General features: G+C 45.4%; 4 protein-coding genes and 1 pseudogene across 6 annotated transcripts in view; 1 reads left to right on the forward strand and 4 right to left on the reverse strand.

Moving 5' to 3' along the window:
- Positions 1 to 5,270: 5,270 nt before the first annotated feature.
- On the reverse strand, positions 5,271 to 6,255 carry LOC112820410 (large ribosomal subunit protein eL36 pseudogene; annotated as a pseudogene).
- Positions 6,256 to 10,602: 4,347 nt separating this feature from the next.
- Positions 10,603 to 96,424, reverse strand: GLB1 (galactosidase beta 1). Of its 3 annotated transcripts, XM_025884738.2 has the most exons (16): positions 96,251 to 96,424; positions 73,581 to 73,750; positions 72,120 to 72,270; positions 71,511 to 71,571; positions 69,655 to 69,749; positions 63,971 to 64,151; positions 61,497 to 61,555; positions 60,070 to 60,191; positions 59,944 to 59,984; positions 50,748 to 50,860; positions 37,435 to 37,509; positions 35,209 to 35,298; positions 31,605 to 31,718; positions 30,197 to 30,328; positions 28,246 to 28,500; positions 10,603 to 11,188 (listed from the first exon to the last, which is right to left on the reverse strand). In XM_025884738.2, the coding sequence occupies exons 1-16, from the start codon at positions 96,326 to 96,328 to the stop codon at positions 10,919 to 10,921; spliced, it is 2,007 nt and encodes a 668-aa protein (XP_025740523.1). In that variant the 5' UTR covers positions 96,329 to 96,424; the 3' UTR covers positions 10,603 to 10,918. The 3 variants fall into 3 exon arrangements, with proteins under 3 accessions (XP_025740523.1, XP_025740531.1, XP_025740538.1); XM_025884746.2 differs by lacking the exon at positions 37,435 to 37,509; XM_025884753.2 differs by lacking the exons at positions 35,209 to 35,298; positions 37,435 to 37,509.
- Positions 92,586 to 96,038, reverse strand: TMPPE (transmembrane protein with metallophosphoesterase domain). Its single transcript, XM_025884776.2, has 2 exons — positions 95,956 to 96,038; positions 92,586 to 94,038 (listed from the first exon to the last, which is right to left on the reverse strand). Exon 2 carries the CDS (start codon positions 93,927 to 93,929, stop codon positions 92,586 to 92,588), a length of 1,344 nt encoding a protein of 447 aa, XP_025740561.1. The 5' UTR covers positions 93,930 to 94,038; positions 95,956 to 96,038.
- Positions 96,425 to 107,738: 11,314 nt separating the features above from the next.
- On the forward strand, positions 107,739 to 133,466 carry CRTAP (cartilage associated protein). The gene is made up of 7 exons (XM_025884789.2): positions 107,739 to 108,280; positions 112,352 to 112,501; positions 115,188 to 115,359; positions 120,987 to 121,115; positions 124,724 to 124,869; positions 126,002 to 126,085; positions 132,562 to 133,466. The coding sequence occupies exons 1-7, from the start codon at positions 107,810 to 107,812 to the stop codon at positions 132,613 to 132,615; spliced, it is 1,206 nt and encodes a 401-aa protein (XP_025740574.1). The 5' UTR covers positions 107,739 to 107,809; the 3' UTR covers positions 132,616 to 133,466.
- A 6,145-nt stretch (positions 133,467 to 139,611) lies between these two features.
- The window catches only part of SUSD5 (sushi domain containing 5), a 66,181-nt gene continuing 61,613 nt past the window's right edge, over positions 139,612 to 144,179 (reverse strand). Inside the window, exon 5 of the mRNA XM_025867541.2 lies at positions 139,612 to 143,431. Within this exon, the coding sequence (XP_025723326.1) occupies positions 142,137 to 143,431 (1,295 nt within the window). The 3' untranslated portion in view covers positions 139,612 to 142,136. The remainder of the gene's footprint in view (positions 143,432 to 144,179) is intronic.

A 144,179-nucleotide genomic window follows, 5' to 3' on the forward strand; every position in this document is an offset into this window, starting at 1 on the left:
GATTCAGACAAAGGAAGGTGATTTCCATTTGTTCCACTCGTACCCTAAGGATCAGAGCCCCCCACCATAATGTGGGTCTGGCTCCTATTGGACCTCCCAACCTTGAAGACCCCTGGCCCCATGCCTCATGAAGCCACCCCAAGACAGTTTCTAGTTTCCCTGTCGGTTTACTTTGGATCGCCAAATGCAAACATGTCTCTAACGATTTATCTCTTTTTTACTATCCCATCAGCTTTTCAGGGCTCTCTGATAAAGGGTTGTCCATTTCTCTTTATCATTCTATCATTTTTCTCTTTATATATTTTATTTATATGCATATATGTTTAGGACTGATCTATCTCTTTGATGAAGAGTAATTTCAACATTTTTGTCGTGACTTTCTATTCCTAAAGATGCTTTCACAATTAAAGTCTGGCTTTTATTGTTGTTGTTTGGGGGGTGGGTTATCACTGCACTTTGGCAACTATGGGAGGAGTGCTTTGGGTGGTGACTGTTCTGTGAGCCTGGGGCCTTGTGTGAAAACAACCGAGACCCCCGACAGATGGCAAAGGATGTAGCAAGAATGAGAAATAATCTTGCTTTAAACTACAAAGGTTTGGGTATTTTTTGTTATGTGATGTAACTTAGCCTATACTGACTGATACAGAAATATTGGGCTAATGCCTCAAAAATGTTACCCTCATTATATACAATCATATGAGACACTTCACATCAGGTTCCCAGACACCTCTGCACCCCCTATGTTCTCAACGCTGTCTATCCGCATCACCCACATGTCTGGGCTGCCCTTGCTCTCTTGTGTCTCTGGCCATCTGCAAATATGGTCAGCTTCACCCAGGACACTTTCCCCACCCTTCAGGGGGCCAAATCTTATCCTTCAGTCCTCAGTTTAGAGACCTATAGCAGATGCAGATGATGCCTGCCCTAATCTCCATCAGGGAGTGGTGTCCCCAGTCTCTAGTGTCTGTGAGCACTGGTTGCAACCTTGCAGACATCCCTCTTCCCTTGTTTTTGGCTCTCCTCCACAAGTCCCTTGGAGCATAGCTAGTCCCTCTCCCCGCCCATGGCAGCCTGCAGCCATTGGCTGGCTGACACGGCTTCGGGTAATAAGTCTGGCCCCCCCGACTCAAGGTGAGACCAACTTTGTGGTACGATGAATATGTGTGTTTCTCTGGAACAAGGTGCCTAAGCTGACTTACTGCCTGACCTCAGACATGGGAGTGAGCCCAGCCAACATCAGCAGAGCCTAGTCCAGACCGGACCTGCCCAACAGAATTGTGAACTAAGTAAATAGTGGTTGTTTTTGGCTGAAGTTAGTCTCCTGGCTTATCTTTATTTCCCTGCCCTTGTTCTTCCCTCACTCCCTCTCTCCTGGGAGCATCCCCTCTCTAAACTGCATGCACCAGAGCCCTTGTCTGAGGTCCTGCAGTATGACAGGGTCCCCAACTGCCTGTTCCTGGACTACGAGTCCACCTGTGCCGCTTTGCCACGGTACTGTCCCGGATGTGGTGCCTGTTTCACACATTCAATCGCCATCCATGGAGTCTGTTGTTTACTTACCTCTCGTACTAACTATAAACCTCTTGAAGGCACGGGCCTTGTTTTTATTATTATTGCTATTGATAGTAGCTCCATCTCTTTAAAAAAGATTGAGAGAGGGGGTGGTAAAGCGGTTACCATATTATCCTCAATGCCGAGCATGCACGAGGTCCTCACTGAGAGTTGAAGGAATGAATGAATGACTGTCCTGGATTGAGCAAAGAGATGCAGGCTGTAAGCACTTTTGTAGAGCACATTGCAGATGAATAACATTTCCATAGAGAATGGATCTTGGGGACTTTTGAGGTGCAGAGACCAAGGACTTCAGTGATAGAATTTCTGAAAAGAAGGGACAAATCAGGGTAGAGAAACATAGGAGCAGAAAATGGCAGAATTTTGTTACCAAGAGAAAGAGGACATTTGAGACCAAGATGATGTTGACAGATCCTTCTCAGTGAGGAGGGGCTCAAAGTCTGGTTTACTCCCAGATAACATATGTTATCTGTTACCACACAGTCACCATGCATACTGAGCTCTTTTCTTTTTTTTAAGATTTTATTTATTTGAGAGAGCATGAGCAGGGGAGAAGCAGACTCCCCGCTGAGCAGGGGACTCGATCCCAGGACTCTGGGATCATGACCTGAGCGGAAGGCTAGGCGCCCGCCCCATACTAAGCTTTTATACTAGTGTGAGGAGGTGGTTATTCTCAAAAGCACCGCTCTGTTTGAATACCTAAGATAGGAGGCTCCTTCCTAGCTGGTAAGAGGCAAAATTCCAGTGTTGTTCAGAGTGGAAAAAAATCAGATGATTATTTCAATCTCCTTTCTCCATCCTCCACCTCCGTCCTCCTGAACAATCAGAATTCCACCTTCCAATCAATGAGGTTGGTTTCTGTAGAGTTTGTAATGAGACTGACGAATTTGCAAACCTCAGGACAGATGAATGGATTCCAATAAATACCTGCCTAATATCAACTGATCAGGAAATCACAGAATCTTTTAATAGAAAGACAAAGCCAGTCCTCTACCTAGCTTTTTCCCATCTGGCTTTCTTGCTATAGATCCTTAGGACTGCAAAAATCCCATTTAGTGAAAAGATTTGGTATGTAGCTTCTAGGCCATCTTGATTTCCAAGTACAAGACCGTGGAAGGTTCATCAAGGTCCCTGAGGGCTCTGGGAGCAGCCCGACAACCTGTGGTCCACTAAAATGATCTCCTCAGTGTGTTTGCTTGAGTGCTTTATTATATTTGTTCTTTGCAAATGTGTGTGCTGGTGTTTACTGAGGATGGCAGAATGTGGACCAGTGAGGCCAGTCACCCACATAGAAAGTTCTGAGGTTCTTATCATCCCAAGGGCTCCAGTGGACGTCAGTGAGCAGTGCTCCTCCATCTGGCCCGGTCTCCTCAGCCAGTCTCAGCTCGAGGAAGCGACAGTCGCCAACTGACGGCTCAGCTACAATCCCATGCCGCATCTCTCTCTGCTCACTCCTTTCAGAGAAACCTGCTGCTCACGGAACCTTCCAGCTCAGTTCCCTGGGGGGATTTGCTGAGTGTCAAAGAACAGATTAAAGTCGGGCTCTACAACTGTGGGTTTTATTGGGGAGGGAGGCCTGGTGTGGAGGATTCCTCACTTCCTGACCTGTGTCCACTGGGATCCCACATATTTGGTCTGTTCTGCTCTCCGCAAATGCGCGAACGACTCTGGGTCGTTCACCAAAACCTGGGGTCAGCTCACACCTGGCCCGATGGCAACCAGGCTGAAATGGTGTTTTGTGTGTTGAGTTTTCTCAAAGGGACTACAAAACTGTCTCCTTGCAGCCTAATCAATCAAGGCAACCTGTCTCTAGAGGGGGAAAGAGTGGGGGATTTGTAGGCAAGACACTTGACTTTTAGTTTCAGCCCCCATAATTTGGGGTAAATCACAAGGTTTCCTACTTCTCAGTACAAACTACGCTTCCTATCACCTGGCTTATTTTTTCAAAAGGTTCTTTTAAAGATTCAGTGAGATACTGTATGCAAAATAAAACCTTAAAAGTACTTTACAAATATTTGTTATTATTGCCGTTGTTTTATTACTATTATTAAAGCGCCATCAGAGTTTAGGGCAGGAGCCTAGAAACTTCAGAGGAGAACAGGTGTGTGGACACTAAATTCAGGACACTACCAACCGGGTGGAGAGAGCTCCAATCCCCGCATCTCTCTCCACTCCAAACTCCAGTCAGACTGAGCTGCATGGCATCAGTTTCTGGAATTCTCCATCATCTCTCCAGACCCTGGATCTCTGCAGGTGCTGCTTCCCTCCCCAAGCACCTTGTGCTGTCTTCACTTCTACCTCTTCTCCTCCTCTGACTCCCCACCTGGAAGCTAGCCCTGAGCAACCCCACCTCCACGTCAAGTCTAGATCTAGAATAGATCCAGATATCACAGCGCTATGGTCTTGCCCCCCAGCCCCGTATCCCCAGCACAATGCCGTGCTGTCCATTTACACATGTCTGTGTAAGAGAGGCAAGAACGTGTCCTACTCAGTAGCGTGGGGTTTGGAGTAAGTACTGAATGAACACTGAGTAAATGAAAAAAAAAAAAAGCCCACTCTAACTGTTAAAGCTGAGGAGCCCACTCACCCCTGACAGTGATCAGACCCAAAACCCTAGAGCTTCCTCACCTGCACTTCTCGGGACACTTCATGATTTCAAAGGCCATGGAAAAGAGCAAGGGTGCGCACAGCGGCCCGAGCGCACTGGGAAAAAGACCCCATTGCTCAGTAAGAATTAAAGGTGAAGCAAGTTGGACAGACTGCACCACCTGCTCAGAAATCTAAATCGTGAAAGATGTCCCCAGAGATAATAAAGGGGAAACCAGACTGAGCTTTAAGGGCAGTGCCCACCCTCTCACACCAGCATGACTAGGGCTGGCGGCTGGTTTACACAGTGCATTTCTAGTCTGGGTTCAGAGTCACAATTCTCCTTTCATTAATACCTCACGGGATCACCAGGGGCCAGCTAACCTGCAAAAAGAGGAATTCAATTCATTAAACACAGGCGAAATATACGTATTTCGGACCAAGCACACTGCTTTGCCGGCGGGGGGCTTGGGCCAAGGGTGACTAGGACTCAGTTCATGCTCTGGGGCTTCTTAGACTTTTCGTGGGATGGACAGAAATACACAAAACTGGCTGTGCTACCCCCCAGCACTCTATGTACCTGTGAGAGGGTTATTATTCTTTGTCCTTCCTCCTATCAAGTGGTGGGATCTCTGGGCCCTCCCCTTGAATCTGGGTGTGCAGCAGAGTCCGGCGGAATTGTGTGGTTCCGAGTCTGCGTCTCACAGGGCCATGCAGGTTCCGCCTGGCTCTACTGGCAAGCTTGCTCGCTCTCTCAGGACCTGGCCGCCGCACCGGAGAGCCAGAGCCTCACAGAACGGCCCCACGGAGTTGCTTCAGTGACAGTCCCACTGGAGCTCAGGCGTCAAGTCACCCCATCCCCAATGCTAGACTGGAGTGAAGGAAACTCCGTATGATTCCAGGATCCTGCAGAGGCCCCAGCTGTCACAGAACAGAGACAGGCCATCCTTCCTACCCGCCCCTGTCCAGATTCCTGATCCATAGCATCATGGGCATCACAAAATAATTGTTTTGTACCACTTATACAAACTTAATTGAATTGCTTTATATACAATAAACAGACAACAACCAAAACAGTACACAATGATGAGAAAGCCCTTTGGGCGAGGAATTCAATACATTGGCACTGGAAAGCTTTTTTGTCCCCCCTTCTTCTTCTGTAAAAGTTTTATTGTGCACAGAGCTGGAGGAGGGGCTGAGTCCTTCTTGGCAGCCTTGGAAGCCTTCCTATGGTGGCTGGGACATTACTCGGCTCCTCGCACTTCCTGGTGTGGATGTGAGTCTGGCCCTTTTCTTGATGAACTTGAGGGCCCACTTGTCCTTGGAGACCTTGAGCAGCTCCTTGGTGCATTGCTCATAGAGGGCAAAGCTGCATACCCACTGAATCATGTCCTGCATGAACTTGGCGTGCTTGGTGAGGTGCTGTGGGTGGTCGTGGTGCGTCAGCTTGCTCACGTTCTTGGTTGTCCTGTGGCCCCTGTTAAGGCCCATGGCCATGGGGTAGCGCAGAGCCATGGCAGTTTCTCTTCAATGGCTGCTGTGGCAGAAGGGCCCTACTTAGGTTTTGAGAACAGGAGTCTTTTCCATAGGCTGGGGCTACCCTCCAATTGCTGCCCACCACCCTCTCCCCCCTCAGCGTCATGTTAACGCTGGAGGGTCTTTTTTTTTTTTTTAGATTTTATTTATTTATTTGACAGAGAGAGACATCGAGAGAGGGAACACAAGCAGGGGGAGTGGCAGAGGGAGAAGCAGGCTTCCCGCTGAGCAGGGAGCCCGAGGTAGGGCTCGATCCTAGGACCCTGGGATCATGACCTGAGCCGAAGGCAGATGCTTAACGACTGAGCCACCCAGGCGTCCCAGTGCTGGAGGGTCTTGACAGATGACACACCTTCACTCTTTGTGGAACCTCCTCTTCCGCCACCAGTCTGTGTCCATGTTTCATACTAGACTGTCTCCTTCCCCTTTGCATTCTTCAGCCAAGCACAGTGCCTGGTCAGGAGAACCAGCTTGTTGAACTGAGCACAAAGGGATACAGGGTAGGGACGGTGCGTCCTAGGTGGCATTTCTTCTCCCCTTGTCCCTCAGACTTCCAGATGATGGCTTACGAGCTTCTGTGGGGGAATGTCATAGGGAAGAATCCAACTAGCATTCAATAAGCACCTACTACATGGCAAGTGCCATCTGAGGTGCGTTTGGGATTACTGCATTGGATTTAAAACCCCATGAGGTGGGGACCCACACGGAAGAGATGAGGAAATTGAAGCTTATAAGTGAATCACTTGCTTGAGACCATGCCAGTGGTAGGTGTTGGAGTGGGAAGAGGAAACTGCATTTTTGTCCCAGAGCCTGTCCTGTTTCAGCTGGGGACACAGTGCTTCTGCTTGGGGGAGTTCAGGGGGAATGAAGCTCGTGGGAGGCTTCCTCACGTGGGAAAGCCCCTTGGGATGCAAGCAGAGCAACTGTGTGGTGTGGAATCTGTTCAGAATCCTCATAGGGCATTTATACTGCTGCTGGGTGTCCAGTTAACAAACATCACTGCCAGAAGGCTGGCGGGCCAGGGACGACCCAGAATGTAGTGCTCAGTCAGACCAAGAGCAGGGCCAGGGCTCAAACCCAGAGCCACCCCCTTTTGTTGTCTGGACACTGACTGGACTTTCCTCACAGCCCACGAGATAGTGGTTCACATCAGCCAGCTAGTCTACCACAGACCAGACGGAATCCTTCACAGTGACTGAAAAAGCGATTTCAGAAAATGACTTTTTTCTCCTAAGGCAAGAAACAAAGACCACACAAGATCATTTCCTATTTGTGTCATTTGACAGAAGATACATTGCTTGTTAGGGAAACAATGAAAAAAACCCAAACTCAGATGAGCACTAAACAATCTCATTCTGAATAAACTGAGTTTGCTGAGAAACAAAGACTGACAGGTTAACACAGACAAAAAGAGAGATGCTCACAGGGGTGGAGCAGGGAGAAGAGGGGACAGGGAACAACTCCGGATGGTGCCAAATGCACTCTGCCACTTCTTTGGTCCTCGCTAGCCTCAAAAACAATGTTCTGAGATTGTCTGGCAGTTTCTTAAAAAGTTAAACACACATTTACCATATGACTAAACAATCAAACATATGACCACACCAAGAATTGTATATGAATGTTCACACCATCATTATTCAGAATAGCCCCACACCTGGAACAATTTAAATGCTCATCAATCGACAAACGGATAAACAAAAGGTGTTGTGTCTGCACAATGGAATACTCCTCAGCAATAAAAAGGAACAGATTCCTGAACACGTTACAGTATGGATGAACCTCACACTCTTGATGCTACGTGAGAGAAGTCAGACACGGAAGGTTGCATGTTGTGATCCCAGTGACAGCAAATTCCTATAAAGGCACAACATGGAGGCAGCAAACAGATCAGCGGTTGCCTGGTGTGGGGGTGGGGATGAAGACTTCCTGCACAGAGAACTTTCTGGGGTGTTCTAAAACTGGATTGTGGTGATGGCTGCATAGCTGCATAAATTTAGTAAAACTCACGAAGACTTACCTTCATATGGTAAATTTTATGGTATGTAAATTACTTTTCAATAAAGCCATCTGTTTATTTTTTATTTTTTTAAGATTTTATTTGAATGAGAGAGAGAGCACGCACGCGTGCACGGGGGTGGGGGCAGAGGGAGAAGCAGACTTCACGCTAAGCAGGGAGTTGGACACAGGGCTCGATCCCAGGACCCTGGGATCATGACCTGAGCCGAAGTCAGAGGCTTAACTGACTGAGCCACCCAGGTGCCCCCAATAAAGCTATTTATTTTTTATTTTTTTTTAAGATTTTTTATTTTTTTGAGAGAGAGCTTATGAGCACAAGCAGGGGCAGGGTGGGGGGCGAGGCAGAGGGGGAGAGGGAGAAGCAGACTCCCTGCTGAGCAGGGAGGCCGCCACAGGGCTCTATCCCAGGACCCCGGGATCATGACCTGGGTGGAAGGCAGACATTTAACTGACCGAGTCACCCAGGTGCCCACGCTCCCCCCGCCCTGCCCAAGCCATTTAAAGCTATTTAAAACAAGATGTTCTGTAGGGCATACAAATCTGGGGTACATCTAAACAAGGGTACAAAGGAAGAGGTCACAATGTTTATCACAAGGATGACTGAGAATGTGCTAATATTCCAAGACCACTGGTGTTATGGTCTGCTCAGAAAGCCCCAGAATATTAAAATCAGCGTAAAGATAGATTTAATATAAAAGGTTTACATAGCAGGCAATAAAGGTGCTACTCTTATTATTTTCAGAGGCAGAATCTGTACACAGAGTTGAGAAATCAGAGTGCCTGAAGGCGCATCAAATTTTTAAAGATTTATTTGTATTTATTATTGAGAGAGAGAGCGAGCAGGGGGTGGGGCAGAGGGAGATAAGCAGACTCCCTGCTGAGTGGGGAGCCCGACGTGGGGCTCAATCCCAGGACTCTGAGATCATGACTTGAGCTGAAATCCAGAGTCAGACACCGACAGGCACCCCCACATATTTTTTAAAGATTTATTTATTTGAGAAAGAGAGTGCCTGTGCAAGTGCAAGCAGGGGGAGGGGCAGAGGGAGAGAGAATCTCAAGCAGATTCCCTGCTGAGTGCAAAACCTAACACGGAGCTCAATCCCAGGACCCTGAGATCATAACCTGAGCTGAAACCAAGAATCAGCAGCTTAACCAACTGAGCCACCCAGGTGCCCAAAAGGTGCATTGTATTTTAAGAATGGCATCATAGGTGAAATATATGCCCTTCTGAGGCGGTATGGAGAGCTGGATGGGATGTGGAGTCCACGGTGGTAAAATTTATGTATCAAGATCTAGTTTCCCGAACACAACACCCTGGACAGGGGATGTGGGGTGCTCTAGGAGGGATTCCCTCACACTGACCAAACACTGGCTTTGGACAGAGACAGACCAGATTGCTGTCCAACTCTGCTTCTCACTGGAGCTGTTCAGTCTTTTCATCTGTCAGACGGGCTTGCTGCCTACCTGAGTGGTTCTGAAGATGGGGCGGAGAGAATGCAAGCACACGCTCTCTCGAGGAGACCCCGCTCCACTGCCTGAGTCTTCTGGAGCCTTGACAGGGAGTGTCTGGAACAGTGCAGGTGCAATTACCAAACACATAACGTTTTGCAAGGAACTGTCTCACATTTCTTTCTAAAGCTTATAACTGGGGACAGTTCTGGAGTATCATTCTGCAAGTTGTTGGTAACCAGCAGTGAAAGGAGGAGTAAAGTAATGAGAACATGAGTCCACGCAGCACCTCTTTCGCCCTGCAGTAAGCCTCAAACATCAAGTGCAGGACATCTAGACAAAGATGCTACGGAAAACGGTCCTAAATAAAGTTCTAGTCTCAGTTTGTCTCAACCCAGAGATGTCTCCTGCAGCTGGCTCAGCCAGAGCTTTGGTACTCCCTGGTGAGTCTCACATATTTGTTATTGATGTCTACGAGACAGGGAAAACGACTCTATCGTGAAAACATGTTGTAGATTAGCATCAAAAATGTCTCCTTTCTTCCTTCTTTAAAATTTTTTACATCTTTTCTGTAAAGGACTTAAAACTTGGGTGAGCAATAAAGAAAAAGTAAACTCTCAAATCCTTACCACCCAGATACGGTCAAGTAACATTTTGGTTTATGTTGTTCCAATCCTTTCCCGTGGGGACATAAGCATGTATTGATATATTATGTGTGCAGTGTGTGCCTGGACACTCGCACCAAAGTGGCTTGGCTTCCAATGCTGTCTCTACCATTTACAGCTGTGTGGCTGGGTAAATCGGGGAAGACGCTAGTACCTTCCTCAGTTCTCTCGAGGGACTAGTGAATGACATCTATGATATGCTTGGAACTGGGCATGGTGTAGGAAAAGTGCTCAACAAATGAGAGCTACTGCCCCATGGCAGGACATGCATATTCTGCAATGCCATGTCCCCGGTATCCGTGTATGCACACACACCCACGTGTATGTGTGTCTACTGACATGCGTTCAGGCCTGTGTTGCACGGATATGTGCAGTTCTGATGTCTAAACACACCAAATGGGACCAAATTTAAGGTAATCTGCTTTTTTCACATAGCAGATCACGAGAGTGTTTTCATTTACAGATCTACATCAGCATTTTCGTGGTTACATGGCATCCCACCGTGCAGAGGTGCCACGTTATGTACACTCTCCATGGCTGATCATTTAGGTGGTTTGCATAATAGTTTTGAATTCTATTTATGGGCCACCTAGTAGACATCACAGAAACACAAAAGGAAGTCAAATGAGGATCAGATAAGCAGTAGTCCACTAGATCAAACCAAGACGATTTTCCATTCCTTTGAACCGCAAGTTAGTGAAGTGGCTTATTCGACCCACTCAAGTCTAGTTATGATTTAAATCAGAACTTATAATTTTCAACATGAAAAACAGTAACATCACTTGAATACAAATTTTATTTCACAAAAAGACAACATGATTCCTCCAAAATAAAAATCAGGAACACCTTTAAAGCTTTCATTCCAACCGGGCAGATGCATCGTGCCTTCTTGTGCCACCACGCTCATCACGCATTCACGGCGGTCCCCGCCGGTGGAGGGCTGTGCACCACGAGGCTGCCCGGAAACCTCCAGAGAAAATGCACATGCTAGATCTATTTTCCAATCAAACTTTCCAGTGAATGTTGGCATTACCCGGGGGGATATGTGAGGTATGTGTAAGGCCGACACTCCAAAGGGTCACAGTGGTTAGCCATCAGACATAGTCCAGTCCCCAGTGTTGATAAGGCAGGTCTGGAGGGGGATGACCAGAGGTCGGGGTGGCACTGATAACCGGCCGGTCCACAAACTCCACAGTGCACAGCTCCGGGCCATTGTCACCACAGGGCGCGTGCTCCAGTTCTAGCACCATGACGGTGTTTGGGGCCGAAGTCACCAGGATGTGCCGTGGCACAAACAGAGTCATCTGGGGGCCCCGCGCTGGCCAGTATCGCCCCAGGTTAAAGCCATTAATCCACACCTGACCCTGGAGAGAGAGAGAGAGAGAGAGAGAAAACCATCAAGCCCAGCTGCACCGACAGCCCTGGGGGTGTCTGACGCTCGGGGCCAGCAATGGCAGGGACAGGAAGCACCCTCACAAAGATGTTCTCGAGACCCAGGCCCACACCAGCCTCAGCGCCCAGACCAGCCTCGGCTCCCACACCCTGCTGAGATGACTGGCTGAGTCGGGCCAGGGCTGGAGGGCAGGAAAAACAAAATGTTGCCCCAGACACCCGTTCCTGCTTCAGGACAATACACGTTTGGTGCTTCTGCCTGGTCGGTATTGGACAGTACCAGACAGCACTGTGGCAGTTTCACCGGGTTTCAGAATGTTGTCCCGGGTGCTGAGGGATTGCTGCCTCCGTATGCCAGGCCCTCCCTGACTTCTCTGTCCACAGAGAAGAACTGCTGAGCTGTCCCCAAGGAGATGAGCTCTAGTTCTTCGCTCCCCCTCCCAAAAGCAGGGCTCAACCATGTCGTCTGCATGCACGGGATGAACACAAGGTCTGCAGCAGCTCGGGAACCCAGGCCCCAGGAGCCATCCTCAAACATGGTGGGAAGGCCACGCTTGCTCCTAGGAGCAGACATGATCCCACATGCTGCAAAGACCATTTCTGTGAGTAGAAGTTCCCTCCCCTATAAAACTGAGAGGAGAGAAACGCCTAAAGAATAGGGACCACATTTGGGTGTGTCTACACAGCCCCCCTGCCTGGCCTAGGGGTTGCTCACAGGGGAGGACTTAACACGTGGCTGAGTAAGTGGAACATTCTATTACAAAGAAAGGGGGGGAGGAGGGAAGATCTCACACACACACACACACACACACACACACAAAGAATGAATATATGGGAGATGAAGGAAGGAAGGAATAAAGGGAGAAGGGAAGGAGGGAGAAGTAAAGAAATTGCTATCCACAGTGGCCGCCCTGGATATGGACACCCTGGACACCTCCGCCGTGGGGTCACCTGCTGAGCCCTGACTCCTGCACACTTCATGACCCAGCTGCTGCCGCTCACCTAGAGCGACTCAGTTGCTCACTTTGGGTATTTTTCAGCCTCCAGGTGTCCCCTTTATTCTCCCTGCCTCTGGATTTCCTCCCTGGGTTCCCATCTTAGTCCTGCTACTTCCTGGCTGCCGGACGTCAGGCAGGTGACTGGGGACAGCAGAGAAAGCAGCGCTGTCTGGCAGTCAGCATGGTGGCTGGTGCTGGGGACAGAGCCCAGGGAGCATCAGGCTTCTCACACTAACATAAAAAGATCTTGGCACTCACATGCCTACAAAGGAGGCCAGTGATTGAAAACCATCTGTCTGTTGAATTAAGTCATTTAGAGAAAGGATGACAGTTTCACGGTTCTCAGAACTATTTTACTCTTGTTTTTACCACGGGATATGCTCTCTCAATCCTTCCTCCCGGGCATGGGCAATGACAGCTTTACCAGGTCCTTATCAGCTGAAGATCTGCCGGGGGCCTTGTTTTTGCAATAGTAGAGAAGAGCAGCACTTCACTTTCGAAGCTGAGGGGGAGACAGGTTCAGAGGGAGAGCAGCGGGAGGGCTATGAGCGGCCCGCAGGCTTCACAGGTGTCCTGACCAAGGCCACACCCACTCCCGACCCAATGACCAGGTAGACTAAGTGCAGGCCTGATTCCCTCTCGCCTGAAATTCCCTTTCATGAGGATCCAAGGGACCGTCCCTCACATCCCTTGTACTGAATCGGGCACGTCCATCTGGAAAGCCGGGAACCATTTCCCTGAATCCCCTTCGCCAGAGGGTTTTGGGTTGGATGAGCTCTCCTCAAAAGAGGGCCCTGTTTCAGACTGGGCATGTGGAAGGGAAGCGGAGGCCACTGCTCTTGGGGGGTTATCTCAGACACATGGCTGACAGAACCAGGGGAACCTGCAGGTTCAGCCTGTCCTCGCTCCTCTGCTTCATCTCTGGCTCATCTTCCTAAATGCTGCCCTGCCAACCAGTTGTGCAGTAGCCTCCCTGGGCAGCAGTCCCAAAGACCTCCTTGTGAGCTCCCCAAAGTACTACTCTGGCAGCTAGACTTGCTTCTGAGGGGCCCCAGGGCCGGCTTGACCAGCTTGGCAGGGATCTTAGTGCGTCTGCCTTTGATTCCCTGGCCCCTCTCTAACTTTCACTTTCCTGGCTCATCCTACATTCGTGTGAGGTCTCACTCCTACTAGGGAATACTCATATCTCCACACACTGCACTGTGACAGACAGACAAGATCCCAAACTGTCGCTCCTAGTTGCTGATCAAAGTTGATAGGATTTTTCTCCTAATTGCTACCTTAATTCTGGACACAGCATGATCTAGTCCAGTTATTCTTTTCTCCCCCAAATGATCACCTGTGGCCCATGTGGGCCTTCCACTCCCATACGAACTCTGCCTCCTGGCCCACCCAGATGATGCCCCAGGATGTGGGCATCGTGCCTTGCATATCCCCTCTAACTTTCCCCGAACCCAGGGTTATACCTTCGGTGGCCTTGGTTAATTCTGGAAAGCTGTGAACTTCTCCAGGACAAAATGTCCCTCCACTCTCAGCTCCTAACAGAATGGGCATTAAATGAAGTTTAAGGTGGCCTAGATGCCCTTCCAGGACAGGAATAAAGCATTTGGAAAGAACAAACAAGGAATTTGGAAAGAATGGGTCACAGGCCCATAGCTCTGAAGCACCCGGCTGAACGGAACTCTCTGCAATGATGGAATGTTCCACACTGCCCCAACACAGCAGCAACTTGGCAATGGCTACTGAGGGCTCGAAATGTGGCTACTGTGAGGAGGAACTGAATTTTCGCTTTTCATTAATTCGCATTTAAACCTAAACAGCCATGTGTGGCTAGCACAGTGGTGGAATGGTGAGGTGCCTGGCATTTCATTGTCAGACCACAATGTCTCTGCTTCTCTCAGCCCTCACAGCCATCTTCTAGAGAAAGTCATAATCAATGCTGTCTCAGACTCCTGCAGCCTCCTCACAGGTCCCCCGACTCCCTTCATTAACTCTAGAACTGAGGCTCACCCAGCAGCAAAATGAAAATCAGATGATTTGGGGGCGTTCTTGCCTCCGACCTCCTCCCCACGGGCCCCAGGCGACTGGTGCCTGCTTCCTCCCCACCCAGTCTGCACCACTCTCTCCCCACCTGCCCACTCAGATCCCCACTGGACTTTTCCTCATCACCTGGACACACCAAGCTCGTCTCCCCTGTGTAGTAACTGTTCCCGCCACCTGAGGGCTGTTCTCCCAGATCCCGAGCCTTCTGATGGCAGAGATCTCAACCCCACCAGCACCTCAGGGACAGGAGCCGTGGACATCCTCAATCCTGGGTGTTCCAGTCCAGGTCACACACTACCCCCTCAGGCTCTTCTTTTCTTCCAGTTTATTGTCATTGTTTGATCTTTGTATCATTTGTTTGGTCATTGGCTTATCAGCTATTTCAAGCACAGATTCTATGAAGGAAAAAACTTGGTCTATCTTGCTCACAATGAGACTCTCAGCGCTCAGCACAGTGACAGTTTATACCTAGCAGCACCCGTTAGGGAAGACTGGCTGAAAATCCTGCCTGAGGACAGATTCTACGAAGGGGTGACATGAAGTCCAACTGAAAGAATATTCCAGGCTCCTCTGCTCCCAGCTTAACAGTTTTAGAGAATCCTGCTCTCTGGGAAGAAAAATAAAATATTTGCATTGCTCCTTGATTAGTGCTGTGATTTTTTTAGTTATAAAAAATTACTTTGAAAAGACCCAAATTTTAAGAAAACCTGGGTGGCTCAGTTGGTTAAACATCTGCCTTCGGCTCAGGTCATGATTCCAGGACCCTGGGATCAAGCCCGGCATCTGGCTCCCTGCTCCACAGGGAGCCTGCTTCTCCCTCTCTCTCTGCCCCTCCCCCCTGCTTGTGCGCTCTCTCTCTCTGTCAAATAAATAGAATCTTTTTTTTAAAAAAAGTCAAATTTTTAAAAATTCTATTTAAAAATACACACACTGACTATTGTTTCTCTTTAAAAAGTTATGCTGAAGTTATTGGGGGCAGGAGGAAAGTATGCACATGTTAGTAAAAGTAGACTCACTCTTAATACAGTGAGCCCCACTGGGGCCCAGCATTTCTAGAGTGAACACCAATGGCTTCTGGGGCTTTGTGGGGGCTGTCCCAGCTAAAATAGTTCCATGACAAAGTCTGACTTTCTCTGACCATGGCTTGACCCCTGGCAGACTCCCCACTCTGCTATTATCACCAAGGTGATAATAGTTCCGATAAATGTTAGGTTCCGGGAAATATGTGACCTTCTTTGTTAATCAGACAAAAGTGTGTCTGTTCTAAATTCTCTAGATAAGCACAATCCTCGAACTTAAAGCAAAAATTTCAATGCTGTTTTAAGTCACAATTTAAAAATTTTCAAATGTGCTTCAGTGTTCCTTCAAAGACAACAAACTCCAGTTGAACACACTGACTCGGTCAATATCTGAAAGAAGTCATGGAGACACCTAGAGGACTTAAAAGTGGAACAGACCAAGGTCCATTTCTCAAGGTTAAAAGGCTCTCACCACATACAATTAATGAGTAATTGTGATGTTACCTTGGGAGAAAGAAAAGAAAAAGAATTTTTTTAAAAAAAGGTAAAATAGTGAGGGGCTTGCTTAGAGAAGATGGTAAAGAGATTCCACTGCACAGCAGTGCACGGGAGAAAATGAATTCTCCGCTTCCTTTAGACCCAAAAGGGTCTGCAGCTGATGCAAACCACACTCCCTGCTTCCTCCTTGGTCTTGGAGCATTACAGAACTCTATGATCTCCCTGTATTTTATGACAGACGTAACTAGAATTAAAGCCACGAAAAAATATTAGCATAAAAGATGAATCACTTTTTCCTTTTTTTACAAACCCCACACATAAATTCCTTTCCTTCTCAGCCCCCAAAGGTCCAGCACTGCTTGACCCTTTTAAGAGCAGCTCACCTAACAATGGGCATCATGCTGCCTCACATATCTGGAACAAAGCTACGAACTGCTGAGTAAAAACTGCTGTATATTGGGCACCTGACTGGCTCAGTCAGTTAAACATCTGCCTTCGGCTCAGGTCATGATCCCAGGGTTCTGGGATCGAGTCCCACATCGGGCTCCCTGCTGAGCAGGGAGCCTGCTTCTCCCTCTCCCTCTGCCTGCCACTCTGCCTACTTGTGCTCTCTCTCTGTCAAATAAATGAATAAAATCTTAAAAAAAAATGCTGTATATTTGTTACAAAATAACATACACCCAAAATTGCAGGAGACCCCCCCCTTCAACTCAGAGCCTCTTTACTCCTGTTTACACGTAATTCTCACAAGTTTGTTACTAAAATTTTAAACATATTTAAATTTGTTTTTTTTAAAGTAAGCTCTAAGCCCAATGTGGGGCTTGAACTCATGACCCCGAGATCAAGAGTTGCATGCTCTATGGACTGAGCCAGCCAGGCACCCCGCTTGGATGCCAAATTAATATCTATTCGTGGAAAGAAGTTTGATTATTTAGTTTCCAAGCTCACAGGACTTGTGACTAGGAAACAATGAATTAGATGGAAATAGTAGACTTTGTAGGGGGTAAAAATAACTATAAATCAGGCCCAAAAAGCTTAAAAAGCATTATCAGATTCAGAATGAAAGTAGGGTCAACAGGGCTAAGACTTGGGGCAGGTTGCAGAAATGGTCCCAGTTCTCTGCAGCTCCCCCTATCAAGAGACAGAATCTGTTCCTCCCTCCTGTGAATCTGGCTGGTCTAGTGCCTTGCTCTGGCCAAAGAACATGGAAGAAATGACTTGTGATTTCTGACTTGGGCCTTAAGAAGCCTTGTACCTCGGCATTCTTCCTCTGAACACTGCCGGTCACCACATGAACGAGTCTGGGATAGCTTGCTGGATGATGAGAGAGACATGGCCCAATCTCCTCGGTCACCTCGGTGGAGAGAGAGCTAACATCTGGGAACACAGCCTCCTCGCTGACCAGAAGGGCATGGCCGGCTGAGACCAGCAGAACTGCCCAGTTTGCCAACACTCAAAATGACAAGCTGAATGAATTGTCATTCATTTAAACCACTAAGGTCTGATGGTTTGTTATATGGCAAAAGCTAACCGATACACATCAAGGTGCATTAGCATGCTACTTTTCAGTAAAGGAAATAATGTTTATAAACCCAATTTAAAAACAGAGTCATTTTCTAGTATTCAGTTCCTCTTTTACTAATCAGTCACCAGATCCCGTCAGGGCTGCCCAGCAGTATTTGTGCCCCTCTCGGGGTTGTTGTAAATGACTAAGTGGGAGGACATACATAAGCACTCAGCCCAGTGACATGCAGTAAGCGCTCAATAAATGTAGCCGGTAGGGGAATTTCCCACAGTGGGACCCTTGCCCCCACCCCCACTGCTACACTGACGTCCCAGCTTCATTCCTTCTCCCTGGACCGCTTCTCCAGCAGAAGAGCAGATGTCAGGGCTAATGAAGAGGAAGAGGTGGGTTTTATTCATAGCAGGCTGGAGGTGCCTGGGAGAGTTCCAACGGCGGCCAACACTGGTGGTTGGATATGGTTCTCATAAACCGGGTCCTCAAAAATGCTGGGCTGGAGCTGGGAATTGGGGTGTTGCTGGCACATCTGGGAGGACGACATCCCTTGGAAGTGTTAGAAAGGGGCTCAGGATCAAGTCCTGAGGACTGCAGCATGAGAGCTGAAAGAGAAGCCTGAGAAGGAAGAAAGAGGAGGACGGAAACCCTGGAGGAATTCCGCACAGAAGTCAGGAGAAGGGTTTCCAGGGAGGAAGCGGTTCCTCATATCAGACGTTACTTGCCAAGATGTCAAGTAAGACACAGCCTGAGAAATATCCGGGGGCCATGTCAACAGGTGGTGTTGGCAACAACAGCTTCAGAGGAGTGTGGGGGCAGAAGGGAGTTCCTCCCCATGGCCCTCCAGAGTTAGTTCTACTGACTGAGTCCTTTCCCAGAAGCTCCAAAGGTGGCACAGGTACCCCACCTCTGCATTCTCATTACAAGCACTGAATATATGAATAGATACCTTTTGTTTTAGAGATTGTATTTATTTATTTAGAGAGAGCATGGGCTGGGGGGTAGGGGTAGAGGGAGAGAAAGAATCGCAAGCAGACTCTGTGCTGAGCGTGGGGCTTGAACTCATGACCCTGGATCATGACCTGAGCCAAAATCAAGAGTCTGATGCTTAACCAAATGAGTCACCCAGGCGCCCCTGAATATATACCTTTGCTTGCAGCCCACCTCCCGATTTGTACAGACTTCTATGTATAGACTCAAGACCCACAGGTCTTCTATAGGATGGCTATTAGGTCTGGTAACATAGAGAACATGATTTCATTGTATTGAATGTAGCTTTACTTATTTATTTATTTTTGCTATGTTCCAGACTTGATGGCCACTTCCTCTTGGAGATTAGATGATTAGTAAATACTTGAAGCTGAACATGTCTAAAACAGAGCTTCTGATCCCCGCCAGCACCCTGCCTGCCCTGCTCCAGCCTTCCCACCTCAGAAACTAACCACACCCACCCCTCCCACTACACGGGCCCCAAACTCTGGTGTCGTCCTTGACTACATTCTCTTGAACACCACACAGGCTCCTTCAGCAAACCTTGCCTTTTCTTTTCAGTATGAATCTTGCACTTTACTTCACCAGTACCCAAGCCCACAGCTTCTTGTAGGATTGCTATACTAGCTTCCCATCAGGAATTCCTGCATCAAGCTTTGCCCTCCTATAATCCATTCCCACTGAGGAGTGAGCTTTCAAAGCCAGTCAGCTCTTTGACTCTCTGCTTACTACCACCACCGGAGTGAGGAAAAGCCAAAATCTCCACCCCCTGACTTGGCCAACCCCCATGCCAACCCCTCATCTCCCACACTCTCCCCCTTGCTCACAGGATCTTTCTCTCTGGGCCTTCCCACTCGCTGCTTCCTGGCTCCAGAACGTTCCTCCTCTGGCTCCTCACATGGATGACTCGGTCTCATCCTTCAGGTCTCAATGGCTACCTTCTTCTAGAGGCACCCTTGATCACTCCTTATGTGGTGGCTTCAAAATATGTTCATACATTCTTCACACTTTTCCCTTCAAAAGGCAGAATCTAATTCCTATCCCAAGAACAGGGACTGGACTCAATGACTCTCTTTTAACTAACTGAACGTGATGAAGGCCATGTGACTTCCAAGGCTAGTTTCAGCCTGGCTCTCTCTTTCCTAGATCTCTCCCTCTGGGGAAAGCCAGTCACCATGTCATGAGGACACTCAAGCAACCTATGGAGAGGCCTGTATGGGGAAGAACTGAGACCTCCTGCCAACAGCCAGCCCCAACCTGGCAGCCATGGGAGTGAGCCACCTTGGAAGTGGGTTGTCCTGAGCCAGTCAAGCCTTCAGATGTAGCCCTGGCTGATAGCTTGACTTCATGAGAGACCCTGATCCAAAACCACCAGGCCAAGCTGGTCTCAAATTCCAGACCCACAGAAACTGTGAGCCTAATAAATGCTTATCATAGTTTTAAGCCACTAAATTTTAGGGTAAAATTTATTACAGAGCAACAGATAACTATTATGCCATATAAAATAGCAACATGTTCACCCCTATACCTCACTTTAGATCACATCATCACCTTTCTTTCTAATTGTTATCACTGTCTGAAATTATAGCATTTAATTATGATATCTTCCCCAGTAGCAGTGCCCTTGCCTATCCTGCTCACATGCTGAATACCAGTCACCAAGTACTTCATAGTTTCTTGTACTTCCTACGCACTGTTGCCATATTTGATCATAACACTTTGATGCTTAAAATTGCCCCTAGTTCTACAAAGGTCTCAAGGTAATATCCAAATTCCTTGATATATGAGGCCATGAAATCACCTTTCCAACTGTACTTTCTAGCACTCCCTTTCTGGCTCCTTCTAGGATGTTTTCTGTGACACCAACCAATTCTCCAATTCTCTGGACACCAGCTTCATGTCCAACAATTCAATTATGACATCACCTACCTGGAGCTGAGGTCAGATCCCATAAGTTAAAAGGGCTCTGACCCACACTTCTGAACTACCAGCTACAAATTAGGGGTTCTTATAACCTCCTCCTCAGGCTCATAATTTCCTAGAATGGTGCACAGAACACAGGAAACATTTTACTTACAATTGCCCTCACCAGGTGTACCTTCCAGCACCTGGATGTGTTCACTCACCAAAAGTTCTAGAGTTTTTACAGAGCTCCATCTCCAGCCCCCAATCCCTACCCCAAGAAGTCAGAGGTTAGGGGGTGGAGCTGAAAGTTCCAATCCTTTGATCACTTGGTTTTTCTGGTGATCAGGTCCCACTGGCACCAGAAAGACCAAATGAGGAAGCTATTAGAAATTTCAAAAAAAGCAAGATGCAGAAATAATTTAAATATATGAAGGGATTTTTGTCAGCCTTTTTTTTTTTTTTTTTAAGATTTTATTTGAGAGAGAGAGAGCACAAGCAAGGGGAACGGCAGAGGGAGAGGGAGATGTAGACTCCCTAGTGAGCAGGGAGCCCAATGAAGGGCTTGATCCTGGGACCCTGGGATCATGACCTGAGCTGAAGGCAGACGCTTAACTGACTGAGCCACCCAGGAACCCTGTCAGCCCTTTGTTAGAAATTCTTTTATTTCATGATTTTTTACATCTTGAAAGAGGGAATACTTGCCTTTAAAAAATAAAATTACTTTTAGTCAGTATTCTATTTGGATTCTTAGCTTTCAAAGCATAATTCTGGTCGAGGAAAGTGGGACATGACTCCACCACTCTCATCATCATGCTCTGTTCTGCACCCAAACCTACCCCGAGAGGATAATAAATGCAGGAAGGCTGTGGCGGATATGGCTATGGAACTTGGGCACAGCATATGGAGGAGAGACAAAGAGCACAGATGCACGGCAGTGGCCGAACAGGACACCTAAAGTATAGTACACGTGACCCAGCCAGCACACCGCCTATCTTAGGGAGCTTGTGGTCAGGTAAGAGTTCTGTGCAGCCGAAACACTGGCCTGTGTCTCCTGGAAAGAGCAAAACATGCCTGACCACTTCCCACTGTAATCCCAGTTTGATGGTTGGGCATTTAATCAGAAAGCCACATCCTAACCAGAAGTGATTTTTTTTTAATCGCCCTTATCAGCGACTTTGTTCACTAAATCAAGGCAGTTTCTTTACATCAACTGAAGAGCACAAGCCCAGAGGCTGGGACAGGTCCTCCCTGATGGAGGAGGGCAGCAGAGGCTTAGCGTGTCCAGAGGCAGGGTCCTAGGAATGGCTCCAGCTTCACGTGTCATTTGGTCCACCCCTACACCCACCCCCACACCTGCCAAAGTGCTCATTCTCCCAAAAGCCAGAACTCAGTGCTCTGTGGGGTGGGTTCTGTTTGTTCTGCATCTGCTGATCTTTTAGAACCTCAGAAGCTGGCCTGGGACTGTCCTCAGTAAGAGGGACAACTGTTCACCAGAAAACAACAGAAAACAGAGGGACACCTAGTGGCTCAGTCGTTTAAGCGTCTGCCTTCAGCTCAGGTCATGATCCCGGGGTCCTGGGATTGAGCCCTGCATCATCACTGGGTTCCCTGCTCAGTGGGGAGTCTGCGTCTCCCTCTCCCTCTGCCGCTCCCCCTGCTTGTGTTCTCTCTCTCTCTCTCAAATAAAATCTTAAAAAAAAAAAAGAACAGAAAACAGTATGAACAGTATGCACTGTCTTACATGTATGTCCGACCTTTGGACCCACGTAACCCAGGTCCACAAATCCTATAGATGGGCCTTCTTGTCTGCTCTATTAAGATATACTTCACACCTCATACAATTCACTCATCTCGAGTATACAATTCAGCGGCTGTGAGAACACTACAGAGCTATGCAACCATCACCACAAGCAATTTTAGAATATTTTCATCACTCCAAACGGAAACGCTGCACTCCCCATCCTCCCTCCCCACACCGCTCCTTCCTTGCTCTAGGCTACCACTGATTTTTCTGTGTCTGTAGATTTGCCTATTCTGAACATTTCATATAAATGGAACCTTCCACATGTGTGGCTTGTGATTGGGTCCTTCCATTTAACATGCTTTCAAGGTTCATCCATGTTGTAACATACATGATTACTTCATTTCTTTTTATGGCAAATTTATTTTCCATTACTATATATATAATAAACATTTTGTTTATTCATTCCAGTGGATGGACATTTGAACTTTTCCACCTTCTGGTTGATTCTGGGTAATTCTGGATAATGCCAACTTGACCATTTGTGTGCTAATGTTTGAGGGGACATATGCATTCCATGGGCTTTTGGGGTTCCAAACCTTCTGACACATTTGGAAATATCACGTGTCTATGTACCTTCCAAACATGAAGGTGCATCCATCAGATTGACAAGATTAGTGCAGAGCCCCTGTCTACATACTTAGCATAGCTCCTCATTGGCCTTCCAGGCCCTGTACATTGCTGCCTGCCTTTCCCCGAGGGCCCGCAAGTCGGACGGACTTGAGGGTCAGGGAGCTGTACTCCCACCTACTTCTGCTCCTCATGCAAGTTCCTTAGCTCCCTTGAGCTGCTCCTCTGCAAACTAGAGCTAATGACAGGACATCGCACTCCTCCTGCTCTTTTGGTGATTACAGAGGTCATGTCTCCAAAGTGCTGAGCACAACGCCTGGGTCAGGCACTCTCGGGCGTGACACCTTTATGACCTGGCCAAGGTGAAGCCCCTCTGACTTCCAAAGATGTCTCGTGCTTTTCCACGTCTGCACCTTTGCATCTACCATTCGCCCACTTAAAAATTCCCTCCTTGACAAAACTCCCTCTGACTCCCCCGGGGAAGGGCTGTCCGTCTGTCAGGTCTGCTTCCACCTGAGTCACCCTGCTCTTCTCATTGTTCCTGTCATGCACAGCTTCTCTTTCTGCTTCACATCTCCTGAAAGTTCTTTCTCTTAAAGCACGAAACTGATACCACCTGCGGAGCAATGGTTTGTCTTCTCGTCCGCCTTGGCCCTGTACCCACAGCACCCTGCAAAGCCCCTCATCACCTACAGAGCTGCCTGAGGGCTTCCACTCCTCCCACCTGCTTTCTTCTCCAGGGTGGGGGGTGGTGGCACCCAGGGGTGGAGGAGCTCAGCAACACAGACACCTGGGCACCCTTCCACCTAGAGCATTTACAGAGCAGCCAGGCCCCGGGAGGTGAGCAGGATGGTGAAAAAGCTGAGCACTTTAAAAAAAAATGCCCCTTCTGCAGCTTATGACCCAGTGGGTAAAACGGAGGTGCCAGCCGAAGTGTGATGAGTCCAGGTGGGGCACAGGGGGGGCTCAAGGGAGGGCTGGACTAAGGGTCTAGGAAGGCTTCTTAGAGGAGTTAAGGCTGGTCTTGACAGATGAATGTGTGACGCTGGGTGGGCAGAGTGAGGGAGTGAAAAAGCATGAACAAGGGAGATCTACGACACAGCAGGACACCGAGAGGGAAAAGGCGACCAGGAGGGAGGGGAGGAAAGGAGGGAGCAAGGGAGGAAGAACAAGCCGGCTGGCTAAAGTGGGAAGATCCAAAGAGGGCTTTAGTTTGTTTTGGGGTCTTAGAGCCCCCAGATGTCACTTCTTGGCTGCAACCCGGAAGTTGGCAGAGGAGACCAAAAGGCTGACACAATGCAGGACAGGAGGTTCCAGAGCAGGATCCTGGCCTGGAGGAAGAAGGTGGGGAGGGGATTCAGAGGTTAGACTTCCTCCTAGGGCCACTGGGCAGGAAGTGAGGGCAGAGGCCGAGATAAGTCTGACAGGAAGCTGGGGGAACAAAGGAGTTACACTTGACAGCAGTCAAGGAGGGTGAGTGGGTGGGGGAGGAGTACGGTGGCTAAGGGGAGAGGTGAAGGTTAGAAAGACCAGCTGGAGAAGGGGGAAGAGACCAAAGACTGCTGGGCAAGTAGGGGGCCTCCAGAGGCTGGAGAGAGTGAAGGGATAGGGGCCCTGCTGAACCTGCTGGAGAGGCCCCCTGGCAGTGCTCAGTCACTGGTGAAGGAGCAAAGGCCGATTGTGGACCCACTCAAAATAGAGGATGAACAAGGAGACAGAGTGGAAGGTCAAGGGGCCCAGTGGATTGATGGCTTTTAAAAAAGATTAGTGGTGACGTCTAGACTGGATAGGGAAGAACTGTGGCCTTAATGGGGGAGAGTTTCAGGTCATCAATAAGATCCAAGAGCAGGCTGGAGGGCATGAGAGTCTGGGGGATTGAAACACCTGGCAAGAGAGAGGATATCACAGCTTAAAATTCTGGAGGTACGTTCACCAAGATATACCATGTGCTCGGTCATGAAACAAGTTTCAATAAATTTAAGAAGACCATGGAACCATCACCACAATTTAATTTTGGAACATTTCCATCATCCCCAAAAGAAACCCCATATCTACTTGCAGTCACTCTCCATTCCCACCATCAGCCCCCGACAACTATCAACCTACTTTTTCTCCTCTACAGATTTGCCTTTTCTGAACATTCCATATAAATGGAATCCTACAGCATGTGGTCTTTTATGTCTGGCTTCTTTTGCTTAGCATGTTTTTCAGATTCATCCACATTGTAGCGTGTAACAGTAGGTTGTTCCGTTTTACTGTGGGACACTATTCCTTTGTATGGATATACCACATTTTATTTACCCATTAATCAGCTGATGGACATTTGAATTACATCCAGTTTGGGGTTATTATGAATTATGCTGCTCTGAATATTTGCGTATAAGTCTTTGGGTAGACACAGGTTTCCATTTCTCTCGGGTATACACCCAGAAGTGGAACTCCTCAGTCCTATGGTAATTCCATGTTTAACCTTTGAAGAAACCTCCAAACCGTGTTCCCCAAGTGTTTGTATCATTTCCACAAGTGACATAGGAAGGTTCTCATTTCTCTCTATCCTTGCCAAAATTTGTTATTGTCTATCTTTTATTAGTATAGCCATTCTAGTGGGTATGAAGTAGTATTTCACTGTGGTTATGATTTGTACTTTTCTAATGATTAATGATGTTGAGAGCATTATACATGCACTTATCAGCCATTTGTATATCTCCTTTGGTGAAATTTGCACATTTTTTGACTGGGTTGTTTACCTTCCTATTATTGAGTTATAAGAATTCTCGATGTATTCTAGAAATAAATCCTTTGCTAGACATATGATTTTCTCCCAGTCTGTGGCTTGGATTTTCATTTTCTTAATGATTTCTTTTGAACAGCAAACATTTTTAATTTTGATGAACTCCAATTTATCACTTTTTCCTTTAAGGATCATGCTTTAGGTGTCAAATCTAAAAAGTTTTTCCCTAGGGGTGCTTGGGTGGCTCAGTTGTTAAGCATCTGCCTTCAGCTCAGGTCAAGATCCCAGGGTCCTGGGATCAAGCCCCACATCGGGCTCCCTGCTCAGCAGGAAGTCTGCTTCTCCCTCTCCCACTCCCCCTGCCTGTGTTCTCTCTCTCGCTGTCTCTCTCTCTCTGTCAAACAAATAAATAAATAAAATCTTTAAAAAAAAAAAAGTCTTTGCCTAATTGAAGGTCATAGACTTTCTTCCTTCTTCTAGAGGAGTTTTATAGAGAAATTAAATTAGAAATCAATAAAAATAAGATGCTAAAAAAACCCTTACAAATATATGGAAATTAAATAACACATTTGTAAATAATCTATGAGATTATTTTTTTGAGAGAGAGAGAGGATGCGGGAGTGGGGAGGGAGACGGAGAGAGAGAATCTTAAGCAGACTGCACGTTCAGTGCAGAGCCTGACGTGGGGCTCAATCTCACAACCCTGAGATCGTGACCTGAGCCAAAAAGAGTCGGACACTTAACTGACTGAGCCACCCAGGAGCCCCAAAAGGACATTTCTTAAACAAATGTTGTGCGCATCTTTTTCCCTCTTAAAAGCGATTTATATACTTTTCTCCTCTTCTTCTTCAGAGTCAAAATTCTCAAAAACAATGTTTATATTCAAGTATCCAAATTTATGCTCCCGGGGCGCCTGGGTGGCTCAGTCGTTAAGCGTCTGCCTTCGGCTCAGGTCATGATCCCAGGGTCCTGGGATTGAGCCCCGCATCGGGCTCCCTGCTCCACGGGAAGCCTGCTTCTCCCTCTCCCACTCCCCCTGCTTGTGTTCCCTCTCTCGCTGTCTCTCTGTCAAATAAATAAATAAAATCTTTAAAAAAAACCACACACACATTTACGTTCCCAAGTTTGTTCCTTTATCTGACACTCCTCAGTAGCATGCAATGCAGCCTGTGGATGCCCCACTCCCATACACTTGCTGAGGGTCCCAGGGAGCTCCGTGTTACTACATCCAGTAGAAAAGCTCCTGTCTTTCACTCATCCCCTCAGCAGCACAAATGCCAGTTTTCCTCCTCACTCTCTGCCGGCCATGTTTGTGCCTCTTTTCTTCCTTCTGCATCCTTTCTCCTTAGAGGATCTCCACCATCCCATGTCTTCAATGACCATCCACACACAGATGATCTGATACCTATATTCCCAGCCCAGATCCCTCCTCTGACTTCTCCACCCACAGATCCCACAGCCCTCCTCCAGTATCTTCTCTCAGCTGTTCTCAAAGGCCTCTCAAACTCAATCTGTCCAAATCCAACTCATGATCTCCCCCTCCTAGCCCATGTTTTCCTCTGAAAACTCTTCTTTCAATAAATGGTACCATCTGCCCAGCTACCAGCCTGGGACCTAAGAGTCATCCAGGACATGTCCTTCTCTTTAAACCCCAATAACCAATCCATCAGTACATCTCAATGATTTAACGTCACACATCTCTCAGATAGTTGGTGTCATCTCCATCTTGGCTCCCACCATCCTAGTCTCTCCCTGAGACTATGGGCCAGTCACCTAGATAGCTTCCCCAAATCCACAGGTGCCCTCCCCCAGCCCTCTCTGTACCCTGGGGTCAGACAGGTTTGTCCCATCACAATCATGTGATGGCACCCTTCTGCTTCAAAGGCTCTCAACACAAAGACAAAACTTTAATGTGGTTTAATTGGCCTATTCCAATCTCATCTCTACCCACTTTCTAGTCTTCTCTCTGAACCACACTCCACACCTAAACCCCACATTCGGGTCCTTTACCAGGTCCTCAAGCTCCTCATTTCCCCTATGACCACATGGCCTTCACACATGCTATCTCCTCTGCCTGGAATATGTTTCCTTCCCCCTTTTGCCACATTAATTCCTTCTTATCCTTCGTATCTCTGTCAAGCATCACTCCCACAGGGAAGGCTTCACTGACCTTCCTGACAAGGTCAAATGCCCCAGTTACTATCAACTCCAATATTTCTTCTTACCACTCACTGCAGCTGCAGTCTCGCCATTTAATTTGGGTGATTATATGATTTGGGTCTGTCTCCCCAACTAGCATGTAAGTTCCATGAGGGCAAGTCATTGTATCCTTAGTGTTCATCGTTGTATCCTTAGCACCTGGCACAAAGCTTGGGCACATAGTGGCCAGTGAAAAATACTTGTTGAATGAATATTTTCACCCAAGATGAAAACAGGACTGAAGTAAAGAAGACAACAGTGAAGGAAGACATGCAAACATCTTCAAAGAATAAAGAGGGGGGAGGGTGACCAGGCAGTAAAATGGCCAAGGAAGAGCTGAAGATCATGCAGACAGTGGTGGATGTCCCCAGGGTGTAGGGCTGGTGGGGTGTTGTGGGGGTACAGAGGTAAGCCCGGATGAAAGAAAAACAAGTTCTCCCAGTGATTCACCCCTTTGCCTGGACCAAATCTTCTTCAAGAGAAAGAGAAAGTGTCCCTCATAAGCAGTATCCAAAGGAGCTAGAGTTTTTCTTAGAGGAAGCAAGAAAGCCATCATTTGCTCAAGGAAGTTGTCAGTCAGTGAAAATGGGGCAGAAGGTACATATTCAAGCTGGCCATCGAGTCTCTGAAGATCGGCCAAGGTCCCACTACTGAGGAATGGATAAACTAACACGGAAAGCCCTCCACTCCCGAACTGTCACACAGCATCTCATTAGCAGCTCTTTTTGATTCTGTATCACTTTCCACGAAGACACGTACCTTGGTCCATCCAGGAAATTGGATAAAGGTGTCCTGGGGCAAGTCTGGGATCCCACTGGGAATAGAGAAGTTCCCCATATAAAAAGCCGGCAGTGTGTAGTTAGATGAGCTGTGGGCCAAGGCTTTATCATGACAGCCACTGTTACAGCCATGCCAGTCTCCCAGGTGTCTGCGCACCGCATCCTCAGTGTCCAGTGGGAAGATCATCCAGTCCGTGAGGATTTTGGAACCAAGGGTCAGGTTAGAAATAAGACCCTGTAAAGGAGAAACAGAGCAATGAGCTGGGGTGGGAAGCAAAAGGCTTCGAGTGTCTCCGTGTCCCTCCCTGAATTCGTGGGGAGAACAAATTAGGATATGAAACACCAACAGTAAGTGAGACTCAAACTGTGCATACGTCAAAGTGACATCTGGCTTGAGGCCAGAGCTTTTGACCCCATGACCCCCGATCTTCACAGTGTTTGGTTCAGAGTCACCGCTGAATGGAAGGAAAGATGGCATCTGAGGCATGGGAGAATGAATGGAGTCAGGAATGCAGCAGGACACTTAGCCACTGTAATGGGGGCTGGGGGGGACAGACTCTGCCCCCTCATATGACCAAGAGCAAGTCTTGGCATAAGCCCCTCAGCAGCACTCATGGGATGATGACGCCTGAGCCCATTCACCCACTGTGGGACTCAGTGAGGTACCATAAAAACGAGGATACTTTGATATCTGTGGAAGGATAGAAAGGGGAAGGTGAACAGTTGATCTATTCGTCCAGTGGGGTCAGTAGGCAGGGGTGTCCACGGCGCCGGCCACCGCACTGAAGCCTATGCTCACGGCTCACCTAGCTTCCGCTCTCCTGCCTTTTATACGGTGAACTTCTTCATTCCCCAGGAGATCCCAAATTCATCCCAGGACAACTCTCAGTACCAAGTCTCAACTGCCCACTTAGTAATTCAATAAACATGAACCAGGCAGCTATGTGCGGGTCCCTTGCTGGGTACTGGGACCCAGAGACTACACAAGAATCCCTGCCACTCCGTGTGTCAACATGGCCTGTTGACAGCCAAGCAGGAAGGCCACTAACTACAGCCTGAGCACAAGGACTTTAACAGGGACATTTCTACTGGAGGTAAAGGTTGCCTCTCACAGCCGTTCTCTAAGAGGTTGATTGCCTTGCCTCTGAGCTGCACCAAGAGGGTCAGGAAGTAGCCCCATACACCAGTTCTGTCCTAGAGCGGGTGGTACCATCAATCCTTCGATGCAGGTCTTCTCTTCTCTAGCAGATGGTGAGCCACCTGTGGGGAAGCCTGTATCTCAACATCTTTGCATGCCCCAAAGCACCTTACGGAGCATCTTGCAGAGTATGAGCTTAACAAATTTGCTGAATAATGCTCGAAAAATGTTTTCCAAGGAACAACATTCGGGCTAGGGCTAGACACCTGGACACAGAGTAACCAGCAGGGGTGAGAGGCCGTGCATCAAGGGAAAGGCTTTCTACGATTCAAGACTTTGTCATGGATTGTCCACACCCAGAAAACAGAGCAGACCAAATGCTAGGCTGGCTTTGTCGGCGACCAAGTGCCTTTCGAAAGTGAGCTGGGTTTGTTAAGCAAAGAAGCAGCACGGTGGAGTCGCTTCCTCCTTCTGTTTCTTTCTACCGGGTGACTGAACCTGAACAAAAAGCAAGGGTTCTCTTTGCAAAGCACAGTTTTCTCATCACCTGCAGAGGAAAATAGGTCTTCAAAATAACCCAACTCTGAAGTTGCAAAACAAATCACAGTAGGTTCACTCGCCAAACTTGGCAAAGTGTGCAAGCTTTTAAAAATCACTTCTGTGTGTGAACAGGGCTGGAGGAAAATAAGGTATATATGAGTTTTTAAATGGCTTTACAGAACCTTCCTCGGGTGGCACAGGCACAGTTCTGTCAACCTTTGAACCTCACTCCTGACAGTGAGGTTGGTCCTACCTTAAAATCATTGATATATCTGCCATAGTTCACACGTCCCATGTTCTCCACCAGAAGGTCCAGAGAGGCTCCAGCTTTCCCAGTGATGTTCAGAGTGATCACCTCACTTCGATCCAGGACTCCCTGGGGCACCTGAGGGGTCAGAGTCCAGTGGGAATTAGCTGGGGTGAGAAGGTCAGCAGAGCAGGGCTTGCTCAGTCATCACACTCATTTTCTTGTCTCGAAGGGTCACCGGACTCGGGAGGCAATGCTCTGATGGCCCCTTTGCCCAAGTCACCGGCTGGGTGGTCAAGTGTCCCCCACACTGCTTCTGAACCAGGCAACTCAGCAGATGCAGCTCTGAGCAAGGGAAGCTCTAGGCTAGCTTCCTTTGCTCTGGGGTGTTCTGCTGCACATCTATTTTTAATAGGAAGGGAGTGGAGGCAAAAATTCCAGGAGGGGGTCCCGGCCACAGGAACTGCTTTGTGTTCTCACAGCACAAAAAGCAGTCATGAGAAGCAGCTTCTAAACAGCGAGGAGAAATGAGACAAAATCAGATAAATGAGATAAAATCAGAGAGTTAGGTGGAGTAGTCTCACCTCAAAATACCTGATATGGTGCATTAACCACGTGAATTATGTAAGAGAGTGAGAAAAAAACAACAGTTATTTTAGCAGCAACATATTCCTAACTTTTTGAAAGGGGAAGTTTTTTTTTTTTTTTAAATGAAGCTACACTGACTATAATTCACTAACACAACCCCTAAAATGGAATTCAAGAAACTGCCATCAGTACACACATGGGCAATATACACATAATGTCCTAGAAACTTGCTCCCGCTGAAATGAAAGCCTTTGATCACAAGAGAATGGAAACATTTTAATTTAAAATTTTCTGAACAAATTGCCTCAGTTCGAACAATCTCTTTATGTGTTCTTTCACACGATTATTTCAGCGTGTCTTTGCTGTGTTAGGAGACGATCTCTGTGTACTGTAGCGATCGTTATCATGAACAGCGCTCTAGAATGGGATTTCTCAGGCAGGATGAAGGCGCAGGGTTAAATGAATTAGCGCTCTGGCATGTACGACATGGACCCTGTCCCCAAGGAGCGAAGGAGACATAGGCAACATTCTGTGATGGGGCAGAGAGGGTGGCATGGACTGGGGAGACAAGGTAGGTCTCTGAGAAGAGCGGAGCCTTGAGCACTCCCCTCCAGGTTTAGATGGGTGAGGGGGTGTATTCCAGGCAGAGGGAGCATGGGTGAGGCCACGTCGGCAAGCAAGGGGGCACAGCAAAGGGACATCAAGAGGAGGCGCAGAGCCCGAGTTTGGAAAGGTGGGCAATGGCCTGGAATGCCACATTACCAAGTGCAGACCACACGTCACCCTGCTGGGGCAAACAAGCACACGGCTCAGAGACAGCTCTTACCCCATCCACGGCGACATAGGCCCGGTCGTGGACTCCACTGAGGGGTGAGGACAGGGGTGTGGGGTCACTGCAGTCTTGAGGAAGCATTGTTCGGTACAGCACAAACCCAAAATACTGGTTAGAAAAAGACATAAGAAAAACACATCACTCTTTTAAAGATACCCTGGTCACCTCGATCTGTGGGAAAGTGACGTTTCTAAGAGGTTTCCCAGCCTCCCACAAAAATTCAGTGTGAATGAAGGGAACTGGCTTACATTTTTAGATCACACACCAGCACAGCAGTAATAGCAAGAACCCACATTTTATCAGACAGCCCTTTCCCACATGAGAAAACTGGACTCTGGGGCATGTTCGATGGTTTGCCCGGAATCACTCGGGGGGATCCTATCATGTATGTCGAAAGGTTATTTCTGGTATCTCAAAAACATGACACAACACAACACAACAACAAAAAAGACAAACAGGGGCGCCTGGCTGGCTCAGCAGGTAGAGCATGTGATTCTTGATCTCGGGGTCGTGATGTCAAGCCCAACATGGGGTATAGAGATGACTTAAAAATAAAATCTTAAAAAATAAAAATGAAAACAAACAACAACAAAGCCAAGAATGTTCAGTAAAACATTTTCCAGGTTCTTGGGCTACATGTGCTCTAACATACAAAACAAGAGTCAATTAGAAACTTTAAAGTGGAGGGCCGAGGGTGGCGGGGATAGAGATAGTGAGAGATGGGGGTGTAGCCTGTTGCTAAGTCAGAAAACAGTTGTATAGATGCTGGTGTCCCTGGTCTGAGAGGAAGGCACTAGACTATCAGCCCCAGCAGCAACAGCACCCTCAGCCTCAGCTGGTGACACTCTTGCTGTGGATGTTGGCCAGGTTGAGCTGGATCAGACCCCGTCATACAGACGGAGCATCCAACAGACATCCAGCATGGGGCAGAGAAACAGTTCTTCACGTCTAGGGCCCAGAAAGCAAAGAAGTGCATCTCGGCAAATGCAAAGGTGATTTGGAGGAGCTGAAAAAACCCCAACGTTAACCCACGTTCCTGTGTTGCAGGAAAGGGCTGAACTCAAGAAATGTCCCTGGGGCCACCACCCAAGACTTCAGGCACAAGGATGCCTCCCCTCCCAGACCCCAAATCTCCAGCTCTTGTTTTTTGTTTTTCTTCTTTTCAAAGTAACCAAAGTGGTAAGTCCTAACTCAAAGGCTGAGGAACACTTTGTGCAGGGCTTCAGCGAGGGGAGCGGAAGCTGCAGTCCTCCCTGGGAAGGTGGCTGAGGCCACCGAAGTGGGGGGTGGGGGGGCGGGCAGCTGCAGAGGTAACAGGGCTGCACCCTACTCCCTGCAGCTGGGCCCTCGATGGGTTTCGCTGGAAATAAACATTCAGCGGGCTTGCCCCAGACCTGAAACAGCCAGGGCCCAGGGAGTCCCCCCAGTCCTTGAGCACTGCCTTGGCCAGAGATCACAAAGCAGGAGGGTCTGGCCAAGAACAATCAGTACAAGTGTCTACACACTAACCTGGAACTCACTTCCCAGGTTCCAACTGCTCTAGTGACCATGTCTTGCCCAAAGTGCTCCCCTACTAGGTGGAGAAGGCGGGGTGCATTTTCTAGATGAAGATATGGACACACAGCCTGTGTTGGCTGGAACTAGAGCAAGAATTCTATCCAGTGTTAACGAGAGGGGGGTTCATTGCTCATTTTATTGATCACAGAGTTGCTGGAATAAAAATCACAAGTGTAAAAAGAGTCACTAGGGGCAAAATACACTAAACTAAGATTAGATATGCCATTGTTTTATCACCTTCCAGAAGGGGATCTCCACAGACAGTCAGTGAAGGGGGTTCCAGATAAGTTTCCATTTCAAAAAATGGGGCTGAATTCCTAACGAAGTGTTCAAACTTAACATCATAACAAAGGGACAAACTGACCTCACGGGCATCCTGACACGGCGCTCTGAGAAGGACACATCACCTTTGTCATGTTCACGCCAAAAACATGTTACTGAATCTAATCAGTGAGGGGCAGTCTACAAAACAACTGGCCCAAACTCTTCAGAAATGTCCATGCAGCGAGAAAGAGAGAGAGGAAAAACAAGACTTAGGAATAGTTACACATGAAAGAAGACTAGAGGGACATTGTAGCTTAATGCAATGTGTGATCATAGAGTGGAAACTGGATTGAAAAAAGTTAGATATCAAGGACATCATTGGATACTTGACTATAGAATGCATATTAAATAATAGGATTATAGCAATGTTAAATTTCTTAAGTGTGATCATTATATTGTGATTATGTAGGAGAATGTCCTTTTTCTTAAAAGATATATGCTGTAGGGGCGCCTGGGTGGCTCAATCGTTAAGTGTCTGCCTTCGGCTCAGGTCATGATCCCAGGGTCCCGGGATCAATCCCTGCATCGGGCTCCCTGCTCGGCGGGAAGCCTGCTTCTCCCTCTCCCACTCCCCCTGCTTGTGTTCCCTCTCTCGCTGTCTCTCTCTCTCTCTGTCAAATAAATAAAATCTTAAAAAAAAAAAGATATATGCTGTAATATTTAGGGGTGAAGTATCAGGATATTGACCACAAACTCAAAGGGTTAAAAAAAAAAGGCAGTTGACTGCATACACATACTCAGAGGCAACTGTTAACACTTAATGAATCCAAATGAAAGCGATATGGGTGTAATTATACTTCTCTCGCAACGTTTTTAGATTTGAAAATTTCTAAAACAAAAAGTTGGGAAAAATATTTTAAATAAATATGAGGGGTGCCTGACTGGCTCAGTTGATAGAACATGAAATTCTTGATCTCAGGGTCATGAGTTTGAGCCCCATGTTGGGCATGGAGCCTACTAAAAAAAAAGAAATGGGGCACCTGGGTGGCTCAGTTGGTTGAGATGCTGCCTTCAGCTCAGGTCATGATCCCAGGGTCCTGGAATCGAGCCCCACGTCGGGCTCCCGGCTCAGCGGGGAGCCTGCTTCTCCCTCTCCCTCTGCCTCTCCCCCTGCTCATGCTCTCTGCTCTCTCTCTATCTCTGTGTCTCAAATGAGTAAAAAAAAAAAAAAAAAGAAAAAATATGAGGCAGTGCCTGGGTTCACCACACACATGAATGTGTGCACACACTGACACACACACACGCGCACGCGCACACACACACACACACACACACACGCCCTGCTCTCTGTTCTCTTCAAAAGCAGGAAAGAGAATCTCTGAGAACCTAATCTATTACGAACACAGTCCCTATACCTTTGAGCAAACAAGGACAAATAATTAAGCTGTCTTTTTTGCATATTAAAATGTGATTTTCCTTTAGTAATACAGATTAGATCAGAAATGCACTGTCTATAGCTTGCACTAAAGAATTACGTTGAATCAGGCTGAGTTACTACCTTGTTTGAATGATAATAAGAAATGGGGAGGTGGGAAGGTAGGAAAGATCAGCCCACCATGCGGTACTTAAAGCCGAAGAGAGCCTGGAAATCTGTAGTGAATTTACCTGGGATCTGATTTATCTGCCTACTGTTCTGGTCCCTGCGCTCAGGACAGGCCCTGCAAGGCAGTGCAGAAAGCACATTTTTGTAAGCAGAGAAAGGCTGAAGGAGGCCTACCTGTTTCACCTGGATAAACGTCAAGGGATAAAGGCTTTTTACGGGCCCAGATGGACACAGAATGTTCAGTGCATCCTCCACTGTCTTTAACTGAAAAGAAACAAAAGCAGCATTCACTCACTGTCACCCCTGGGTGGAGGGTAATGCCATTTGCAAATTATCAGACATTAGTGGATTTCCCCCAAATCCCTAAATAGACCTAAGTAGTTCAAATCCCGCTCAATGCTGCACCGCCCAGGCACCTTCAATCATGTCTATCCATGAGTTAGGGAACTCCTGATGAAAAATAACTGATGGTAATCGTAAGGTTTCAAACGTACCTATTCGCAAATACAACCTCCTTTGTATTAAAGGTCCTTAAAATGAATGAAAACCAAGGCTCAGAGGCTGCCTCCTCTGTAAAGCCTTCCCCAGCATCCCTGAGGGAAGTAACCATGACTGTGCCTTCCTCTGAACTTGTCTGGAGCATATTTTCCACACCTGCTTGCCTTTGCTGTCCTTGCCAGACTGTCAGCTCCTTAGGGCAGGGTCTGTACGGTACGGTGTCACCCAATACCCAGCACATAGTAGACACTCAATAAATACTTATTATATTCAGTCTAAATGACTGTGTATTCTTGCAGCCCAGGAAGCTTATTCTGATGCAGTAACAAGGATGGTAACAGCTACTGATCACTGAGTGCCTACCCAACTCCAGGTGAGAGCATCTTACACGCACACCTCACTGAATCCTCACACCACCCAGGGAGGCTGCCCTCGTCCCCATGTTAGGGACGAGGAAACAGGTTCTCAGAGAGGCTCACTGCGGCAACGGCAGAGCCAAGATCTGCAGTTAGGTTTGGCTCCAAACCCAGGACTTCCCATGGCATGATACTGGTTGGGAATTTTATAAACACTTGCCAGGGTTACCTTACCTTGCTGATGTGTGGCATCAAGGAAAACAAAATCTTAACTACAATTCCATCAATTCAGCTACTCACATGGATGTCTTTCTATTTGGACAGCTAAAGAAATTCAACTCACGGTAAAAGGTTTTATTCTATATGACCATGTCCAATATAAATTTAATTCAGTTATATGCTAACTTGCTACCTTAAGTTGTACACATTTAGTTAATAATGAAAAGCTATTTCTGCTTACACAATTTTCCTTCATTGTAAACAGAATGTATTTTTGGTACTAAGATTGGTTTTGTTTGGTTTTGCAATGTTGCCGTATTAAATATTTGCCGTTTTCTGTTGCATAAAAGTAAATTTCTCACAGCTCCAAAACAAATCAACCTTTATCTTAAGTAGCAGCAGCAATGAAAAAGTAGAAGGTGCTCCCTTTACAAGTGTGATTAAAATCTGATCAAACTAAATAAAGATTCCTATCAGGCAGACAGACCACATTCTTTGTAGAATGTAACACACGTATCTGACACTAGGTGGAAAATGTTACAAGAGCTCAAGCAACCATAATATCAAAGGGCTTCAGGAATGGAAAAATTATACAATCATGTTTGGCATTTTGGTTAAAGATAAAAACTTACGCTATTTTAGAATATCAAGATTCTTAAGAAATATGTAACTGCTTGTGTTATTTTTTTTTTTTTCTTGTGAGTTAACAGATGTAGGAGTTAGGGATTATGAAAGGGGAAATCCTGAAGACAAAGATGGTCAAAACAAATTGATTTTGGCTTACGTCACTCCTGACAAGGAAATGAAATCTCCCCTCTTTTTCTTTCCTAGAATAAAATGTCTCTCTTATTTATGATTAATTTCTAGCTCTTCCCCTTGATGTCCCATTTACCATATAAACCACAGAGCACAAAAATTAGAACATGATTTTGAGATGGAGGAGAGTATACTGAATTGTGCAAAGATCTATGAAAATGCCTGTGAATTATGGAAAAGAGCCTCACTGGACACAACAAGGTGCCATGTTATTCCCACAAAGGCTCCTGAAGCTGCTTTGGATGACTGATCATCGAAGCAAAATGACCTGAGTGATCTAAGAATGCCCACCTACTCCTGCTCATGCCCCGTGTTCTCACCCTGTCAACCTGCACACATAACCCTCTCGCCTCTCACGTCCCCATGTTCCCAGAAACATCACCTACCCCAGCAGTCTCACAGAAAACAAATTCACAGAAAAACAGAACCAATGCCCCAGTGTAACACTTTCACTCACAACTGCTGAGTTCCACTCCCCACTCTCAACAGCTCTGTTTACATGCTCTCCTACCTTCTTCAGAGCAACTTTTCCATATGCAAACTTGGGTGTAGATGGAGGGATAAAACCTTCTGGTACTTTTGCAAACTATAAACCGGAGGGGAAAAAGAGAAGATAAAAAGCTGTTAAATCCTCAGAAACACAGTTATACAATTCATTTTTCAAAAGGAGGCTCAAAGATTCAAACAATAGTGCCAGTGATCCTTGGAAAGGCAAAGGAACAAAAGACTTTTTCCATGACAGGGTCTGGTGAAGTTTTTACTTCTAAGTGTGTGCTTGTGTATTAGCTCTGCATTTTAAGCTCCAGGAATCATTCAAATAATCATAGAACACAAGGCTTCGAAACAGCATAAACAAGGAGAGAGAATGAGGTGGGGTGGGGGGCGAAAAGGAAGAAGGCCCACAGAACCTGAAGGGAGGTAGCCCTAGTAGGGAGAAGTGTTGCTTGCTGGTTAAATCTTACTGGTAGATTAAAGTTTTGTATCAGTGTTAAATCTCTTGCGGTTATATAAGAGCATATTCCTACCTATTATGAAACACACACCGAAGTATTTAGGGGTAAAGGCTCATGACGTATGCAACACTCCAGTGGCTTAGGAAACCCAAGGGGGTGGTGAGGGGCAAATGATGATGCACAGTGTAATGTTGACATGGGTGAATCTGGGTGTGGGATACTCACGTGCTCTTTGTACTACTTTTATTCTTGAAACTCTTCTGTAACTTTGAAATTATTCTTAAACAAAAGTTAAAAACTAACATAAAAATAAAACATTATTAAATACACACACACACACACACACACACACACTTTAGACTCAGAAGATGTACGTGCCAGGTCTCAAAAGTCTGTGTCCATCTCCAAGTAGGTTGCATTATGATCTCTCCATCTCCTTACATTTCCTTCCTCCTCCCTTATTCTCTTCCTCCCTTTCTCCCTTCCTTCCCTTCAGTTTCCCTTTTTAAAAATAATTTAAGAAGGAAGATAACAGACTGCTATAATGAAAAACAATAGTTTCCTGACTCACTATTCTCTTAGTTCTATTCTTCAGAAGAAACCATTTTAAATTCATTTAATCATTCCATTTTTGCAATTTTGGTCTCTAAATAATGTACTTATCTGCGATTTCTTATTTGATTAAAACATTATCATTGATTTCCTTAATACATGAGAATTTAGCTCCGTTGTACTATTCTAAATATCTCTCTTTCTTACTAACATGGTTATATCAGCATTTTCGGTTTCTCTACTAGTTACCTTTGTAGCTTGAAATAATATACCTTTATTTCTTAGTTCCATCAATTAAGATTATCCTTTGTATCCATACCTTTTAAGATAAGGTTATTTGCATCATTCCCTGAGCTCTCTTCCCTACTCCCACCCCCAAACCATCAGCTATACTTTTACATTGTCAAGGTTAAAACAATCTATCCTGTACCCATACATCTTCCCTTCACCTGTATATTGACTCTAAATTCAAAACAAATCAATAGTGCTTGTGCTCACATGATTATAATTATATAACATTACTCCCTGAAAGGTTAAGTAGTATATACCATGATGTCATGTTCTGTCTTGTTTAGCTTTTTGTGTTTTTTTTTTTCCCTCCCCTGGGGTTTCTAATTGCCTTTCTTTTTTCCTGTCTGCCTTTAGGTTAACACCTCTATAGTTTGTTCCAAATTTCCAAAGATGGTATCAAGTTTCTCCAAACATCCGTTTCCCCCCTAGGGAACTCCCTATTGGAACTCTTAAGTCTTCTTGCTCCAAGGAACTGACTCTCCTCTAGGCTTGATATTCTGGAACTTCTCTTCATTATTCTCCTTGTTTTAGCTTCTGTTTCTAGGATCTTATAACTACCTCATTTCACTGGAGCAATCTTAAGTAACTTCCCAAGTACTAGTATGTAGAAGGAAAATTTTTTGAATCTTTGAATGTCTGAAAATGGCACAGTTAGCTGATAATTTGAATGACTATAGAGTTCTATGTTGAAAATCATCTTCCCTCAGAAGGGAAGATATGTCCTCCCTGTGTCATCCAGTATGACTGATACCAAGTTTGTTGTTCTTTCAAAGGTGATTGGCTTTTTCTCTCTAGAAGCTTGTAAGTGCTTTATTCTCTCTGTTTTAAATTTTTCCAAGGATGTGTTTGGATATGTATGTTTTTTACATTTACTATTCTGAGCAACTCAAATATCCTTTTCTGTTTTGGAAAAAAAATTCTTTGATATTTTCTTTTTCTCCATCTACTACTACTTACTCTACTTAATGGTAAATTAAACATTCTAAATTGTCCCTCTATATCTCTCATCTTTTCTCTATTTCCATCTCTGTCCTCTAGTTCTAATTTCTAGATTATTTTTTCTTTTGGGGAACTCTTTTTTGTTTTTTAGTGGTTCCTTTTTCAAAGCATCCCATTCTTATATTGTGGAAGCAACATCTTTTCAAATGTTTCTGAAAGATATAAATTTGAGAGGGTCTGTTTTGTTTTGCTTAAGATCTTCCGTTCCTGTCCCTGATTTTTCTGTTGCCCTTAGGTTATTTTTCTGTTTCTTTCATTTTGGACTTCCTCTTTTCCTTTACAGGTTTTATGGATGTCCTCAAACATCTGGCCACCCCTGGCCATTCATTCACATTTAATGGCAATGCAAATGAATACACCCGCATTTGCATAACCATCCTCTCTATGCCATTCCTGTTCTGTGTATAGGAGCAAGGCTTGTCCAGTGGAGAACTTTGTTTTAAGGTGATCTGGGAGGGAATCAGATAATAATATGTAGGGTCTTTGCTCTCAGGTTGCACACTTTTTATTTTTTTTAATTCTGATTGTCTGCCTATTAAAAAAGATGCTTCCCTGATAGTCTATTTGAAAGAGGGGTGGAAGAGTGGAGGACTTGATGGGAAGTATGTAGAATTTCATCAGCCTTCTCATTTTTAGCTCTGTTTCATTCTGTCTCTTGTCACACCAGCACTTCCAGGACCCTGGCTCTCCAAGATTCTTTAACGGCAATCTACACTCTGTACCTGTTTCTATAACCCCTTTCACACTCACTGGGACCTAGAGTTCCTTATGCTGCTTCCTTAGTCCCCTCCACCCATTTTTGTTTCCCAGAAAGTTTTTGAAATCTCTCAGGCATGGACAGCTTCCCTCTCTTTGGCTTAATTTTAGAATTTTTTTTTTAAGATTTTATGTATTTGACAGAGAGAGAGACACAGCGAGAGCAGGAACACAAGCGCGGAGCCCGATGCGGGACTCGATCCCAGGACCCTGGGACCATGACCTGAGCCGAAGGCAGATGCTTAACGAAATGACTGAGCCACCCAGGCGCCCCTCGTTGGCTTCCTTTTAAATATTTTATTTATTTGAGAGAGAGAGAGAGAGAGAGAGAGAGAGAGCTCACAAGCAGGGGGGGAAGGTCAGAGGGAGAAGCAGGCTCCCCACTGAGCAGGGAGCCCGATGCGGGACTCGATCCCAGGACCCCAGGACCATGACCCGAGCCGAAGGCAGACGCTTAACCAACTGAGCCACCCAGGCACCCTTGTTGGCTTCATTTTTAAAAGATCTTTTTTTATCATTTAATAACATTTTGAAAGGCAGAGTATGTGGTCAGTCAGCCATCTTGAACTGGAAGTCCTTTATATTTCTAATATTCTATGAATCGATATTTCTATGAAATTTTTTTAAAAGTACATTAAAATGATCTTCACGATTCGTATTAAAATGAATGTAAGGCCAAGGAGTTATTACTGTTGATCTCAGACAAAATGTGAGCTCTCTTCCAGCTTTCCCTACAGTCCTAGAACACATTCATTCTCCTTTGGCAGTTTACCCACCTCTTCCTTCTCCACCTCAGCTGGCCAAGAAAATCAGAAAACAAATTCACAGAGGGGACCTGAGAGTAGTCTGATCTGTTTTCCGAGGTCCCCCATTCACCTGCACATAGTAGTGACCATGTCATATCTAACTCCGAAAGTCAAAGTGGATTCCAGTGTAACTAGGACTGCAATCTCGTCTACCACACTGGAAGAAAAAGTCACTGCACAGACACCTTTCTTTAAGCTCCATTCACCTAACACTGATGGAGTGCTTCTCTGCCAGTTTTGTCATCTCATTTGCTACTCACAAAGACCCTCATCGCTGTATTGTATTCCCTTTTTAGAGGTGAGACTAAGGAACTTGCTCAAGATTATCAAGAGGGCGAAGGAGTGAGCTGGGCTCCTGACTTTAAGCCAGTGTTGTTTCTACAGCTCCATCTGACCTCCTTTATTGTACAACAATAATACGACAGAAAGTGTCTTCTATTAATTAAACATAATTCCAAAGACAAAAACACCCCACAAAACCTTTTCTCTTCCAGTTTTCCTCCTGGACCATCCCCTTATGCACATACACCATGTAAAGTTAGAGATAGTTTTGTAATTTGCTACTGCTACTTACCAAAAGTACTTTTAGTATGACCAAATATCAACAATAATTTTATTTATTGCATATTATATCCAAATAGATATGACCATCCTTTCAATATTAGGAGTTAGATCATTTCCAATTTTTGATATTATGAATAACATTGCAATGAACAACTTTATGTTTATAGCATTATCTTGGTTTCAAAAAATCCTTTTTCTTAAAGATTTTATTTATTTATTTGATAGAGAGAGAGAGAGCACAAGCAGGGGGAGCAGCACAGGCAGAGGGAGAAGCAGGCTCCCCGCTGAGCAGGGAGTCCAACGCATGGCTTGATCCCAGGACCCCGGGATCATGACCCGAGCCAAAGGCAGACGTCAACCAACTGAGCCACCCAGGTGCCCCTAAAAAAAAGTCTTTTTAATAAAACTCCAAATGAGGAGTTAATAGTCCAGATCATGAGAAATGTATGTGTAAACAAATTGTATCAACACACTACGGGAAGTAGAGTGTTCAAGATTTCCACACTGTAAGGTGGTGGAAGAAAACAAAGTGTGACTAACTCTGCAGAGAGACAGATCAAAGACAACTCCCCAGAGAAAGTAACTGAGGTGTGTTCTCATTTTCCAGATGGATTAGGGCAGAAGGAACATTATGTGCAGCGGCCAGGAGGTATCAACAGTACTGTCCCATTCATGGAATTTTATGTACCTTCATTTTAAGGCCAGAGAGTCACATACAACAAGGGGAGAATTGAAAAATGAGGCTTGAGGAAAATAGGATGCCAAATCATGGGAAGCATCCTGATCAGATCAGCAATTTAGAGAAATCACTCTGGAAGACAGACTAGAAAAGCCAAGTCTATAGGAGAGGAAAAGACTAGTACCACAAGAGTGTAGGCAATGCTTTAAAAGCCTAACATTTGTTATGTAATATTCACTTTGTCATCCTTAATTATCAGACATAAACACTGTTTCCACCAGCACCATGGATCAGCAAGAGATAGCTTGTGTCTACTCACTGAGCTAATGTCATTCCATCCACAAACCAAGAACAATCAATCAGCCAGTGTAGACTTGTCCTCAGTCAAGTTTCAAACTTCATTAAGCCTTTTTTTTTTTTTGGAAATTTTTTATTTATTTATTTATTTATTTATTTATTTATTTATTTATTTATAGTATGGGTTGGGGGGGGAGGGCAGAAGGAGAGGGAGAGAGAGAATCTCAAACAGACTCCACACTGAACACGCAGAGCCTGTGTGGGGCTCCATCTCACAACCCTGAGATCATGACCTGAGCTGAGATCAAGAGTTGGATGCTTAATGTCCACAACAGCCAAACTGTGGAAAGAGCCAAGATGTCCATCAACAGATGAATGGATAAAGAAGATGTGGTGTGTATATCCACACACACACACACACACACACACACACACACACACACACAATGGAATATTATGCAACCATCAAAAGGAATGAGAGCTTGCCATTTGCAGCAACGTGGATGGAACTGGAGGGTGTTATGCTGAGCAAAATAAACCAATCAGAGAAAGACATGTATCATATGACCTCACTGATATGAGGAATTCTTAATCTCAGGAAACAAACTGAGGGTTGCTGGAGTGGTGGGGGGTGGGAGGGATGGGGTGGCTGGGTGATAGACATTGGGGAGGGTATGTGCTATGGTGAGCGCTGTGAACTGTGCAAGACTGTTGAATCACAGATCTGTACCTCTCAAACAAATAATGCAATATATGTTAAAAAAAAAAAGAAGAAGAAGAAGACAGCAGGAGGGGAAGAGTGAACAGGGGGAAATCGGAGGGGAAGACGAACCATGAGAGACAATGGACTCTGAAAAACAAACAGAGGGTTCTAGAGGGGAGGGGTGTGGGGGATGGGTTAGCCTGGTGATGCGTATTAAAGAGGGCACGTTCTGCATGGAGCACTGGGTGTTATACACAAACAATGAATCATGGAACACTACATCAAAAACTAATGATGTAATGTATGGTGATTAACATAACAATAAAAATAAAAAAAAAGAGTTGGATGCTTAACCAGCTGAGTCACCCAGGCGTCCCTTCATTTAGTTTTGAAGTACTGAGTCACTGTGGCCATTTTCGCATTCTGAGTCCCCACTCAGCCCCATTGCCCACCTTAGGGAATCCTAAGATCTGCTCCACTGATCAAGATCCTCAACATACAAATTGATTAATTTTTGTAAAATGACCCATCTCCAAAAACCCATCTGGACTTTTATCTTTGATAGAATCCCTATGAAAAAGTGTAACAAAACTCGTAAAAAATGGTCTTAAATTCATTCAAAAGCATACAAAAATAAACTCACCACTGCCCCTCTCAGGGACTGGTAGGAAGGAGGAGGGCGCTGCCCCACAGTATTATGGTTCATCCTCGAGGTCAAAGTGTTAACCATGTCTGGTTGAGTTTTACCCACACCAAAGAGACTACCTTAGAAAATGCAAATGTCATGAGCTTTGTCATACCTTAAAGAATCATATGCAAAGGGCCACCTGGAGCCTTTATCACTGAGCACAGGTCTGTGCAGCCTGATGGGAAATTATCCCCGGGCATCCATGTGAAAGATGTTGTCCACAGACACCCAACTTACTCTTGAATCAGATTAAAAAAAGAGACCCATTTCACTTTTTAAGTCTCTGCTAATGGAAGAGACAGGAAGAGCTATATATGGGGGTGTTTATGATCCCATTCTTTTCCTCAATGCAAGCAAATATTTTGAATATCATTTAACAAACCATCCAACTGAGCATCTACAAAGTCTAAGAAAGTAGTTCATTTCTCTCTTCCAAACCTAAAATTATCAAAAAAGAGAAGAGGGAAAACTTTCTGCAGACTGTCTCCTTCATGGGTTCATCTTCCTGTGCCACCTGGTTAAACACTCTGGATACCCTGGGCTTGTCTCTTCTTGGCCCACTGCCCCTCTCCCTGAGCTCTCCATGGGCCATCTTAACCTCTCCTGGACTTCAGCCTCTACATCTACTGATGACCCTGTCCTACTGACTTCTTCTAGAGTTTCTCCCCCTTAAGTGAGGTGCTTACTGGATAGACACCTCCACCCAGATGTTCCCAGAAGCATCTGGAGCTGCATAAGCCCAGAATGGAAGTTGCTTCCCTTGTACCTTCCCAGCCTGTGCCTTGTCTGCAATCATCTATTGTGGTTGCTGCCCACAATACCCATCCAGTTATCCAACCGAAGCTGTAGCCTGGACAAATCAACAACCCCTCATACTTCCTCACACCTGCAGGCAGTCAGTTACCAAATCCCACCAATTTTACTTCTTCAACATTCTTCAAATCTCTGACTTCCTCTCCATTCCCTGCTGTCCCTAACATCATCTCCTTCCTAGGTTATGGCAGCAGCCTCCTAGCTCATCTTCTGCATCCAGAAATGTCCCAGGGGAGGGTCCTGGCAGTGCGTTCACATGGTCACAGGTGTTTGTAAAATCTGCAGAAGTAATATAATTTAGCCACAATAGGCTAAGACCCTTGTCTCCTGCTCCAGCTTCCCTGTATCACATAACCCTTTTACATCAGGTGACTTTGGAGTTGCTACAGGCATTTTTGGAATTCAACCAAAGGAGAGCTGAGGTGGAGATTTATTTGATTTGGGTGTAGAGTGTATCTACACAGTTCATAGTCACTTCACAGTCAATGCGCTGACTCACTTGCATATCACTTGATAGTGCCCTGAGGCACCCAGCCTCAGAAGTATGGGGGTTCTAGAGGAGACACAGGGTTTCAAATGTATGGGGCCAGAACCTGTCTGGAGAAATTTCTTCCAAATACTGCAGCTCATGTAGGAAGGAACTGGAGAGAGATTGCCCCAATTTTGTTAACAATTCTAACCATTTATATAACATTATCAATAACAAAACATGAAATTTTCTGTTTTCTAAATTTTTAATACATACTAAAAGACAAAGTTCAATCAGCCACGCTGAAGAGAAAGATTTCTGTTCTCTCTGGAGAAAAAGATTACAAACAACAGAGACAAAGAAAAAAAAAGCATGCAGCCAAAAGAATACTGTAAGGAAAGAAGGATAGCAGATATATTTTAAACAGTTAATAAATCCAAAATATGCTTTTAAGTTTTGTGATGTTTGTGATTATTTTAATCTTTAACATTTTTAAATTTGTAATGATTTATTTTTCACTTATTTAAATACACATTTGGGGTGCCCGGCTGGCTCAGTTGGGGAAGCATGAGAGTCTTGATCTTGGGGTTGTGAGTTTGAGGCCCACGTTGGGTGTACAGATTACTAAAAACAATAAATACACATTCATTCTTGTTGCTTCATCCAATACCCTTTCTGAAATGCGTATCTGAATACATCACTTTCTTCACGTTCCTCAACAGGGCGTATGCAATAGTATTAATGTTCTTGGTGATAATGTCACCTGTCTACTAAGGAGAGAATTATAGCAGTGATGGCTTACAGTTGAAAGAGATCAGAGAGCAAAAGGGACCTGGAGACAGTTAAAGGTCTCTGGTAATCTAAGAGATGAATAAAGCTAAATCCCTACCTCATTCCCAACAGCAAAAACAGCAATTCCATGTGCATCAATATAAAATATGAAATCACAAAAATTTTAATCACTCCATGGGAATTTATTTATACTACTAAACTAGGGAAGCAGCCATGAAGGAGAGAAGTGGTAGATTTGACTACATAAAAATTCAGGATTGTTTTTTACAGAAAAAAACAATGAAGGAATCCCCCCAAACCGTTAAAAATGCCACAATAATAGAACTCTTGCAAATTACAGAGAAGACAAACAGGCAAACAGAGAAATTATGAAAGAACCGGCAAAAGTAGAAAAAGAAATGCGTATGGACAATTTATGCATGAGAGGGTGTACAACGCTAGCACTCACCACTAAAGAAATGCAGTGTTTTCTTTTAAAACGATCCTTTATACCTATCAAATGGCAAGGTCAAAAAGTCTGATAATTCACAGTATTGGTACTGTGGGGAAGCACAATTTCATTGAAGGGCCATTTGGTAATATCTATCAGAATGTCAGAGGCAAGCAACATTGACCCACTAATTCCATTTCAAGAAAGTTTTCTACAGCTATCCTTGAACTCGTCCAATGCCATCTCACCTAAATGGTTGCAAAAGCCTTGGAATTGGTTTTCCTGTTCTATCCTTGTCTTGCCTCCCAAAGTCTAGTCTCCACATAGCAGCATGAGCAATCCTTAGCTGCTCTGTTCAACTCTACAATGGATCTCCATTGTACTGAGAGTCAAAGCCCTTTCTTACAATGGCCTCCAAAAAGGCCCTATGGGATCAGTTTCCCATTATCTCTCTGACCTCACCTCCTACCACTCTCCCCTTGGCTCACTAGGCTCCAGCCACACTGGCCTCCTTGCTAGTTCTTAAATGTCATGCCCATGCCTACCCTTTCCCTGGTGACATTCTATTTGAACGCTCTCGCCCTGGATGTCCCACATGGCTGTCCTACCACCTTAAAGTCTTCACTCCAGCTTCACCTTCTCAAGGAGGCCTTATACATACTGAGTGGCTAAAACCATACCTGGCATGTAGAGGGAACTTGCTAAATACTTGGAATTACTTGTGAATAAATAAACAATGTAGGTCAGGTCAAATAGTGTCAGAAACAATTATAATAATGCCTTCTAAGGTTTTTTTAAAGAATTGAAATGCATGAACTCTAAACCCAAGAGAACTAAACTACATGACATTAATAACATATAAGTCAAGAGGGATGTAATTGGGGTTAATGTGAGATAAAGTTTTGGTTGGATGGTTGTATTGATTAATTTTTTAATTATTATAAGCTAAAACTGAACATTAAATTTTTTTGAGAGCCGGACATAAAGGCAGGCATACTGTATGAACCCATTTATATGAAGTCAAAAAAACAGGCAAAACTAACCTATGGCGACAGAGGTCAGGATAGTGGTTGGCTCTGGGGATTGAAGGTTCATGACTAGAGTGGAGCATGAGCATGGGTTCTGGGGTGCTATGTGTTGGTTAGAGGGGTGTGTTCACTTCGTATAAGTTCACTGAATGGGATACTTATGAGTTGTGCTTTGGGGGGGGTTACATATTTTACACTTCAGTAGGTAACCACTAAAAGAACAGAAATATAGTGAATAACTTCCAAACTTGGGGGGAGGATGCTGGGTGGGGGGACTAAGGGGGGGATAAAAACAAGAAAAAAAATGACTCAGAAAGTAATCAAGGGAAGACAAAGCGGAAGACATGGATAAAAAGATTATTATAAAATGAGACAGCTGGAAATAATCAATGTGTATCAAGAATCATACTGAATGAGAATGAGTAAATGCACCAGTTAGAAAACAAAACTGCTCAAACTAGATTTTTCAAAAATCCAATCATACCTTGTTAATGAGGGACACGTTAAAAAAATACTGAAAGATTGAAATTCAGGACGCTTGGGTGGCTCAGTTGGTTAAGCATCTGCCTTCGGCTCAAGTCATGATCCCAGGGTCCTGGGATCGAGCCCCACATCGCGCTCCCTGCTCAGTAGGGAGCCTGCTTCTCACTCTGTCTGCCACTCCCCCTGCTTGAGCTCTCTCTCTCTGACAAATAAATAAATAAAATCTTTTTTAAAAAAAGATTGAAATTAAAGCCTGTGAAAGGTACACCAGGTAAATATTAACCAGAAGAATGCAGGTAATCTTTATTAGTATCAGATGAAAAAGACTTGAAGACAAAAAGCATTATTAGAGATACAGGGTTACCACATAATGATACTAAATAAATGATACTGAAGGATTTAATTCTCAGTTTGCATACCTAATAAAATGGCTTCAAAACTGATACAACTAGGGGCACCTGGATGGCTCAGTCGGTTGTGTCTGCCTTAGGCTCAGGTCACGATCCCAGGGTCCTGGGATCCAGCCCCGCATTGGGATCCCTGCTCAGCGGGGAGTCTGCTTCTCCCTCTGCCCTTCCACCTGCTTGTGCTCTCTTTCTCTCTCTCTCTCAAATAAATAAAATCTTAAAAAAAAAAACTGACACAAGTATAAAGAGAAATATTTAAACACAATTCTTTCAATAAGTAATAGAATAAATGGACAGAAAGCCAGGAAGGATAGCAAAGATATCAACAGCACCTCGAATAAGCTCAATCTAAGGAACAGGTATATAGATTATGTCCAACAATTATAAAACATACAGTCTTTCCAAGAAGGCATGGAACATTCATTCATTTTGATACATGCCAGGCTCTAGGACTGGGTTCGACACATTTCAAGGGATTGGTATCATATAGACCATATTCTCTACCCAGAATGCAAATATGTTAGAAACCAGCAAACTAGAAAAAATACTTATGTTTAATAATTGCTACTTTTGAACTACTTCTGAACATTTCTAGGGCCAAAGGAAATCCAAATAGGCATTTTTAGAAGTCCAATGTACTATCCATTGCGCACAGAACCCAAATAGGCATTTTTAGAAGCAAATGATAATAAATATATTACATGTCAACACTTAGGAGCTGGAGCTATAGAGGTACTTGCAAGAAATACATAAGAAAGGCTAGGTTAGGGGCACCTGGGTGGCTCAGTCTGTTGAGCATCTTCCTTTGGCTCAGGTCGTGATCCCAGCATCCTGGGATCGAGTCCCACATCGGGCTCCCTGCTCCGTGGGGTGCCCCCTCTCTGTCAGCCTCTGTCTCTGTCTCTCATGAATAAATAAATAAAAATCTTAAAAAAAAAAAAGAAGGCTAGATTACAAAGTTTCAGATAAAGGAAGGAAACACCAAAGATAGGAACGGAGAGCTTTGAAACAGAACAAACATAAAAGAGAGAAGTTGGGAGTCATTGCTCTAAATTGTGCAGAGATGAAACCCACTGTAAAAATCAGCGTGCACATTTCAACCACAAATCTGAAAATCCAGATGAAATGGACAAATTCTATGAGTAGTTAAGTATTGATCATATTTTTCAATATGCTTAAATATTTCATCATGTAAGTTTTAACACTTAGTCTTAAATTGAGACTAAGGCATACTTAAAACAAAGGTCCATACCATTTATAGGCAGAAAACCTTTGTTTTTTTAACTTCAAAACTCAGGTGACTGAGCAGAAAAATTGTGGGTTTTTTTTTCTTTCTTTTTTTTTTTACCCACAGCAGAGACAGGAAACCCCACCTGGGTGCTTTAGATGCCTCAAAAGGTCACAGTGTTAGTGGGACTGAGCAGTTGAGCTTGCAGGCCAAAAGGAAACAGCAATGACTTGCCCCAAATTTAAAAATGAAGTATTGCTGACAGCTCACCTCTGTACTGTGTTTCACAAAAGCCCACGGATTTGCTCTCATCCACGCTTCAGCTCTGTGTGTGGACACACATTTTCTTACTTTCAGTATAAATAACCGCAATGGCTACCGCTCAGTGCACAACAGATGTGCCAGGCCTATCCTGGATGCCTGACTGGTGTGTTTTTTTTTTTTTTTTTAAAGATTTTATTTATTTATTTGACAGAGAGAGACACAGCGAGAGAGGGAACACAAGCAGGGGGAGTGGGAGAGGGAGAAGCAGGCTTCCCGCGGAGCAGGGAGCCTGATGCAGGGCTCGATCCCAGGACCCTGGGACCATGATCTGAGCTGAAGGCAGACGCTTAACGACTGAGCCACCCAGGCGCCCCCTGACTGGTGTTTTTAATCCTGATAACGCAACAAGGTGCTATCACTCCGGTTTTACGGTGAACAGACTAGTGGAGGAACTTGCTCACAGGTTCACTCTGAATCAGGTGGGGGCCGAGACTCAAGGCCAAATCCATCTGAGGCCTCCCTTCATACGTCGTTTGAAATAGGGAATCACCGACAGAGCACAACGTGTCCAAAGCAGGCTCGGTCCCAGACCAGCCCACTGCAGCCCGCACCAAGCACCCACCTTCCGAATAACGTCTCTCAGAGCAAAATACTTCTCAGTGAGGTCCCCTGCCTCGCTCAGTGGGGCGTCATAGTCGTAGCTGGTGGGCTGTGCTTGGTAGGGCATGTTGGCCCCTAGAAGACAAAAACACACCACTAGTTACTACCGAAGGCCTTTCCCTGGGACAAGGTTTTGGGATTTGTGGGCTCAGGTTGTGGAGGAAGAAAATAAAGGACACATTAAGAACCAATTGTCAAGTGATATAGAGGTGGCCCTGAGGAGTCCAGGTTTAGAGAAATGAGTTTCTTCCTGCAGGTGGCCCTCACCAAGTACCTGAGAGTCTATAAGGCTCTGTCCCCACCCATTCTCTCAGCAGGAGCTCTTAGCAGGGACCCCAGCAGATGTCACCATCACTGAACCAGCAGGGAAGCTGAAGCTCCCCCCAAAGCCAGCTCAATGTCTCACAGTCAGGAGTGAAGGGCTTCTGGCATGACCCACACCTCTGACTGATAATCCCAAAGTCTGTGATCTTTTCCATGCCCTCGGACCAAGGACCAGCCAAACACAACCGAGGGGTTATCAGAACACACAAAGCAGGAGATGACTGTGACACACGTCAGTCCCCAGAGTCAAGTGGAACCCTAAGGTCTTTGTAACGTCTGCAGAGTCAGGGTGCTGTGGTGTCGTCTCGTATCCCCTTCAGGAACAAGTCATGCCCCCATGCCCCCAGCTGCCAGGAGGGTTAGCTGCTGCTGGCTCTCAGAGGTGTCCCTCTGCTCACGGGCCTCTGCTGGGTGACCTTGCCTAGGTTATGGCCCTCCGGGGAGAGCCCATATCCAATGACTGATCAAGGGGGGCTCAAAAACCCAGACCCTTGGCGGTCCCAGCTGCAGGGTTCCCTCTAGAATCAGCTGAGCCACCTTCAGAGCTGCCTCATTGGTCAAGTTCTTCCTCTGCCCAGAGCTGCCACCCACACTCTCTAAAGGTGCTGCTCCTGGGAATGCACCCCAATAAACTTCCTGCTGGGCAATCTCAGTATGTTTCCCAGGGAATGAAACCCACAACAGAGATCAACAAATAATGCCAAAAAAGACTAGAAAAGTAGATGACTTTGCAATTATCATTCAAGCGGCACAACCTAGAGCAGAGGCCCCTCCCCTTGTCACAGATGATGTTCACAGGTAGGAGATCGGATGCAACAGTGGGCTGTGATTCTATGCTGCTACTTAGAAAACTCACCCATGCAACCTGGAGAGCTTGTCCAGATTCTTAAGCCCCACCCCACCTGAGATTCTGAGTTGGCAAGTCTGTGGTGGGATCTGAGACTCTGCATTCCTAACAGGCTCCCAGGTGATGCTGATGCTGCCCTCTGTGGACCAGCCAGGCTCTGGGCCAGCCCTTTCTCTTCTACTCCAGAGAGCGTTTTACAACGCAAGGGTATGAGAATAAAGTTGCTTTCGGATTATCTTATAGCCAACCTAATTTTTAAGTAAATGAGGCATAAAATCTGATAGTTCACCTCTGATTTAGTAACAAGTTCCCTCGACTGATCCCCCAGCCCACAAATGATGGAGCCACCTTGGGTGATCCTACTGGTGGTGAAGCTGACAGATGAGCCAGGCTGAGGATCAATTCACCCCCACACCCCACCCCAGTACTCTGTTTCATTTGTTCTTTGTGCAAAATCTACATTTCCAAAGGACCTGGACCACTCAGGCAATTGAACTGACCCAGTCCTGTTACCTTTACTGTCTTTTGTGTTAATCAGAGGGAGCGGCCTATCAAGAGGTCCACTTGCCTGTGGGGATACATACATTAAAGCATATTTTCCTTTGCTGTGAGATGCAAAGGAAAATAAAACCACATCCCTTGTTGCAAGGAGCTCACCTCTTTCATGGCCCCTCCTCTAGCTCTAATGTGGCAGTTACCTTGCCCCCACACCCCCCTTCCTATTTATATGCATGGCACCACACTAGCTGCCTGCACCTTGGAGGTAGATGCGGCCTCATCTACCTGAGCTAAGCTCAATCAGTGGTTACCAAGTTGAATTGAACGATGTAACTCCCAGAAACAAAATTACAGGCTGAGGAAAGCCAGGCAGGAAAGCTGGCCAGTGAGTTAAAGGATGGACTGAAACACAAAGTCTTGGTCTAGTTCCACCAGCAGAATCTTTCTCTGGAAGATTCTCTGGTCCTCAGACCATCACACGGTAGTATCATAGAGAAACAGTCCTAACTTAAGTGTCTTCTGTCCAAAGTAGCGACCGCGAGGTGGGAAGGCAAGGGAAATGGCAGGGCTTACCATTCCTCAACTCTGTGTGTCGTGTGAGAAGCCTTGGATGGCCTGGATCCCGCAGGGGGCCTCACAGATGGGGATGCACACAGGCAGTGTGGTGCACACACCTGCATGAGCAGGCAGACCAGGCAGACGGGAGTGACTGACTGCTTTTTCTCTGGGGACTCACTGAGGAGTGGGGCCCCGAGTTCTCGGCTCCTCCGGGGCAGAGACTGGGAAGCCACCATTTTCACTCTGGTCCTCCAAAGCTATACGGAAAGCTTGCAGGGAACAAAAGCTCCCAAGAGCAAACCCGAGCAGATTACTTAGCCCAGACCGACAGGGGCGGGGCAATTCCGCCTCCAGCAAAGACATTTGGGAACCACGGCAATAGGTCCCTCCCCCAGAAGATCAGCAACAACTGCCAGCCAAGACCAAGTTTACCGATCAATGAGAACGGCAGAACTCCAGCGCTAGGGGAATACTGCACATAGAATTCATGGCTTTTTTTCCCATGATTCTTTCGTCTTTCAAGGTTAATTTTTTTTAACTGTCTTTTTTTTTTTTTAATTTTTCTTTTTCCCTTTTTCAACCAACATCTTATCAATCCCTTTTTAAAAAAAATTTTATTTTTCATTTTTAGAGTCATATTCTATCCCTTCATAGTAGTTACCCTTATTTTTGGCAAATATATATAAGTTGTTCTCTCTTTAAAATTTTGAGATACAGTTTCTTCTAACGGATCAAAATATACCCTAAATCTCTAGTGTATGGCTTTGTTCTAGTCTCCTGCCTGATCACATTCTCTCCCCCCCTTTTTTTTCTTTCTTTCTTTCTTTTTTAATCCTCTTCTTTCTTTTTTCAAACAACTTCTTAGCAATTCCTCTTATAAAATTTTTTGTAATTTTCATCTTTACAGTCATATTCCATTCCTTCATCGTATCAACCCTTATTTTGTACATATATAAGTCTTTCTTTCTTTAAAATTTTGGGAGGCATTTTCTTCTAACAGACCAAAATACACCCAAAATCTAGTGTGTGGCACTGATCTATGCACCAGCCTGATCATATTTGATCATATTCTGTTTTTTTTTGTTTTGTTCTGTTTTGTTTGTTTTTATCTTTTCCTTTTTCTTTTTTTTTTCTGTTTCTTTCTTCTTTCTTTCCCTTTCTTTTCCCCTGGTTTCAGGTCTTTTCTGATTTGTTTAGAGTACATTTTCTGGGGACGTTGTCACCCTGTTAGCATTTTGTTCTCTGATTCATCTATTCTCCTCTGGACAAAATGGGACAAGACGGAAAAAAATCACCTCAACAAAAAGAACAAGAGGTAGTACCGTCAGCCAGGGACCTACTCAATACGGACATTAGTACGATGTCGGACCCAGAGTTCAGAATCATGATTTTAAAGATACTAGCTGGACTTGAAAAAAGCATGGAAGTTATTAGAGAAACCCTTTCTGGAGAAATAAAAGAACTAAAATCTAACCAAGTCAAAATCAAAAAGGCTATTAATGAGGTACAATAAAAAATGGAGGCTCTAACTGCTAGGATAAATGAGGCAGAAGAGAGAATCAGCAATATAGAAGACCAAATGATGGAAAATAAAGAAGCTGAGAAAAAGAGAGATAAACAACTACTGGATCATAAGGGCAGAATTCGAGAGATAAGCGATACCATAAGATGAAACAACATTAGAATAATTGGGATCCCAGAAGAAGAAGAGAGAGAGGGGCAGAAGGTATATTGGAGCAAATTATAACAGAGAACTTCCCTAATGTGGGGAAGGAAACAGGCATCAAAATCCAGGAGGCACAGAGAACCCCTCTCAAAATGAATAAAAATAGGTCAACACCCCAACATTTAATAGTAAAACTTACAAGTCTCAGAGACAAAGAGAAAATCCTGAAAGCAGCTCGGGAGAAGAGATCTGTAACCTATAATGGTAGAGATATTAGATTGGCAACAGACCTATCCACAGAGACCTGGCAGGCCAGAAAGGGCTGGCATGATATATTCAGAGCACTAAACGAGAAAAATATGCAGCCAAGAATACTGTATCCAGCTAGGCTGTCATTGAAAATAGAAGGAGAGATAAAAAGCTTCCAGGACAAACAAAAACTAAAGGAATTTGCAAACACGAAACCAGCCCTATAAGAAATATTGAAAGGGGTCCTCCAGGCAAAGAGAAAGCCTAAAAGCAGCATAGACCAGAAAGGAACACAGACAATATACGGTAACAGTCACCTTACAGGTAATACAATGGCACTAAATTCGTATCTTTCAATAGTGACCCTGAATGTAAATGGGCTAAATGCCCCAATCAAAAGACACAGGCTATCAGATTGGATTAAAAAACAAGACCCACTGATAATGCTGTCTGCAAGAGACTCATTTTAGACCCAAAGACACCCCTAGACTGAAAGTGAGGGGGTGGAAAACCATTTACCATGCTAATGGACACCAAAAGAAAGCTGGGGTGGCAATCCTTATATCAGACAAATTAGATTTTAAACCAAAGACTGTAATAAGAGATGAAGAAGGACACTATATCCTACTTAAAGGGTCTATCCAATAAGAAGAACTAACAATTGTAAATATCTATGCCCCTAACATGGGAGCAGCCAATTATATAAGGCAATTAATAACAAAAGCAAAGAAACACATCGACAACAGTACAATAATAGTAGGGGACTTTAACACCACCCCCACTGAAATGGACAGATCACCTAAGCAAAAGATCAACAAGGAAATAAAGACTTTAAATGACACACCGGACCAAATGGACTTCACAGATATATTCAGAACATTCCATCCCAAAGCAATGGAATACACATTCTTCTCTAGTGCCCACGGAACAGTCTCCAGAATAGATCACATCCTAGGTCACAAATCAGGTCTCAACCGGTACCAAAACATTGGGATTATTCCCTGCACATTTTCAGACCACAATGCTTTGAAACTAGAACTCAATCAAAAGAGGAAAGTCAGGAAGAACTCAAATACATGGAGGCTAAAGAGCATCCTACTGAAGAATGAATGGATCAACCAGAAAATTAAAGAAGAATTAAAAAAATTCATGGAAACCAATGAAAATGAAAACACAACTGTTCAAAATATTTGGGATGCAGCAAAGGCAGTCCTAAGAGGAAAGTATATAGCAATACAAGCCTTTCTCAAGAAACAAGAAAGGTCTCAAATACACAACCTAACCCTACACCTAAAGGAGCTAGAGAAAAAACAGCAAATAAAGCCTAAACCCAGCAGAAGAGAAATAATAAAGATCAGAGCAGAAATCAATGAAACAGAAACCAAAAGAACAGTAGAACAGATCAACGAAACTAGGAGCTGGTTCTTTGAAGGAATTAACAAGATTGATAAACCCCTGACCAGACCTATCAAAAAGAAAAGAGAAATGACCCAAATCAACAAAATCATGAATGAAAGAGATCACAACCAACACCAAAGAAATACAAACAATTATAAGAACATAATATGAGCAACTCTATGCCAGCAAATTAGATAACCTGGAAGAAATGGATGCATTCCTAGAGATGTATCAACTACCAAAACTGAATCAGGAAGAAACAGAAAACCTGAACAGATCTATAACCACTAAGGAAATTGAAGCAGTCATCAAAAATCTCCCAACAAACAAAAGCCCAGGGCCAGATGGCTTCCCAGGGGAATTCTACCAAACATTTAAAGAAGAATTAATACCTATTCTCCTGAAACTGTTCCAAAAAATAGAAATGGAAGGAAAACTTCCAAACTCGTTTTATGAGGCCACCATTACCTTGATCCCCAAACCAGACAAAGACCCCATCAAAAAGGAGAATTACAGACCAATATCCTTGATGAACATGGATGCAAAAATTCTCACCAAAATACTAGCCAATAGGATCCAACAGTACATTAAAAGGATTATTCACCACGACCAAGTGGGATTTATCCCTGGGCTGCAAGGCTGGTTCAACATCCACAAATCAATCAACGTGACACAATACTTTAACAAAAGAAAGAACAAGAATCATATGATCCTCTCAACAGATGCAGAAAAAGCATTTGACAAAGTAAAGCATCCTTTCTTGATCAAAACTCTTCAGAGTATAGGGCTAGAGGGTACATACCTCAATATCATAAAAGCCATCTATGAAAAACCTATAGCGAATATCATTCTCAATGGGGAAAAACTGAGAGCTTTCCCCCTGACGTCAGGAATGCAGCAGGGATGTCCACTATCACCACTGCTATTCAACATAGTATTAGAAGTCCTAGCCACAGTAATCAGACAACAAAAGAAATCAAAGACATCCAAATCGGCAAAGAAGAAGTCAAACTCTCACTGTTTGCAGATGATATGACACTTCATGTGGGAAACCCAAAAGACTCCACCCCAAAACTGCTAGAACTCATACAGGAATTCAGTAAAGTGGCAGGATATAAAATCAATGCACAGAAATCAATGGCATTCCCATACAGCAACAACAAGACAGAAGAGAGAGAAATTAAGGAGTCGATCCCATTTACAATTGCTCCCAAAACCATAAGACACCTAGGAATAAATCTAACCGAAGAGGCAAAGGATCTTTACTCAGAAAACTATAAAATACTCATGAAAGAAATTAAGGAAGACACAAAGAAATGGAAAAACGTTCCATGCTCATGGATTGGAAGAACAAACATTGTGAAGATGTCAATGCTACCTAGAGCAATCTACACATTCAATGCAATCCCCATCAAAATACCATCTACTTTTTTCAAAGAAATGGAACAAATAATCCTAAAATTTGTATGGAACCAGAAAAGACCCTGAATAGCCAGAGGAATGTTGAAAAAGAAAAGCAAAGCTGGCAGCATCACAATTCCAACTTCCAGCTCTATTACAAAGCTGTCATTATTGAGACAGTGTGGTACTGGCAAAAAAACAGACACATAGATCAATGGAACAAAATAGAGAGCCCAGAAATGGACCCTCAACTCTACGGTCAACTCATCTTTGACAAAGCAGGAAAGAATGTCCCATGGAAAAAAGACAGTCTCTTCAACAAATGGTGTTGGGAAAACTGGACAGACACATGCAGGAGAATGAAACTGGACCATTTCCTTACAGCACACACAAAAATAGACTCAAAATGGTTGAAAGACCTAAACTGGAGACAGGAGTCCATCAAAATCCTAAAGGAGAATGCAGGCAGCAACTTCTTCAACCTCAGCCGCAGCAACTTCTTCCTAGAAACATTGCCAAAAACAAGGGAAGCAAGGGCAAAAATGAACTATTGGGATTTCATCAAGATAAAAAGCTTTTGCACAGCAAAAGAAACAGTCAACAAAACCAAAAGACAACCAACAGAATGGGAGAAGATATTTGCAAATGACATATCAGATAAAGGGCTAGTATCCAAAATCTATAAAGAACTTATCAAACTCAACACCCAAAGAATAAATAATCTAATTAAGAAATGGGCAGAAGACATGAACAGACATTTTTCCAAAGAAGACATCCAAATGGCCAACAGACACATGAAAAAGTGCTCAACATCGCTCGGCATCAGGAAAATCCAAATCAAAACCTCAATGAGATACCACCTCACACCAGTCAGAATGGCTAAAATTAACAAGTCAGGAAACGACAGATGTTGGCGGGGATGTGGAGAAAGGGGAACCCTCCTACACTGTTGGTGGGTATGCAAGCTGGTGCAACCACTCTGGAAAACAGTATGGAGGTCCCTCAAAAAGTTGAAAATAGAGTTCCCCTATGACCCAGCAATTGCACTACTGGGTATTTACCCCAAGGATACAAATGTAGGGATCCGAGGTATGTGCACCCCGATGTTCATAGCAGCAATGTCCACAATAGTCAAAGTGTGGAAAGAGCCAAGATGTCCACCGTCAGATGACTGGATAAAGAAGATGTGGTATATATATACAATGGAATATTATGCAGCCATCAAAAGGAATGAGATCTTGCCATTTGCAACGACGTGGATGGAACTGGAGGGTGTTATGCTGAGTGAAATAAGTCAATCAGAGAAAGACATGTATCACATGACCTCACTGATATGAGGAATTCCAAGTCTCAGGAAACACCTGAGGGTTGCTGGAGTGGGGGTGGGGTGGGAGGGATGGGGTGGCTGGGTGATAGACATTGGGGAGGGTATGTGCTATGGTGAGCACTGTTAATTGTGCAAGACTGTTGAATCACAGATCTGTACCTCTGAAACAAATAATGCAATATATGTTAAGAAAAAAAAAAGAAAAAGATAGCAGGAGGGGAAGAATGAAGGGGGGGAAATCAGAGGGGGAGACGAACCATGAGAGACGATGGACTCTGAAAAACAAACTGAGGGTTCTAAAGGGGAGGGGGGTGGGGGGATGGGTTAGTCTGGTGATGGGTATTAAAGAGGGCACGTTCTGTGTGGAGCACTGGGTGTTATGCACAAACAATGAATCATGGAACACTACATCAAAAACTAATGATGTAATGTATGGTGATTAACATAACAATAAAGAAACTTAAAGAAGAAGAAGAAAAAGATCATAGCAGAATACATGAGCAAGTAAGCTATCATCAGAGACTATGAGACCTGCCCAGCTACTTGGTTTGAAATAAGGTTTCTGGGGCGCCTGGCTGGCTCAGGTAGAAGAGCATGTGACTCTTGGTCTCGGGGTTGTGAGTTTGAGCCCCACACTAGGTGTAGATATTACTTAATGAAATTATAAGTAAACTTAAAAAAAAATAAAAAACAATAAAGCTTCTAAGTGCACATGTTCCTTAAAATTTTTTTAAATGATTTTAAAAGTTATATAGGCAGTTTTTATATCAGGAAATTTAGGAATAAACAAAAATAGAAAATAAAAATTGTCTGTAGGTACTTCCCACCCCCAAATCAAGCACCAGAAACATTCTAGCATAAGCTTCCACAACCTGTAGGATTGTTCTTACCATTCCAATAGGCAAAATTGGTTCCACCTATAAACATGTACCTATAAGGAAACAAGAGAATAGACATACTTCACTGTGAGCCCACAGCTGTGGAGGGTGCCCTGCCCTTCAGAAATTAACACTCACAAGTTCACATTCGCCCCATGGGCAAGTATATCATGGAGGGAGGAAGCCACCACTTCAGTCTTCACTGTTGAGTGAGGTTGGCCCCAGTGGTCTAACCAGCCAGTATAGAATTCAGAATTCACCTAGAAAGAGAAAAGGACATGGAGCTTAGGATGGACTTAGGACCTTCAAATGCTGGCACCTCCCTGGACCCATCGCCCTTTCTACTCCACCAAAGGATGGGTGGAGAGCCGTGTGTTACATGTAGTGCTTAACCCAGAGCTGGGGAACCTCTGGGAGGTTCCAATGACAGCACTGCCCAAATTCGGTGTTTAGGCGCCAAAGATAGAGGTATTCCTAAAAAGTTGTCCCTGCAACAAAATTTTGTTAACCAACCCTGAGTTTAAACAGGCAGGAAAGTTTGTTGGGCAAAAGAATTGGATGGCAAAATATTCTAATAAAATTATCTGATCCAAGTTCACCCTTTGTGTCAGTCCAGATTTTTAGGTCCCAGGTTGACTTCAAGTGAGGTGGACTCGTCCAGGTGGTTCTGCAAAAAGCAGGCCCCAAGCACTTCATGTTTCTCTTGAACATTACCCGGCCATGCCCTTCATCTCGAGAAGGAGAAAGGAGTCTGGACATGTTCTGGGGTCTTCTTGTGTCAGGGTCTAGGAACCCCCTCCCTGACCCCCCACCCCCGGGTCTGTGAATGCAGGTTCTCCACAGCTCCCCAGGCAGCAAAGGCTGTGTGCACAGTCTCTGTGCACCTGCCGCAGAGCACGCATGGGACATCAGCCCTCAAACTGTGCCAAGAAACAACAGGAACAAGTATGAGCAGGGAAGAGCCAAGCGTGAAGAGCTGTAGGACCGTTCAGACCTGCCCGGGTCTTGCCATCAGCTCCCCCAGCTGCCTGTCCCGCGCACCACAGCGCCCTGCAACTCGACGTGTGCTCGCCGGGCTGCTTGTCACAAACGCAGAACCTCAGGCCCCACCCTGGGCCCAGCAGATCAAAGCTGGCATCTTCACCAAGATTCCCACATGATTCAGGAGCGCAGGGAAGATGGAGAAGCTCTGTCACTAAGAGCTCTCGGGAAGCACCACGCTGATCTTGGATCCTGGCACTGCCACTCACGGGCTTTGCGACCCTGGTAAGTGACCTGTTCTCTGAGCCTTGTGAAAAGGGAGACCATGATATTACCTATGAGCAAGGCCAAACGGGATGAAGCATGCAAGAGCACAGCCTGATTCATGGCAGACTGTCACATTTGTCCCCATCTTGTTCCACTCAAGAGCAGGGCCGCGGTTTCCGGTAAGTGCAGCTGCTGTCGTTCATGTGTCCAGAGGGCCACGTGCCCACAGTCCCATCAGCTGCTGACCCCTCAGCCAGAGAAAGCAAGGCCCTACTCCCTTAGTGCAAGCAAACCCACACCTCACCCCCAATTCTTACCAATGGCCCTCTGGGCTCACTCTTTCTCTGGATTCCGAAAGCAGCGGTGATGTTTGCACCTGAAAATTACAAAGAGAATCATGGGAATGATAAGAAGTTAAGTAAAAAGAGTCCTTCACAGACCTTCAGCCTGAGGCCCCAGCCTTCGCCACAGGCCCATGGGCCTGGAACACCGCCTGACCATCTGCAGGCTGGCCTCAGACCATCCACCCAACGGACATGTGGGGACCACACAACGCTGCTTCCTCTCTGAGCAGTCCCCTTGGTCTCTCCTGACTGCACTGCCTCAGGAGATCACATCACAGGCTTGTCTTCTCTGAGTTTCCCCAAGGCCTGGACACGCGTTTTGTGTTCTTCTCTCTTCACATGGACATCTGACCTAGATGCTCCCTGTAGGACGGGCTTGCTTTAAAGATACTTCCTTGCAGCCTCCACAGCAGCACCACACACATAATAGTACCACAGATATCTGCCCAGTACTTAGCAAATCAAAGGGATGGATGTGGTCTGTCTTTCTGCCTGAATCATGGCATATACGCTGATTTTGAATTTGTACATCATTGGCCATCCCAGGCTACACGGTACTTGCTCTCAAGTTTTCCTTCTAAAATATCTCATTAAGATGCCTGCATGCAAGCTTGCTCCTGGTGTCTTCTTTCTCCCTCCTCCTCTAAAGGGAACGAAGCTCTCCTGACAGAGGCAGTGGGCTGCCCTCCTTCCGTGACCGAGCAACAACGAAGAGTGTCTGTCTAGCCAGAGCAGGGGATACCCTGGCCCCAAACTTCACGACCCACTTCCCACAGCACCCACAGTGGAAGTGACAGCAGCCAAGACTTCCAAATAACCCCTTGCTCTCTGTAAGGCCAGGTTTCAGGAGAGAAAATGCTCAGCCAGAGTGCAATCTCATTTACTTGGCTGTTAATGTCTCACTATTAAGCATCTGGTGGCAATCAGATCTCTCAGTTCTGTTCTCATTAGCTTCCTCCCGTGACCTGACCCTGGGCGCTGCCCCCCGTCCCACACACATGAACGAGCCTGCCCCGAGCCCCACCTGCCCTGCGACCACGGGCCTTCCAGTGGGCTGTCCTTCAACCCAGAGCCACAGCTGGTGCACTATCACCCCCCGCACACGTAATGCTTAGAACAAACTCAGAATAACCTTCCCGTTGTTGCTCCCAACAAAAAGATATGCGCTTCTTCATCACTGTGATGGGAAGCGTGCCAAGGCAGGAGGAAACCAGCGGGCCACTTCCTGAGCCGCTCTTTGTAGATGGGTTATTTCAGCACCAAATGCTCGCAGCCACGCACCATGCATCTAGATCACTTAAAGCCAGTCCTTTCTTTTATGCTAACATAGAGGCATGTCTTGCAAAGTGCAACTTCAGTCTTCCGTACATCTGCCTCGAGAAAAAGCCAGCACTGGGTGTGTATTGTGGGCGGGCTGTCTTACCCCTCAGCCAGGAAGGCAATAGGGTCTCTATGCTACTTGAAGAGCAGCTATTTTTTTTAGGGGGGGGACGGTATGGGAGTTAACATTTATTCTGAAATAATTTCAAACTTAGAGTTGTGAGAATAGAACAAAGAACTCATACTCCCAAAGAACCAAGATTCCCCAATTGTTAATATTTTGCCACATTTACTTTATCATTTTCTCTCTCTCTCAATACACTTATTTTTTTCTGAACCATTTATGAATAAGTTGCAGACATGATGGCCCTTTACCCTAAATATTTCAGTGTACGTTCCCTAAGAGCAAGGGCATCCTTTAAATAAACACAATACAATTATAAACAACCAGGAAATTAACATGGATACAATCCTGTTATGTAATCCACAGAATTGATCCAAAAAATTCGATTGTCCCAATAATGTCCTTCATAGCATAGAAAGATAGAAAGCAAGCAGGCAAGTCCAATCCGGGATCCTTTTCAGGCGCACACGCTGCCTGTCGGCGTCATGCCCTTCATGAAAGCTGCTCTCTTAATGTTTACGGCAGCCAGGAGCCTCCGGGCCACGCTGCCGCCCCCAGAACCTGCCTGTGTGGAGCCTCTGCAGCTTACGCAGCATGAACCAGTCAGGGAAGACAATTTGTACGGCATCCGCTAACCACCTGCAGGTCGTCCCAGTTCATAGTGTTGAGTTCCACAGAAAGAGAACAGAAGCGCAGGGAAGTTCCCCACACTCCAGGGCGGACAAGCCCACCGCACCCCGCCAGTGGCTGACCCTCCAGGTGCGCTCACCAGGGCTAAAGACGGAGCCCTTGCCCAAAAGGGCCAATCAGCTTAAATAAAATCTGCGCACCGGAGGGGTGCTTTATTCATTATTCCATTTCACCTGCTCCTCTGTAAAGGAAAATTTGAGAGATCTCATTCAATGTACCCACTTAACACACAGCTGCCCTGAGCGACTGATGGAGTTCACTGCCCATGCCTGCATGGCCTTAGCTGGGTTTTACTGTGATTACAAACACCAACCTGGTCCGAAGTCCACTGTGGCATAGAGCCCTTGCAGCGCCCCGCACTGCAGGAATGTCTCGTGTGCCCCATCAGTGGTGAACAGAAGCACATCAGTGCCCAGGTGGTAGCGGAAGAGCTTCTGCAGGAACCGCAGGTAGTCATAATCACAGGTGAAGTAGCTGCCATATTCATTTTCAACCTACAAATTACAAAAGAGGCGGGGAAAGCAGGAGAGCCCGATACCCTCATTCTAAGGCAAGCTTTTGTTTGTAGACAATACCTGAGCATCTATGAGAGATGACAAGGCCCAATGATTGCCAAAAATATTTCCTACCCTTGGTCCTCAAAAACTCATTTTCCAAAGAGCAATTCAGCGTAAAAACTTACCTTCTACTCCGTCCCGCTCCACCGAAGTAAGAAAAACAAAAACCACCACGTCGGTTTTGGATTGTGGTGATGTTCTAGCCGGTACTAAATAATAGGTACTTTAAATGTTACATAAATAAGATCTTCCCATGGTAAAATATTAGAAAATGGGGGGAAATGCAAAGAAAATAGAAAAACCATGTGTTAATTCCTTTCACCAGAGATAAGTGCTGTAAGCATTCTGGCTTAGTTTTCCAGATTTACACACGTACACACACCCTAAAGACACACGATAATACACATTGTTCTCTGTTCTCAAAACTGGTATCACATTACTTGCACCAGTTGTAACATTAATTTTGCACCTTAATACATTATGCAAAATGTCCACGGCAGTAATGGGGCAAATGCTGGCTGGATAAGGATGTACCATCATTTCCTCGATCTGCTGTCCAACATTCAGGTGGTCCTTCTCCTTTTTGTACTCCATCACCAACACTCAGTCTGTGTTCAGTAGCATCAGTGGTTTTCAACCAGGAGTTATTTTTCCCGCCAGGGAACATATGACAAATCTGCAGATATTTTGGGTTGTCACAAGTGGCGGGAGGGGGGAGTGTGCTGCTGGTACCCCAGTGGGTAGAGGCCAAGGGATTCTCCTAAACCTCCTACTTGTCAGCCTCCACAACAAAGGATTATCAGGTGCAAATAGTGCTGAGGGCACATTTCCACTTTTGCGAATTCTCAATGGGGGAGGACAGCACCCCCAAAGAGGTGAAAATTGATTCTTATAGGGGAAAAGAACACCTGACTCTTTTTTATCTGTAAAGCGCATACATACACTTATACAGTAGGTGGAAGGCGTTAAAATTTCGTGGGGGAGGCAATTAGAAAAAAATGTCTAAAGAGACTCTTTAGGGGCAATAATGAAAAAAAGGTGAAGAAACATTGCTGTAAAGCAATAAAATGAATGACCTTCATCTCCACCCAATACATGAAAGAATCTTAGAGCTACGACATTGAGGGAAGCAATACAGATAGTATGCCCCCCACAGAAAATTCAAAACAGGCCTAACCAAACTATAAATCTGGGTACATACACAGGGGGCAGAAATAGAAACGACACCAAGAAACGAAGAGCCGTGAAGGTCAGGACAGTGGGAAGGAGTGGGTGGTCATGAAAGACACCAGGGAAACTTCTCCGGTGCTGGCCATGTGCTATTTCCCAACTCGGGTGGCGGTTCTCATCCTAATGCTTCATTATACCACACCCTGGTGTTAGAGTGCACAATTTTACAAAAATGACAAAAATACCCGGCCATCCAATCTCAACCTGCACATAAGGCAAATAAATTTTTGTGATCCTGGGGAATCCATAGTCATTAAACATAAGCACAAGAAACTGATTCCTCCGAAAAGAGGGTGACTGGGAGAGACGGGTAAGGAAGCTTCTCTGGAGGGGCCGCCCAAGGTAGCTCTAGGGGGAAAGGCACCATCCAGGGAAGGGGACAGGTAGAGAGCATTCCCTGCTTGCTAGAAATGCCAGTAGCTTCATGTGACCTGTGGACAGTCAGGGAGTAGGCACAGGACAGTGAAGGACGGAGATGAACTAAATACCACCATCATTCTCTGCACAGGGCTGCTTCCCAAAGGGTTTAATGAATGACTATTTCCCTTTGATGATACTTTCATGTTACAGGTTCAGACTGCAGCAAGTATGCCCAGCACCAAGAGCTTCACTGGTCCTGAAGCCACCTTGAAAAAGGAGGAGTTTGCCCCTTACACAGAGCAGACCCCCCCATCCCCTGCCCCCACCGGGGGGCACTTTGATTAGTCCCACAGGTGTCCCTTTGGAAATAACTGAGAGAAACTCGAAGAAAAGCTTTGCAAATACTGGTGAGATACTTTCCTCCTCATTTTCTTTCCCCCTCCTCTTTTAATAAGATCTACTTAAATGGCTATGTGTTCCTTTGTCCTTTGGCCATTCACAAGTTCAGAGCTAGTTCCAGGATCAGCTCTAGCAACTAAGTGGGCCCGGAGCCTTTGCACCTCGTGTTCCTTTCTGCTCACCACCACACCCCAACCCAAGGCTCACTTAGGGTCACTTATTTTTTCAAGCTTTAACTACCGATGATCATGATGATTATCATCATGACTGTACGTTAAAATAAACTGGCTTGAAATAAATGCATGAACACAATTTGGCTGTTATTAGGAAAAAAGGTCCACATTTGCAAGGCAGTACAGAGCTGTGGGCACGGGCATCGGAGGCCCAGCTGTCCACGTGCAAATGTCCCCTCTGCCATTTCTTGTCTGTGAGGCTCCGCCATGAGGCACTGCCGTCTGCAAGAGGCCAACGAACCTCCCTCGCTGGGCTGTTATGAGGATTAACTGAGTCAACTCATGAGTACCTGGTGCCCAGTCAGGGCTCACCAAACTACTCAGAGTACACTCACATTTGACGCCAGAGTCAACCAGAGAGACATAGAGGTGGTGCCCAGACAGGGAAGGTGAGAGGAAAAACACACAGACAAGTCACAGTGAGATTCAGAGGAACGCTTGAGTTTTCTAGAGCAAGGGGTCAGTCAACATTTTCAATCAAGGCCCGCGGGGTAAGTATTTTAGGGTCTGTAGCCACATGTCTCTGCACCGATGAACTCTGCTCCTGACATGCAAAAGCAGCCACATTCACACGTGAACGACTGGGCGCGGCTGGGTGCCAACGTACCTTTATTTACAAAAACAGGCCACCGCGGGTCCCTGTCTGAGAGTTTTAACTGTCTCATCCTGTAAGCTCCTTAATGAAGCCACAAGGCACTGCGACTTCTAAAGTTGTTGATCTTACACAACATCAGGTAGAAGTAGGGCTGTTACCTTAGGACGAATACCCCATAAACTGGATGAAGAAAAGTTGTGCGTGAAACGTCCCCACTCCTAATTATTTTCACCTTGGATATTATTAAAAGACATCTGTGGCTTTACTTATTTTAAGTGTGGTCTTGGTACGAACTGAGATAAACATCCACACAGGCAAACCTTATGTGGCTAAGGTGGCGCTGGATTAGCTAACCCCGCCAGAAGAGAACACTTGCTATACGGCTGAGTCACAAGGATGAATGAAGGACCAGCAGGGTTCTCTGTCCCTCACTTTTGCCCTGCCTGCAGACACATAGCCAGGGCCTCTTCAAACTCTGCAGGCACCCAGACAGAGCAGCAACACTGTGACCTGAGTAAAGCCATCATTTTGCCCCATGGCCTGAATGCAGACAGAGATGGAAATCAGCTTTTATATATATATATATATATATAAGATTTTATTTATTTACTTGACAGAGGGAGAGAGAGCACAAGCAGGGGGAGCAACAGAGGGAGAGGGAGAAGCAGGCTCCCCATTGGGCAGGGAGCCCGATGCGGGGCTCAATCCCAGGACCGTGGGACCATGACCTGAACCGAAGTCAGACGCTCAACCAACTGAGCCCCCAGGCATCCCGAAGATTTTTTAATGATATGAAAAAATGCTTATGACATAAGACTAAAGTAAGAAAAGTCAGATAAGAAACTGGTCACACAGTTTAAACTGATTCTGTAAAAAGAAATTTTTTAAAGGCATGGAAAAAAATTCAAGGAAATCTCTCCGAAATATGAAGAGCTTTGCTTCTGGCCCCTGACATTTAAGTGAAATTATGGCTTTTCTGTTTTCTTATATTCTTCTGTACCTCCCACACTTACTTGTTTATTTAGTAGCCAAGGGGCAAATGGACTAGGTGGCATTCAAGCCATCTAGTGGTGTGGTGTGAAAGGCGGAGGAGGCGGAGTCCCCGGGGAGGACCCACAGTCAAGTGCAGGCCATCCGAGGCCGCCAGGGATGCACTCAAGAATTGCCCCCAGGGCAGCCAACATTGCTCTCCTCTGCGGAGTTCATATCTGATTACGCTTTTTGTGGCATTTCAATAACCAAAAGGTACAGAAAAGTTGTGAGCAAAAATTAAAAGTGACTTGGAAAGAAGCTGAGACTAAAAAAGGAGGAAGACTAGAGGAAACTTGAGATTAAGAGAAAGGAAGAAGACCCAGCCATGCAAAGACACACTCAAGTTGCAGCCTTGAAGTCTTCATACCAAAAAATGGGCTCCTGTATGCTTCACCAGTACAGACTCAAGTCAGTGGAGGGGCATTCGGCGCTCCCTGGACATCCCTCTGGGAGCAGCAACCTGGCCCCTCTTCAACGTGCAGTGTCAGAAAGGTCCCTCTGGCCAGATCCGCCTTCTCATTGCCTCATTGGACATACACCTGCAGGCCAAGAGAGTGGCCATGCTCCTTTCCCACAGTGAGCGTCCCTACAACTGTCCATAGTATTGTCCCTAAGAAGGAAATCTTGGCCACACTTCTGTAGGGAGCACCACACTGCACCCCATTGTTTCAGGATGCAGCCAGTGTTACATTTATTCCTTGGCAAATGACTAGTGAACATGCTTTAATGTTTTAACCTAAGGAATTTTGCAAACATCACAAGTTGTTGCAGGTCAAGGGTCCGAATTTTCCACAGGGAAAATACTTGGCACACAATCTACCCCACAATATCGCAGTCTTTGCAGAGCAAAGGACAGATGAAAGAAGGAGGGTGGGGGCAGGAAGCAGGAGGGAAAATATAATGGCCTCCAATTCACCACATCCTCTTTCCACGTCAGCGTGAACTGACAGCCTAAGCAGGGCAGACACCAGAGCATTTCCATCTGTACTGTATCCCCACAGCCAGACACTCTAGACAAAGAGACAGGCCACAGGATCAGTGGACCTGGGGACCTACGCTGCCATCCGGATTCGGCCACCTGCCAGCTGGGTGACTTGGCCAAGTCACTCAACCTCTTCAAAGTTCTTTTTTTTTTTTTTTTTTTAAGATTTTATTTATTTATTTGACAGAGAGAGAGACACAGCGAGAGAGGGAACACAAGCAGGGGGAGTGGGAGAGGGAGAAGCAGGCTTCCCGCTGAGCAGGGAGCCTGATGCGGGGCTCGATCCCGGGACCCTGGGATCTTGACCTGAGCCAAAGGCAGACGCTTAACGATTGAGCCACTCAGGAGCCCCGAAGTTCTTCTTTTAAAAGAGACACTGGTTGAAATAATTGAGTAGGGTCTATAGGGCAGCCAGCAGAGAGCCTGGTATACAGCAGGCATTCAAAACCATAATGCCTACCCAAAATGCAACTTCAAGAAAATCACCAGCTGTGGCATTGCCTCATGAAGAAACAGACTTGTGAGGCTCATAGCTGCCTCACTCTTGCATATACTGTGGATGGATGAAAGCTTTCCCTACCGCCCGCCCGTGCTCATCTCTGAGGTTACCTGCACGGTTATGATCGGCCCTCCATTCTGATAGAGGAGAGGCTTCATCTTGGGCAGGAGGACTCCCAACCATTTGTCTACGGCTGCAAGGTAATCTGGAAAACAAGACAGGTTTAACTCCACTCCACACCTGTTCCTGCAAACAGACACAAGGCTGCCCCCCTTACCCTGGAGCTGGCAGCTGAGACCAGGACATGCTGGATTCAATGACTACGTGAAATGGGGTAGCTGCATAGACTGAAAGTCTAATAGAAGTTGTCTTGCAAGGAGCCATGTCCTCAATGAGCTCTCAGTAGACAACGAGCGGTATGCACGGCATCTGTTCTCACTACTACACACCAGGTGTGGAGCGCAGGAGGCATCCAGCCCATGTTTGTTGAATGAAGAAAAGAGTGCCTGAATGGTGTGTCTTTCTCTTTGTCAGAGTGGGGGGGTTGTTTTTCCTTTTTATTTATTTATTAATTTTCAATTTTTCTATTTAAATTCAATTTAGTTAACATATAGTGTATTATTAGTTTCAGGGGTAGAATTCAGAAATTCATCAGTTGCGTGTAATACCCAGTGCTCATCACGTCATGTGCCCTCCTTGATGCCCATCACCCAGTTACCCCAACCCCCCACCCACCTCCCCTCTAGCAATGCTGTTCATTATTTAGAGTTAAGAGTCCCTTATGGTTTGCCTCCCTCTCTGTTTTTGTCTTATTTTATTTTTCCTTCCCTTCCCCATGTTCATCTGTTTTGTTTCTTAAATTCCACATATGAGTGAAATTGGTATTTGTCTTTCTCTGATGGACTTATTTCGCTTAGCATAATACCCTCTAATTCCAGCCATGTCATTGTAAATGGCAAGATTTCATTTTTTTTGATGGCTAAGTAGTATTCCATTGTTTCTATGAACCACATCTTCTTTATCCATTCATCTGTCAATGGACATCTGGGCTCTTTCCATAATTTAGCTGCTATGGACATTGCTGCTATAAACACTGGGGTGCAGGTGCCCCTTCAGATCACCATTTCTCCAAAGAAGACATACAAAAATGGCCAAAAGACACATGAAAAAATGCTCAACATCACTCAGCATCAGGGAAATACAGATCAAAACCACAATGAGATGCCACCTCACAGCAGTCAGAATGGCTAAAATTAACAAGTCAGGAAACAACAGATGTTGGCGAGGATGCAGAGAAAGGGGAACCCTCCTACACTGTTGGTGGGAATGCAAACTGGTTGCAGCCACTGTGGAAAACAGTACGGAGGTTCCTCAAAAAGTTAAAAATAGAGCTACCCTACAACCCAGCAATTGCACTACTGGGTGTTTTTCCTTTTTATTTTATTTTAATTTAATCAACGTTAGCTGCTCTTATCACCATTTCCAACACTAGCATCACCAGGAAAAACTGAAGTCTTCGGAAGACAGAAGTGCAGCTAAATGGGACCTTCTGACGGAACAGGGTTTACAGCTAAAATAATTTCTAGTTGTTTAAAAGACAAGAAAAAGACTTCATTTCAGATCACTGTAGACAAATGAACTGTCAGTTTGATTAGCTAGATGCTATCACTGGCCATGTAATTTAATGAGAAAGTAGGAAGAGAAAGCATTAAAGTGAGTCGGTAAACCACAAGAGAGCCCAATGCCGGTTCAAAGTTACCAGTTTATCAGCAAGATCTGGTCAAATAGTTCAAGCAAGCCTTACTTCCTACACATTCGATGCCTGCAGTGGACAGTGATTAACCCTCACACTTCCAGTATGCTTTCAGAGGTACAGAGGTACCCCAGCCTTCAAAACACCTGATGCTTCTGATATAGAATGTCTAAAGACATCATAAATTCTCTCAAGACATCTGTAACAACTTACCTGGATCCGAAGAACGGAGAATGATAGACTCTTTTAATAATAGCCAAGCAGGTAATCCTCCCTAGGATGGGGGTTGCGGAGGGGAGAGAAAAGAAAAAAGCCATTATAAGGTCTGGGGATCAGGGAATGACTCTTAGCAGTGAGGGAAAAGAAGAAAAGTTTCATGGAGAAAAGGTATTAACTGGGCTTTCCGGTTTATAACTTCCAAGGAAACTAGAAATTGTAACACGGTGAAAGTCAGATGATTTCACACGCATGAAGTGTTTGGAGAATCAAAGCCTTTGTATAGATTATTCCACTGAACTTCATGACTACCTTGTGAGGGAGACAGAGCCCATCCCACTACCTGCTTTTTACAAAGGGGAAACTGAGCTACATGAATGCGCACTAAGAGGAGGACACCTGCCTTCTGACCCTTACTGGTCCCTCTCTGCCGAAGCACCTCCTAAGGTAAAGGACACCTGCGCTGGCTACAGTGACAGGCTCAGTGGGATCTGGAATTAGAGACTTATTTAAACCGCTTTAATTCACTTTCTCCCAGATCCCTGCCTGCCAGCCCACCCCTGTCGGGCGCACCAGCCAGGTAGAGCCCAGTCTAAATGTACTCACCATGTCCCACTCTGCACAGATGTAGGGTCCAGGCCTCAGGATGACCAGCAGTCCCAGCTCCTGGGCCAGCTTAATAAAATATTCCACATCATGTTCCCCAGAAAACTGGTACTGTCCTGGCTGGGGCTCGTGAAAGTTCCAGGGTACGTACCTGCCGAGACACACATAGCCCCTTCTTGGAAAGAGCTCAAAAATCCAGGGTGTAAACCCTCAGACACTCACACGGCTCCCTCTGGCAGCCCCTTGGGAACCAGGCCTTGTTTCAAGTTTTCTCAGCAGTTACCCAAGGGAACCAAATTTGGTGGGGGACACTTAAGTTTATGACCCACAAAGAATGCCCATTCCTATGTAATGACTTTAAAAAAAAAACCACAGAATTATATGAACACGAACTACTACTATGTAAAAATTATGTATGCCCGTGTGAGGCCCAGGGAAAACGAAAATATCTATGCTAAGGAAATAAGAGGCATACTTATTTTTTTGAAAATGCTTTTTAAGAAAAATAAAAAACAAAAAAACCTCTGACCCGTGTCCTCCTGCAAAAGATTTTTGTCAAGAACGGCACGCAGGAAGTAAAGTGACAAAAACTTTTACCACTTCCCCTGGCTGCCTTCGGCCTAGACCACAGACTACATTACGAAGCTACCCACTGCCATCACAGAGGTCTCTTGGATGACCCCTGGCTCGTGGCCTTTTCCCACAATCCCATGGCTTCAGGGCTCCCTGGGACAGATAGCCTTGGTCCCCCAGAGCAAAGTGTTAAACTGCAGGTAGGTCCCCGAACCCCAGGAATCTGCCTCTGCATTTCCCTCACCCCTTATCTTGAAGAGGCTATCGGAAATCCTCATCAGTAGTGTGAAAACCAGAGCGGCCAGCTGCCCCAACTTTCCCCCTAGTTAGTCACCTTGCAACAGCAGAAGAGATGAGGAGAGATAGTTATTGGGGGAATTCTGTAAGTCTAGGCTATAGAATTACCCCAGCAGAACCACAAGGAGAAACTGGGTTTCAGGAATCTACCTGACATGGCATACAACCCCTAGAGCTGAGGAAAGCCATGGCTGCCTACAAATACTCCAAATTCTAGGGAGACCTCTGGCCAGAAACAGGCACTTGGGTAAACTTCAGTGTCACCAGCTGTAAATGGAAATGAAGAAATGGAATCTTTCATGAAAAGTGCCTTGCACACGGTAAATGCTCTGTCACTGTTACTCCCCTTTGCCTTTTTAAGCTGAGGTTCATTATATGATTTCCAGAGACCAAGTTCAAGATAGGAAGAAGTGGTTAATTGTCTGAAGAAGGGCCAGTTGAGCTGATGCCGAGCCCCTCCCGGAACTCCAGATTATGTTGTGTCCCATTCTGAGGAACAAAACTGCTAGCTGCACGGAGAAATGCAGCTGTGCCCTCTGTCTAGGTTTGGGTGTCTAGGCCCAGGTGAGAGCCCAGTGCCCTCCTACTTACGTTTGGATGGTGTTCAGCCCAGCCATCCTCATCTTCAGCAGCCGGTCCTTCCAGTAGAAGCGGGGCACACGGGAATAGTGAATGCTTCCCGAGATGTAGCGGAAAGGTTGGCCGTCCTTCAGGAAGCGGTTGTGACCATAGTCGATCTTGAACGTCCTCTGGGAAGCATTCTACAGAGCAAGGATGGGACAACATGAGAACCTCCACCTTCCACATTTTTGGAAGCAGACACTCTGACCATGGCAAGTGGCTCCCTGCCTCTTTCATTTGCGGAATTTGCTGATGGAGTTAATGCCTGGCTTCTGGGCTATAAAACAAAGCACTGCTAAGCCAGTGGCTAATGCACCAAGGCAACAGAAATCATCTGGGAGGACCCATGTGCAGGACTCCAAAGGTTTTACCTTCCAGAGGCCAGCACCAATGTGACAATCAAGGCAGTTGAGACACAGAAGTTTTATTCCCAAAGGGAAAACCCCACTGGAGGAGACTCTCTCCTTGGTATAGCAAAACACAGTGTGCTGGGAATAGAACACAACGTGGACACCCTCCATCCCTGTGGCTGTGACCGGATGGAGCACTAGATGTACCTCGACAGTCTTGTTACCTTGCTGAAAGCAACAGATGAGAAGTCTAAAGTCCTGGCTGGGGCTCTAAGTCTTGCAGTGACTAGGCAAACACCCTCTCTGACCCTGCATCTCCACTTCCATAAACATGCAGGATGTCAGACTAAATGAACTTTAAGGCAGTGTATTTCAAATTACAGGCTGCAACCCAATTTGTGATTCATGAACCTAATCTGGGTGATGATTGGCACTTAAAAAAATTTTTTTTTTGATCGGCACTTTTTAAATGAAAGAGGATAGAAAATATCAGTGTACTGCACATAGTAAAGACAAGTATTATTTTATTAAACTTTTGTTATATATACATATACAGAGTTGCATTTGATATATGTCTCTACTGGGTTGCAATGAAAGGCGTATTTCTAGCAAAATCTAGGCAAATCAAATTTCGAAAAACACCGGGATCGGTTCAGAAGCTAAAATGCTAGGATTTGAAAGGGAAGCCAATGGTTAGGTCGAATAGAACACTGCCCTCTGGTGGATGGAAAAAGGCAGCGAGGGGTCCTAAGTGCCAACAGGACCAGGGCCATAAGAAACCAGTTAATTGCTTTCCTCCATTGCTGGTAAGATTCCCTGTGCAGCTTTATGCTTTTTTTAAAAAAGCTTTTTTTCATAGCAGTACCACAGTCCATGACAGCTTTGGAGGCCTCCCTTGAAGCCATATCTGGAAACAACTGTAAGAGCATAGGTCTTAGATCACATGTGGCCTGAAATCCAACTAGGGAGTTAAAGCACTGTGATGGAAAGAAAGTTAACTCGGAGTAGATCGCTCAGGGGCAAATGGAAAGCCATACTGTATGTGAGTTCACCTCAATAAAGCTAACCAAAAATAAATGAATAACTAATTTAAGAATCATTTCTGGGGTGCCTGGTTGGCTCAGTCTGTTAAGCGTCTGCCTTCGGCTCAGGGCATGATCCCAGGGTCCCAGGATCGAGCCCAGCATTGGGCCCCCTGTTCCGTGGGAAGCTGCTTCTCCCTCTCCCTGCTGCTCCCCCACTTGTACTCTCTCTGTCAAATAAATAAATAAAATTAAAAAAAAATTTTTAAAAAAGAATCATTTCTAAAGAAAGGGCCAGAGCATCAATCACATATCACTTTGTTCTTCTAGTAAACAAGGCTTTGACTGTCATTCAAAGGCAAGAAACTCCTGAAGAAAAGAAAAATATGAAAGTTACTTCTTATACCAGGTGCCCCAATGGATGATTTTAAAAACATTTTCACAGCACATATATGATTAGGTGCCAAAAAAGGGTTTCCTACACATCCTGTGAGTTCAGAGGTGATGCATGAGGTGCAGAAATTCTTTGGACAGGTAGAAACGGGGTAAGCCACGGGGAAATGCAGAGGGTCATTTGTAGCCCGCCTGTCTAGGGGAAGGGGCTCAGGGGAGCGGATGAGGTTGCTGAGGCCTGATCTTAGCAGACAATGGACTCAGGCCTTTGTCCCACTCAGCGGAGCACCACCCCTGCATCCAAACAACCCCAGAATCCAGCCCAAGTATCTCCCTGCCGTCCATTTACAAATATTACCAACCAGCTACTATGTGCTGAGTAATAGCAGAGGGAGCCACACAGATGTGGCAACAGCCTACGAGAAGCTTCCATCTAGACTAGGTGTCAACATCGTGAGGCCCAGATGGTAAAGTAAGGATAAGATCATCATGCTACACACCTTAACTTACACAGTATTAGCTATCAATTATACCTCAATAAAGCTGGGGTCAGGGGTAGAGTGGAAAGCTGCAGTGGTAATAAATGGCACATGACCCAGGAGTGGGGTGTGCGGACAAGTTTCCCAGAGGGAGGAACTCTGGTTCACAACCTTGGCCAGGCATCAGAATCACCTGTGCAAACTTTTAAAAAATAGCAAAGTCAGGCCTCACCCCAGACATTCAGATTTTAATTGATATTGGGTGGAGGCATTGGCATTTCTTAAAACTGCCCAGATGATGATGTCATGTACAGCCAGGGTTGGGAACTATTGGCTTGAGCTAAGCCCCAGGATGAGGAGCAGCTGGGCAAGGGAAAGAACACAGGCAGAGAAGACAGTGTGCAGGGTGCGGAGAAGGAGCCCTAGAACCTCAGTACAGACAGTACACGGCAGGGAGCTGAAGATGGACAGGGACCAGACCAAATGAGCCCTGATGCCCACATTCACGGGCCTGGGCTTTATGCCAAGAGCTGTGGAGAGCAACTTACATGGAAGACCACGTGAAAATGTGTGTTTTCAAATGTCGGGCACTCTGGACTTTTCCTGAAGCGGCAAAAAAGAAACAGAGTCATGGACCATGGCGGCAGCAAAGAGGTGGGCAGTGGACAGGAGGTGAACCCCCAGGACCAGGGGGCGGTTAGACGTAGGACACAGGGGCTAACCTGAAGAGGCTCCCACTGGTCTCAGGTGGAAAAATTGGGGGCATTTAAAAAAAGAGAGAGACTTAAAAGAGGTATCAACTGGGGGAAATTAAAGACTGCACGGATATTAACATCTGGGAGTTAACATGTACATGATTCCTCTGCTCAATGTCAGCAAATGGAACAAGCAGACACTATGTCCCTCATGTTGTGATTCAACAGGAAGTACAGCCCCACCTAGAAGCAGGCCTCATTACCGAACTTGAACCTCAACTGAACCTTAATCTACCCATAGCACAAGGAAGCAAAATATGCCAAATCCAAAATGTAGGACACTCTAGAAGTCCAATGATAGAGTTGCTCCAACAGATTGATGGCATTAAAATCAAACAAAATAAAGAGTATTGTTAGAAAATAAAAGAGAACTTAAGAGGCGTAACGACCTAATGCAGCATGGGAACCTAGTTTGGATCCTGATTCTAAGGAACTGCAAAAAAACCCAATGTTGAGATGGAAAATCTGAACAGAGACCAGGCATTAGGTGGAATTAAAAGAATTACTGTTCATTCTGTTGGCTAAAACAGTGGCATGCTGATTACACAAAAGAAAAAAAACGTTCTCATCAGTTAGAGATACACACAGAAGTTTTTATGGGAGAATGAACAACCTCTGGGGTTACTACAGATGAAAAAGAGGAGGAGCAAACAAAAGAGCAGAGGGCACACGGCGCAAAGCTGATCACTGTGGAAGCTGGGATGGGCACATGGTATTCTCTCTCTGTTTGTTTGTGTGTTTGTTTTAATTGCAACACTGTTTAAACCAAACGGCACCCCAAAATAAAGCCTTTTTCTTGGTTATAAGAAAAACAAAACCATACTTTCATGAAAAGACTAGGAACAAATGTTCACAGCAGCTTCATTCATAATTGTCTAAAATTGGAAGTAAGCAAGTGTGCATCACAGGAGAAAGGATACGCAAACTTCTATGTGTTCATACGATAGAATACTTCTCAGCAATAAAGCAAAACTACTGGTGCTGCTGATAATACGGATAAATCTCAAAACCGTCATGCTGAGTTTGAGCCCTACCCAAAAGGTTCACACTGTATGAGCCCATTTATATGAAGTTCTAGAACAGGCAAATCTACTCTATGGCGGGAAATAATCAGAGTAGTTGTTGTCTTTGGGAGGGGGAAGGCAGGTACTGCTTGGTAAGGAACATGAGGGAACTTTCTGGGGTAATGGTAATCTCCTAGCTGAAAACGCGTTTCGGATTATACAGGTGTGTGCATTTCTCAATACTCATCAAAGGGTACCCTTGAGATTTGTATATCTCATTGTATGTAAAGTCTACCTTAAAGGGGGAAAAAGAGTTATAAACAAATATTCACCTCTAATTAATGATGGAGGACATGCTTGGAGGGGAAAGTACACTGACGCCTGCAACTTACTTTTGAACACATTCAAAAAAGATGGATTGATGGGTGGATGGGTGGAGGGATAGAGTGATAGTAATATGTTAACGGTGGAATCTGGGCGGTGAGTATAAAATTCTTGCAACTCTGTGTGTAACAATTTTCCTAATAAAATGTTGACAAAATAAAAAAAGGGGAGGGATTGGGGAAAGGCGTTCAAAAGGTACAACTTCCAGCTAAAAGATAAATAAGCACTAGAGATGAAATGTACAACATAGTGACTATAGTTAACACTGCTATGTGATATACAGGGAAGTTGTTAAGAGGGTAAATCCCAGGGGAGCCTGGGTGGCTCAGTCGGTTGAAGTGTGTGACTCTTGGTTTTGGCTCAGATAGTGATATTGGGGTCCGTAAGGTTCGGCACTTGGCACGGAGTCTGCTTGTCCCTCTCCGTCTGCTCCTTCCCCCCCTCTCATAAACAAATAAAAATTTAAAAACATTTTACGTATTTGAGAGAGAGAGAACATGTGCATGAGCAGGGGGAGAGGGAGAAGCAGACTCCCCACTGAGCAGGGAGCCCGATGCGGGGCTTGATCCCAGGACCCTGAGATCATGACCAAGAGTAGGCTGCTTAACTGACTGAGCCACCCAGGCACCCCTCATAAATAAATAAAATCTTTAAAAAGAAAAAAAAGAGGGTAAGTCCTACAAGTCTTTATCGCAAGGAGAAAACTTTTTTCCTTTCTTCTTTTTTTCCTTCTTTCCTTTCCACTGTATCTATATGAGAAGATTGGCATTAGCTGAACATACAGTGGTGATCATTTCACAATATATGTAAATCACAATACCATGCTGTACACCTTAAACTTATACAGTGATGAGAGTCATTTGTCAGTAAAACTGGAAAAATAAATAAAAATAAATAAAATTAAAAAGCGGACTGATGAAGGGCGCCTGGGTGGCACAGTGGGTTGAGTGACGGACTCTTCATTTCAGCTCAGGTCGTGATTTCAGAATCATGAGATCGAGCCCTGCATCAGGTTCCACGCTCAGTGGGAGTCTGCTTAAGATTCTCTCCCAGGGGTCCAGGAGTGCTGGGGTGCCCATGCCTCCGGGGGCAACCCTCAACCAATGGGGTGGATAGCTGCATCTTTTAGGCAGACAATACTGGAGATGTTCTGTGTACCTTCCTGGAGATCCTGGCAGAATTCTGACCCTACTGCCCACGGCGAGAACCATGATACATCCTTATACAGACTTCTGCTTCTTTCCACCTGTGCTTCATGCCTGCATTCTTGGATCCCTTCTCAGATCACCTGCACTCAAGCCCTTGTTTCATGTTTGGCTTCTAAAAGAACCCAAATTAAGACAATGGGTACCAGGACTGGCCTAAACAGCAGATCCTCAGGCTATGAACCTATACCTGGATTTCTCATATCTATCAACAGCAACAAGACCCTAGAGTTGGTGTTAAGTGGGTGGTGACACCCCACATTATGCAAATATGAATTCTACGGTCCTCACCTGTGCTGGACTGACAGCAGGTACTGGCAGAAGAGGAGTTGGCGTCTGCATCAGCTCTACCCCTGGAATGGGGGTGTGCAGGGGTACTGGTAATTCACAAAGATTGTGAAGTTGGCTGATTTTTACTAGCAGATTTGGAAGCTTTGAAGAAAGATTGCCTGATGGGATCAACATCCACTCCAGGCATTCTGTGATGCCAGAGGCTTCTGTGACCATCTTTAAAGAGACTACATCTCCAGCTAGAAGGGTAAGGCTCAGGACTTAACCATGTGGGCACTCTGGGAGAGGACCTTGAGGGACAGAATGTAAGGCCGGCCAGAGGGAAGTTTACTGACAGCGCACTCTCCCATGACCTGTGAGTTACCATCTTTTTTTTTTTTTTAAGATTTTATTTATTTGACAGAGAGAGACACAGCAAGAGAGGGAACACAAGCAGGGGGAGTGGGAGAGAGAGAAGCAGGCTTCCCGCGGAGCAGGGAGCCTGATGCGGGGCTCAATCCCAGGATCCCCGGGACCATGACCTGAGCCGAAAGCAGATGCTAAACGACTGAGCCACCCAGGCGCCCCTGTGAGTTACCATCTTGACAAAGGTACCTTAACCCAGTTCCGATGCTGTTGGGAGCTGGCTCCTTGGAGCAGGAGCATGATATCGGCCTATGGGAAATGAGGTGGAGATGCCAGGATGGGCTTGGCATCCTGAGGAATGTGTGAGATGTCTCAAAGAGATGGGAATGTAAAAATGGTGACCAGACAACCCACCATCTGACTATATCCCCCAGGACAGGCCAGAGAACACTCCCTTCAGGAAGGAATGCACTACTGAGGAGGGCCCTGGCATCCTCAAGAAACCCAGTGAGGCTGTCCTCTGTAGGCGAGGGATGACAGAAAATGCTGCCGTGGCACCGAGGATGACGAGACTCTGGCATAACCAGAGAGGGACCACACAATCACCACAATGACCCGCTAGGTCAGAGTACAACCAGGGTGTGCCAACCTGTGGCGATCTCAGGCAAAGGCTCATAACCCACAGCATTTCCAGTGGGTGGGATGATTGGGTAACCAGCAAGCGTGCTGCCTGACGTGTCTAGCAAGAAAAAAAAAAAAAACAAAAAAAAAACAAGAACTCACGAGCACTGCAATGGAAAACTGACTGAAGGGAGGGTTGGATGGATCCCTTGAGGAAGAACCTTGTGATTCCACTCCAGTACACACAATGAATATTCCCCTAATCCTTCCCCAACAGAACTCAGGTACCTGGGGAAAATGGGCCCCCCAGACCATCTGGGGATGGTTGGATCTACCTGAGCTGACATACCAGGGTATTCTGAAATGTAATGGCATTTACCGCTCTTTAGAACACCGGGGAGAAAGGGAACCATGGCCCAAGTCCTTCTACGTGGGTCCAGCAAGCCAGAGGGCCTATCCTACGGTGATTTCCCTGGTCCTGAGCACAAATTGGGATGGTTTTACTTAAGAGCCCCCTGAACCCACAGTGCAAGTCAGAGGCATTATGGAGGGAAGAGCCAGTGGAAATCGTGGAAGTACCCACTCCCCACCTCAATCCAAGATAAATCTGAGGCAAGCCCACAATTCCTCCTGGGATGGCAGATCCTCATATCCCCTCCACAAAGACTCCCAAAACATTCTCATCATATCCCTATTCCTATCACATGTGCGCCCCTGTAAAAAGCAGACAGATCATGGTGCAGGATGGTGGGCTACAAACTGAGCTAAGGGGAAACCCAAGCAGCCCCTGCCATGTGGGTGTAGTATTATTACTGGAGAGTCAATGCAGCCCCTAGTGTTTGGTCTGTGGCTAATGTTCTATTCTTTTCTTTTTTTCCCTTTTTTTTTTTTTAAAGATTTTATTTATTTGAGAGAGAGAGAATGAGAGATAGCACGAGAGGGAAGAGGGTCAGAGGGAGAAGCAGACTCCCCGCTGAGCAGGAAGCCCGACGTGGGACTCAATCCCGGGACTCCAGGATCATGACCTGAGCCGAAGGCAGTCGCTTAACCAACTGAGCCACCCAGGCGCCCCTGTTCTATTCTTTTCAAAACCATCAGTAGAAAGGATCAAAAGCAGTTTGTTTGTAAGCGGGCAGGAGAGCAGTACACATTCTCTCTCTTGTCCCAGGGCCCCCCTGACTGCCCCACTCTCTCCCATGAGACACCCTGGTCATCAGCACATCCCATGGGCTGTCATGCTGGTCTGATAGATAAACAACATCATGTTATTTGGATCCAGGGAGCAGTGACAAGTCTCTGAAACTGAGGCTTAGAAAAGCAGTACAGAGTTGACTGATAGGGACAGCCACAGAAGCAGCATCACCTAAGAGACAGCTTCCAAATGGTGGCTGTCATGGCCAAGGTCAATAGGGAAAATCTGCCTCGTGGCTCCAAAGTGACCCCTCTCAACACTGAAGGACCTGAGAGGATCCAGCTTAAAGGGCCAGCCTCCTTAGTATGTCTGAGCTGTGGTACCTAAGGCAATCGAGAAATGTCAGGAGACAAGGAAAGAGTGAAACTGCCTTCAGAGCTTATTCCCCCAAAATACAAACAACATAAAATTTGACCTGTGGGCAGATTCCACGCCTTCTAAATTAAATGGCACGGGAACGGAACACTCAAGAGCCATGGTTTTATTTCGTATGTGCAGGGGTGTGGTAGCATCAGTGTTTACAATGCATGAGATCACAGAAACTTACAAAAGAAAAAGCAACTGCAAGCAAGGCAAAGCACACACCTTCCCAAGACCCCTGTGTACATAATGCATATAATAGTGGAGAAAAAAGACAGCAGTACAAACAAAATACCCTCGAACCAATTACACAGCAGAGACCTAATACTGTCCTACAGAACATTTTTATAAAATTATTTATTTTGTGTAGATTATTTCAGTGGCAAATAAGCATTTCTTTAAGAAAACTAAACATAATACCAATATTTATGTCACCAGGTAAAGTGAACATTCCCCAGGTTTCCTAATACTCAGGACTAAAAATCATTGTATTAGCATTACTTTATGTACATTCCTCAACCAGAACAAAGAAATAAAAGGAGCTCAGTGACATCACAAGTTATGGGTCATGCTGACCATATGAAGACAATACATCTTCAAGCCCTTCAGTATGACTCTGGTAAAGCACCTATTCAATGGATCTGCATCCCCAGCACCCTGTATCCCCTTTCACTCACCCCAGAGGCCCAAGAGCCTGGAGAATTCCTCACATGAGCTGCTCGGCTTCAGAGTGGCAGAGACCCACCCTCCTAGGCTGCTAGTGCCCTAGGGTTGAGGGACAAAGGATTGAGGGGAGTGGAGAAGATAGGAATGGAAGGGTGTTTATACACATGGGCTTCCCAGATCCCTCAACTCACAGAATAGAAAGACAGAGGGGTATTTCAGATGACTATACAACAAACTTTGTGCCGGAGCTAAGAGCCTTTCAAACATCCAGTGTCAGGGAAGTACCAGACATCAGACAGGCTGAAGAAGCAAAACAGCCACAGGGAAGGGTGATGATCAATACGGATGGGGAGGAAGTTGTGGGTGACCTGCTATGGCTTATGCATTCTATTTTTATCAATGTTGTTATTTATTTATGCCTGTCTTGTTCCAAAAAGATTTTTGTCCAGCATTCCAAAAAGACGGTGGATGAAGAGCATAAATTACAACGGAAGCGGAAGGAAAATGGCAGAATGGAGGAGAAATGAACACAGCTTGGGACCAGCTCCCAATCCTCCAGGACTCACAGGCAGTTACAGATTTAATTCTGCCTTCTCAGCTCAGAGAAAAGTTAAGCCCATAGTCTTAAAAAAAATAAAAAATCAGTTGTAAAATTATAAAACAGTTCTTAAAAGTTAAAATCAGACCTAACTTTCTTTCCACACAGGAAAGAACCATTTCAAGTGAATTTGAAATAGTATTTTGATGGTATTCAGCCTAAGGATAAAAATATATCTTAAACTGCATTCAGGCAAAACAAATGAACAAACAAAACTGCATCCAGTAGATTTCATCCTAGCAATAATATTTCATTGCTATTTTGAATCCATAATATATATATGTAGAATAAAGTAAATAAGTAATTACATTGGCTGTTAGGAACCAAAATTTTCAGTGTAAAACAGAAACAAACATAAAAGAAAGTTAAGTAAAAACCCTGTAATCTGGGTTCTGTGAGAAATCTCTGTACCTTCCATTCAATTTTGCTGTGAAACTAACACTGCTCTAAAAAATAAAGATCATTTTTTAAAAAGCTCATAATTTGCTATTTAAATTGGAAATACTAATATAACTTATAATTTTTTTCTTTCTAAAAAATACTTATTTCCTAGCAACAGCCACTGAAACAGCTTAGAAACGACACTAGCTAGTAACACTTAACTCCTCTAGCACTTAAATTATGGCCTTTAAATAATTCCCACTAAAAGGAACCAGAACTCCTTCAAGAAATTACTTAGTCCAAGTCTAGGACAGAATACGTACAAAATAAGCCTAAAACTATCAAAAACCATTACAGGATGATACAGAAGCAATTTCGCTCCAACTGGCCAAAGGTGGAAGATTTTGAGCAGCAAAAGATTTATCACTCAGGGGTGCCTGGGTGGCTCAGTCAGTTAAGCGTCTGCCTTCAATTCAGGTCATGATCTCAGGGTCCTTGGATCAAGCCTGGCATCAGGCTCTCTGCTCAGTGGGGTGTCTGCTTCTCCTTCTCCCTTTCACTCTCCCTCTGTTCTCTTTCTAATAAAAAATCTAAAAAAAAATGATTTATTACTTCAATGGACTGAAACACATCAGATATATGAAAAGAGCCAAATTCAATGATATTCACTCCCACCCCAAAGAAGAGCTTATTGGACATCCCTGGAGTTTGCTGGGGCATCAACTCTTTATTCTGACAATTGATGAATAAAGGGGAAGAGTCTAGCATCTCTCTTGCCTTTGTTATAGCTTTTTTCAGAGTAACCAATTGATGAGGAGAGTTCTTTTTAGAAGAACCACAGATGATGAAATTAAAAATCACCATTTTGGGGACTGATGGCAGGATTATATTTCTGATTGCTCCAAAAACTCCTTCAGAATTCAGAACAGAAGTAAAAGAAGTTTCCATTGTCTCCTGAATATATAAAAGCTAAGTAATCAACTATTCCTGGAAAGCCTTCTTAGTACTCTGGCTCACTAAATTCTATAATGAGTGTAGCAAACTTTAAAAAAAAAAACAAAACACAACTTTGGAATCCCTGGTGGAATAGTCAGGCAATAATCATCAATGACTGCTGAAACCTTAGATGAAAAGATGATGAGGAACTTTCCAGTGGAGGGATCAAGTTAACACTGGACCCGTGGGTCAGTCTTAGCCTCACTGAAAGCAATGAAGTCGTCCTGCCCAAAAAAGAAAAAAAGTTGAACCTGAATCTACCCAGCCTCTAGCTGCAACTTTTATAGATCTCTGGCTCTATCAGTTCACAGACAATATGAGGGATAGTACAACACATTAACCACCACAGTTCCAAAATGTAGGAAATACTAAGATAATATCCAGATAACTTAAACAAATAAATGACATAAAGAGGGGAGGATGTTTTATACAGTTAGATTTAAGAAATATGTCATATACAGTATATGGGTTTTATTTTTAGATCCTGATTCAAACAAAAGAACTATAAAGAGACATAATTCCCCAAGTAACCAAAGAAGAGGGCACCTGGGTGGCTCAGTCGTTAAGCGTCTGCCTTTGCCTCAGGTCATGGTCCCAGGGTCCTGGGATCGAGTCCCACATTGGGATCGCTGCTCAGCGGGAAGCCTGCTTCTCCTTCTCCCACTCCCCCTGCTTGTGTTCCCTCTCTTGCTGTGTCTCTCTCTGTCAAATAAATAAAATCTTAAAAAAAAAAAAAAAAAGAAACCAAAGAACAAACTAAACCCAAAGCTAGCAGAAAGAAGGAAATAATAAAAATCAGAGCAGAGATAAATGAAAGACAGAACAAACAAACAAAAAAAAACAGGGAAAAAAAATCAATGAAACTGAGAGTTGGTTTTTTTTTTTTTAAAAGATCAACAAATTGACAAATCTTTAGCTTGATGAACTAAGAAAGAGAGAAGATTCAAATAACTAAAATCAGAAATGAAAGAGGAGACATTACAACTGATGCCACAGAAATAAACAAGATTATAAGATACTACTATGAACAAGTGTATGCCAATAAATTGGGTAATCTAGAACAAATGGAAAAAATTTCTAGAAACATACAACCTACCAAGACTGAATCATGAAGGAACAGAAAATCCAAGGAGACCAGTAACTAGAAAGAAAATGGAATCAGTAACTGAAAATCACAAAGAAAAACCCAGGACCAGATGGCTTCACTAGAGAATTCTACCAAACATTTAAAGAATTAACACCAATTTTCTTGAAACTTTTCAAAAAATCAAAGAGGAGAAAGGCTTCTAACTCATTCGATGAGGCTAATACTACCTTAATACCTAAGCAAGACAAGACATAACAAGAAAACTACAGACCAATATTTCTGATAAATATTGATGCAAATATCCTCAACCAAGTACCAGCAAACTGAATTCAACAACACATTAAAGGGACTGCACACCATGACCAAGTGAGATTTATTCCTGTAACACAAGAATAGTTCAACATATGAAAATCAATGTAATACACCATATATTTTTTAAAGATTTATTTATTTATTTGAGAGAGAGAATGAGATAGAGAGAGAGAACATGAGAGGGGGGAGGGTCAGAGGGAGAAGCAGACTCCCCACCGAGCAGGGAGCCCAATGCGGGACTTGATCCCGGGACTCCAGGATCATGACCTGAGCTGAAGGCAGTGGCTTAACCGACTGAGCCACCCAGGCGCCCAATGTAATACACCATATTAACCGAATAAAGGACAAAAACCACATGATCATCTTAATTGAGGCAGAAACAGATTTGACAAGATTCAACACCATTTCAATGACAAAACACTCAACAAACTAGGAATAGAAGGAAATCACCTCAACATAATAAAGGCCATGTATGAAAGTCCAGTTAACATCATATTCAATGATGAAAGACCACAAGCTTTTCCTCTATGATCAGAAACAAGGCAAGAATGCCTGCTCTTACCACTTCTATTCAATGGAGTATTAAAGTCTTAGCCAGAGCAACAAGGCAAGAAAAAGAAAAGATTCCATCTACCAAAAAAAAAAAAAAATTATGACTAAAACAAATTCAGCAAAATTGCAGAATACAAAATCAACATATAAAAATCAGCTGCATTTACAATAGCATCAAAAAGAATAAAATGCTTAATAAACTTAACCGAGGAGGTGAGACTCATACACTGAAAACTACAAAACACTGCTGAAAGAAATAAATGGAAAGAGATCCTGTGTTCATAGATTAGAAGATTGAGTATTAAGATGTCCATTCTACCCAATGTGACCTATAGATTCAATGCAATCTCTATCAAAACTCCACTGCATTTTTTTGCAGAAATAGAAAAATTCATATGGGATTTCAAGGAAACCCAAGTAGCCCAAACAATTTTGAAAAAGAACAAAGTTGGAAGACTCACACTTCCTGATTCCAAAATATTACAAAGCTACAGTAATCAAAACAGTACAGTATTGGTATAAAAACAAATAGGGGTGCCTAGGTGGCTCAGTCAGTTAAGCATCTGCGTTTGGCTCAGGTCATGATCTCGAGTCCTGGGACTGAGCCCTGTGTTGGGGGGGGGGGTCCGTGCTCAGCAGGGAGTCTGCTTCTCCCTTTTCCTCTGCCCTTCCCCCACCCTGCTCATGCTCTTTCTCTCTCTCTCAAATAAATAAAATCTTTAAAAATAAAAACAAATAGACCAATGGAATATAGTAGAGAGGCCAGAGATAAACCCTCACATATATGCTCAAATGGTCTTCAACAAGGATTCTTGGACAACCGAACAGGGAATGGAGAGTCTTCTCAAGAAATGATGTTGGGAAAACTGGATATTCACATGCAAAAGAATGAAGTTGGACCCTTACCTTATATCATATATAAAAATTAACTCAAAATGGATCAAAGACCTAAACATAAGACCCAATACTATAAAACTCTTAGAAGGAAACAAAGGGGAAAAGCTTTAACACTGAACTTGGTAATTTTTTTTTGGATATGACACCAAAGCACAGGCAACAAAAATGAAAACAGACAAATAATACATCAAACTTAAAAACTTTTGTACATGAAGGGACACAATCAATAGAGTGAAAAGTCAATTTTGTTATGAGAGAAAATATTTGCAAATCATATTATCTGGTAAGGGGTTAATATCCAGAATACATAAAGACCTCCTATAACTCGGTAACAACAAAAATCATATAACCTGATTTTTAAAATAGGCAAAGACCTGAATGGACATTTCTCCAAAAATGATAGGCTAATAGCTAATAAGCATAGGAAAAGATGCTCAATATCACTAATCATTAGAGAAATGCAAATCAAAACCACATTATCAAAAAAAAAAAGAACAAGTTTTGGTGGGAATGTAGAGAAACTGGACCTCTTATGCACTGATGGGAGTGTAAAATGGTGCAACTGGTATGGAAAATAGTAAGGAGGTTCTCCAAAAAAGGAGAAATGGAACTAACATACACTCCAACAATCCCATTTCTGTGTATGTATCCAAAAGAATAGAAATCAGGGCCTTGAAGAGATATATACATACCCATGTTCGTAGCAGCACTATTCACAATAGACAAGAAGTGGAAACACTCCAAATGTCCACTGATGGATGAATGGAACAAAATGTAGGCTATACATACAATGGAATATTAGTCAGCCTTAAAAAGAAAGTCTTGTCGCATATTACAACATGGATGAACATCGAGGATGTGATGCAAAGTGAAATAAGCCAGTCGCAAAAAGACAAATAATGTTTGATTCCACTTATATGAGGTACCCAGAGCAGTCAAATTCATAGAAACAGAAAGCAGAATGGCCGTTGCCAGTGGGGAGGGGGAAAGAGGAGTTATTGTTTAATGGGTGGGGTTCATGACAACGTAAATATACTTAACATTATTGAATTGCACACCTAAAAATCATTGAGATGATCAGTTTTACACTACATGTTTTTTAACACAATAAAAAGACAATTGACGTAATCAGGAGAAACAGAACATGAATTCTCTGCACAGTTATTTTCATTTAATCCCGTACTCAGATACAACTACTTAACCCTGAAATGGTAGGAAAACACACGTTTATTGAGAGGTAGAAGACCTGGCTTCCAGCCCCAGATCTCCTAACTAGGTATTAAATGATGTTAAAGAATTACCTTTATTGGATACAATGACATTATGGATGTGCTTTTTTAAAAAGTATATTTGGGTGAAGTTATGTTTTCCTTTTTTAAAGAAAGATTTATTTATTTGAAAGACAGAGAGAAAGAGAGAGAGTGAGCATGGGTGGGGAGGGGCAGAAAGAGAGGGAGAGAGAATCTCAAGCATGAGCGCAGAGCCTGACATGGGGCTCAACCTCAGGACCCTGAGATCATGACCTGAGCCGAAATCAAGAATCAGATGCTCAACTGACTGAGCCACCCAGGCGCCTCTGAAGTTATGTTTTCTAAGATTTGCTTTAACATATTCCAGCCAAAAAAGAAAGAAGAGTACTAGGCAGTGGTACATGAGAAAGTACAGCGAAATAGTCATAATTACTGAAGCTGTATGATGAACCTGGGGATTCAGTATACTATTCTCTCTGCTTTGTGAATATTTTTACTTTTTCACAATAAAAAGTTTAAAACAAAATAAAATAGGGGGAGAAAAGGATGGCTGGATGTTTGGAAAGGATGCCACAGCATTAATTTATTGAGATTTTATAACAACAGTATATTTCACATGCTATTGTTAATTTTTTAAAAAGCATTACATTTCATTTTAACTTGTGTTTAATAAATTTAAAAAAAAAAGAAAGAAACTGAAAGGAAATTGAAAGGATTTTCAAGCTTCAAGTAAATGTTCCTCACCACCTCCCCCAGCCATAAACGAACAAAACAAAGAAGGTAAGTGAGTGGGGAACAGGGAACAGGTGCAAAGGGTAGCATGGAGAGTGGCCTGCCAGGGCCATATCTGCACAGTAATGGAGGGATTTCTGCTGGGAACAATTGCACCTCATCATGGGATATAAACCACGCACAGGGGCGCCTGGGTGGCTCAGTTGGTTAAGCGACTGCCTTCGGCTCAGGTCATGATCCTGGAGTCCCGGGATTGAGTCCCGCGTCGGGCTCCCTGCTCGGCAGGGAGTGTGCTTCTCCCTCTGACCCTCCTCCCTCTCATGCTCGCTATCATTCTCTCTCTCTCAATAAATAAATTTAAAAAAAAAAAAACTTAAAAAAATAAATAAATAAACCACGCACGGGAATTTGCTGCTCAGTATTCCCAAGACACACAGGATGGCCCTGTCTTAATTCCGGGAGTATAAAGAAATCAGTCAAGCAAGGACTTCAGAACAAGGATGAAGGGTACACAAGACCACAAAACGATAGCCTTCAGGAGAAAGAAGAGACAAAGATGCAAGATAAAAAATAAGGAAGGAAGCTAATTTCATGAAGCTCAGAACACTGATGAAAAAAGATCCAAACAGGTAGGCAAGTCAACCACCAGCAGCACCTAAGGCTGGACGACAAATGGCATCAACTAGCAGAGTCTGGTGAGATCTAAACAAAAGGGAACAAGAAAGTCAACTGGAATGATCCAGAAAATGGGGTCAGGTCCCAAGGAAGGGAGAGGGTTTGGAAGAGCAGTCACCCTGAGGCCGGGAGGGTGGCCAGCAAGGAGCTGGGCGGCAGCCCCGGGTGAAGCACTTCACCTCTCTGTAATCCCACCATCTGCGAGATCTATTCAAAGAAAGGCCAGGGTCCCTTCCTCAATTCTGAGTAAGTTTGTTTTCCAAACACTCCTGGCTGCAAGGACGACTGAGCACAAGGGGATACAAAGTAAAGAAACTACTGACATCTCAACTGAAAGACGGATTTTAATTTGCCTGGAAGGCTCGCTGTCAGTATCTCAACTGCCTGCGGACAAGAAAGGGGGTCTCCAGGATCGCCTAGGATTCCGTTATACACCAGGAAGACAGGAGGAAAATGAAGAAACTCCCTGTGGCCAGGCCCAGTGTGCACAAGGATACTGTAGCGCAGGCCAAGGGAAGCAGACCCGCAGCGGTTGCTGCTTTGACAGATCACGGGACCCTGGCCACAGGCAGCATGCTACCCACTCACACTCCCCAGATTTGGCCACTCCATAAATTCTCTGGGCACCTGTGCCCAACACAGCTCCCTAGCGTGCCCCATGTGATGTTTAAATATTAACACCACCACCATGGGCCACATGTACCTTGGTCCACGTCTTAATACCAGCCCCACAAAACAATCTTGAGGTAGAGAGAATTATCCTCATTTTAGGGTGAGGGAAACTGAGGCTCGGTGAGGGCAAGTCATTTGCCAGACTGCCTGACCAATGAGCAGCAGGGCGGGCTTCTCCAGGCAGAGTGGTGTTTTTGTTCCCCGTTGGAGAAAGACTCTCCATTACAAATAAGTCAATGCTGAGCCGAGGTCCCCAGGCTTCTCAGTGAGGCCTTATCCAACAGGAGAGCTTCTTGAATGCTACCTCAGGGCTGAAGGGTCTCTTGCCTCTGGCACAAGAGGCTGGGCCAGCAGGGTGGGGCCACTCCAGAGGGCCCAGAGCCCAGCAGCATGGCGCTATGGTTCTATGGCCAGAGCCCTAGGACAACGCTGATGGGGTCAGGACGGGGTGAGGGATGGAGAGGAAGGTGTTGGTGTGGAAGTCACCCAGCAGGGAAGGCAGTCCTGGCATTCCACAGCCAGGGCCCAGGGGGAGGGAGGGAAGGAAGGTCTCGCCGCCCCGCTAGAGCACAAAGTCCTGCCATTTCCCCATGCAACCTCAACTTCCCCTGGTAGAGAGCGAACCTCGGTTTCTCGCAAAACACACACCCAAACCTCAGCGGTGGGGGGAGTCCACCTTCTCGACTCTTCTTCCAACGTTACAGACATCCTATGCTGAAACGAGCCAACCCCCTTCCAGGCCAAGAGACCATCAGGTTCTAGAGCCTTGTTCATTCTCTTTGCACAGTTGCATGTGTTTGAGTCCTGCCCTCACTTGTCACAGATCCTGCTCCTTAAGCATCGGACCATGGACAGCGAGGCAGAAGACCTGGCTTCCAGCCAAGGTTCCCCTACATACCCTGTCATGTTGCCAGTGTCCTGCTTCTCTCTGCCTCAGTTTGCTCACCTTCGAGGAGGGAAAAGCAGCTTATCCCTAATTACCTCACCCAAGTGTTGGATAAATGGAGACCAGGGAGGCAACCCCCCCACCGAATTCCTAAGCAGCAGTACTATTACCAACGCCTACCACTGTGCTCATGGTTCTTTCCAACCCCTGCCCCCCAACCCCCAATCTCCAAGGCCCAGGAGCACGGGCAATAAAATAGTGGCACTGGAGGCCCAGAACAGCCCGAGCCATGTGCCCCGCAGGTTTGCCTGATGCCCTCAATAAAGATGACTCTGACAGAACCACCAGGGAAAAGGAAACATTCTTCTCCAGCAGCCAGAGGGGCTTCCCTCTTGCCTGTCCTCCCAGATCACCTAGCAACACTGCCCCTTCCCCCAGAAAGCTCTGGATCAATGACCCTGGGAACTGCCTAAGTCCTAAAGAGGGTTTAAAAACGCCAGTGTTCCTCTCTGTTCTGCTTTCTAGAGGTATCCTTTTAAGCAACCCCATGTTTCAGTTCAGCCTTGTGAGCTCTGCAGAGGAAGAGAGCTTACTCCACATCACCTGGAAAACAGATGCTCGTTCTTACATATGTGACTTGAGCGGCCTCACAGATTCATATAAAAAAGTAACTGGCCATCTACAGAGTAAACCAGGCTGGATTGCCAGGCAGCCCCAGCACAAATCACTGTTCAAGCCAGGCCTGTGACCAAGCGTGTACTGGTGGGGCTGGGCAGGAGGCTGAAGGGGGCAAAGCAGGCAACCCGCTCTAAGGACGGATGGCTGGTGAAGGGCAAGGGCACTGAAGAGGCGTACGAGGCAGGGCCAGGTTCAGGGAGCCCGCTGTAGGATGAGCTCCGTAATCTCCGCCCTGCTACCCAACCTCATGGGTATTCCATAGTAGGCTGTGCCTGGGCTGACATATACAAACGTAGTCTGGGTCACTTGGTAGAGGCCAGCAAAGAAGGGGTTCAAGAGATAGGCTGCCACGTTCAAGGGGAAGATTTGCCCAGCATGCGTGTGCCCAGAAAGAATCAGGTTAATATCTGGCCGATCCTGCAGGGCTCTCTTGGCAGCCAGCGGCTGGTGAGCTAGCAAGATGGTGGTGTGGTCTGGGCTGCAGCCCCCCAGGGCCTTGACGAGATCCATGCCGTGGCCGGAGTAGTGCAGGATGTCTGCTTCGATATCATCCACCCCAGCCAAGCAGATCCAGCCCTCCTCCTCTCCGCCCCCATGATGGGGCCCCGGGGCGGAAATCTTCACGTTCTCATTGTGAAGGGGCTTGACATTCAGGGATGCCAGCAGCGCAAACCAGTTGCTGACGTCCGACGTGTAGTATTCATGATTCCCCGTGACAAAGTAGGTGCCGAGGCGTGAGTGGAGCTGGCCCAAAGGAGCCACAGCTGTGCGGAGGATGGAGGCTTCGGCGTCACAGAGGTCACCCACGATCACTGTGACGTCTGGGTCCAGCATGTTCACCATCCTCACGAACATCTCCATCTTGGTCCTGCCCACTGTGGGGCCCAAGTGAATGTCTGAGAGGAGCACGATCTTGAGGCTGTCCATCGAGGGAGGCAGCTGCTGGATGGGCACCTCCACAGTTTTCACAGCTGGGGGCTGGGCAGCATTCAGCAGCCCCAGCACGCTGAGCACGGCGGTCACTACCACTGCCAGGGCTGGCCTGACAGCCAGCTTCCTTGTCTTGTCAAGGCTGCCCACGGCCCGACCACTGCGCCAGGCCAAGAGCTGGGAGGCCTGCTCCATGCCACTGAGGGTACACAGGAAGAAGAGCATGATGATGTATGCCCCGAGGCAGGAGTAGGCTGCCACGGAGAAGAGATAGGGTTCCTCGGCCACTAAAAAGAGCATGGTGAAGAAACTGGAATGGGCCAGGGCCAGAAATGCCACAACAGCCATCTTCCAAAGCTGAAAACAGGTGGACTCTGCGGCTGGGGAGTGGCTGAGGTTGCTGACTGTGCTACGCCAGATGTAGAGGGAGCCAATGAGCATGAGCGAGTTGGCAAACAGGGCGAGCTGCAGGCGCAACAGCCAACGCCAGGCCCTGAGCTCGAGGCTCCCCGCCAGATAGGAGCGGGACACAATCATGGACACGAAGACAGTGCTGGCAGCCAGGGCAGCCTTTGCACCCAGGGACAGCTGCCTGAAGATCGCCATGTTCTCTGCTCCTAAAAGGGTCCCCTGCCAGTTCTGTGCGGGCGGGCTCGGGAAGGCGAGTTCCTTAGAAAGGACAGTGGCCAAGCAGAGGTTTCCAGGTCAGCTCCGCCTGCAACCAGGAACTGGCGTCAGCTTTGTGGGATATTAGAGTTTCCTTGTCCCCATTCAAAACCTGAAGGTCACTCATATCTACCCAACCCTCCTTGAATCCAAGTCACTCAAATGCCAGTCAGTTGCTACACTGTATTATTAAAATACAGAGTGGATTGTCATGTGGTGGGCAGTTCTCGTCTTCTTACTGATAGTTTTCTGAATGTTTAAAAGTTTTTCCACAGAGCATATGAACTTTTTTTTTTATAATAAGAAAAACGTTATTCTAAATTAGCGGTTCTCAAAGTGTGGTCTGGGGAGACCCTTTCAGGAGGCACATTTATTCAAAATTATGTTCATAATAATACTAAGCTATAACTGTCTTTTGCATTCTCATTCTCTCATGAGTGCAGAGTGGGGTTTTCCAGAGGCTCAGTGACATGTGATGTGGCAAGACTGAATGTACCCGGCTATCATCTATTAGGACAGGTGTGAAAGACGTTTGCAAAAATGTAAAACAGTGCCACTCTTCCCCCTCAAGTTTGGGGAGAAATACTGTTATTTTTCAAAAGATATAGTTTGTTAACATATAATGATTATTTCTTAAATAATAAATATTTTAAAATTTTCTATTTTAATTTCTAGGACAAAGTGTGAGAACCGCTGTTCTATATATACATGTAAACAAGGAAATTGTGGAAAGCTAGTTTGCTTGCATCTTTCCGAAGCTCTGGGCCCAGGAAGGACACCTAGACACCTGACATAAGAATTCCTGGGGTGAAGCCGGCCTCCCCGTGTAGGCTCTGGGCACCCCCCTGCTGGATGATACTGCATAACCGTTTTCCAGGGGGCTACCCTTCCCACCAGCTCCTCACCCATAAACCCTGATCTCTCTCCTCCCACAACCCTCCCAGATATTGGTTAAGATCTGCCACCACCCCCCATTTTCTCTGCCACCGTTCCCTGCAACAGTTCCCCAACTTCACCCTGGCCAGTGGTTCTCACAGCTGGGTAGCTCTCACCCCGAGGGCGCGCGCGCGCGCGCGCACACACACACACACACACACACACACACACACACACACAAAATGGGGAAGGGAAACCAGAAACGGAGGCAGATAGAAGTTAGCAAACACTCAATTTGAGATGACCTTTCCCTAAAACCCCAAATTAAGCTATTCTCAGCAGCTGTTTTTCAACTACTTAAAATTTTCAACTTTGATTTTAGATAAATCTATGACTTTTCTCTAAGCACTCGTTGAAAGCCTTTTATCAAGGGATGCAATTTACAAGTAAACGGGCCCAAATTTCCCCTCCTTCTACTGAAAACACGCCCAGCATCAGCCCACCCAAACTTTGGGGGAACCACAGTCCGTTCGCTAAACGTGCAGAGGGGCAGGTGCCCATTTCAGTTACCTGCCCGCCCCTCCCCGCCCCCCCAATCTGTCCACGACTGGGATGCTGACCTCCCCAGGCAGCGGTCTGGAGGCCCCTCAGGTCCATGCTTTAGCTCTGACTAGTTAACTGAGACTGTCCTCCCGCCAATTTTGCACTCCCCCACCATCTCACCTACTTGCTCCGCCGGACCTCCCTCCAGCAACGCTGGGTGCCACTTGCAGCCTATCTCTTGCCCACCCCTGGCCTGCACCGCCAAACCCTGAAGATCGGGAAAATCCAAGCCAAAAAAGTAGGCAGCAGAGAGTGGCGAGAAGGGGACGAGATGTCTGAAAGGAGAACACCTCGAAGGAATCAATCCAACGTTCCCATCGCGGGGGCCTCATCTTGACCCCATTTTTCTCCTTCCGGAGCGCTCCGCAGCACCCGAACTGGTCAAGGGAGGGCGCCTCAAGTCACAGCCCAAGGCGCCCTCCAATGCCGAGCGTTCCTTGGATTCCCCCCCCCGGAAACCTGCAAAGCTGGAAAGGTTTGGGCGCACCTTATCTCACCCCGTCCTTGCACCAACGGGGAAGGGGGTCCAAGCGAAAGGGGCGACCGGGGCTGAGCACGCGAGCGACAGAGCTTACCGGGGAGGACGCGCGCCCCGCCCGGCCCGCCCCCGAGGGGAGGGCCGGTCCACTGCCTGCGCTCCTCCAGTTGCCTGCCTGCCGGGGCGCGCTCCGGCGTCCCAGGCCCACGCCCTGCAGGGCCCCCGGGCGGCCGCAGCCCCCGCCCAGTCCCCCGCCAGCCTGCCACCTATCAGTGCACCCCCGCGCGGGGTCCTGTGGACTTACGCGCAGGCCGCGGGCAGAACCCAGCAGCAGCGGCACCAGCAGTAGAGAGAGAATGTGAACCACCCCCAGCAAGTCCATTCTCCAGCCTCTCTGTTCCGCAGTGGGCGCGCGGGCCAGCCGCTCCGCGTCACTTGACTTAGGACCCGTGGCCTGGCACCGCCCCTTACCGGCCCTGCTGTGGGCCCCACGCCTGCTCCGCCCCTCGCTCCGCCCCGCGACCGCGGAGCCGTGGGCGGAGGCGAGGAGGGGCCTGGGCGAGCCCGGGGGCCGCGGGCGGTCGCGTGACTCCCGGATAGTGTTATCTGGATTTTGCTGGCAGCTGCCGCGGGGAGGAACCCTTTAGGCAGGCAATCAGGAGGCCTGACTGTCAGCAGCTTGATAACGCGCCCCCGGGTTGGACTTTAACAAGGGTCTCCTTGCTCCCTTGCTGCCTTGAGAGGTCAGAAGGGGAAGTTGAGACTAGATACACCTAAGCGGAGGAGATAGAATGTTAGCCCTGCGTCCGGGGCTCTCCGCAAGACTAATCCAGGGATCCGCAAAGTGTGGCCCCTGGACCAACTGCATACCTGGTACTTGTCAGAAATGAAAGTTCCAGGGCGTCACCCAGAAACGGTCAATCAGAAACTCTAGGAATGGGGTACAGAAATCTGCATTTTTACAAATGTTCCAGGTTATTCCAGTGAGAATTTGAGAACCACTGTGCTAGATTACTGATAGTTTTAGAGGTATGGTTCAACCGTGACAAAATTTGAATACCAACCCGCAAACCACCCGGGTTTGCAGAATTTCTACTTCATGGTTGGGTTTTGGAGGTAAGAGAAGCAACACCTCCCACCTTTCAATTTTGCACATGAGTCTCCCAGCATCCTTGCAATGCAGGGAATCTGTCAAATGGGTGTGAAATAGTATTATATCTTTTTACACTTGGGAAGAAAAGGTCTCTGCAGCCTCAATTACAGAATCTTTTCCTGGCTGGTTCCCCAGGAGCTCTGAAAATCCCACTTCCCTTCACTGACACTGCAAGATTCTCAGCTTTAATGGAAACTGAGTTTCAGAGGGAATTCGCTTCTATTTTTTTTCTTCAGTTTATTTATTTGTTTAAAGTTTTAATTTTAATTCCGGTTAGTTAACATAGTGTTATATTAGTTTGGGTGCACAGTATAGTGATTCAACACTTCCATACATCACCCTGTGCTCATCACTACAAGTGAGCTCCTAATCCCCATCACCTAGTTAACTTACCCCCGCACCACCTCTGCTCTGGTAACCATCAAATTGTTCTCTAGAATTGAAAGTCTGTTTCTTGCTTTGTCTCTCTTATTTTTTTCCCTTTGCTTGTTTGTTTTGTTTCTTAAATTCCACATGAGTGAAATCATACGGTATTTGTCTTTCTGACTGACTTATTTTGCTTAGCACTATACTCTCTAGCTCTATCCATGTCATTGCAAATGGTAGTATTTCATTCTTTATTATGGCTGAATAACATTCCATTATATATATACGCTACACCTTCTTTATCTATCAATCGATGGGCACTTCGGCTGTTTCCATATCTTGGCTATTGTAAATAATGCAGTTATAAACATATGGGTGCATGTATCCCTTTGAATCAGTGTTCATGTATTCTTGAGTAAATACTCAGTAGTGCAGTTGCTGGATCATAAGGTTGTTCTATTTTGCTTTTCTATATGTATGTGTGTGTCAGTATAAAAAACTTTTAAATATATACATATATTTCTTTCCAGCTTTATTGTAATTGACAGCACAAAATTCTTTTAAATATTAGATTTTGTTAACTCCTTATTTTGAAAAATAAAATGTAAGGTTAAATTATGCTATTAACAGATTCCCTCCTGAACTAAACTTTAGTTAGGCTCTTCCTGTCCATTCCAGGCCTGCATTGCCTTGTCTTAGCAAAGAATCCTGCTTAGTCAGTTTAGGGAAAATTCCCTGACTCTTGATACCTGATCAAGTTCCTCATCCCCTAATTTGACTTCTAAGTCTTTGACCTGCCCTTAGCAAGAATTTTCCGATATCCCCTGTTGTAATATTCTACCCACAACCCCCTCACTCTGCTGGTAAGCTATAAATCCCCAGCTGTCTTTGTTTTTGCTCTACTTAGAATTGAAACCTAAAAAATAGAAAGAAAGAATTGAAACCTCTCTCTCTCCCCGATTACAACATCTTTTTTTTAAGGTTTTATTTATTTATGAGAGAGCGCGAGTGAGGGGAGGGGCAGAAGGAGAGGCAGATTCCCCGCTGAACAGGGAGCATGACACGTGTTTCCATCACGATCCCAAGACCCAGAGATCATGACCTGAGCCAAGGCAGACGCTTCACTTACTGAGCCACCCAGCTACCCCACATTACAACATCTTGAAGGAAGTCTTCCTTACCATTTTAACAAGTGTCAGAATAATTTTTTCTTTAACACTATTTTGTACAACTTGTGGATCCTTAAAAAAACCTCAATTCGGTTTTTAAACGCTGGAAGAAATGACTATGGAAGTCAAGAATAGTGGTTACTTATGGGGGTGAGGAGCTGAGATTGGGACCCAGCCCATGCAGGGGCTTTTGGGGGCTGGGAGGCAAGAGAGTTTTGTTTCTTGAACTGAAAGGTGGTTACAAGGGTTTTCTCCATAATATAACTCATTAAGTCATGTATTTGTTTTGTATCACTTTCTGTATCTGTTTTTAAAATAAGTTAAAAAGTTATATTTTACTTTTAAAAATGTTTAAAAAACCTTTTGTATTATGTAACAAAATAGCTAAAATTCCATTTGTTCATGCCTTTCCCTTTTCCGACTGGGAATTTCCTTGAGAAACTGAGAAATAGTCACTGGCTCTCCCTTCTCAGGTTCTTCTCATGCCTGAAACACCGACTGCTTCTCCTTGTATGGTGAAGTCCTTTTCAAACCCTGCAACCTGGGTCCAGTACTGAAAAGCAAGGTCTTTGGAAGCTGACACACCTGAATTAAAATTCCAAGTATGCCACTTAATATCTAGGTGACTGTGGGCAAGTTACTTAACTTCTCTGAGCTTCAGTTCCTTCATTGGTAAAATAGTATCATTCTTCATTGGTAAATTGGTAAATCATTTTCTTCATTGGTAAAATAATATCAAACTCACAGGGTAGTTGGGGAAGTGAGCAGAGGTGATGACTACAAGACATTTGGCACATACAGAGTGTTAGTAGGACAGTTGATGAAGTCAGAATTAGGCCTGTAAGTTAATTTCTTGAGTTCGATAAGGGTACAAAGTCTGAAGATTAAATAATAGTTTTGTATTAATTTATTGATTTGGATACTCACACTGTGGTTATATAAGAGGATGTCTTTGTTTTTAGGAAACAAAAGGGCATCACCTTTGCAACTCTCAAACAGTTCAGGAAAAATGAGTATATACCTACATGTGGAAGAGTAAAGCAAATATGATAAAACGTTGACATTAGGGGACTCAAACAAGGAATTCTTTGTACTGTTTTTTCAACTTTTTTCTAAGTCTGAGTTATTGCAAAATGAAGTTAAAAAAATTTTTATTAATCCTTAGCACATGGCAGATTCAGTTTTTCCCACTCTCCCAGCTTATAGGCGCAAGGTGATAATATACAGCAGGCATTCTTAACTGAATTGAGGCACAGGGGTTGACAAAGGCCAGCTGCCCAGATCTGGCCTGCTGCCTATTTTTGTATGGCCTGTTTGTTAAGAATTATGTTTATATTTTTAAATGGTTGGGGCGAAAAATCAAAAGAAGAATGATATTTTGTGACATTCAAAAACAATATGAGATTCCAGTGTCAGTGTCCACAAATAAAATTGTATTCGAACACAGCCACTTCCCATCCTCCACGTTTTATGTATAACTGCTTTTGCCTACTGGCAGAGGGGAGTCATCAAAACAGAGACCTTAAGGCCCATGAAACCTACAAGGCTTTTTATCTGGCACTTTACAGTAAAAGCTTGTCCAGGGAGTATAGATTGTAGTTTGTTTCTGAGATTTGAGTACTTGCTTTTGTGTTGTAGCCGAGCTGACTGCTTTATCAGCAGTGTGTCACTTCTGCCTCACAATCCAAGTTGCATGTTGTTATCCACATTTCATGGAAGAGAAAACTGAGACGGAGAGGAGTTAAATGACTCGCCACAGAGCTAGAAGGTAATGGAGGCTCTAAAGTCATATTGCCTGACTTTAGAACATGAGTTATTTTTACAAAGCTGGGCTTCTGGCTATATTTTTTAGTTCCTGTTCAAGTGTGCACATAGAGTTTCCTGGGATATAAAGCCTCCTGCTCTGGGTTGTGAGGGATATGAAATGACCACGAGAAGTCTGTTGCCCCGTAGGGATAGGGACTCATATCCTGCAAGAAAGATGTTCACATACACAATTAAATATGGTGCATGCTAGGGACGCCTGGGTGGCTCAGTCAGTTAAGCGTCTGTCTTAGGCTCAGGTCATGATCCCAGGGTCCTGAGATTGAGTCCCTTATCCGGCTCCCTGCTCAGCGAGGAGTCTGCTTCTCTCTGTCCCTCTCCCCCCCCCCCCCCCCGCTCATGCTCATCTCTTTCTGTCTCTGTCTCTCTTTCTCTCACTCTCTCTCAAATAAATAAATAAAATCTTAAAAAAAAAAAACCTATAGGGACGTCTGAGTGGCTCAGTCAGTTAAGCGTCTGCCTTTGGCTCAGGTCATGATCTCAGGGTCCTGGGATCGAGTCCTGCATTGGGCTCCTCACTCAGCAGAGAGCCTGCTTCTCCCTCGGCCCCCCTGCTTGTGCTCGCTCTCTCTCTCACAAATAAATAAATAAAATGTTTAAAAAACAAATATGGTGCATGCTCTAATATAGACCAGTGATACTCAGTGTGGTCCGAGTACCAGTGGCGTGAAATAGGTTCAGAAATTCAGAGTAGGTCTTTAGAAACTTGTAGCAATTTGAGAAAGTTTGTCAGGTGAATCAAATAATGCAAAAAGAAAATGCGAATTTTGTAAGTGTTTTTATTTCCTTTCCTGGTTATTGACTTTTATTGTATTTTTACAGCAGGATCAGTCCTTGAAACATGGGGAAAAGCACTGATAAACCACAGAAACAAAACTTATCCTTCACCAAAGGTAGTTTGAGAAGCACAGAGCCCAGATCTGTAGCCTAAGAACAATGAAGGAGAGAGAGATGTGTGGCCCAATAAAACAGATGAAAATCCTATTTTTCTATGCTAACAGGGCTTTGTGCACAGGAGAATGCATCTCAACCCCTTTGACCAATCTAGTTCCCCTGACGGTCTTAACAAAGCTTTGCTATTCAGTAAATTTCAAGTCCTTATGTCAGTTCTGACCTGTATTTCAGCATAAAAAGTTAACAAACTTTACTTTTCTAGTATTTAGAAAATTCTATTAAAATACTTGTAATTTGGAATAGCTTTTAGGAGTATTAAATGATATATGTTAAAGGCAAGGAAAAAAACAAAGCCTCCGCTAAAAAGACATGACACCTAAATACAGTGCACGATCTCAGACCAGAGAGGGAAAAGAGCTAAACAAGACATTATTGGGATAATTAACGAAAGTTGAATATAGACTATGGATTAAAAAATAATATTGTATCAATAATAAAATTCCTAATTTTGATAATGATACTGTGGCTATGTTCTTAGGAAATACACTGAAACATTTAGGCGTAAAGGGGTATAATTTACTCTCAAATGGTAATAATAGTATGTATCTATATATATAATTATATATTACACATAGTATACACATAGATTACGTCTATGATGAGACAGCAAATTATGGAACAAATAAGGCAAAATATTAACTATTGATAAATTAGGAATAGGGCATCCAGGAATTCTTATGTCAAAATACAAAGCTATTTAAAAATAGAAAAACAAAGTCTCTAGCCTACAGATGTGGATAGCTCTGCTGTGGAGCAAATCATTGTCTTTCTCCTGTCTTTAAGTTTTCTGACATAGAAAGTCCTGAGACTTGTATCCTGGGGTTAGGTTGTGCAGCCCACTGATGGGTATGGTTATGAAATGATAAAAAGGTAAAATTGTGAAATAATTGGCCAATGGTTTGTCCACAGTTCCAATAAAAGTCGGCAACTGTGTATCAGGCACTGGATGACGCCGTATGGCAGTCCTAAGGTTTGGGGTGTTCTTGTCCCCTGTCCCCATGTCCTTAGGTTTGGGGTGTTCTTGTCCCCTGTCCTTATGTCCTTTGTCTCCCTTTGAGGAGTTTGGGATGTCTAGAAACAAAATGCCCCAAGTGAGACCTGATTTCGGGGAGAAAAATTGATGACTTTGTTTTAGACACTTTATTCTCCTATCTTCATTCTGTCACCTTATTGTCAATAGCATCTGCTTCCCCAGGATATCTCAGCTGCACTTTTTGGGAGTGTTTCTTTCCCTCTCATGTTTGGTCTAGGCGTGTTGTTTCTTCTTCAGGGGCCTGTGGAGTTGGCCCACCGTCTCTGTCTTCACAGCCACATCTGTGGCTGTGGCTCACTTCTCTGAAAGATCAGAGTCATTTGCTAGCTCCATTGAAGGTTGCAACCAGCTGTGGCCAGAATGCCTATTTGTTCTGACAACAACCATGTTGGTCCATCAGTGTCTCACATTCTGTGCAATTGCTAGAGTTGTCAACATTTAATCAGGGGGATTTATATAATATGGATTTCCAGTTTCTCTTCGAAGATCAGAAGGTCTCATGACACCAGATCCTTGGCCCCTTCAGGGTAACAGTGGTCAGAGATCTGCATTGGGACATTCTTTAGGCAGGGCTGGCCCCTCTAGTAGGCAACATTCTCTATCCATCTGGTTCACTTCACTTTTGACATAACTGAACATCCCCGTGAGATATTTCATTTTGTGACTCCTAGGTCAGAGGGTATCAGTGGTAATGTGATCACAGTCTATATAATTGCTGTATCAAACCCATCTCAGTGACATCACAGATTCACTAATCACCTGTCCCTCGAGCCCTAGGCTGCCTGCGCCAGACTAGATTAGTGCCGTCGACTGAATGTTGGTGTCCCCACCCCCAAAGTCCTGTGTTGGAAGCTAATCCGCCATGTGAGGGTATTGGAAGGTGGAGTCTTTGGGGGTTATTTGCATGATTAGGTCATGAGAACAGGACTCTCATGAATGTGATTCACGCCCTTATAGAAGAGACTTCAGGGAGCTCCCTGGCCCCTTGCACCATGTGAGGACACAGTGATAAGACGGCTATCCATGAATCAGAAAGTGGGCTCTCACAGAACCAAATCTGGTAGCACCTTAATCTTGGACTTCTCAGCCCCTAGAACTGTGAGAAGTCGATTCCTGCCTTTAGAAGCCACCCACTCTGTGGCAGCCGGAACAGTTTAAGATGGTTACCCAGCCCTCTTTGGGGCCCACACAGGACTCTGTCCATGTCTCCAATCCAGCTTTAATGGGAGGGTCATTGAAGGCTTACTTCTCTGTCTTCTCCAGACTTTGAGTTCTCTGAGGGAAAATTTGATAATCTTTTCTCTAATACGTACCTGGCACACAGTAGTTCACTATAGGTTTACGTAACGAATAAAAAACAATGATGTCTTATCTCTACTCAACTTGCAGTCCCTCATGGTCAAGGATGTATGTTTGATTCAACTTTGCATTCCAGCACCAAGTGCAGGACCTGCTATAAGGTAGATGCTGAACAGAGCTTTGAAAGAATGAATAAATTGGTGATACAAAAGAGAATTTGTCATTAAAGTCACATGGGGGAACACTAGCTCCTATAATGAGGAGACACTGTTAGACCTAGCTCTGTTGAGGCTGAACAGCCCCATAAGCAGGGGTCAGCCACACAAGACAGTGTTTGATTTCACTTCCTTCTACAAGTTGTGTTGAATTAAAATGGGAAGCAATTGTTCTCCCCACCTCCACCTGCCCACCCACAACCTCACTCCTCAAAGGCAACACATCGCATCTTTGCTGTCCCATACTCCCTCCCCCCCACTCTTCATACTCAAGCCCCGGTGTCCTTCTTTCAGTCTTTCGTATCCTTCATGTCTCATCCCCTAGAGTTACCTTCTGCGGGGTTGGCAGGTTGGCTGCAATATGTGGAGGTTGCCTGGGATCCAGGCAGCTCCCAAAGATTTCCCAAACCCCACTGTCAAAGCAGAGTGGCCTGGAAGTGGCATAGAGCTGCCAGACCTGGAAGGGCTTGGCCAAGGGTAATGAGAAATGACTCCTCCATGGTGACCAACCAGGACCAAACGATTTCAGCAGAGGTCACAGCTTCCATTGGACTTAATGGGAGTGGGAGGCCCCAGCGGACTGGGCACACTCCACTCCCAACTCAGCTCTCTCCACAGCCTCCTTCCCTCCATTCAGAAGGGATGGTTCAAAAAGTTTTTTTTTCAAATAACAAGTAACTATAAAATAATATCTTGAAAAAATATACAGCATAAAAAAATGTTGCAGTGGGCATCCTTGTGGTCATTCCCACCCCCTCATCCCCATGGACTCTCTCCCAATTCCATGCCCTTCCTTCTACCTTACAGGAAGCCACTTTCCAAAGTCTTGGTTTACGGTTCCTTTCTCATTATGGTTTTACCCTGTGTGTTTGTATGAACCAGACCATATTGTTTGCATTCCTAAAGAATATTTTGTGTACTTCAGCATATTTTTAAATTCTAAACAAATGCAATCACTCTGCATTTGTTTGTTTGAGATTGTTTAGGTTGAACTGTTGTTATGTGTGGCTGGGATTCTTTCATTTTTTTCCCTGCTGTAAAATGTTCTTCTATGCACACATACTCAAAAAAAATCACTCTTCTGCTTATTGGATAGGTTATTTCTGCTTCCTGCCAGCTGTTGTATCTTGCCAAAAACACGTATTACTTATAAAAAAGAATGAAATGGAGAAAATGGACACAACCCCAGCAAAGTAATCAAAATGAACATCGCTGATAAAGGCAGACATTGTGTTCCTCCCATGTGACACCTGAGAAGGATGCAATATCACTTCTGTGGTGTTCAAGTCAAAAGCACTTAATATGTATCTAATCATGAGGAAATACCAGAGAAACACCAATGAATAAATAGACTTCTAAAAATAGACTTTATTTGTTAGAGCAATTTTAGATTTGCAGCAAGATTGAGTACAAGGTACAGAGATTTTCCATATACTGCCCAGCCCCCCGTGGTTCACAACCCGCTGGGGAGCTTCCTGGGTGAAATCTGACACTGAATGTGAGGGGAGGGGGCAGGGAGAGATGGAAGAAAAAGGCGGGCCACTCCAGGTGGGTGGATAGCAGTTTTAATAGCAAAAGGAACTTACACACAAAGGCTTGTCTTGGGCGGCAGCATCAGCATCAGCATTGGATCCCCGCACCTGCCCACCACATCTGAAGTTTATAAAGAGGACTTACATGGGCTTAGTCAAGTATAGTGTGCAGGTGTTCTCAACACCACATCACTATCCCAAGGCTGTGTCCTTGGAGTAGCTTGTGGGAGCAGGAAAGGCATGGGGAACCCACATTCCAAAGAAGGGAGTGGGTGAGTCACCTTCCATGTTCAACTCACAGGTTGATAGGCAGTCATGTCTTTTTGATGACCTCCCCCAACACCCCTGCCTCCACATATGCACAGCCTTCTCCAATATCAAAATTCTGCACCAGAGTGGCACATTTGTCACAATCAGTGAAGCTACATTAACACATCATCACCCAAAGTCCACAGCTTACATTAGGGCTCACTCTTGGTGTCGTACATTGCATGGGTTTTGACAATTGTATGATGACACTTATCCACCATTATAGTTTTGCTGCCCTAAACATTGTTCTGTGCCCATTGATCCGTGTCCCCCCAATGCCTGGCAACCACTGATCCTTTCACTGCCTGCCTTCATAGTTTTGCCTTTTCCAGAAGGTCATACAGTTGTAATCATATAGTATGTAGCCTTTTCATATTGGCTTCTTTCACTTAGTAAAATGCGTTTACATTTCCTCCATGTCTGTCTGTGGCAGGATAGCTCATGTCTTGTTAATGCTGAATAATGTTCCATTGTCTGGATAAATTATACAGTTTCTTTATCCATTCACTTATTGAAGGACATCTTGTTTGCTTCCAAGTCTTGGTGGTTATGAATAAAACTGCTGTCAACATTTGTGTACAGGTCTTTGTGTGCACATAAATTTTTCACTCATGTCAGTAAATACTAACAAGAGCAATTGATTGCTGGATGGTGTGGTAAGAGTATGTTCAGTTTGGTAAGAAACTGCCAAACTGTCTTCCAAAGTGGCTGTGCCATTTTGCATTCTCACAGCAATGGACAAGAGTTCCTGCTGCTCCACATCTTTGTCAGCATTTGGTGTTGTCAGTATTTTGGATTTTGGCCATTCTAATAGTTGTTTGCGGCTCGCATTGTTGTTTTGGCCTGTATTCTTGAAAAATGTCAATGGCATAATGAGAAAAGCTGAAGAAAAGAAAAGCTAAAAGATTAGAGACCACTACATTGTGGAGACAAATAGATACAATACATAATTCTGGACTACACTCTGTTCATGGAGGGGAAAAACATAAAAGACATTATTAGGACAGTTGACAAGACTGGAATAGGGAATGTAGATTAAATTATTCTATTAATATGAAATTTCCTGGATTTGACTATTGTCTAATTTTGTTTTTAGGACCTACAAACTGAAAGATTAAGGGTCAAGTAGGCTTAATGTATGCAACCTGCTTGCAAATGATTCAGGAAAAAAATATATAGATAAATTTAAAGAAAGGAAATGTGGCATAATATTAGCAATTTGGAATGTGGATCATGGATACATAAGAGTTGTTTGTACTTTCCTTGCAACTTTTCTGCAAATTATTTAAAAAATAAAAAGTTTAAAGAATTAGAAAAATAATAGTTCTGCCTTTAACATTCCATCCATATCTTTTGATGCACACACACATTTCTCGATCAATATTCTGAAGAGTGGAATCGCGGGCTCAGGGTGTGTGCGTCTTCAACTTGATCAGCTAAATAGCTTACAAAGTGCCACTGACATCCTTATTAATTTTATTTATTCTTCCTCTCACTGAAATATAAGGTCGTTGGCAGTGTTATCAAAGTGTAGGTCTTGGGCCCTCAGCATCAGCCTCACCAGGGTGCTGGTTAGAACTGCAAATCCTCAGACCCTCACTCCAGACTTGCTGAGTCAAAAACGCTGAGAGCACGGCCTAGAAATCTGCGTTTTCACAAGTCTTCTAAGTGATGAGAAAGTTTAAGTCGCGCTGTGATCCGTTAGGGCCGCGCCTGGCTTGCAGGCCGCCAGCTCCAAACAGATGAACAGTGGAGCCCGGGAGCCCGGGGGCCTGGGTTAGACGACGCAGAACCAGAGGGCAGCGCGCCATCCCCAGGGCACCGTCCCCGCGCCGGCAGCTTGTCCCGGACCCCCCGGCTGGGTGGGGAAGGGCTGCAGGACGGGGCGGGCCGGAGGCTGCTGTCCCCGCCTCCCAAGCCTTGGGCTCGCCGCGTTGCGCAGTCCTCCGCCTTCCTTGCCTTCTCGTCCCCCTCCTTCCTTCTTTCCTTCCTTTCTTCCGCCGGGCGCGATGGAGCCGGGGCGCGGGGCTGCCGCGGCGCTGCTGGCGCTGCTGTGCGCGGGCTGTGTGCTGCGCTGCGGGCGCGCCCAGTACGAGCGCTACAGCTTCCGCAGCTTCCCGCGGGACGAGCTGATGCCGCTCGAGTCGGCCTACCGGCACGCGCTGGACCAATACAGCGGCGAGCACTGGGCGGAGAGCGTGGGCTACCTGGAGATCAGCCTGCGGCTGCACCGCCTGCTACGCGACAGCGAGGCCTTCTGCCACCGCAACTGCAGCGCGGTGCCCCAGCCCGAGCCCGCCGCCGGCCTCGCCCACTACCCGGAGCTGCGCCTCTTCGGGGGCCTGCTGCGCCGCGCGCACTGCCTCAAGCGCTGCAAGCAGGGCCTGCCAGCCTTCCGCCAGTCGCAGCCCAGCCGCGAAGTGCTGGCTGACTTCCAACGCCGGGAGCCCTACAAGTTCCTGCAGTTCGCCTACTTCAAGGCAAGTCGGCCCGCTCCGCCCCCAGGCCCGGGCTCCGCCCCCAGGCCCGGGCTCCGCCCCTCCCTCTGGGGCAGTCCCGCACCGCCTTTCCCGATTCAGCCTACTCCCACCCGGCGTTGCCCAAGGAAGCTTCCAAATCCTGTCCCTCCCTTCATCTTAAATAGGGATGAAAATACTTTTCTGGAAGGGTTATTCTGGAGCAGAGAATACGTACACAGAGCGTCTAGCCATCCAACAGTGCCTGATAAATGTTACCTGTTATTTGAAGACAGACTCGTCTTTTCTGTACATATCATTAAAACCCCTTTTTCTCAAGTAAGCGGTGACTTTCAGTAATGGAGGGGAAGAGGACCTGAGTTGCCGGCTAGTTCCCTTTAAAGAGGAGGAAGTTGAGGCCAGGACAGGGCAGGGGCTTTTCGGGAGCACACACCCTGCCTAGAGGAGCAGAACTGTGCATTGTGATTCATCAGGATTGGTCCCGGCTCTCTTTCATCTAGAATTTAACACAGTTGTCTTCCTCCTTCTTTGTGGCTGCTTAAATTCTGTGATTGCTAGGGTGCCTGGGTGGCTCAGTTGGTTAAGCGACTGCCTTCCGCTTAGGTCATGATCCTGGAGTCCGAGGATCGCGTCCCACGTCGGGCTCCGTGCTCAGCAGGGAGTCTGCTTCTCCCTCTGACCCTCTTCCCTCTCGTGCTATCTCTCATTCTCTCTCTCTCAAATAAATAAATAAAATCTTTAAAAAAAATTCTGTGATTGCTGGCTAAAAATAGCCACAAATTGCAGTTCTTGATCCTTGGAGTCCTTTCTCTGGGGACCCGCAAATTTTAAGAATGGGCTGAATGCCCTGTTCCTGGATAAAGCGACTTTATCTTGGCGGATCCTTACCAGGTTTTGCCAAGAAAGCCCTCTCAAAGTCCAGGTTCTACTTTATCTAATTAAAAGCGATTTTTAAAGGAATATATTGCATTTATTTTAATGACTACAAAAATAGATTCATGGCATATTCCAGACTCTGGAGGTAGAAGTTGTTTTGTTTTGAAACTTTGCTTTGAGTCTTTGGACTGCAAGATCTGTTTTTCATATTTCTGAAACAGAGCCACCTTATGTTGTTGCATTCATAAGAGCAGTAAAAAAGCACAAAACCCTAAATAGGTGAAAAGCTGAGTTATTTCTGTGCTTACATTTTATAAAGTATCGGTTTTGTGAATGTTTGTCCTGGCAATAAAAAAAATGGTTTTAAAATAGAACCAGGAGATAAGATTAATAAAGCTCCAGGACATTGAAAAATGGTTGGCTCTTAAGGGACTGTGTTTTAAGCTAAAAATGGCTCATTTAATTCTTTTTTGTGTAGCTTTTGCCAGATACTGTCTGAACCAAATTTGTTTTATAATCAAGGGGGAAATGTTTTATTTTTTAAAACTGGAGGATAGTAGAAGCTGATTTATCTACAGATGAATTTGAAACAAGTGATATAGGGAGGAGGGGAAGAGTATTTTACTTAATGTGACCAGAAGGCAAAGGTTTTCTCCTTCATGATGGTGTCCTCAAAGGTCAGGATGGTCACAGCTATTCTTCAAAACCTCTCACCGGTCTTGTAACAATCACTTACTTAAAGTAGGTGAAATGCCATCTGTCTTGGTATTTTGAGATCTCTTAAAGGACAGGAAAGGTTCAGGATTTTGTTAGTAAGCCAGGATCTTCAGTTAGTTGCTTCAGCTGAAAGTCACTGAAGAAATGATTTGAGGTGGTGTTACTGTATGGTTTATTTTTTTCCTTAATGATGTTTCTGTTGTCCAACTCGGTGTGTGGGTATGAGGACATGATTGGTGGCAGGCACATACACTGTGCCGGGCACCCGAAGGCTGGAGGCTGGTGCCGGAGACAAAGCTGTCTGCTGTGGCAGGGCTGAGCAGTGTTCTTGTGCTGCCCTGGTTTGCAGGCCTCCGTTTCACTGATTAAGGACAGATGTCTCAGTTGAACACACGGGTGGGGATGGTGGGTTTGGCCTGTCAGAGGGAGGTAAAGACGCACGGATGTGTGGTCTTGCAGAGAAGGTGCTCCTGGTGGGTAGCCCTGAAGCCCACCATAGGGGTTTATGTCATCAGCCCATCTTAGGTCCACACCATCAGCTGTGGGTTCCCTCCGGGGCTGCATCTCTGTGAAATGCCCATCTTCCCCGTAGGCCGAGCAAAAAGTGTGCCCCCACGCTTGATCAAATCTTTAATGACTGTTAAACTCTGAGCGGGTAGAGCTGGCCCCCTCCCAGGCACTCCTACCCCCCACCTTGCCTGGACAAGGACTCTGTCTCCCCACCCCCACCCCCACCCCTAGCCACAGGGCCTGCCACCACATTGAGGTCGATTTAGGAGTAGCTTGTTTGGTAGGTAGCTGGGGTCCTCTCATGCAGGTGGCTGTCTCTCCAGAGTACCTGGGAGGGTAGTGCTCCCACCAGCTTCTCCAGAACCTACCTGGCTTTCTGTCAGCAGGTTAGCTGCCAAGATGTGGCTCCATGTTCCAGCTGGCAGGGCCCAAGCGGAAGTGAATAAATCACCCTTTCCTCTCCAGGAAGGGGTTCTGTTTTGTTAAAACTCAGGTCCTAAAAAATCCCTTTCTGTGCCCCTTTTCTAAGTGCTCTTCTGAGAATTAGACAATCTCAGTTCATTGGCAAATGCTTTAGAGGGCTGCATTCGTACGTCCTCCCCTCCTTGTAGCTGGCAGACTAGCCTTTTTCTGGCCAGGGGTGTAAGGCGTTCTGTAGAACTCTTTGAAAGGCATTCCCACATAGGCCACTGACTGGCGCTTCCAGAACATCAGCACTGACACCTGGGAGTTTGCCCTCATTACTACCCAGCCCTTCTCCAGTGCAGCCGCTGCCTTGTCTCCACGTGACTCAGCACCAGTCCTGTTTCATACAGATAATCTGCTACCATCTGATTCTCAGAAATCCAGAATGTACCAGATATTCCTTTATTTTCTCTCTGCAAACCTAATTCCCTAATTCCCACCTCTGAGCGTTGCCCTGGATTGGCTGGAGGAGTCTCTGTGCACATGTAGGGTGCCTTCCCTTCTCCCACAGCATGTCATGCCATGATTCCAGGGGACAGCCAGAGACAGCACATTAGCGCGGGGGCCCACTGCTTGTTGGCCAAGTGTCCACACAGGGAGGTGTCCGTATCGCTCTAGCCCATACCCCCCAACACACAGTTCCCCCCAGAGGACCTCTGCCCTCTGGGCACTGTCCACAAGGGGGCCAGACCTGAAGCTCCAGGGCCAGAGACCTTAATCGAGGTTGCTCAGAGATACATGGAAGCATACTGGAGTGTATCGCACATGGAGGCAGGGTTTTCTTCCCCTGTTTTTGCTCATTGTTACAGACCCACTTTCTAGGATAGCACCTGGCGTGTAGGAGGCTCTCGACAAATGTGTGCTGAGTGAACAGATGAGTGCATGGTGGTGGGGGTCATCGAGAATGGTAAAGCAGGAGGTTCTGTGAGAGACTTGGGAAAATAGTTATATATTTGGAGATATATCATATATATATATTTCCACTATATATATATTGGAAAATATTAATATATTTTTCCAGCAGAAAAGGTGTGGTGTAGTCCCACTGGGTAATTAGAGGGATGTTGAAAGGTGATTATTTACAAAGGCTAGTAATGGTGGATGTGACTCCCCCTGGGCCAAAAAAGGCACTGGAGAGGAAAGTTCCAGGAAGCAGGAAGGAGCGAGACTATCCAGAGAGGGCCACCTCGAGAGGAGCTGTGACCTTCAGTTAAGGGCCAATAGCGGCCCAAGGTGACTGAAAGGAGGGAGCCAGGAGATTAAGTAACCCAACTTACCCCCTTGCCTTCCTTCGGGCTCCCACTGGGGCTCCTCACTGGTGAACCCCATTGGAAGCTGGAGAGCAAGAGAGTGCAAGGCTTGATGGGCCATGGAAGTCACTGAACCCTCAACTGGAAGCATTGTGTTGAAACACAGAGTTACATGAAGGACTGAACATTTCTTGTTTTGCAAAAATCACTGCTCATCCTCCATTGAGTAGAGCTCCTCTTACTTTGTTGTACTCAGGCGAATAATCTTCCAAAAGCCATTGCTGCCGCTCACACCTTTCTACTGAAGCATCCTGATGATGAAATGATGAAGAGAAACATGGCGTATTACAAGAGCTTGCCTGATGCCGAGGACTACATTAAGGACTTGGAAACCAAGTCATTCGAGGTATATTTGGGTTTTTACACAGCAAGGTAGCTGCAGTGTGAGTGGCTAAAGAAGTGGATCTTGATGAATAGCTATTGACATCTAAGGACCTCTAATGGTTTTTGATGGCATTGATGAATATTATGACAATGGAAATGATTGACTTTTTAGCACAAAGTTGACCCATTTGAGAATGAGGTTTTATGTTCCATGATGCACTTAAAGCCACGTTTCCTTTAAATGCTGTATTTTAGAAATAAGGTCATTTTGGGGTGCCTGGGTGGCTCAGTCGGTTAAGTGTCTGACTCTTGATTTCTGCTCAGGTCATGATCTCAGGGTCGTGAGAGCAAGCCCCATGTCAGGCTCCTCGCTCAGTGGGGAGTCTGCTTGGGATGCTCTCTCTTTCTCTCCCTCTGTCCCCCTCCACTCCTGCTCTCCCTCCCTCTATAAAATAAATAAACCTTTTTTTTTTTAAGAAATAAGGTCATTTGATCATTTAGTTTTAAGATAGAGGAATAAATACATGTCTTGGAGATCATCCAAAAATGACCAAGAATACAAGAAACAGGAGCATAAGTTTCCATTTCTGATGAAACTAGAAGACACATCTTTTTACACACACACACACACACACACACACACACACACACACACACCGTATGTATTGAGGTGGAAAGGGAATCGAGGATCTTGGAGGACTGACTTGACAGATTAGAGGCTACTACTGAAATCTAGGCATCTGTGAAGGGGAGTCTGATGGGATTGAATGAGGAAGACTAACTCCTTTGAGCACTTACTGTTGTCCAGATCTATCGAGTTTGGATGCCAGGGGCATGGGTACCAAGGAAGGGTTAGGGCAGGGTTGAAAACAGTGGGATGTGTTGAAAGTATCCAAGGACTGACTTTAGGGTTACCAGTCGTGTGACCAGACTGCAAACTTACTTTGTCATTGGTGGTGACCCTCAAATATAGGATGCAGGGTCTCTATTCTGGTGGCCCTTCAGTTTTCCAGGGAAGAATTCTCCAGCCTTTTGCAGGACTAGTGAAGTGTCATGCTTGTCTGCCTGTGTCCGAGAGCCAGTCTGGGGAGAGGGGTGGGGCCCTCATAGCTGAGTGAGGGACTTTACCTGCTTCTTGGTTCTTAGCCTCATGCCTCAACTCTCGCTCTGCTCTGCCTGATCCCTGACCCTACAGCCTTTATAGATAGAGAGTCTCTAGAATAAATCACCAGTCTCTGGTGAGGAGCAGCTTTGGGAGGTGGGATCCCTTGGGTGCACAGATGGGTGGGGCTCCAACAGCCCTGTTCAGACTTTCAGCCCTGCCTTCTGTTCTGGGCCTAGCACCAGTCTCTGTGGTTGCTAGTGCCTGCAAATGCCGACAGGTGTGTGATGTAGTGGAGTGCATAGTGGGGGAGGGGAGGTCGCCTCCCCCCAGACCCTCCTCTGTGATTATTTGGCTTTCTGTCCTTCTAAAAGTTGAAATGTCTTGCCTGCTGCTGGCTCTTTTTCCATTCTCCCGTGAAAAGGATTTCTGCCTGTGGTTTTCACTGGTCCTGGGGAGCAGAGCTGAGTGCTCATGGTCAGTGCACTATGCCTAACTCCTTCCCTCTTTGGAGTCCTGCCAGGTGTGGTGGGGCTGCCCGGCTGTGTGCCCAGGGCTCCCCCTGCCATGCATGGCTTTCTTTTTGCTGCTGCCACCCTGCCGCCCCTGCAGAGCCAGCTGCCTGACGTTGCTGCTCGTTTTCCCAGCCTCTAGGCAAGTGGTTCAGTTCTCTGCCTGCCTGATTTCCAGGGGATGCTGCCTGCCCAGGAGGTCTAGGGGAGATCACCCTCTCTCCCTGACACCTTAAGCTTGGTGAAGAGTTCCGGTCTGAGGGGTGGTCCTTAGACACCCCCATTCTGGAGCAGCTGAAAAGGAGCTCTAAATGGAGTGTGCCACGCTTATTTCCAGGACTGTTCTGGACCCTCCACGTGAGCAGGGTCGTGCAGGTGCCCAAGATCTCTACTTATTTCTTGTGAGACCAAGCAGCTTCCTCAGCCTTCATTACCTCTCTTTTATCTGGTCCAGTCAACAGGTAGCAGAAATTTCTTGAAGTTCCACCATCCAGCCCATGGCCGCCCCCCTAGTAACTAGTACTAATGCTTGTTGGCATTCCTATTTTATACTTAACTGTTGGGGGAAGTGTATCTGGCACCCGCTCTAAAGCTTATATCTTTTCTCTGCTTCAGTTTTGAAGATCAGCTTTATTGAAGTAGAACTTATTTAAAATTTATTTACCAGTTTTAAGTATATAACTCGATGAGTTTTGGTAAAGGTATGCGAGTATGTAACCACCACCATAGTCACAACATAGAATATTTTCATCTCCCCTTCCCAGTCAAGCATTTGTCCCAACCCCTCACCTTCGGAGGCCACTGCCCTGATTTCTGTCACTCTAGCTTTTCTTTTTTTCTTGATTTGAATTTGATTTTATTATCAAGCACCTCCTACTTTTTGAATTAAATTAAATAAGAAGTGTGCCCTTGTACATAGGATAGAAAAAGCTAGATATAAGTCAGTTCCTGGCCGGCCTCATCTTTAAGTAAGGGTCGGCGTGGTTTCCTTGGGACCAATGAGAGTGGAATTCCACGGTGGTCTGACTCCTTTCAGTTGGACGGCCTGCCTCCTTCCTGTCTGGGAGCTTCACCCACCTCTTCTTGCTTTCCAGAGCCTGTTCGTCCGGGCGGTGCGGGCCTACAACGGCGAGAACTGGAGGACGGCCGTCACGGACATGGAGCTGGCCCTTCCCGATTTCTTCAAAGCCTTTTACGAGTGTCTCGCAGCCTGCGAGGGCTCCAGGGAGGTCAAGGACTTCAAGGATTTCTATCTTTCCATCGCAGGTTGGTGGCGGGCAGTATTACACACGTGAATGGGACAGCTGCCCTGTGGCATCCGCATGCCTTCCTGGTGGCTTGAGTGACTCCGAGGAATTTTTTTTTAAGATTTTATTTCTATATTTGACACACAGAGAGAGCAAGGGAGCGAGCACAAGTAGGCAGAGTGGTAGATAGAGGGAGAGGGAGAGGCAGACTCCCCGCTGAGCGGGGAGCCCGATGGGGGGCTCATGACCTGAGCCAAAGGCAGATGGTCAACGGACTGAACCACCCAGGCGCCACTGAACCACCCAGGCGCCCCTCCAAGAAACTTTTGAGCTTCAGTGTGAATGGTGGCTGGGGAGGTAATATGTAACCCACACGTCCAGACTTTGATTTAGTAGGGGTTTCTGGAAAAACACCTGAGTATGGTGTTTAATCAAGCACAGGTCTGGAAAGGGGGTCCAGCAGATCAGCCCTGCCTGGTTACAGATCCCCCACAGGCTTTTGGAAAAATAAAAATGGGCCCAAGAGCAACTCATGACTCACGTTATATAAAACGTTACTAGTTTAGCCACCCTTAAGAGTGCAGTCCAGTGGCATATAATACATGCGCATTGATGTGCGGCCACCTCTGCTGTCCATGTCCACCACCCATCATTTCATCTTCCCAAACGGATGTTCTGCACCCACTAAACACCATCTCCCCATCCTTCTGCCCATAGCCCCTGACAACCACCACCCTGCTTTCTGTCTCTGTGAATTGGACTACCCCATGTACCTTGGATACGTAGAATCCTGTAGCATTTGTCCTTTTGTGACTGGCTTATTTCACTCAGCAAAACGTCTTCCAGCCTCAGAAATAATGTAGCAAATTGGTTGTCTTTTAAATCTCTTTTAACTGGTAGGTTCTTCCTCTATGTCTATTTTGCCCCCGTGGCTATTGAAAAAAACCAGATCATTCGCCCTGTAGAGATTCCCATAGTCTGGATTTTGCTAATTGTATCCCCTTGGTCCGCTGTTCTCTTTATTTCTTATAACTTTGTAGCTGGATGTAGAGGCTTGATCGGGCTCAGGTTTGATTTTCTTTTTTTGTGGAAGTTGGGGCACAAGACGGCTTCCTAGTTGGTGCTCAGTTCTTGTGTCAGGAGGCACCGGGTGTCTGGTTGTCTCTTTCTCTGTAATGTTGACAGCTGCTGGTGCTCATGCTGGACCTCATGTAGTACCTGTTAACCAGTGTACCTCTGCTGGTGAGAGGTCATTCCTTCCAGCATCCCTTCCTGCCTGTAATGTCAGGAAGTACTCCTTACACTCAAACTGAAGGAGGGGGACAAAAAGGGTGCTTACTTGGAGCTGCAGTGTTTTGACTATAGATAAAAGACAGTTACTAGAAAAAGTAACATTTACTATGCTCTAACTAGATGCCAGGCCCTGTTCTATGCTCTTTATGGGTATTATCTCGAGTTTGCAACCCTATGAGAAAGGTACTAGCATTCTCCCCATTTTACAGCTGGGAAAGCTGAGGCCTAGAGAGGTTAAGTACTCTGCTTGTTGTCCTCAGGGGAAGGGCTGGGATTTGAACCCAGGCAGTTTTGACTGGAGTCTTACCTCTTAACCCCAGTGAAATAGTTTCACCTCACCTACATTGTACTTAATCTTGAACTTTATTTCATTTTTGAATAGGTAACATATATGCACATAGTATAAATTGTGAAAGACACAAAAGGATATACTGTAGAAAATAAGTCTTCTGTATAGTCAGGGTCTTGACTGGAGATAGATGGCAGACATACATGAGGATACCTCAAGATGGATTTATTTACAGAAGTATGGGTGAAGGTGAACCCCAGGGGTGCAAACTGATACCCTGGAGCTACTAGTAGCTGAGTTATTATTTCCTAGGCTGAAGGGGAGGAAGGAGTTACAGGCAGTTGGAAGGAAGTCTTGCTTCTATCCACATCTCTTCTACCCATTCCACTCACCCCAAAGGTAACCATTTTTTTTAAAGATTTTATTTATTTATTTGAGAGAGAGAATGAGAGTGAGAGAGAGCATGAGAGGGGGGAGGTCAGAGGGAGAAGCAGGCTCCCCGCTGAGCAGGGAGCCCGATGTGGGACTCGATCCCGGGACTCCAGGATCATGACCTGAGCCGAAGGCAGTCGCTTAACTGACTGAGCCACCCAGGCGCCCCAAAGGTAACCATTTTTATTAGCTTCTGGCTTATACCTCTAAAAGTTTTTTTTTTTCCTACAAAAATAAGCAAAGATCACTTTTTCTTTGATCTACCTAAGATATATCTCTATAACTCTATCTTTATATGTAGATAGATAACTTGAGAAAATTTTTTTGTTTTAAATTTTTATTTTAAAATAATTTTTTAGTTTTAGTTTTTATTTTAATTTTTTATTTTTAAGTAATTCCAAACCTGTAGAGAAGTAGCAAGAGTAGTACAAAGAACTCTCATAAACTCTTTAGCCAAATTCACCAATTTTTCACACTGATTATGTCACATTTACTTCATCATTCTCTCTGGATGTGTGTGTATAATTATTTTTATTTCAGAACCACTTGAGAGTACGTTGTATACATCATGACCCTTTACCCCATAATACTTCAGTATATTTCCTAAGAATAACAATATTCTGCAAGACTCCACAATACAGTTACTGAATTCAGGCAATTTAATATTGAGACAGTACTTTTATACAATCTATAGTTTATATTCCAATTTTCTCCATTATTCCAATAATGTCCTCTAGGAGCTTTTTCTTTCCTGGTGAAGTGCAGTCCAATATCATGTTTCCTATTTATTTCTCATTTTTCTTCAGTGTTCTTTAATCTGGAACAGTTCCTTGGCCTTTCTTTTTATGCCATTGTTTTTTTTTTTTATGCTATTGATATTTTTTTAAGAATATAGGCTAGGGGCGCCTGGGTGGCTCTGTCCATTAAGTGTCTGCCTTTGGCTCAGGTCGTGATCCCAGGGTCCTGGGATCGAGCCCTGCATCAGGCTCCCTGCTCAGCGGGGAGTCTACTTCTCCCTGTCCCTCTGCCTGCCACTCTCCCTGCTTATGCTTGCACTCACTTGCTCTCTCTATCTCTGTCAAATAAATAAATAAATAAATAAAATCTTTAAAAAATATATAAGAATACAGGCCAGTCACTTTATAGAATATTCCTCAATTTGGGTTCCTATTACATTCAGGTTGTGCACTTTTGGCTGGAACACTATGGAAGTATGCTTCTCGGGGTATCCCATCTAGATGCGTGTGGTGTCTGTTTGCCCCTTACTGGTGATGTTCACTTTTAAGCATTTGGTTAAGGTAATTTCCAGTTTCCAACTTCTCAGCAATACTATTTTTCCTTTTGATATTAATAAATAATTTGGGAAAAGATACTTCAAGACGAGGACAATTTGGTCTTCATCAGACTGTCTCTACATTCTCCCCTACTACCAAACACATACCAATTTAGTGTGTATTGAAGATTCTTGCCTGATTCTTTGTTTTCTATAAAGGTCATATATATATATATGTACGTCTGTTTTTCTGTATTTTTTTGTTTGCTTTTTTCACACTGAATAGGTACCATATTTTATACACTGTTCTGTTCTTTGCTTTTTCCACTTAGCAGTATACCCTAACTAGCACATAGAGAGAGTCATTCTTTTTTGTTGTTGCTGACTACTCCACTGAGGGGTGCAGGGAATGATGCACCACAGTTTATTCAACTATCTGATGGACATTTGGTTTGTGCCAATCTTTTGCTATTACATGTAATACTGCAATGGGGAACTTTAGGCATTTTCTTTTTTTTTCTTTTCTTTTTTTTTCTTTTCTTTTCTTTTCTTTTCTTTTTGTTAAGTGTGGAGGTATGTTTTCAGAATCAACATAAGTGGGATTAATAGTTCAAAGAGTAAATATTTCTGCAAATTATTTCGTATTTTAAGTTACCATTTTGTATTCCTAGCAAAAATGTGTGAGAGTGCCTGTCCTCCCCAGTCTTGCCAACAAAACGTGTACCATCATCATGGAGTCTTTTGCCGCTAGCTACCTGAAGGGAGAAAAAGGAGGGGGCCAAGGATCATGTGGAGGATTTTAGGGACCAGTCCTTAAAGCGGTAGAAGTAGCGTTCATTAGTTGTTGCGGTCCACATTTCAATGGCACAACCAGTCATGTGGCCCCAACCCAACTGCAAGGGAGGCTGAGAAATGTAGTTTTTGATGTCTTTCTCTGTTATCATATTTAGGTCTACCTATTCTCTTTTAAAGGCTGTATAGAGGGGCACCTGGGTGGCTCAGTCGGTTAAGTGTCTGCCTTTGGCTCAGGTCATGATCCCAGAGTCCTGGGATCGAGTTCCGCATTGGGCTCCCTGCTCCTTGGGGAGCCTGCTTCTCCCTCTGCCCCCCGCATCTCTCATGAATAAATAAATAAAATCTTTTAAAAAAATAAATAAAGGCAGTATAGATTCTGTTGTTTGTATATACCATAATTGATTAATCACTATCCTATTGATTGGCATTCAGGTTCTTTCCAAGTCTATTTGTTGTTGCAAATAATGCTTATGTGTGCCCATGTCTAAAGAAAATTTCCTAGAAGTAGACTGCTGGGCCAGAGGATATGTGCATTTTAACCTTTGATGCATTTTGCCAAATGGCTCTCCAAAAAATGTGTTCCTGTTTTGCTTCTACCAACAGACTATGAGAGTGTAAGTTTCACCATTTTCTCCCTAACAGTGGGTGTTAGCAAATTTTTTTTTTAAAGATTTTATTTATTTATTTGACAGAGAGAGACACAGCGAAAGAGGGAACACAAGCAGGGGGAGCGGGAGAGGGAGAAGCAGGCTTCCCGTGGAGCAGGGAGCCCGATGCGGGGCTCGATCCCAGGACGCGAGGATCATGACCTGAGCCGAAGGCAGACGCTTAACGACTGAGCCACCCAGGCGCCCCTGTTAGCAAATTTTTTTAATTTTCCCAATTTAAATGACAGATGGGAGCTACACTTGTGGTGAGCACAGCATAATGTATAGACTTGTTGAATCACTGTGTTGTACACCTGAAACTAACGTAACGTGTGTGTCAACCCTACTTCAACAAAACTTTTTTTTGTAGTTTTTTTTTTTTTTGCCAATTTAGCAGTTTAAAATATTTTAGGTGGGATTGCGTTCCTTCATTACAAATGAGGCTTAACATCTTTTCACAGTGTTTATTAGCCATTTTTACAGTTTCTTTTCTGTGAACATCCTTTGGCCATTTTATATTGGATGTTTGTTTTTTTCTTACGGATTTTTTTTTAAGATTTTATTTATTTATTTGACACAGACAGACACAGCGAGAAAGGGAACACAAGCAGGGAAAGTGGGAGAGGGAGAAGCAGGCTTCCCGGCGAGCAGGGAGCCCGATGTGGGGCTCGATCCCAGGACCCTGGGATCATGACCTGAGCCGAAGGCAGACACTTAATGATTGAGCCACCCAGGCGCCCTTTCTTACGGATTTTAAAGAACTTTGTATATTAAGGGTTTTAGCCCTTTTATCATAAGTGTTGCAAGTATTTTACCTTTATCATCTTTACATTTTACCCGGATCGTTGAGGGGGGCAGAAGCGGTACTGAGAAGCTGATGGATGCACTGCTCTGAGAATTTGTGTATCTTCTTTCAGATCATTACGTAGAGGTGTTGGAATGCAAACTACAATGTGAAAAGAACCTCACCCCCGTTATAGGAGGCTATCCGGTGGAGAAATTTGTGGCCACCATGTATCATTATTTGCAGTTTGCTTATTACAAATGTAAGTAATTATCTTCTACCAGATCTTGGGCAAGGCCCTTAATCCTCCTAAGACTCAGCTTCCCCATCTGTAAAAAATCGGGGTAATAACCCTGACCTCTGGTTGTTGAGAGAATCCGTCAAGGTCGCATTGACAGCCCTGGTGCGTCCTTTGCACGAAAAGGCAGCAAGGCCTGGTGATTCCGGGCGCGGCGCCTGGAGCCGGACTGCCTGGGTTTACATTTCAGCTTCATCACTTCCTAATTTCTCTGTGCCTCAGTTTCCTCATCTGTAAATTGGAGATAATTTGTACTAACCTCATCAGTTGCTACGTGTGGACCGCTTAGGGCAGTCGTACACTAGCATGTGGCATTATCTCCTCCCTATCATCCACCTTCCCTTCCAGACAGTTTTATCCCACTTGGTCCTCCTTGGGCCTGAAATTCGAGTTAATCGATCAGAACATTCCAAGGAGTCGAAGGAAAACAAAGAGAAAGTGATTCGGAGTTCAGGCTTCAGAGTCTGTCTCTTTGCCTTTTCCTCCTCTCCCCGTAACTGATGTCATCTGAGTGGGGATACTGTGGTGGTGACGCGCACAGGAGGATCCCTCCCGATCAGGGACGTGCTCGCTGCCTGGAGTGACCGGTGACCTTGGCTCCCACAGCCCCCTTTCCCCACTGTGGCTGTTTTGTTCTTTGTTGAGTTCTCTCTGCTTGCAACAACCACCTCCTGTCCTCTGCAGGATGTCTGCTGAAGGTTGAAAAAGGGACAAAAAAAGAAAAAAGAAAAAAGGGAAAAAAAGAAGAAAATTTTCTTCTATATGTATATACATAAATTTTTAATTTTGCTAATCAGGATTGTTCCTGAGAAGGCTCTGGAGCAGTCATTTACACCAGAGCTTTGTGAGTAAGGGAACTTGCCTCTTTCAGCAGTGAACCAGCTATTATGACAGCCTGAATCTCACCTAAGGGTGTGATGAGATATCCTGAAATGTCCCTTGGTTGGGTCATTTCTGGGATCAACAGGAGGGTGAGGTGTGTCTTCAACAGGTGTCCTTCCCCGTGCACAGAGGGCAGGGATGAAATTTTATTTGCCACTATAATCCTGGCACTAGCTGTTTGTAAAGGATTATTTAGTGTAGAGGACAGGAGTCTTATTCTTTTTTTCTTTTTCTTCTAGAGAGAGATTGAGAGTGAGCTGGGGGTGGGGCAGAGGGAGAGAGAGAATCCCAAGCAGGCTCCATGCTCAGCACGCAGCCTGACATGGGGCTCAATTCTTCTACCCCGAGATCATGACCTGAGCCGAAATCAAGAGTCAGATGCCCAACTGACTGAGCCACCCAGGCGCCCCAAGTCTTATTCTGTAGAATCTAGGAACACGCTTTCACATAAGACCCACCAAGCTCACAGTGGGTCCCCAGCAAATATTTATTTGGCTGCGTTCTAATGCTGGAGGGACAGTTATTCTACTAGGCAGTGTTTTTGCTTATGAAGAGCCCTCTTTTTTAGTGTAAGTGATTGGTTAGTGCTGTGTTACAAAAAGACTTGTAGTATAGGCTTTTACAGCAAACCGAACATCTCAGAGATGTACAGAGAAACACCCAAAGCAAACCACCCATTCCCATCTCCCCTCCTCCCCCAAATCCCTCTGTTAACTCTTCGCTTGTATTCATCCACACTTGGAAGAGCCCTGTTTTAATGAGAATTATGGAAACTTATGTACATTTTATTTTTTTTTAAGATTTTATTTATTTGAGAGAGAGAGAGAGAGCATGAGCAGGATGAGGGTCAGAGGGAGAAGCAGACTCCCCGCTGAGCAGGGAGCCTGACGTGGGGCTGGATCCTGGGACTCCGGGACCATGACCTGAGCTGAAGGCAGATGCTTAATCAACTGAGCCACCCAGGTGCCCCAAGTTATGTACATTTAAAAAACTTATTCTGGAAAAAAAAGCAACCTTATTCTGGAAATTTAAAAGTGTACATTAGAGAGGATGGTATAATGAACTGTAGTATGCCCATCACCCCACTTGAATTTTGATCAACACTTTGCCAATCTTGGATTCACAGTTTAAAAGTTTTCTGCTGGGGCGCCTGAGTGGCTCAGTCGGTTAAGCGACTGCCTTCAGCTCAGGTCCTAGGATCGAGCCCCGCATCAGTCTCCCTTTGCTCAATGGGGAGCCTGCTTCTCCCTCTCCCACTGTCCCTCCCCCTGCTCATTCTCTCTCTTTCTCTCAAATAAATAAACAGAATCTTTTAAAAAAGGAAATAAAAGTTTTCTGTGGATGAAAACATAAGCTGTTGTTGTTTTTTGATAAGCTACTCTTTTTATTTCATTTTCACAAAAACCTGCGTTGGCACCTTCCTGAGCTAGACCCCGAGTTGGACTCTGAAACACGGGGAAGAATCCATCAGGTGTTCCGGCCCTCTGAGCGGGGCTTGGCTCTGCTTGCACAAAGCCAGAACACTAGGAGTTTAGAAGTGTTCATGATCCATGCAGGCTCCTCAGGCAGCGCACTGGTCCTTGGAATCCTCACATGCTCTGAAAGTCGCCGTGCGTATCAGAGACTGTGGCAGTGACTTACAGACACCAGTAGACCAGAACCTCTAGCTCTGCTGGTTGCTTCACGGGAATCTTTGCTTTCTGGGTTTATAGGTAAACAGTATGAGTAAGACGTACTTCTTGAAATTAGCTTCTTGAAAGTCAGCCCTGTTGCGAACTTTTTTGAGATTATCTACCACACTGAATTTTTTGAGGGAAGGTGTTATTTATGCTTGAACCCCAGCCCCGTAGGCCTTGAAATAAGTACCTTTCCCCACCTTGTAGACTTTGTGAATAATCTGTGCCCTGAAGCACTCGGTTTTTAAGGTTGTTGTTACAGGAGACAGCCACTGGGTGGCACAATTTATTCATACCCACGTTTTGGTTACTCCGCCCACCAGCGCTTTAGCAAAGGCAGTGGGTTGAAAATTGGAGCATAGTGTGCCAGGATAAATACCGAGGGGCTTGTGGCTTATCACCTCTTTCCCCTTACCCCGCCCCCCAGCCCGCAAATAAATCCCAACCCCTGCCGATCTCCTGTGCTGAAGGTGCTGTCATAGGCGGGGCAACTCTGAGGAGGGATGCTAGAGGTGGGAACCCCAGTTTCCAGGAGATGTCAACACCAGGTGACTTCAGATCTCTTCCAGGCCAGAAGGCCCACCATCCTTTGGGTCTTCTAGGTTTCGGGTAGCTGTAGGAGGGCTGCCTGGATGTGGGGGTTGTGGTGCCATCCAGATGGGACGCAGGCACATCCTCCCTACCTCCCTCAGCCCCAGGACAGTCCAGGGGACCCAGCTTTCCCAGCTCAGGTCTGTGGAGCCTGAAGTGGAATATAGTAGACATTTCTGGAAAGGCAGATTCTGCCTAATGAGGAACTTCCATGTTCCAAAACCTCTCCCCAGGCTGCCGGGGAGACCCAGTCTGCGATCTGCCCACCCAGGGATAATTCTGGCTGGTCACAGGCTTTGCCAAGGAGGGGCTGTGGAGAAGGGGCTTGCCCATGGATATTTTCTTTAGGAAGCCGTTGCTGCTGAGGGGGATTTCAGGGCACGGTTTGCCAATTTCCTGTGCCTCTTTTCTCCCCGGCCTCAGTGAACGACCTGAAGAATGCAGCCCCGTGCGCAGTCAGCTACCTGCTCTTTGACCACGACGACAAGGTCATGCAGCAGAACCTGGTGTATTACCAGTACCACAGGGACAAGTGGGGCCTCTCGGACGAGCATTTCCAGCCCAGACCAGTAGGTGGCGGGGCACGGGACATCACGTTTGCGGGCCTCCTCTTCTCACTTTAGGGGACTGCTTTGCACCTTACAGGAAAAAGTTATTACAGAAATGAAAGGGAACTCCTTTTTTTCTGTTTTTTTTTTTTTGTCTTTTAACATTTTACTGCTCTATTCTGATTCCTAAATCAGTAAAAACTACCAAACATTACAAAAATGTTTTACTTAGTGAAATTCCCTCAAAATCCCATACCTTTTCTTTACTCCCTGCCTTATAGTTATGCATTTGCATATATATATATATATATCATATATACAGCATGTATTTATTTTTGCAGAAACAGGGTCACACTTTACCTGCTGTTGTGCAACTTGCTTTGTCTTTCCAACAATTCATCATGAACGTTTTCCGTGTCACACTCATACAGCTACTTATTTTTTAACACCTCCAAGATAGATTCGTTTTTGGATGGACCATCATTTAATTCACTTGACGGACAAGCTCAGCTTTGCATGTGTTTGTTTTCAGGGAACTCTAGGGATTATATATTATTATTTTTTAAAGATTTTATTTATTTATTTGAGAGAGAGAGAGTGAGAGAGAGCACGAGAGTGGGGTGAGGGGCAGAGGGAGAAGCAGACTCCCCACTGAGCAGGGAGCCCAATGTGGGACTCGATCCTGGGATTCCGGGATCATGACCTGAGCCGAAGGCAGATGCCCAACCGACTGAGCCACCCAGGTGCCTGGGATTATATATTACTTTTAAAAAGATCTTTTCTAGTTGGTCTTTGCCCTTAACTTGTATTTTCATTGAGATTTTTTTATGCTGTCCCAATTTACCATATACACCTCACTCCCCTGCCAACTCACAGAAACACACACACACAATCTCTCTCTGTCTCTCTCACTCACTTGGGGTTGGCCACTCTTTTTTAACTGAGGTATGTTTCATATACAGTAAAATTCATGCTTTTAAGATGTACAGTTTAGTGGTTTCCAGTAGACTCACAGAGTTGTACAACCATGACCACTGTCCAATTTTAAACATTTTCATCACTCCCAAAAGAAATCATACCCTGTCTCCCCCTCCTCCCAGTTCTGACATCAAAGGTTGGTCATAGAAACTGTTCTGTGTTTGTGTCTGAACAGGAAGCAGTTCAATTCTTTAACGTGACTACACTCCAGAAAGAGCTGTATGACTTTGCGAAGGAAAATATAATGGATGATGATGAGGTAAGTTTTCATGTTTAGCACACGTCTGGCTAAGAGAAAATATTACATCTTTGCAGAAATCACTGGAAGGCCAAGTCATCCCTGAAACAGAAGGGAACCTTGAGAAATATAGTTTCTGTGGGCGTTTTAATGAAAGAGCACTGGAGGGGGGAACACAGCTTTCTAGGAAACCCAGGTCATAGCACCACATTTCCTGACAGTGACTATGGAGGAACCCACCATAGAAGCCATCCAGTGATCATTTTTTAACTTTAGAAAAACGCAGTGCATTTTCAATGACTCAGCGCTCCGAACACACTTGGAAAGCCTCATCCCAGTTTTTCTGGGATATAATTATTATCTCTTTTCTTCTTTTTCTTTTTGTAAATTCGGTTCTTGCTGTGAGTCATTTTATCATTCTCTGAGATTGCTTGAAATTCCTGATTCTCACTCAGCTGTCTCTTTTTTTTTTAAGTTTTTATTGAAGTAATCTCTACCCCCAGCGTGGGGTTTAAACTCATGACCCTCGAGATCAAGGGTCACATGCTCCTCTGACCGAGCCAGCCGGGTGCCCCTCAGCTGACTCCTTTTTTTGACAAAGACTCTACTGGTGATGGATGAGTCATTTTGGGGTGGGGCAGCCTAGTCACAGAAAAGCCCTCATTATGGGGGTATTTAGAGAGATGTGTTTGAAACAAACCAGAACATGCTTCTATGGCCTCTGGGGACTTGTCAGCTTTTGGAGCTTGCTCTGGCCTGACCCCTCACTTCATTGATGAAGAGCCTGGGGGACAGGAAAATTCGATGAGCTGCTATGCCAGACCCAGAGGCCCCGAGCTTCCAGGTCTTCTCTTTCCACTGCCCTCGTTTTTGGTGAAGCACTTCTAAATAAGATATGATCATGGAATTTGGGGGCAGACCCCCACTAGCAGGTACTGAATGGGGGTAGACCCATCACTAGCAGGCACTGAATTCCCCAGAGCTCCGGTTTTCCATCTATAAAATGGGACTAATAATGTTGACTTCACAGGGTTGGGAAAATGAAGTACTAATGCTGCATGTGGAAATGCTTTATAGACTAGGAAGTGATCACTGTGTTGTGAGTCTTAGGTTGGGTTAAGAAGCAGAGCCTGACATAAGGTCACAAGGATGCTGCAAAGGAAGGAGTGCTGGCTAGAATACAAGCAAGGCTGGCTGCCCTAGTTGGGAAAGTGGAGAAGAATATATTTAGAAAAAGGAAGAGTTGCGTTCCTAATGGTCCAGAACAAGCCACTCTTGATATTTTGATATAGATACTTCCAATGTTTTCTATACATTTCTAATATATATTCATAATAAACCCAACTGTAATAGGTATCATGGCTTTTCATTTAGCATTGTAATATGAGAAGTTCCCCTTGTGATGTTTTCCTAGAACAGCTTTATTGAAATATTACTCACACACCATAAATTCTCCTTTTTAAAGTACATAATCTAGTGGTTTTTAGTATATGTGCAAAGTTGTACATCCATCCCTAAGAATTTTAGGGCGTTTTCATCACCCCAAAAAGAAATCCCAAACCTGTTAGTAGCCATTCCCCATTCCTTCTCCTCTGCCCACCCCTCCCCCACCTCTGTCCCCAGCCCCTGGCAACCACTAATCAATCTACTTTCTGTCTCTATGGATTTACCTGTTTTGGACATTTCATATAAATGGAATCTTTTGGTAGGTGGTCTTTTGCGATTGGCTTCTTTCACTGAGCATAATGTTTTCAAGGTTCAGCCATGTTGTCATATATATTATGTTACAATGTAAAATTCCTTCTTATTGCTAAGTAATATTGCACTGCATGGATATACCATATTTTGTTCACCTGTTCCTCTGTTGATGGACATTTGAACTGGGTTGTTTCTGCTTTTTGACTATTTTGAATAATGATGCTATGAACATTTGTGTACATGTTTTTGTTTGGACCAAAGTTTTTAATTCTCTTATGTACCAGGAGTATATATGTAGAAGTGGAATTGCTGGGTCAGATGGTAGCTCTGGTTAACTTGAGGAATTCCCAGACTGTTTTCCAAAGTGGCTGCACCATTTTACATTCCCACCAGCAATGTATGAAGTTTCCAACTTGCCACATCTTTGTCAGCACTTCCTGGTGTTTGTCTTTTTTATTACAGTCATTCTAGTGGGTGTGATATAGTATTTCATTGCGGTTTTGATTTTAATTTCCCTAATGACAAATGATGTTGAGCCTTTTTTCATATGCTTGTTAAGTCATTTGTATATCTTCTTTAGAGAGATGTCTAGTCTATTCAAATTCTTTGTCCATTTTTTAATTGGGTTACTTGTCTTTTTATTGTTGAGTTGTGAGTGTTCTTTATATATTCTGGTTATAAGTCCTCCATCAGATACATGAATTGCAAATATTTTCTTGCAATCTGTGGGTTATCTTTTCATTTTCTTAATGGTGACTTGAAGCATAAACGTTTTAAATTTTGATGAGATCCAATGTGTCCAGTTCAAACTACATCATCTTGAAATTGAAAGTATGAGTCTTCCAACCTCATTCTTCTTCCAGGTTGTTTTGGCTACTCTGGGTCCCTTGTATTTCCATATGAATTATAGGATCAGCTTGCCAATTTCTTTTCTTTGTTTTTTTTTTAAAGATTTTATTTATTTATTTGACAGAGAGAGAGAGAGAGAGCACGCACAAGCAGGGGGAGCGGCAGGCAAAGGGAGAGCGAGAAGCAGGCTCCCCGTAGAGCAGGGAGCCCAATGTGGGGGTCGATCCCAGGACCCTGGGATCATGACCTGAGCCAAAGGCATACGCTTAACCGACTGAGCCACCCAGGCGCCTCAGCTTGCCAATTTCTGCAAAAGGCAGTTGGGATTTTTGATAGGAATTGTGCTAAATCTGAAGATCCTTTAGATAGTATTGACATCTTAACAGTATTAAGTCTTCTGATCCATTAACATGGGATATCTTTCCACTTCTGGAGGTCTTCTTTAATTTCCTAATGTTTTCTTAAATTTTGTTATTCTTGATGCTTTTGCAAGTGGAATTTTTTCTCATTTTTATTTTCAATTGTTCATTACTAGTATATAGAAATACAATTGATTTTTGTATAATGATATTGCAATTCTGCAAATTTGTTGAACTTGTTTATTCTAATAGTTGTGTGTGTGTGTGTGTGTGCGTGTGCGCGCGCGCGTGTGTCTATTGCTTAGGAGTTTTTATATGCAAGATCATGTTATCTATGAATAGAGGTGATTTTACTTCTCTTCCACTCTGGATGACTTTTGTTTATTTTTCTTTGCTAATTGCCCTGACTAAAATCTCCAGTAAAATGTCAAATAGAAATGGAGAGAGTGAACATCCTTGTTTTGTTCCCAGTCTTCGAAGAAAAACATTCTGTGTTAGCATTAAGAAAGTTGCTAGCTGTGAGGTTTTTTGTTTTTTGTTTTTTTTTTAAAGATTTTATTTATTTATTTGACACAGAGAGAGAGATAGCTAGAGAGGGAACACAAGCAGGGGGAGTGGGAGAGGGAGAAGCAGGCTTCCCACTGAGCAGGGAGCCTGATGCGGGGCTTGATCCCAGCACCCTGGGATCATGACCTGAGCCGAAGGCAGACGATTAACGACTGAGCCACCCATGTGCCCTGGTTTTTTTTCTTTTTTTTTTGTAGGTGCCCTTTGTCAGGTTGAGAAAGTTCCCCTTCTATTCCTAGTTTGTCTAATGTTTTTATCATGAAGTGGTGTTGAATTTTGTCATTTGCTTTCTGCATCTATTGAGAAGATGATGTGGTTTTTGTTAACCTTGTTAGTTAATGTTTGTTATAAACATGACTTTTTGATGACTAATATTCCATGGTATGGATTTTTTAAAGTAAAGCTTTTTGGTTTTTTAGGCATTTAGGTTGCTTCTAACTTTTTGCTTTCACAAATAACATAGCTGAGACTAAATTGGTTACTTTTTTTCTAGTCATTTCCTTAGGATAAATTCCTATAGGTGGAATTCCTGGGTCCAGGGCTATGAACATTTTGAGGGCTTTTGATGTACGAAGACAATATGTTTAGAAGAAATCATAGATATTAGAACAAGAGAACTTTTATGATATTCAGTAAGGCTCTGTCATGTCACAGATGAGGAGAAAAATTCAGAAAGGTAGAGTGACTTGCTCAAAGTTACACAGCTGGTTTGTAATCATCCATTGAACACCAGGCTTATTCTAGGCTTTAAAATTCCTAGTATTCTTGGACCTGACACTGTCAAGATAAAAAAAAAAAGGAGTCTGTTGAAGGTCCTGGAAGTAATTAGCTTATTAATCAAAGCTTTAGAATTTTGAAAGAATTAATCCATCTCTAAAGAACAAGCTATTTTCTTTTCTATATATCAAAGTATGACAAGTAATTATTTGAAACAAAGTATAATCAATAAAATAAAATTCTTAGTTTAACTTTTAAAATTTCCAAAGGACAAAATACTATATTGGAACAAAACATCAATACGATTTAGCTACTGAAGTTAGGGGCATTCTCCTTTATTATCTTTCTGGGGTTGAAATGTGTTGTAAGAGCTCCTGAAAGTTTGCACACTGGTTAAAAATTTTGCAGATGCTTATTATGGTTTCAGAAACTTTATAAAGCAGGCTGAAATAGATGCTTCAAGTTTCGGGTTCTGATGGTTGTTTGCTTTGGGAAGGTCTAAAAGAAATAGATTATAATTTGCAGGAGTGATTTATTGAGGGAGTGCTCTCAGGTAGGAAAGAGGTGAGAGGCAAGGGAAGGAGCCATGAAAAGATATGGTCTTAGCTGGTGTCAAGCTTAGCCTGATCCCACGGGAGCTCTGGAGCATGAATTGTACCACAGAGTCTTCCTGCAATTTCTAGGCAGCTTATCCTTCTCTCCTTGGTTGTTGGCAGCCCAGAGGGGCTGGTGTGTAAACTCCCTGTTGGGGCTCCCCTTTTAGTCAAGATCAGTTGTCCAGAGACGGGGCAGCTATCAGCCCATCAGCAATCGGCCCTCCCAGCAGCTGGGGCATGGGTGCATTCCCAAAGTAGATCTGAGCTAGGCTGTTGGTGCCTCCACTATAACAGGCCACAGAGGGGGTTGTGTTTCTTTCATCTGTATTGCCCTGGGTGCTTATTAGTGAGCTCAGAGCAGGCAGTACCATCATCCCAGGTCGCAGCCGCCGCACAGCAGGGAACAGTAACTCTGGGAAGAGCTGTCACGGCCGTATATGGAGTCCCTCTATGGTGTTTTCCTTTTGGGTTGCTTCCAGAAAGCAACCAAAGAACATCGTTTTTTCTTTTTTTAAGATTTTATTTATTTATTTGAGAGAGAGAATAGGGTGAGAGAGAAAGAGAAAGAGAGAGTGGCAGGCAGAGGGAGAAGGAGAAGCAGGCTCCCCGCCGAGCAGGGAACCTGATGCACGGCTCAATCCCAGGACCCTGGGATCATGACCTGAGCCGAAGGCAGACGCTTAACCGACTGAGCCACCCAGGTGCCCCAGAACATCATTTTTTCAATCAGTAGTCTTCCACTTCCGTAACTTTAGTTTCTGATCTCAGGCATGACAAGGTAGAAGTATTTGATGAAAATAGTAAGACCCCCTGCTGTGTCTCATGTACTTGGGAGATTTCCCAACTATTCTCAGATGCTGAGATTTTATAACAGGAAGTGTGTTAAAATATCAAAAAGAGCAAATAGGCTCTTGGCCTGTGTGAAGGAGGCCAAGCTTTAGCAGGGGTGGTTAGCCTCAGTAGGGCTGACGCTCTTGTGGGAGCAGGACTTGGCCTCCTTGGCGATTCACTCATTCTTGGCAGTAAAGAGAATGTTGTCATCAGCTGGGCCCAGGTGTGTTGTGGGAGAGAAATCAATGCAGAGAAGGAAATCAGAAAGTGTGCCGGGCTATTTCAGGTTGAGGCTTAAGGCCGATTGTAGAAGGAGGGGGCAGGTAGGCTCCTGGCCCTGACAATGGGCAAGTGGGTCCCACTGTACCCAGGAGACTGTCTCGTAAAGGGAGTGACTGCTTGAGCCACACCAGCACTATGCACGCACACTCTCAATCATTCTTCCTTTAGCAGGTTTCCCACCTTCTGCGTGCCATGATCTGGGGAAGGAAAGCAACCCAGGTCCTGGTCCTTGAAAAGCTCCTGGTCTGCTGATCAGGGCAAAAGGGGGACAGATAGAGAGTGTTTCTGTGGCATAAGCGCCAAGGGGTGGGGGGGATGCCCAGAAAAGGGGGCACTAAACAGGTCTTTCAGAGGGTGGCTGGATTGCCCCCTTCCCACGGGCCGTCTGCGGGGATTCCAGAGCACGTGACTCCACATTCCCATGGAAGCCAGGTCCCTCTGAAGGGAAGTCAGGTCCTCTGGGCCCAAGGGCAGTGGGGAAGGGCTGCTCCAGCTGACGCAGGCCACCGGCAGTGGCATCTTAGAGACCGTCTCTGCTTACCGGCACTTTTAAAGTCAGGTAGCCCACCTAATGCAGGTGTCCTCTTTTCTCTTACAGGGAGAGGTTCTGGAATATGTGGATGACCTCTTGGAGCTGGAGGAGACTGGCTAGTCCGCAGCAGAGAGATGCCCCTCGATGTTCAGGAGACAAAGATTCTTCATCTTCCTTTCCCCAGTAGCCCACGTTGTTGATACCTCAAAGCCTTCTCTTTACTCTGTGACGTGAAAGGGAAGCCTCAGCTCTCACTACATACAATAAGGGGTGAGCTTGCCTTCCCCGTGACCACACCTGCCTCCCAGGGTCGGCCCAGGCTCACACCTGTCTCCCTCCCCATCTTCGCACCTGCCTTCTCCATGTTCACGCCTGCCTTTCTCACCAGTTTGGTTGGAAGGACAGTCTTCCATTTTTTTCCCCCCAGAGAATCACTATTATTTTTTAAATAAGAAAAATACGCCTAAAATTAAGTAATTGTGAAAACCTACTTTGGGTTTTCACTCTTCCAGATTTTAGACTCCTTTATCCCCATGCCCTGATCCAGGAAAGATAGTGGAAGACAAAGGCCAAACTTCTCCATGCCCCCGACAGCCTACACATGGTCTGACCTGAACCATTTCCGGCACCCACTGAAAGACAAGTTGGGTAGATAGTGCAGGCTACAGAAATACGGCTTTTGCCCAACACTTCTGCATCTCCAGAGTCTTACAGTGGTTGGTCGGCCCCCCTTGGGGACAATAGTCAGTTATAAGTCTCAAAGTTGGGAATGGAAGAAAAGCAGAGAGAGTCTAGTTTCATTTCATTCTTTCAATAAATATTTATTGAGAACCTGCTACATACTAGACTTTGACCTGGGCACTGGAACTACTGCACAGAATGACAGAAAAAAAACAAAAAACAAAACCCTGCCTTCTGGAGCCTACATTCTATAAGGAGAGACAGACAGCAAATAAATAAGAATAAATATATACAGACTATCAATAGTGATAATTGCTATGGAGAAAAATAAAGCAGCGAAGTGGGTATGGAAGTCTAGAGATGAGGCTACGGTTTTAAATAGGATGGTCAGGGAAGAAAGACTTCACTGAGAAGGTGACATCAGAAGCAGGTCTCAGGGAAAAGCATTCCAGGCAGAGGGAACAGCATATGCCATGCTTTACAGTGAGAACATGCTCGCTGTGGTGAGCGAATAGCAAAGGGGCCAAGAAGAGTGGGCAAGGGGAAGAAAGGAAGGAGATAAAGTGAGGGAGGTGGGAGAGAGGACAGACGGCTTAGGCCAGTGTAAGGCCTTTGGCTCCTACTCCGAGTGGGATGGGAGCCATTGGAAGGTTTGGGCAGAGGAGTGCCTTGGCTGTCTGGAGCCCTCCAGCTGCCATATTGTGAGCAACGGTGGATGCAGGGATACCAGGCAAAGGGAGTGCTGGCTTGAACCTGAGCCGTCGCAATGGAGATGGTAAGAAATGGTCAGACTGTGGGCTTATTTTGAAATCAGGGCCCGTAGGATTTGGTGACAGATTGGATGTGGAGCATAAGAGAAAGAGGGGTTAATGGTGACCTCAAAGGTTTTTGGCCAGAGTAGCAGGAAGGATGGAGTTGCCATTTACTGAATATCAGGAAGTTGGTTGTGCGTGGTAAGTAAGGAATTTGGTGCAAAGCAGGCCAGGATGGGAGGTTCAGGCTGCAAGTAAAATTTGACAGCGTTCTCAGATCAGGCCTTCAACAGAGCCTGAAACAGGGATCCAGATGCATGTGGTTTCTTGTGGGGGTACATTCAGAAGAAACTTGTGAAGGCCTCCATCAATCCGTTAGTTATTGACTGTCCTGTAGGGGGCAGGGGTGTACCTTTGAAGGCAAGTAGCTCCGTCAGCGGAGGGCTGTTGTCTGGAAGAAGGACTGTGACCACGGGGAGTGGATGGGGGCCGGGGGTGCGGATGTGGGTCTTGGCTCTGTGAAGGGTGTCTGGGAGGAACATCAACCCTCCCCCCCGCTGAATCATCAGCACGTACATGGTATATAAACCCAGGAGCCTGGATGGGGTCGCCTAGACTGCATGCATGTATTGAGAAACGAGAAAAGGGCCGAGGACAGAGCTCTGAGGCTCTCTGGGAAATGAGAAACCTGCCAAAGAGACTGAGAAGGAGCCACCTTTGAGGTTGGAGAAACCCAGGAAAGTGGTGTTTTGGAATCCGAGTTTTCTTTTTTCAACCGTATTCCCTCCTCCAATAAGCCGCTTAGTCGAGTTGGGACTCTGGGGATGGAGGCTGGAGGAGGCTGGCTCAGCATTTGGGAGACAGGACTTTTCTTACAGTGGCGTGGAGTGAAGGGAGCTAGAAGTTGGGGTCTTTAATGTAATGGTGAATAACTGGAGGTGGGAAACTCCTATATTTTCCCCCACCCCCCATCTCGCTACTCCACGCTCTGGGAACACAGATGGGCCCTTCTGTTCCTCCTGCACTATTCTGCTTCCCTCCTCCCTTTCTCCTGAGAGCACTTCCTCCTTTACCTGCACAAAAATCCTCCTGCCAGGTCCTCCTCCTGGGGCACTCAACTCAAGACAATAAGCTGCTGCTTACTCTCTTTGGCTGGACTTGGCCTGCCTACAGAGCCTACACTCCCGGGCTGTGTGGCCAAGGAGTCCGTGTGACTGCCATTGTGATGGCCACGCTGGTGTCCCCAGTGGCCCCCAGTCAGGGCACCCTCCAGCTCAGCAACGAGTTGGATGCTACTGCCTTCCGCCCCTTCCACAACACTGGGTCCTCCTTCCTCCCTCACCCTGCTCCCCACTCCACCAGAGAAACTTCCTTTTGAAGCCAGTGGGGAGGAGAGTCATAGGGGCAGGACTCCAAAGTAGAGGGGACCCCAGGATGCCTGGCAGCCAGTTGTACCTGGCAACTCCCCGGGGAGCTCGTGGCTGCAGCTGTCCTTCCCAGCTGTGCGAGAACAGCCAAGGACACCACCAAGGGGACCAGCTGGGTGGGGTGGTCTCACCCACTCCACCTCTGTGTGCCCTGCAGGGCTTCCATTTTGCCCTCTTCCTTGAGCCTGGGCTGAGCTGAGCTCTTTGTGGACGATGTTGTTCCACACAGGGTTGAGTGGTGGTGGTGGTGGCAGGGGTCCTCGTTCACTCTCTGAACTTGGCCCCTCTTTATGGGGGGTTGAAAAGCACCTCCACCCCCATCCTAGCGATACCCCTGAGGACGAAGCGCTGGGAGAAGGCTGGTCGGCATTGTCAGCACTTTGCTTTGATTGAAGGCTGTGGAACCCGGTTCCTGATCTTTTTATTCCAAAGGAAACCAAGCCAATCTTTAAAAAAAAAAAAAAAAAAAAAAGGTGGGCCGATTCCTCCACACCTACTATGAAACCCAGTACGCAGGCTGCACTCAGCGACCTCAACCCAACACCTTGCTGAGCGTGTTTCTTGGAAGAGCCTGGAAGATTCCTGGATTGAGACTGCATGGGTTCAGCATGAGTTGGGCCTGTCTTTTGAAAAAACAAACACATTTGTAAGCTTTGTGGGAGTTCCCAGACCCAGGCTTGCTTATCCTCTGACCCATCTGCATGGAACCCAGCTGGGAGACACGGGGACGGGGTGATCTGTCCAGCCACCTTGTCCCCCGGGCAGCCCAGGGAGGGGGCACCCACTGTGGCCCCGTTAATGTTCAGTCTCTACACTAGCGGTGGAGAGCCGAGGGGAAGCTTGTGTGGACGCGGGCTTAAAAGGGACTAATTGAAATGTCTCACATACCAACATGTTCAGTGTTGCCGGGACCCCTGAATTTGGAGCCTTTCTAATGACGGCCACTAACCTGTTGTGCACACCTCTGGGACCTGGGAGAGCCACGAGGTCCGTTGGCCACGAAGGCCACCTTGGGAAATGCTGCTTTTAGGAGTTCTTACTAAGGGAATTTTAAGAGCACAAACATTTTATTGAACCAAACTCGGTGGCAAACAGAAAATGATCTGTTAGATTGTCAATGGGGAAGGGTTTATTATGACTGCTGGTGGGATAAACAGCCACCGGTTCCTGCCAACATTTATGGAAATAATGTTTTTAAGTTTTGAATGTGAGCTGTAAACCTAAGCTACTTCAGTTTTTTTTTTTTTTTTTTTTAATTCAATACTGAAACTGGGGGGGGAAAGGTGGGTTGGTGCCAGAGAAAACATTCTCATTTAATAGTGTTTGCACATGGAACTACAACCCAGTTTGTAGCGAGGCCCTGAGAAAAACCCACAACTAATCCTTCATCACAGCTGTCTGCGCTCTTGATCATCTGCCATCCCCCGAACAGCGACTTCTTTTTTCTGGTGACTGCAGGCTTGAATGACCTAGTGTGGAGAGTTTAAACTATATACAAGGGGGGAAAAAGGGAAAGGAACCTCAAATAAGCCTCAGCCAAAGGTTTTGTGCATAGGACTTCCTGTGCCTGCAGCCAGGGTTAGGGCCGTTCCCCACCCTGTCAGTCCCCATAGCGTGTCCCTGACAGGGAAGACACCGGGACAGCCCAGCTTCGCCTTGACTGACCCACTCCTGTCCCTGAAACCAGTCAGGAGCGCTGTGGTTTGTGCCCCACGGTAGGGCCCTTCTCCCTCTGGGACAGGCGTGGGAGCAGCCTGACCCCCAGCCCCTCTCACTGCCTACTCTGGTGCCTCCCCCCCAAATACCTGGCTTTGGTGGCTTGTTGAATGAACAGGTTGGCTCACTATTCTCTCGGAGCCGATAGGGTAAGATACTGGTGTCTCATTTTATAAGAAAATAAGAAGGAAGTAAGCAATTTGGCCAACAGATACAAGATGGACGGGTTTTCAGGCCTACTTGAAGGTGGCAATCAGGAGGCCAGACTATAAACATTGTTGCCAGTGTCTCTCTCCCTTCCCTCCCCTTAGCCAGGGCCTTCCTTGCAATCCTTACAGGATTCTTACAGGAAATTAGAACTTGGAAAGTCATTGAAAACAAAGATTTTTTTTTTTTTTAGGAAAATCACATTAAATGTTTTATTTTGCTTATGTTCTACTGTCTATCTACTGGGTGGGATTGAGCCACACCCCGTCATTCGAGGATGCGTGTTGTAATGAGCTCTGTTTCCTCAGGTCCCTGAGATTTCTTTCTTTCTTTTTTTTTTTTTTTTTTTTTTTGTCCCTGAGATTTCTGACGGTCGTCTAGCAAAGCAGAACACTTACCCCAAGGACTCTAGGATCTTACTCAGCGGAGGGGATCCATGCTAGCCTCACAGGCCAAGGGCCTTTTCAGGAGACAGGGGCTCATTCCTCTTCCCAGAAAGGTTCTCTTTTAGAGGAAATCTAAACATTTGGGATCCAGGGCTTGCTTTTGATCTAAAGAGCTGCTCCCTTGCTGCCAGTATCGGAGAAGTGATAAAATATGTACCATTTCAAACAAGGACCAAAACACCTTCAGGTATGACCGCTAACAGCTTCCACGCTCCGTGCATGTCAGTAAAGGGCAAGAAAGGAGACGAAGAGCGGAGGAAGCAGGTGCAAAGAGTGAGGGACCAGCCGGGACAGTAGTGGAGACAGGGCATGGAGTGCTCAAACAGTAGCCGTGTGAAGGCAGGTGGGGGGACGTGGGCGTTTTGTTGGAGTTGGCCCAAGAATCCACAAGATACAGGGGAGAAGTACGGATTGAGGAGGAGGAGAGATGCAGGGAACCAGAGCTTGGGAAGCCTTGTGTGGGATGGAAGGCTCTGAAGTGGGGTGTGAGGGAGACCAGCCTGATCACATGGGAGGTCAGGGACACGAGCGGTACCAAGGCTTGGCCCTGCTGCAGGCGGGGAGGCAGGCCTCAGGTATGCCCGTGCCCGTCCGGGCTGCAGGCTGCCCTGGGGGTGACGCGGTGGGTCTGACTCCTAGGGAGGAACGCCCATCAGGCCGAAGGCAGTCCTCTGGAGGAGAAGGCGTTTTTGAGCATTTTAGCAGCCAACATCCAGGGCAGCTGGAGGATGGGTTCACCTGGAGAGTGAAAGGGATCTGGGCGACGCACAACAGTGTCCATGACACTGAGGAACCTGGGAGGCATGCCTGGCCTCCTGGAGGCTGCAGAAGTAAAAGGGGACGTAAGGCAGATGGGATTGGTGCTGATGTTCTCTGAGCTGCATCTCTCCATTTGTCTCTCCAGATCTCTTTCTCAGCCTGCCCTGTGCCCCAGGGTCCTGACCCTTATGGTTGACATTGCCTGGGCTCCCTCACCCTCTGACTTCGGGTTGCCACTGGGACACGCTGCCAAGATATAGCAGGGTGAACCTTGCTTCCTTCAGGCCACCGTTGGACAGTGGGGCTGTGCTCTCCTTGAGGCTAGAGGTTTTGTCCCGAAGAGCCATTCCTGTCACCGAGCTCTCCTCCGGTCCCCTGAGAGGCCTCCAGCACCCCTGGATGTTTCTCTTAACCCTGCCCACGCTTTTATGACCGGTCTCTACATCTAACTCTCTTGAATCGTCCCTCCGAGTGTCCAGTCAGGAGAAGGAGGGCAATCAGCTCTGGGCTCTCAGCCCTGCACACTCCTGCACACCCATCAGCTACGCACCCTGTTAAATGCGGAGTCCGAATCAGCGCGTCTGGGGTGGGCCTGGGATTCTGTATTTCTAGCAAGCTTCCAAGTGGTGCTTGTGCTGCTGGCCCGGGAACCACACTGAGCACGGATCCTGGGCTTCATCCTAGTGAAGGGCCGGGTCTCTGGGTGAGGTGAGGAGGAGGAAGGGAGGCAGGAGGAGGGGCGGGGCTGTGCAGATGTCCCTGAAATCCTGCTGCAAGAGGTAACAAGGCGGAGACTCCAAGAGGGTGGTCTTAGAGCAAATATGAAGACACAATTTTCAAGTTTTAAACCATCATGATGTAACCCAGATATAAAATACATTTGGCAACCATTTAGGGGAAATATTTATTTTAAAGATCTCAGAAGCTTTGTGTTGATGGACCATCCAACCCTCAATTTTCATGAACATGTCTCAAGACATGCATGATGACATATAATTTAGGTTTACAAATGTTTTCATCATTCCCTTTCCATATGCATTTTTAGATCCTGTAACATTAATTTATTTTTTTTTAAGATTTTATTTATTTGACAGAGAGATAGCGAGAGCAAGAACACAAGCAGGGGGAGTGGGAGAGAGAGAAGCAGGCTCCCCGTGGAGCAAGGAGACCGACCTGGGGCTCGATCCCAGGACCATGATCTGAGCCAAAGGCAGACGCCTAATGACTAAGCCACCCAGGTGCCCCTCTAACATTAATTTAGATGACAGCAAATCAATAAAAACTTAAAAACTGATGTGTTGGGTTTGTTTTCATGTAGTTCATTATCTATAAAATAATACATTTGCATGTATTAATGTATCTGTAATGAATTTATTACTATATTCATATTACCATTACCTATTTTTGTGTTGGTATTAAGTCAGTGTTCTTGGGTTATTACATAATAATAGTCAAATAACACAATCCCAATGTTGAGATGGGGGTTATCTTATATAGTTAACAATAGAAAAGTAATCTTGTCATAGATTAGAAAAGAATCTAATTTATAAATATATACAGTCTCTGATGTCTATTCTGTCGTGTTTTGCTTTGGCTACATGCAGAAAGTCTTTCAGTCCTATTCTAGATTTCATCTGACACAGAGGTGTTCCATCCCATAGCTTCAGGCCTTCATTTCACCCAGTAATGGGGACTAGGGTCTTTGATTTTGCTGCATTGCCTTTAGAGCTACTTAGCCGATTATTTTTCCAAAGCTTGCACCGGAAAGAGGTGGCAGGGTGGAAAACATGTTATGCAAATTCCTTTTTCCTTAGGTCAAGGACCACCACCAACTTTTCAGTTGTAAAGATCAGGATTTCTCTCATGCCCCATAAAAGCACATAGACACTTAGTGTCCCAGAATCAATGTCCAGGCCTCATCACTTTTTACCACTGAAGACTATTTCTAAGAAGGTGACTCACACTGTAAAAATATAATGTGTTTCATTTCTGTGCGGATGCGCAGGAGCCCATCGGAGATGGCAGGGTCAAATGCTGCTCCCGGGGCACGTGGCAATGCCTGGCTTCCAGGCAAGGCAAGCCGTGGGTGTCACCTTCTGGGCCGCTAGAGCCTCCGCGGCTCAAAGCTCACAATTCATACGACAGAGCAATGGTTCTCAAACTTGAGTGTGCTTCAGAATCACCTGGAGGGCTCCTCACAGCACAGATGGCTCAGCCCCGCCCCCACGGCTTCGGCTTCTTGCCGAGTTGATACAGCTCGACTGGGGACCATGCTCTGAGAACCACTGTTGTAAACGTGCTGAGCCATCCTAAGATGATCCAGATACTAGAAAATGGGTTGCTCAGTAGCCAGGAGGAGTCCATCCTGGGCTCATGATGTTTCCACGGAGCTCCCAATTGCCACAAAAGAGTACAGAGGAGGTCAGCCCAGAGCATTTCGTATTCCTTTTTAATTTCTCTGCTTTCCCATTGAATAGGTACCCATACTTGATATCCTAGTCCTCTTAAAACATTGTTTTCCTCCCATGTCATTCCCTTTTACTTGGGTTCAGAGAAATGGTTAATCCTGAGAGAGGAAACCAAGAACTGAGTTTTGTTAGTTCAGTGAAAAATTATAGGACATTCCTAGGCACAGGCTGGTCAAGGACAACAAGGCCACTGCTTCCAAGAAGAAATGACGCTTGCTGGTACAAAACTAACCGTTTTTTAATTTTTTTCTTTTCTTTTTTAAACATTTATTTATTCATTTGGGAGATAGAGAGAGCATGTGTTTATTTATTCATGTGAGAGGGAGAGAGAAAAATCATCAAGCAGACCCCCTGCTGAGCATGGAACCTGATGTAGGGCTTGATCCCAGGATCTAGAGATCATGACCTGAGCCGAAATCAAGAGTCAGATGCTTAACTGACAGAGCCACCCAGATGTCCCCAAAACTAATCGCATGTTTTTTAAAAAAACAATGGTTTGTCCTACAAAATGGAGGGAACAGAGGTGGATGTGTCTTACTACTCCTCACCTCCCTCCCCAACCCAACAAAGCATCAGTCCTAAACTCTCTCGGATTTCTTTTTTTTTTTTTTTCTCCCTCCAATTTCAACAATTAAAAAGAAACCAAAAGCTTCTAGACTATGTCCTGGTTCTTGGCTCATTTGCCTTCACAATGTCACTACATTAAAAGGAAATAACCCATTACTTTTCTATGTCCCACCCCCAACAATTAAATATCTCTATCCTAAATAACACTGCTCTCAAGTGCTCAGTTTATCATACTTTTTCTAAAAATTTCAGGTCATGGAGTTACTCATTTTTTTTTTCTTAAAACAAGGGAATGGAGACAAGAGCATGATGAAGTGAGAGGTGAGTTTTGACCTCATACTGGAATTAGGGCCTGAGCACAGGTCTGGGATCAGCACAGTACATTCTAGGGCAGTTGGTTAAGGAGATATTGATGCGTGTGATGATGCCACCAAAGCCTTTTTGTCCTACCAGGTGCCTCCAGAGCCACTTCTCGGCCTATAGAACAAAGACCTGAGAAAAAGAGACAAGCCCTACTCCACCTGTTTCATGCTCTAGTGAATTATCAGTGTTTATCAATGAGACATGGCAGTTTCTTCTCCTCCTAAGTGGCTTCGGGAGAGCCAGCTCTGAGGGTGGCTAGACCTTCTCCATCTCAATCTGCTGGTGGTAGTGCCGTGCCTGCCGCTGCCCAGCATTTAGCTTGTACACGGAGCTCTTGTGCTGGCACTTGCGGTGGCCCCACACTGCCCCCACGCCTGCCAGGAGCACCAGCAGACACAGGACAGTGACAGTGGTGGCAATGATAGGGCCTCCGCTGAGGCCGGGACACCCATCCCCTATACACGGCTCCACACTTGGAAGAAGCTCTTTACCTGCACCTGGGCCAGGGCTTTCCCGTCCCAAGAATTCCTCAGACAGCAGGTATGGGAAACTCTCCTGGACCTCAGTAGCAATGGTTTCCCCTGGAGTCTGGCTGGCCGCCATGATAGTTGAGGGAATGCGATTCGGCATCTGCTGGACAGCAGTTGTCACTGTCCCCAGGGTAGGGCTGGTGAGTTCATAGGGTAGGGTGGCCATGGGAGATGACTCTGTGGCAAAGCTCCAGGGAACAGTTGACTGGTACCTGGTCAAGTCACCATCTCCCTTGCTGGGACTCTCAGTTTCAGACACATTCACTGGTCTGAGAGCCAAAGCTTCTACGTCTGGTGTTTGAGAGGGAAGAACTGAACTACGGGTCATGTCGTCACTTGGTGTGAGGGTGGTACTCCTGGGCTTCTTAACTTCTACAGGAATGGGCTGATTAGGACTAATGGGAACCCTCTCTTCCAGCCCTACTGACCCATCTCCCTTGTCCCCATCTTCCTCCTCTTCTGCCTCTGTCTTCCTCCAAGCCCCATCAGTCACAGGGTAGCCATCTAACCAGGACTCATCACTGCTGCTCACCATTGGGTCCCCTGTCTTGCTGTCAGTCCTGCCCAAGAATGGCCCCAAAGGACCATGAGTGCTGCTATAGATCACCTCGGCTTCAGGTTCACCTGGAGCTGGTGTTGGGCTACTATGGTTGTCTCTAGCCGGAAACTGCTTTTTGGTGCCATCATTCATCTCCTTCTCCAGCTCAGGCTTGTGGAAGTTCTCAGCAGGAAACCAGAACAAGTACTTCTGGTTTAGCTGGGATCCTGGCAGGTCTGTGGGGACACTGCTTCCCGTGATGGACAAGCCTGTAGTTGGCACAAAGGCTGTATCCTGGGCTATGTTTTCTCTCCCCACAGAAATGGAGACCAGATGGTCCTGTCTCGGAGCCTCCTCAGAGGCCTCTCCCGGACCTCTGTCCTCCTCTGCCCCTGTCCGCGAGTCCTCCATGAGCTCTCTGAATGACACGGATCTGTCATCCGGGAAATTATCCTCATAGTCAATATGTGCCTCAGCTGCATCTGGAAGGGGAGAAAGAAAAACCCCATTAGGTCCAAGGTCACAGAGCCAGCAGTGTAGAACACAAGAAAAGGAAGTAAGAAGCATAAGGACTGGAGCAGACGAAGTAAAGCTGTCATTCACAGATGACATGACTGAGCATCACAGACAAATTCAAAGAATGTACATATAAACTGTTACAATTAATATATGGGTTTATCAAGGACACTGGGTCTACATCAATGTAAAATATCAACTATATTTCTATATACCAGCAATACACAGAAACAAAAATTTTAAAAGACACCATTTGCCATAGCATTAAAAAAATCAAACACCTAGGAATAAAGCTTACAAAAGATGTGCAAGATTTGAACATGGAGTGGTACAGAATATTGCCAAGCAAAATTAAAGACCTCAGTAAATGAAGGGATATACCATGATCATGTAATGGAAGGCTCAGAATTGTTAGGCTGTCAACTCTGTCCAAATTGATCTACACAGATTTAATACAACCCTAATAAAAATCTCAGGCATTGACAAGCTGATGCAAAAATTTATGGAAATGCAAAGAACCAAGATTTCTTGAAATCTACAAAATTTCAAGATTTACTCTAAAACTGGAGTACATTTTAAGACTGTGGTATTGGTGGGGCGCCTGGGTGGCTCAGTCGTTAAGTGTCTGCCTTCGGCTCAGGTCATGATCCCAGGGTCCTGGGATCGAGTCCCGCATCGGGCTCCCTGCTCAGCAGGAAGCCTGCTTCTCCCTCT

The sequence above is a fragment of the Callorhinus ursinus genome, unplaced genomic scaffold (assembly GCF_003265705.2).
Source record: "Callorhinus ursinus isolate GAN/ISIS: 27379988/994484 unplaced genomic scaffold, GSC_fseal_2.0 scaffold1, whole genome shotgun sequence".
Classification (NCBI taxonomy): Eukaryota; Metazoa; Chordata; class Mammalia; order Carnivora; family Otariidae; genus Callorhinus; species Callorhinus ursinus.

Coding starts and splice junctions, on each gene's coding strand:
- TMPPE (XM_025884776.2), bottom strand. CDS start 93,929: ATGGCGATCTTCAGGCAGCTGTCCCTGGGTGCAAAGGCTGCCCTGGCT.
- GLB1 (XM_025884738.2), bottom strand. CDS start 96,328: ATGGACTTGCTGGGGGTGGTTCACATTCTCTCTCTACTGCTGGTGCCG. Junction 71,572..72,119: donor TCTGTGCAGAGTGGGACATG/GTGAGTACATTT, acceptor CCCCCATCCTAG/GGAGGATTACCTGCTTGGCT. Junction 64,152..69,654: donor GGCCGATCATAACCGTGCAG/GTAACCTCAGAG, acceptor TGTAATTTGTAG/GTTGAAAATGAATATGGCAG.
- CRTAP (XM_025884789.2), top strand. CDS start 107,810: ATGGAGCCGGGGCGCGGGGCTGCCGCGGCGCTGCTGGCGCTGCTGTGC. Junction 112,502..115,187: donor TGGAAACCAAGTCATTCGAG/GTATATTTGGGT, acceptor CTTGCTTTCCAG/AGCCTGTTCGTCCGGGCGGT. Junction 115,360..120,986: donor TTTCTATCTTTCCATCGCAG/GTTGGTGGCGGG, acceptor ATCTTCTTTCAG/ATCATTACGTAGAGGTGTTG.